The sequence below is a fragment of the Hoplias malabaricus genome, chromosome 3 (genome assembly GCF_029633855.1).
Source record: "Hoplias malabaricus isolate fHopMal1 chromosome 3, fHopMal1.hap1, whole genome shotgun sequence".
In the NCBI taxonomy this organism is placed as follows: Eukaryota; Metazoa; Chordata; class Actinopteri; order Characiformes; family Erythrinidae; genus Hoplias; species Hoplias malabaricus.
In genome coordinates, this window is record NC_089802.1 from 27525319 (window position 1) to 27652451 (window position 127133).

General features: G+C 44.2%; 7 protein-coding genes across 10 annotated transcripts; 3 read left to right on the top strand and 4 right to left on the bottom strand.

Annotated features, from left to right (window-relative positions):
- Nucleotides 1–3058: 3058 nt before the first annotated feature.
- On the bottom strand, nucleotides 3059–25531 carry LOC136691390 (cilia- and flagella-associated protein 337). Its single transcript, XM_066663952.1, has 20 exons — nucleotides 25458–25531; nucleotides 24211–24445; nucleotides 20858–21007; nucleotides 20644–20766; nucleotides 19374–19545; nucleotides 18538–18584; nucleotides 17669–17806; nucleotides 17194–17382; nucleotides 15551–15742; nucleotides 14607–14855; nucleotides 14081–14245; nucleotides 12634–12786; nucleotides 11689–11873; nucleotides 11312–11451; nucleotides 10526–10671; nucleotides 9413–9630; nucleotides 7488–7648; nucleotides 6466–6530; nucleotides 5921–6064; nucleotides 3059–4035 (listed from the first exon to the last, which is right to left on the bottom strand). The coding sequence occupies exons 1-20, from the start codon at nucleotides 25529–25531 to the stop codon at nucleotides 3880–3882; spliced, it is 3102 nt and encodes a 1033-aa protein (XP_066520049.1). The 3' UTR covers nucleotides 3059–3879.
- A 1384-nt stretch (nucleotides 25532–26915) lies between these two features.
- Nucleotides 26916–36715, top strand: lrrc45 (leucine rich repeat containing 45). The gene is made up of 18 exons (XM_066664519.1): nucleotides 26916–27049; nucleotides 28262–28530; nucleotides 28668–28729; nucleotides 28947–29017; nucleotides 29162–29340; nucleotides 29609–29737; nucleotides 30343–30455; nucleotides 30547–30605; nucleotides 30987–31064; nucleotides 32226–32361; nucleotides 32859–32936; nucleotides 33151–33262; nucleotides 33346–33416; nucleotides 33681–33773; nucleotides 33862–33954; nucleotides 34693–34866; nucleotides 35150–35297; nucleotides 35502–36715. The coding sequence occupies exons 2-18, from the start codon at nucleotides 28299–28301 to the stop codon at nucleotides 35696–35698; spliced, it is 2025 nt and encodes a 674-aa protein (XP_066520616.1). The 5' UTR covers nucleotides 26916–27049; nucleotides 28262–28298; the 3' UTR covers nucleotides 35699–36715.
- Nucleotides 36716–37169: 454 nt separating this feature from the next.
- Nucleotides 37170–49668, top strand: rac3b (Rac family small GTPase 3b). Of its 2 annotated transcripts, XM_066663292.1 has the most exons (7): nucleotides 37170–37326; nucleotides 44007–44078; nucleotides 45360–45477; nucleotides 45562–45624; nucleotides 46889–47048; nucleotides 47405–47411; nucleotides 48370–49668. In XM_066663292.1, exons 1-7 carry the CDS (start codon nucleotides 37292–37294, stop codon nucleotides 48431–48433), a joined length of 519 nt encoding a protein of 172 aa, XP_066519389.1. In that variant the 5' UTR covers nucleotides 37170–37291; the 3' UTR covers nucleotides 48434–49668. The 2 variants fall into 2 exon arrangements, with proteins under 2 accessions (XP_066519389.1, XP_066519388.1); XM_066663291.1 differs by lacking the exon at nucleotides 47405–47411.
- A 1473-nt stretch (nucleotides 49669–51141) lies between these two features.
- Nucleotides 51142–57428, bottom strand: dcxr (dicarbonyl/L-xylulose reductase). Of its 3 annotated transcripts, XM_066665226.1 has the most exons (10): nucleotides 57281–57428; nucleotides 56865–56909; nucleotides 56500–56564; nucleotides 55125–55228; nucleotides 54297–54451; nucleotides 53803–53845; nucleotides 53619–53718; nucleotides 52703–52767; nucleotides 52370–52487; nucleotides 51142–51522 (listed from the first exon to the last, which is right to left on the bottom strand). In XM_066665226.1, exons 3-10 carry the CDS (start codon nucleotides 56549–56551, stop codon nucleotides 51419–51421), a joined length of 741 nt encoding a protein of 246 aa, XP_066521323.1. In that variant the 5' UTR covers nucleotides 56552–56564; nucleotides 56865–56909; nucleotides 57281–57428; the 3' UTR covers nucleotides 51142–51418. The 3 variants fall into 3 exon arrangements, with proteins under 3 accessions (XP_066521323.1, XP_066521322.1, XP_066521321.1); XM_066665225.1 differs by lacking the exon at nucleotides 57281–57428 and having other exon boundaries at nucleotides 56865–57075; XM_066665224.1 differs by lacking the exon at nucleotides 57281–57428 and having other exon boundaries at nucleotides 51144–51522; nucleotides 55131–55228.
- A 432-nt stretch (nucleotides 57429–57860) lies between these two features.
- rfng (RFNG O-fucosylpeptide 3-beta-N-acetylglucosaminyltransferase) lies at nucleotides 57861–69176 on the bottom strand. Its single transcript, XM_066665728.1, has 9 exons — nucleotides 68902–69176; nucleotides 67471–67904; nucleotides 64684–64732; nucleotides 63357–63459; nucleotides 62654–62807; nucleotides 62295–62380; nucleotides 61641–61806; nucleotides 61065–61150; nucleotides 57861–60286 (listed from the first exon to the last, which is right to left on the bottom strand). Exons 2-9 carry the CDS (start codon nucleotides 67816–67818, stop codon nucleotides 60220–60222), a joined length of 1059 nt encoding a protein of 352 aa, XP_066521825.1. The 5' UTR covers nucleotides 67819–67904; nucleotides 68902–69176; the 3' UTR covers nucleotides 57861–60219.
- On the top strand, nucleotides 68216–77597 carry sgca (sarcoglycan, alpha). The gene is made up of 6 exons (XM_066663953.1): nucleotides 68216–68260; nucleotides 74194–74402; nucleotides 75056–75082; nucleotides 75333–75518; nucleotides 76389–76415; nucleotides 77373–77597. Exons 1-6 carry the CDS (start codon nucleotides 68216–68218, stop codon nucleotides 77377–77379), a joined length of 501 nt encoding a protein of 166 aa, XP_066520050.1. The 3' UTR covers nucleotides 77380–77597.
- An 814-nt stretch (nucleotides 77598–78411) lies between these two features.
- col1a1b (collagen, type I, alpha 1b) lies at nucleotides 78412–102343 on the bottom strand. Its single transcript, XM_066662592.1, has 51 exons — nucleotides 102125–102343; nucleotides 99268–99456; nucleotides 98575–98597; nucleotides 98301–98342; nucleotides 97602–97694; nucleotides 96654–96719; nucleotides 96363–96407; nucleotides 95942–95995; nucleotides 95568–95621; nucleotides 95109–95162; nucleotides 94417–94470; nucleotides 94273–94326; nucleotides 94142–94186; nucleotides 93766–93819; nucleotides 93110–93154; nucleotides 92954–93007; nucleotides 92776–92874; nucleotides 92108–92152; nucleotides 91717–91815; nucleotides 91300–91353; nucleotides 91091–91198; nucleotides 90865–90918; nucleotides 90680–90778; nucleotides 90534–90587; nucleotides 90131–90229; nucleotides 89567–89620; nucleotides 89392–89445; nucleotides 89043–89096; nucleotides 88888–88941; nucleotides 88435–88479; nucleotides 87880–87978; nucleotides 87021–87128; nucleotides 86494–86601; nucleotides 86355–86408; nucleotides 85804–85857; nucleotides 85570–85677; nucleotides 85148–85201; nucleotides 84930–84983; nucleotides 84315–84476; nucleotides 83999–84106; nucleotides 83782–83889; nucleotides 83199–83252; nucleotides 82966–83073; nucleotides 82805–82858; nucleotides 82585–82692; nucleotides 82195–82248; nucleotides 81674–81781; nucleotides 81310–81586; nucleotides 80995–81182; nucleotides 80145–80387; nucleotides 78412–80039 (listed from the first exon to the last, which is right to left on the bottom strand). The coding sequence occupies exons 1-51, from the start codon at nucleotides 102204–102206 to the stop codon at nucleotides 79893–79895; spliced, it is 4338 nt and encodes a 1445-aa protein (XP_066518689.1). The 5' UTR covers nucleotides 102207–102343; the 3' UTR covers nucleotides 78412–79892.
- Between the last annotated feature and the right edge of the window lie 24790 nt (nucleotides 102344–127133).

The window sequence follows — 127133 nt, forward strand, 5'->3', positions numbered from 1 at the left end:
AGGGAGAACACACCACACTCCTCACAGACAGTCACCCAGAGGAAACCCACGCAGACACAGGGAGAACACATCACACTCCTCACAGACAGCCACCCAGAGTGGGACTCGAACCCACAACCTCCAGGAACCAGGAGCTGTGACTGCGACACTGCTTGCTGCTCCACTGCTCCATCCAGTGTGTGAAATTGTCCTATGAATGTGTTGGTGACTGGGTGAGTTTTTAACACTGTCTACAGGTGTGAGTGACTGGGTGAATGTAACACCTGTCTGTGAGTGACAGGGTGGGTGTGTGACACTATAGTATTAGTACAGACAGGTTTTTCTGAAGCAGTTTTATTAAAGGAGAAATGTATTGTTGTTTTTTTGGAGAGAGAGAAAATTACCAGGGCACAGAGGAATGAGGAAAGAGAAAAGAGAAAACACCACACAAACCCAAGCGCTATATTTAACCACTGCAAACTGAAGCTCTCCTCAGAGTGAGACGTGCTACCCCACAAACACTATGCTGTTCTGGAGCTCATTCCTTGGTTTCTGATGGATATCTCTGACCGTGGTTAGAAAATCAAAAGAACGTCATCCTGCTCCACTGCAGCTGTTTGCCCCGCTAATGTTTCCAGATGTTTAGCAGGAGATTGTGTGTGTGTTTGGGTAACACCCTGTCTCTTACTACTATGCTGTGAACTCATCTATGGCAGTTTTTCCAGGGAATAAAATCTCTCAGGGAATCTGGAGAGGGACTGGGGTGGTCTCACTGTAAAATTAAAGATGTGATAAGTCATTTCTCGCTCCACAACCCTTCAATCTATATTTATGATAGTTATGATTTATTATTGTTATATTTTCCCCCGCAAGGAGCATTTGACCCGAGATGAAGAATCAAATCAAAGTGTAGTCATAAGTTTATGCTCCATGGAGTGGGTCCCACACACAGGGAAGGCCATGTTTAAAACACGTTCAGGTCACTAGGTGTCAGTATAATGAGGGTTTCATTATATGAAGAAATATCACATAATACAATAATTGACTTAGTATTTTTAAAAAAGAAAAAAAGTTATATTTTAGTTCTTTTTAAGGATGGTAATCCCGCACAATGCCCAATCCACAGTACTGTTCACACACCCTCGGGTTGCCAGGTATGAAACACAATAGCAGACAAACACACAGTGCTGCAATGACAAAGCAAACAGATGTTTGGCCCCTAAAAGGATAGTTAAGGTGGAATGGAAAAATAGGCAGGGAAGATTACATCGGCCAGGTCTTGAGAACATTTAAGGTGGAAATATAAAGTCAAATATGAAGTTGGTAAATACAAGAAAAACTTGTGTGTTCTTTGCCTTTCTTTAGCATAGTTTATGGCACATTCTTTTTAGCTTCTTGAAGTTCTGGAACTTGTCTTCTGTGTAGGTTCAGTGTCTTCAACCTGGCAATCCACATGGGGAAGAGGGGAGGGGGCAGACAACTCTCTCCAGTGTTTTGAATTTGGACTGAAGTACCCACTTGCTTGCTGTCAGTATTAGATTTCTAGTTTCATCAGAATCAGAATTCGAAGGCAGTCCTAAATTCAAACATCACATCTTTGTGGACGGAGGAGACGTCTGGTCCCTCTCTGACGCCAGCCCCCGAAGGACGTCCGCTCTGGGCCTCGGTGCAGGATAAGCTCCAGGCCCTCGCCATTCTGCCTCTGATCGCTTCACACTGGAGGCCCCTCATTTCGCTCTGTTTGTGCTGTTGGATTATTTACAGAGAGCGAGAGCTCCAGTTTCCAGGATTCCTTCCAGCGCATAACAGCGTGTCAGAAGTTGTCTTTTGGGAGAAATCTTGGAGCGAGAGAGAAATATAAACTTAAAAAAAAAAACTTAACGAAAAAAACTCTCGAAAAATGTTTGTCCGTCACCAACAGCGGCCAACACCATCAGCACTGACCGCCGCTAAAGACCACCAGCACCAACATGGGGCTGTAAATGAAGACAGACAGACAGGTGGGAAATTAGACTGACAGGATTTCACACCTCACACGCCTTAGGGGCCAATCCTGTCAACATGGGGGCGGGGCTTTGAGACTCAGGCGAGGGATGTGGGGTAATAGAGGCGGAGACTAATTGCATATTCATCTATCTGCGCGTACTAAATGAAGGTGGAGGTAGAGTCACATCCAAACCACTTTTACCACAAGTGTTAGGGGGCATTTATTCTTGGAAAGAATCCTCCACGAGTGATGATCCTGAGCACAGCTTTGTTTTTATGACTTTAATCTATGACCGGAGGTGAACTTTAAGGTATCACTGCTGCTTTTCTTATTACTCATTCCTTTCTTATTTCCCCGGGTTGGTCATTTCCAAAAGCAGGTTGCGTAAAAACTCATTCCGCTCCATTTGTTATTTTCCACATTCCCAGACGAGAGCTCGGGCCTGAGATTCCAGCATCATGTTTTTATCTGGACTCCTTCACTCCTGTGACCGTCCAGCTCCTTCCTCGCTGGAAAGGTAGAACAACTGATAAATCAAAACTCCTCTCGCTCTCATGTTCAGCTGAAAAACGGTGGAATGTCTGAACCGGAGTCTGCCAGAGCAGACACGGGGAGCAGGCACGGACACGGCACGGAAGAATGTTGTGAGTCTGAAAATCTGATCGGAAACCGGTTCCCTGTCCACAGACACATGACTGAGGACCATTGATTCACTCTGTAACTAGTCTCACACCCATTTTAAGAATTCCAGGTCTAAGGTGGAGCTCTCTAGGAAAAACATGAATGAGGTTACCACAGGGTGGCGCTGTGGGATCCATGAAACATGCTAACACCGGTGCGCACTCCTGCTCTTTCGTCATTTTTTGGTAAATGTTGTATAGCGTTAATATGACACTCATGATTTATTCAACAAAAAGAAGTGTTAATGCACTACATTCCCGATCTCTAACACTGACTCCATCTGTAACTCGTCTAAACCTAAAGACTTTTGGACACAGTATTATCCCCAAGAACAGAACAAACCCATCACAGTCTTCTGCAGCTTTTTCCTGATGAAGCTGAGAACAAATGCAGCGCCCAATAAACAATTCACTCACCGTTTTCACACTGCTTCAGTTTTAGGTTCTTTTCTGTTGAATAAAAAAGATGGCTGATGTTGAAAAAAAGACGATTAATATCCTGTAAAGATATTATTTTCTCATTAAATGTCAACAACACACAGCATTAGACCTGAGTTTCCACACAGCCCTCAGTACTTTTGAGTTTTTCGGTTTATTTGTTGTGTCCATACTCGCAGCTGGAGGCGAGTCTTTGATTTTGTCGTCGAGCTACCGATGAACGTTTCTCTCTGAGGCCTTGTTTTCTGTGTTTTGGGGAAAAGAGTCCTCCCCGAGAGCTTGACTGTGGACTGTAATTAGGATGTGAGATGCCATAGGTTGACTTTGGAGAGACTGGGTAGGCCTTAATCTTCACATAAAGCAGAGAGTGACTTCAGTCTCCATCTCTCAGCACAGGATCAATGGGAAATTCTGGGCCTTTGAAAACCAGTCTAAAAAAAAAACAGTAGAGTGTCCACAGGATGGACAAGATACACAGGATCAAACTATCAATAATCAGAAGAGTCACATTGTTTAAGATTGGGTTTTAACCTTTTAAAATCATTTCAAAATGGGGTTCTAGACTTAGAAGAAGCTTAAGTCTGGATTAACAAGCAGATTTAGTCCTAATCCTAGGCTTAATCCATGTCAATGAAACTAACCAAGCTATACATACACAGATCAGCCTTAAGATTAAAATAAACTCATTGTTTCTACACTTTGTAATTCTACAATTAGAGACTGTAGTCCTGTACCCATTGCTCTATATAAGCAGCCAGTTTTCCAAATAGTATTTTGTTTTTACGGGATGTTGGGTCAGTGCTCCCCATTTGGCGAGCTATCCACGGTCCCAGATGGAGCAGAACCATCACTAGAGAGCAGAGGAGAACTCAGTTCTGTCACCCTGGAAAAACTGGGAGAGTGGCTCAGTATCCATGGCCTTGGAGGAAGGTCCTCTAGATTCTTCAGCTCCTGCAACAGAACCAGAGTCTCAAACTACAAGCAGAAACACTGACATGTCGCTGAGTGAACTCTGTAAATAAAGGCTACATATGTGAAATATTAATCTCTTTTATGTTTTTTGTTATAAAGAGTCTCCAATGATTAGTCCTTGTTTGTTTGTTTGTTTTTATTTACTTCCCCCCAGTTCTCATAATATTTTTCTTTTTTTCATGTTAAGATCTTGAAATATGTTACGTAACAAAAAAATCTATTTTCTTCCAATAAAGAGAGAATTACGGGAGATAAAGGGAGGATGGCACCATCGGGTTTCCATTCATTAAGGGCAGTGAGTTTGAGTGAGGGCGACTCTTCACGTTTAATTCATTTTAAAAGCATACAGAACTGTGGATTTGTAAAAATGAAATGTGGAGCAGTGGAACTGTGTTCCGTGGAATGAAGGATCCCTTTCCAACACATCTGAGATGTGCTGGAGTGGAGTTTCAGGTCCAGAACTAATCATCCAACATCAGTTAAGTTTGAGGAGCTTTGGAACATGTAGTGTACATACCATGGGGAAATTGTGGGAGATGCTTGGAGATGAAATATCCCACAGTGGAGGGGATTACAGACGGTCTGTGGACAGCAGCTACGCTGTTCCAACTTAAGCAGCTGTCTCTAGGCTTCCAACAGCCCTAAGGACCTCAAATCAAACAAGCAATACCCTGTTTAACATTTCTTCCAAAGGCTAATAAAGTCTGGTGGTATTCATACGCAGCTTGTTTTCATCTCCTTCTTTTTATAAAGATGTTTAATCCCCGTGCTGGCAACCCAGCCCTAAGCCTGTCTTGTGCAATGCAGCTGCCATAACAATGTCTCTCTTTCCCAATTCTGCCTCCATCAGACAGTTCAGCGGAGGCTAACGCCTCCACACTATTTCACACACGCTCTCGCACTCGGCCCTGCACTGCTTCATTTGTCACCGCTTTTCTTTGTGGCCCTGAACTCTTGAATCGGGCTTGGACCAGTGTCAGGTCCAACTGAGCCAGGCATGGCAACAAACACACAACAAATACCAGACATGACAGCCGAAATAAAACCGGTCACTGTTATTTCCTCTTAAGCTTTGGATTCTTCATCTATCCCTGCTGCGAAGTTTGTTTGCAATGGTCTCGAGGAGTTGTTAAATAATAAAAATACATATGTTGTGGATTAATAACACAGCCACTCCACTGTAATGATATAATACGATATCTATATCATGAAGATGTGCCAAACAATGTGAGTCTGCCTTTGTGTTCATCATTTGAAGAGAAGAAACATTCACAGATTCATGTGTTTATTGGCACCACTTGTGAAGCAATATTCAAACAAACTTCTCTTCTTAAGTTACTACACACACATGGACCACTCTCAAATCTCAGGCTGAGACAGAGGAGGTGAACTCTAAGAAGATGGTGGGGGGTGGGAAGTTTGGGTGATTTTGCTTTAGGCACAAAATTCATGGATTCACTTAAATTTAAAGCTGAAATACTGTATTAGGACTAAATTACTTGTAGGAATCTGGAGTACACCAACCCACACACTCTGACACCAGTCAGCTTTCTGTGTGCTGCCTGAGTCAGAAAACAGAGAATAAAACCAGCCGTTCTGATTCTGCTCCACATATGACATCAAGTGTAGAGATTTTAGAATTGCTCCGCCCCTCGTCTGAGTCTGTCCAATCACAGAGCTTCTGCTCCTCTCTCCTCACTGTGCTCGGGGTCGGTGCGAACAGCGAGCGGCTCATTATCATTTAAAGGAACAGGCGCTGAAAGTGGGCATTCTAAACAGGGCTCATGAGGTTTTGACAATAATGCAGGCAACAAGATAAGATAAAGTGCATGTAGAATAGTTTAATAATCACACTCTTACTTACCACTATCTTCAGAGCTTGAAATGGGGTGCACTCGTTTCCGATGCGGCACAGTTTGCTTTTATCGATGTTGAAGTTTGAACGGCTGTTCTTTTTCATGATCATCATTCTCTGCAGCTCTGTGGTCACATGCTCCTCCAGTGCGACCTGGGCACGACAGCAAGGGACATGAGACACAATTAGGACCGGTGGGAGGATTACATTTACATCGGTGTGAAATTTGGTCAAAATTAATTAGTGTCCATCTCCAAATGTGGAAACAGTGGAGGCGTTCACACCTGGTGGTCAAGAGAAAGTCATTTTCACCAGTGATCCTTCCCCACACGCTGAAACAGTAGTTATACTGACACCTAGTGGCCTGGATGTACCATAGAATTTACTAAATGTATGTACACATGGCCATCTCCATATGGGGATCCACTTTATAAAATGGTTAATTTAGGGATGACACACAGTTCTGTTCCCCGTCAAATGGAATAGGTGACACTTCATAGATAAATGTAAATAGAATAAATAGAATAAATAATATCTGATGAGAAATGTCTGACCTTGTGTTGAACTGCTGAGAAGGAGGAAGAGACGGCTCTCCTCAGTGATTCTGCTCGCCGCCGATCTGGAGTTTGGTGGAAAAATGATAGCCTTCAGTGCATTCATTCATTGTCTGTGACCCTTATCCAGTTCAGAGCGGCAGTGTGTTCTACCCGGAATCACTGGGCGCAAAGCGGGAACACACCCTGGAGGGGGCGCCAATCCTTCACAGGGTGACACACCTTCACTCACACACTCACACCAACGGACACTTTTGAGTCTCCAATCCACCTACTAACGTGTGTTTTTGGAGTGTAGGAGGAAACCGGAGCACCCAGAGGAAACCCACGCACACACAGGGAGAACACACCACACTCCTCACAGACAGTCACCCGGAGGAAACCCACACAGACACAGGGAGAACACACCACATTCCTCACAGACAGTCACCCGGAGGAAACCCATGCAGACACAGGGAGAACACACCACACTCTTCACAGACTGTCACCCGGAGGAAACCCACACAGACACAGAGAGAACACACCACACTCCTCACAGACAGTCACCCGGAGGAAACCCACGCAGACACAGAGAGAACACACCACACTCTTCACAGACCGTCACCCGGAGGAAACCCACACAGACACAGAGAGAACACACCACACTCCTCACAGACAGTCACCCGGAGGAAACCCACGCAGACACAGAGAGAACAAATCACACTCCTCACAGACAGTCACATGGAGCGGGACTTGAACCCACAACATCCAGAACCCTGGAGCTGTGTCATCGTGCCGCCCCTAGCAATGTTCCAACATACTGTTATTGCCACATCGTGTGTTTTAAATAAAACTGATTTTTAGCAACATTTTTTGACCAGTAGAATCAATATATTGATCATGGAGATTTAAAGGGAGTTGTATGCAGAATGATTATTATGGGCTGGAGCTTGTAACCCCACCATATCCCCTTTAAAATTATACTGAAAGGGTGGTATAAACAGCGATCTGGTTTCTGTGAATCCGCTTGTGTTCTGACCGACCTGTTTGTCCATGGTCACCTTCACCAAGGCTTATCTTTGCCCTGGTCCCTCCCACTGGATTTTGACCCCAGCCTGAAAGACCAGGCAGGTCCCTGATGGTCTCTGATTGGTGGATTCCTGTCGTGTCCTGTTCTTCCTCTCTGGGTGAACTGGGACGCTCCCTAGAGAATGTCAGATGTCACATGGAGGCGAATGATTAAATGAAGCGTACACAACATCTTCAGGTTATTCACGCACGTGTGTGTGTGTGTGTGTGTGTGTGTGTGTGTGTGTGGGCAATGCAATCAAATCCTCACAGCAGTGTCCCAACATCAAGTGCAAAGTCTTCCCTGTCAAAACTATTACTGCTGTAAAGAGAGGAACACACTCCTCATTAAAGCAACACTAGGTAAGATTTGGTATTTTTGCCGCTGGGCTCCCCCTACAGTCACAGAGTATAATTCCCTTTTACAGCACTATGGATGGAGAGGGAGTGCATGGTTTCCTATCCTCTTCCACAGTGCAGTTTCTGCAGTGCTGAGACCAGAGTAGGGGCTCCCCCTGTTACTGCTCTGCTGTAATTTTATTAAATAAAAATAATACATAGTGTTGCTTTAACTCAGGAAACGCTGATTGAGAACGTGTTTGTCCATGTAGTGTGTTTCTTCTGTAGGAGTTCATTATCATTAACAGCAAATGGCAGCAAGGGAGATTCTGGGTTATTTTTCTCAGTAGCTCCTCTGCAACTCTTGGAGGCCTCCAGATCCAGAGAAAAGCAGCAAGGCAGGAGCTAACGGACGTTCCTCCCATCTGGTTTAGCTTAGCGGCGCTTCTGTCTGACTATCCACACCATCCATTCCTCTCATTTATTCATTATGACCTCTCAGCATTCGCTGGTAAACCAGATCGGCCCATGGAGGGGCACGATCATATATCCCACAGGATTCTGCACCACTCCAGCCACTGGCACACCCCCAGTCAACTGTCCTGTCAGAGCTCTGAACAGCTTTATGTTCCCTCAGTTCAGCACACAGTGCCTTCAGGGAAGATTTAAGGGGGATTAAAGGGGGATATCTGGTAACCCAGTTAAGACGTAAACAAACTGAAAGTGACTAGTTTTCAAATATTTTATAATGTTCAGATGCTTACTGAGCAGTTTCACACACTCACACAGTCAAAAATATATTAAAATAAATAAATAAATAGAAATTAAACAGTTAAAACGGCAGTGTAATCCCATAATACACTCAAGGTCATGTTAAATAGAGTGAGATACTTTGCTGCTCTACTCCACCTAGGGCTGGACTATATTTCAATATCAGTAAATATCGTGATATAAAATGTTTCAATAACAATGATATGATATTTAAACACATTTTAAATATTTCTATACACATTATTTTTAGTGTCTGTCACTATCTGACGGTCATTAGAGGGCGCTGTCATCAGTTCAGCATTTTGTTTAAAAATATTAATATTAACAAAGCCAACTGGTTTATGTTTGAGGCTGACATCATGTTGTGTGTTTGTTCTTGGAAGATTTTCAGTGGATTTTACACTGTTCATATCGATATCAGAATTATTTCGTATCAAATAAAAATTAAGAAATATATTGTGATATATATTTTGACCGTATCGTCCAGTCCTATCTCCACCTTAAGCCTCACCCTGTGTTCACAGAAGAGGGCAACAAGTCTCTTACTTTGCCCCACGTTTGTCTCTAGGGGGCACTCCTGATTTTGCTGGACCTCTGCGAGACCCTCAGCTCGATTTGTCACCTGTCGTTCTCTGCACCTACAGATCTACTCTCAAAGGAAACAACCGGTCATCTGTCGTTCTGTCGCATTTTAATGTAAACCAGAGGGTTTTTCTTAGGAGCACCTCTTGATCAGTGCCTGTTTGCCCTTTGGCGAATAAGAGTCGCTGTAATTAGAGTGTGCTGTTACCTGTTAAATTCATACGTGCTCGGATCATTCAGATTCCACAGCTGCTCCTCTCCGAAACACCCCACACAGCCTCCATTTCTGAACCAGAGCCGGAGAGTGTTGTCTGTAGAAACACTGACCAGGAACAGTTCACAGCTAGGTTCCAGGACCTCCAGGCTCACTAGTGCCCCCTCATGGGCTCTCCAGGTATGCAGCAGTGGGGGCTGTTCAGTAACAAGCTTAAGAATAAGCAGATATGGTTAAATTAGGATAACGAGAAGAGATGTGCTGTTATTACAAAATGCAGTTCCAAAACACGGAGACAGTAAGTGAAGTGCTTCAACAGAAAGTAGTGACGAATGGTACTTTTCCACTGCAGGGTCCCTACTCGGGTCTACTCGACTTTCCTGCTCCTCCACCAGGTAAATCAGGTCCTGGTTTTTGAAGCGGTTTCTTGTTTAGTGGCTGTTCTCTCGTGGTTCAGAGCGAGCCGAGTAGGGACTAAACCGTGGCGTATAAACCTTACAGAGCGCTGATCGTCCAGAGAGAGTCGTCACTCTACGCCACGCAGCGCAGACGTCCAGCACCAACTCTCCATCTGTAAAATCTCCAGCTGCAGCAGAGATCTTGTTTGTTTTTATCCGACTCACGATGGCCGCTCGTAAAATTACGCTGTGGTCTTTTGAAGAGGTTCAAACGCTCCTTGGATCGGTGGCCGATGAAAGAATCCAGCGAGAGCTGGACGCTGCAACAAGGAAGGAATAAACTCTACTGATCTTTCTGAACTGATGACAGAGCTGTGTTCGGTCCCAAACAACTACAACAACAACACACCAATACACCATGAGTAAACACCGCTTAACGTTACCGCCGTCGTTGTTGTGATTTTCAAAGCCCACTATTCCCCTTAGAGACGGGGTTAGAGACAACACTCAATATATTTCAGGGGGAGCTGTAGGAGTGGAAAACTAACCAGGGACCAATCAGAGAGTAGGTTTGTGCTACAAAGATGTGCTGAGTCAGTGATATCTTCCTAAATCTGTTTCTATCTTTGTTTCACAAATTGTCCCAGCGTGTCTGGAATTGTTGTGTGTCCAATAATAATAATAATAATAAAATGTTCTTGTGACTGACCTCGTCTCCATCAGAGAGACCGTACTGCGAGATGTCCCAGACGCTGATGGACCCTGTAGTGTCTCCAGTAAAGAGCAGACTGTTGTCCTGGTTTGTATTTAAGGCCTTCACACGCTCGTCAGCTCTCTTTGGTACATAGAACTGTGCTGTGTTTGAAAAATAAAAAATATAATCATGTCACTAATCATGTAACCAGGGAGTGACCTGGGGCAGATATCGAACCCAAGACCCTGGAGCCCCACCATGCCCTCAACGTCACCTTAGACATCAGTTCAAAACCATTTTATATAAAAAAGGTTCTACAGTCAGACGTTCGGTTCCATTCACCATCACTGTCAGTGAATCTAACCCTGTACGTTTCTCTAGAACAGAGCGTTCCTCTTCAAAACACTCTCCATGACATTGTTTACATCAGAGCCATTAGACTGTACAGAAAAGTTAGACAAAGAGTGGAGTTTCTTTTTAAGCGCCCGTGCGCCTCCTGAGATGAATGAGTGATGTCCGTCTTGGTGATGTACGTCTGATGAGCTGCGTTTGTGGCAGACACAGGGGGGTCATTTTGGGATTACGGTAAACCTCATAATGACCTGGTAGTGAGCGTTGACTGCTGCTGGAGCCTGAGGAAGCAGCAGCAGATGGACTATGTTACCCTCAGTTTGAGGCGTGGAAAGCTGAGGAGAACAGTATTTATCTTAGTTATAATTGTGGTGTTGAAGTGTCTCTCCTTCATTAAAGCGTCTCTGTGTGTGGGGGGGAGTGTGTGTGTGTGTGTGTGTGTGCATATACCATGGCTGTGTGTGTGTCCACAGACGCTCCACCAGTGAACACAGCCAGCCTGAGAGCTCAGAAGAACAGCTTTCGTTCTCCTCTGTTTGTCTTCTGCTCGCTTCTGCAGGAACAACAACCTGTCAGTGGGGGGGTACTCTCTACACACACATACACACACACACAACACACACACACACAATCATCATCAGGTGGAGCCATTTATGTTCCATATTTATGTGTGTGTATGCAAACACCTCTCTATATTGATTTCTTAAGTGGTGGAAAGCCCTCAAGAGCATCCCCCAAGCCCCAGGTCATTTACACAGTACTCTATAAGGACAGCCACACACTCAGTTCAAAGCCAAAGATCAGAAGTGATTTGGCAGTGGACCCACCTCCCGATGTGTGGACGCTGAAGCCGAGAGCCCGGCCTCTGAGTGTCCAGCGTCCAGACTATAATCTCTCCATCATAGCTCCCTGTGGCCAGCAGACGGAGAGCAGGACAGTGATGCACAGCGAGGACGTCCTCACTGTGCAGGCGTCCAGACCTCCAGGACAGGTCTGCTTTCACATACATGTCCTACACACACACACACACAAAGATGTCAGTCCAGCTGCGTCTCCTTTCCTGTGAACATGTTTAAATATGACTTAATTTCCCCTTTATTTTCACCATAACATCAGTCATAATATTAAAACCACGCTCTTGTTTCTATACTCACGGTTCAGTTCAGGTGTACAGACAGTTGTGAATCTGTGGCTCTGCATACTTTGTTACCCCCCTCTCCCCCTGTTCTTCAGCACTCAGGACCCCCACAGAGCATGTGTGATGTGGTGGTGGATCACTCTCAGCACTGCAGTGACACTGACGTGGTGGTGGTGTGTTAGTGTGTGTACCACAGCAACACACACTAACAACATGTCAGTGTCCCTGCAGTGCTGAGAATGATCCATCACCTGTAAAACAGGAATAATATGAACGTCGGGACACAGAAAGTGGGTCTCTAGGCACTGCAGGACTTGAATTTCCCCTGGGGATCTATAAAGTATCTATCTATCTATCTATCTATCTATCTAGGACTACATGAGGCTCAGTAGTCCTGCATGACGCCTGAACCTGCTGACTCAGCTCCCGTGTGAGGTCAGCTCAGCCATGAGGCTCGTCGCTTTCATCAGCCATGACTCTGAGCATAACCATAGGACTCAAACCCGGCCGAGGGTGAAGAATGGTGTGGTGTAAAAGGACAGAGCTGGCGTTTATCCTGGCTGAGGACCATTTTCCCTCTAAAGGTAGCACTGAACTAACATTTGTGGTGCGTGTGATGAAAAAACCTTCTCACTTTCAGTGCATCACCGACGCTGTACTGAGCCACGAGCCGACTCCAGCCCACGGCCAGGAGCTGGTCGCCATGGAGACAGATGACGCCGGTGACCTCTGTATCAGAAACAGCCTCCAGTTTATGAAGAGTGTGACCATTCAGAAGGCTCCAAACCTACAGAGCACACGCTACAGTAAATACGTGCTGCTTATAAAGTGTTCACACACCCACCATGACTCTGATAAACATGAAGCTGTTATAGAAAATGTATGAATGACTAAATGAATATTAATGAGATGGATATGATGTGATGGTAGGATGCTTGATTATTTAAGCTGTTTGGACTGTGTAGGTAGCTGTAGCTAAAATAAACATTGTTGTTTGTTGTGGTTGCTGGACAATTGTAGGAATGTTTTGCTTAGTTTGTTCCCACTTTAATAACTCTATATATTCCCTCCCTTATACATCTAAACACACACCAAAATTTCTCAGAGTTGTCAATTTTAACATATCTTAAAGTTCGGAGGAGGATTTGAAAGACATTGATTGACTTGGCTTTATTTATAGAGGTAAGATTTAGTTGCCTTGACAACAACAGTCCATAGTCTGAAACTTAAGAGGCAGTTCTGGATCGCAGGCCAGCCCCACACATCTAGCACACACACTTATGGTATATTCCACTGCACTTCCACTGGGTTCGACTCAATTCGACCTAACTCAGCTCGGCTGGCTTTTAACAGGTCGATTTTCCACTAACACAGCTCCACCACGAAATGGAGCTTGTAATGTAGCGGACTTTAGAAACCACAACAACGCCAGTATTAGCGTTAGCCACTATTTGCATTAGCATTAGCTTTTGTGTGGCCTGTTGTTGTTTTTGTTGTTGTTTGAACCTCTTTAAATAAAACCCTTGGGGGAATGTTACAAGCTGCTGCTGTGAGTCGGATAAAAACTAATGTTGTGCCGGAGCACTGTGTTTCATGGTGATTGACGGGTCTCTCCAGCCAATCAGAACTCTGCAGGGTTTACACCCCACATTTAGTACCTACTCGGCTCAGTTGAAACCATAAGCGAGCAGGGCCTGAGAAAAGGACCCGGTTCCAGGACCAGATTTGGCTGGTGGAAAAGCACCAGCTGTGTCTACAAAGCCAAGTTATTGTAGCACATGCAGAATGAAGCCCCAGAAAAGGCCTCAAGATCTTCTTTAATTATATTGATGGCAGAACATTTTTGGGGGGTGGAGCATAAACTGAAAATATCCACATTGTGTTTTCCAGTAATTAATTTCAATAAAAAAGTAATAAAATATAACATATACCATTTAGCATTGCCTACTGCTCTACTAGCATCAACCTTCCTTAGCATTTCAGGAAAAAATGATATTGTAGGGCATGATGAAGCAGCTCAGTTTTGCATATCACTGCAGTTAGCACTCCTTAGACCAATAGCTGCAGTGGTGTAAGTTTACCTTAATGGTGCCATTGGCAGCTGCACTAATGAGTCTGTGTTGGCTGGGGTCAGTGGTCAGAGCTGTGATTTCTTCATGACCGTGAGCGTTTTTTACTTCTAGATGCTTTCTGCCTGTTTCCACATCCCACACCACCAAAGATGAGTCAACACATGCTGTCACAAGCTGTTCGTACGCACACAAAACAACCCACACTGATTAGACACATGACATGATCAACACATCCCGTATTCCCTTCCTGACTGGGCATGGAGAAGATTTCTGTATCTCTGTGATGAGTTGGAGTGGTTTTTGTGATACATAAGTAATCATCCATGCATGCCATATTAAGGTCTTGTGCTGATGTTGTTGGATGATAATTTTTGCATCACTAAACCCCACTCCAACTCACTAGAAAACCCATTTCACAATATTGCGAGGCTTTACACCCCTCTAGCCCATGCTTGGTCCTGGACATGGTGAGCCCTTCCCTTTAAACTCAACTCAACAAAATCAGCTGTATAAGCACAGGGCAATAAAGCCAGACCTGTTTGAGGAGGGGGATGTACAGGGAGCAGGAGAAGGCCTGGTTTGGCCCAGGTCCAGAGGCTGGGTTTTGCAGTCTCAGCAGGGCGAGGTATTCTCTGCAGCTGAGCAGCAGTGCTGGAGCTCCAGAGAGACTCAGCAACAACGGAAAGTGCCCCTGCTCAGGGATACGTCCTGTCTGAATATTGGGGAACTTCAGAGGCACGGTCTTCACACAGAGCTGTGAGGGGATATCCCAGATTTTCAGAACCTGGAGGGGGGATTAAATGTCATCAAACTCTTGAGGAATTGCAGACTGGACACTAGTTTAGGCATATGTTTTGAACAAATTATGAACAAATTAATGCTTGGGGTTTCTGATCTAGCTCTGAATGTCCAGTGTGTAGCCATAGGTTTGTGGACATCTACTTATCCAAACGTAAAGGGCATTAATTAGGAAAGTGTTCCTCTTAAATATCTTGAATCTTCCTGGAAATATTTACACTCCATTTTGAAATATTGCTCTGAGGATTTGATGGCATTCAGACGGAAAGTCTTTAGTTCATGGCTGATCCATGGTAAACAGGTCAACATTGGTTTTACAAAGATATCACTTCATATAAAACATTCATAAAACAGAGTTTGCACTACTTGCTACTGGAGATCCCCAGGTGTCAGTTCTTGGGCCATTTTATTATGTGTGGATAAGGGAAATTGGTTTTGTCAAAATATCTCTTTAAGAAGTTCAAGGCATAAACCACACTGATCTGCAGACTCATTACTGAAGTTCTGCAAGGGTCAGTATTCGGGCCACTTCTGTTGCCCTTTTTCAAAGTATCATTGCACAAAATCAAACTTGAAACAGTAATGGAGTTCTCCAGGGGTAAGTTCTTGGGTCTCTTTTATTCTGTTAATGCACTACTATAACGTATTGCTTGTTTTACTGATTTTAGGAACAATACTCACAGCATTTTTGCAATAGCTGAAGATCTTTTCCAGAGCTTGGTGGATAACCACATCCACTACTGTGGTCCTGTGACCTTGTAGAACAGCTACAGGTTGAGAGGGAACGTAACGGTTCCAGATCCTGAGAGCAGGGTCCAGTCCTGCGGTCACCAGCAGACCAAGAGACCAGCTGATATCAAAGCACTGGACGCCCTGAAGAAAACAAGTGCAGCAGAGAGTAGGTCAGTGTAATGTCTGCATGGCTTTCCTCCCACACTCCAAACACACGTTATCCACAGGTGTGTGTGAATGTGTGTGAGTGACTGTGTGAGTGTGTGAAACTGTCCACAGGTGTGTGAGTGTGTGTGAGTATGAAGCACTCTGAGTAGACTTCAGAGCCACTGTAACCCTGAACAGGATAAATTGGTTACAGACGATAAATGAATGAATGAATGAATGATCAAGAAGGGTGGTACACACATCAGTTCCAAGGCTGAGAGATACTTGATGTTCTGAGAAGTTCTGACCACAGCACACTCTTGTACTTTTTATTTTGGGTGGAGTAATCTGATTTTAACTGCACCCATTACTCTACCCAAGTTACCCCAGTTCTCCTGGACGATGGCTGTGTAATGGATGAGGCCATTGTTGTCACAGCTTGTGAAATACTAAGGCCACTGACACTCCCTCCATCCTGACTTATGGAATTAGGATGTCTAGACATGACATTAAACTGCATCCACCTTGGAAACAACTTGCCGTTTTGTTAGTGTATTAAAAACGTGGGGTTAACAAACATTTAAATCTTTTTTCAATGTATTTCCGATTCAAACTGACTTGAGTGAAGCACTTTTTAGTGACCAAACACACCCTTTGGAAAACCACAATCACAAATTGAAAACATCACCACCCTTCTGAGTCATGTGTGTGTGTTCAGCCACAAAAAACAGCGTCACACTCTTTCTCCACGGCTGAAGGACAAGGTCAGAGTGTGGACTCTGATCCACGAGTGAGGTAATCTGTGAAATTTTCCAGTGGAAACTATTGTAAACACAATAAATAATAATTAAAAAAAGGGGTTAAAAATCAAACTTGTTTGACAGGCCAATCAAACACAGTGATGTCCAAAACAAGTTCTTCAAACCTTTGACTCGTTCCATTTTCTCAGTTTGTAGAAGCCTAGTCCTTGAGGGTGTACTCACACTTGGCCCGGTTGACTTGTACCGTGCCTGAGCATGGTTGTCCTTCACATTTACGTTCAGAACCTGAGCATGTTCACGTCATCAGGCAGTGGCTTGTATTAAGGTGCTGTTGTGCAGCACAGTAGAGTGATTGCAGGATTGCACTTTGTGGCTTATTTGGTGTAGTTTTATAGATACGTTTTTATAGATTTATTGATTACGTAGCGGGCGGCACGGTGGCGCACTTGGTAGTGTCGCAGCTCCAGGATCCGTGTTGTGTGTTCGAGCCCTGCTCCGGGTGACTGTCTGTGAGGAGTGCTCCAGTTCCTTCCCATGGTCCAAAAACACACATGGTCCTGGTGCCAACACGACACCTCCGCAGCTCAGTGCGCTTGGAGGAAGATAGTAACTGTCCAGCTCTGTTATGTTAGGTAGGCAGATAGCCATTTTCTGTCTGTATACAAGACTTTTACCCAGATTCACCTTTTCAATTTTCCAGATGTAACTCTCACACCTCTGGTTCAGGTCCATGATGATCACAGAGCAGGTGGCGCTCTCTGAAGATGTAGCAATGAGGTTTGATCTGGGCTCATATTTGATTCTGTTGATGGGTTCGCTGTGGATTTTGGGGATTTGATGATAAGAGACAAAAGACGTCTGACCACAGATCTCCTGTAAGAGGGAGGAGACAAAACAATGGGCATTAGACAATAAATAAAGTTATACGGTGTTTCTGATAAAGTGGCCAGTGAGGGTCAGTAGAAGGGGAGTGTTTCTGATAAAGTGGCCAGTGAGGGTCAGTAGAAGGGGGGTGTTTCTTATAAAGTGGCCAGTGAGTGTAAGTAAAAGGGGGGTGTTTCTGATAAAGTGGCCAGTTAGTGTCAGTAGAGGGAGGGTGTTTCTGATAAAGTGGTCAGTGAGTGATGTCAAAGTGAGAGTTTCTAATAAAGTGCCTGACCTGCAGTAACACTCGTTGAGGTCCAGTTTGGTTGGAAAACGGTGTCTCAAACAAGCATTTGAGAGGTTGAAGGAACCACAGCAAGTTCACAGCTCCTTTCTCATCCCCCCACATCAGCACACACTTCTCTCCTGGAGCCTGGAAGAGGGTTTCAATCAAACATGCAGCAGTGGTGTCTGTCTACATTAATACAACTGCCTGTTCCACCTTAAATGGAGTAGCAATTAAATCTGGTGACTTAACTTTTTTTAAAGAACTCTATGTTCCACCTTAAACTGTGCAGCAGATACATTCCGGCCTCTATACTTTGTACCATAATTGTTACAAAAGTTAAATCCTTGCAACTATTTTATAAAAAATAATAGTTTGCTCAACCTTAAATGGTGTTGTAGTTAAATTATTGCACCTATGCTTCCCAGTAGAACTTTCTGTTCCACCTTTAATGATGCAACAGTTACGTTCTGGCAACTATGCTTTCCAGCTTAAATGGTGCAACAGTTAAATCTCATACCTAAATATTTTAATAGAACTGGTGTTCCACTTTATATGGTGCAATAATTACATTCTGGCACCTATCCTTTTCAAAAAATACTGTCTGCTCCACTTTAAAATATGCCTCAGTTACATTCACATTATTGTGCTTTTCACATTAAATGATGCAGCAATTAAATTCTCGCTCATAAACACTGCAGAATTTAAAATGGTGTCTAAACGTCTTTATGGAGGTGTCTGTTCCACCTTAACTGAGGCCGGCACTACATTCTGAGTGCCTCTGTCAGTAGCAGGTCTGGTTATAGCTCTAGGGTGTGTTTATGGGCATTAAATCGGATGTAATTTAAGCAGTGGTCAGCACTGGATACTGGACCTACCTCTGCGTTGTACCAGTAACAGAGGGCCGTCGCAACGTGACTCAGTCCTGTGCAATCACAACAAACACAACATGTCAGGACACCCCTGTCCACCGCCTGGTCAAGACTAAATATCCCACACTCTTAAAACTCTACACTCACTCTCCATTCTCTCAGCTCAGTTACAGACCATTATACCTCTGTTTGTTGCTCTGCATACTTAGCTAGCCCCCTTCCCCTCTGTTCTTCAGCGCTCAGGAGCCCCACAGAGCAGGTGTGATGTGGTGGTGGATCATTCTCAGCGCTGCAGTGACACTGACGTGGTGGTGGTGGTGTGTTAGTGTGTGTTGTGCTGGTGCGAGTGGATCAGACACAGCAGTGCTGCTGGAGTTTTTAAACCCCTCAGTGTCACTGCTGGACTGAGAATAGTCCACCGACCAAAAAAATCCAGCCGACAGCATCCTGTGTCACTGATGAAGGACTAGAGGATGACCGACACACACTGTGCAGTGACAGATGAGCTACTGTCTCTGACCTTACATCTACAATGTGGACCAATGAGGAAGGAGTGTCTCACAAAGTGGACAGTGAGTGGACACAGGGTTTAAAAACTCTGGCAGCACTGCTGTGTCTGATCCACTCGCACCAGCACAACACACACTAACACACCACCAACACGTCAGTGTCACTGCAGCACTGAGAATGATCCACCACCACATCACACCTGCTCTGTGGAGGTTAAGAAGGTATGCAGAGCTTCAGATACAGGACAGTACAAAGTACTCCTGTATGGTCAGTGGAGCTCAGAGGATGGACAGTGTGCCACCTTTAATCTACCCTCAGTCCAGGCAGTGTACCAGACACATGGAACTCCTTGCAGCACGAGCTGGCAGAGACGTCGATCAGGTGGAGGTCCCGACTCATGGAGACCACGGCAACTTTGTGGACGTTGGGCAGATACACAGCATCTGTTGTCCAGCCTCGAACCCTCCTCCCCAAACCTGCTTCATCTCCTGTGTCTCCATACAACTTAAGAAAGAGAGACAGACATGGTTCTGTGGTTTGTGTTTCCTGACACTGTATCGCACCCTGTTATCCATGGGTAATGGTAAACGTGGATAAACACAGATCCAAAAACAACATCCTGACCTCAAGAGGGATCTTTTAATAAGCATGTTTGATACATGCCTGCCCCCATGTGGGAGACCCATTCCATCCAGACTGTTAGCTCTGCTAATGTGCATTTATTCATTCATTCATTATCTGCAAACAGGGTCACAAACCTACCTGGAATCATTGGGCGAAAGGTGGGAATATACCCTGGAGGGGGCGCCAGTCCTTCACAGGGAAACACAGACACACACACATATTCACTCACACACCTACGGACACTTTTTTTTTTGTGTCTCCAATCCACCTACCAACATGTGTTTTTGTTTTGGAATGGGTCTCCCACATGGGGGCAGGCATGTATCAAACATGCTTATTAAAAGATCCCTCTTGAGGTCAGAAACCCACGCAGACACAGGGAGAACACACCACACTTCTCACAGACAGTCACCCGGAGGAAACCCACGCAGACACAGGGAGAACACACCACACTCCTCACAGACAGTCACCCGGAGGAAACCCACGCAGACACAGGGAGAACACACCACACTCCTCACAGACAGTCACCCGGAGCGGGAATCGAACCCACAACCTCCAGGTCCCTGGAGCTGTGACAGAGACACTACCTGCTGCGCCACCGTGAGGCCCCAATATTCATATCATTATTATTACCCATTCAGCACATGCACGGAGGGCCCATAATGGGTACAATATAGTGCCCATATGGACAGCCCACTTGAAAACACAACATCTCTCTTCGTTAAGTGTGGAGGGCCATTAAAGAGAGAAATACTGGGCTGCCCATGTTTATGTGACAAAGGCAGCCCCCCTGGGTCTCACTAAAAGACCATGTGCCAACCCACCCAAAGCCAGTGGTCATCCTGAACCCACACAGCCCACATTCAACCCAATGACATGATATTAATAACAATAATGAATCTGAAAAAGAATAAGAATAATAAGGAAAATATAGCATTGTATTAATTTAGTGCCTTTAGACAGGGCCTTGTGTCTTACATCCAGTGACTTCAGGAGATGGAGACAGCTGTTCCAGACAGTGAGCGTCCCCCCTTTGCTGATGGTGATGTAGCGGAGAGGTGGTGGCTGACTGACCTCCACTATACGGGTTACTGGTTCCTGCTGTTGACACAGTGGAGGTGACACTAAACTGAAGTGTGGTAGTGGACACTGTAAAGGTTCTGAGGAGTGAAGAATCATAGAGGGGCTTTACCCTGTTCTGCAGACAGTGGCGTATCAGTGGTTCAGAGCTGAGGACCGTGTGTTTGGACACATTGGATAAGTCTTCTCTCTGTCTCATCTGCTGGAGAACGAAGGAACACAGCTTCTCCCACACAACACAGCCATCACAAAAGAAATCCAGCTGTAAAAAAACATGAACACATCTGTTTTAAGAAAACTCACACAGTCGCCAACAACACTGCACAATGCAGGAACACTCTCTGAACAGAGCATCACACACTCATCCAGGTACACACACACTCATACTGTCTCTGACCTTACATCTACAATGTGGACCAATGAGGTAGGAGTGTCTCACAAAGTGGACAGTGAGTGGACACAGGTTTTAAAAACTCTGGCAGCACTGCTGTGTCTCACTCACAAACACATCCAGGCACTCACACATTCACCCAGTCACTGACACACTCACTCAGTTACTCACGCACTCAGCCAATCACTCACGCACTCACCCAGTCATTTGCGCACTCACCCAGTCACTCGCGCACTCACCCAGTCACTCGCGCACTCACCCATGTAGACAGTTTCACAGACTCACATAGTGACTGACACACACACACACAGACAGTTTCACACACTCGCCCAGCCACTCACACACTCTTCCAGACACTTACCCAGTTATTCACACACTCACCCAGACACTCACTCAGACACTCACACACTCACTCAGTAACTCACACACTCACCCAGACACTCACACACTCACACACTCACCCAGACACACTTACTCAGACACTCACACACTCACCCAGTCACTCACACACTCACCCAGTCACTCACACACTCACCCAGTCACTCACACACTCACTCACTCAGTCAGTCAGTCACACACTCACTCACTCAGTCAGTCAGTCACTCACACACTCACTCACTCAGTCAGTCACTCACACACTCACTCACTCACTCACTCAGTCAGTCACTCACACACTCACTCAGTCAGTCACTCACACACTCACTCAGTCAGTCACTCACTCACTCACTCACTCAGTCACACACTCACTCAGTCAGTCACACACTCACACACTCACTCAGTCAGTCACTCACACACTCACTCAGTCAGTCACTCACACACTCACTCAGTCAGTCACTCACACACTCACTCAGTCAGTCAGTCACTCACTCAGTCAGTCACTCACTCAGTCAGTCAGTCAGTCACTCAGTCAGTCAGTCACACACTCACTCAGTCAGTCACTCACACACTCAGTCAGTCAGTCACTCACTCAGTCACTCAGTCAGTCACTCAGTCAGTCAGTCACACACTCACTCAGTCAGTCACTCACACACTCAGTCAGTCAGTCACTCACACACTCACTCACTCAGTCACTCACACACTCACTCACTCAGTCACTCACACACTCACTCAGTCAGTCACTCACACACTCACTCACTCAGTCAGTCACTCACTCACTCAGTCAGTCAGTCAGTCACTCACACACTCACTCAGTCAGTCACTCACACACTCACTCAGTCACTCACACACTCACTCAGTCAGTCACTCACACACTCAGTCACTCAGTCAGTCAGTCACTCAGTCAGTCACTCAGTCAGTCACTCAGTCAGTCACTCAGTCAGTCAGTCACTCACACACTCACTCAGTCAGTCACTCACACACTCACTCAGTCAGTCACTCACACACTCACTCAGTCAGTCACTCACACACTCACTCACTCAGTCAGTCACTCACTCACTCACTCAGTCACTCAGTCAGTCAGTCAGTCAGTCAGTCAGTCACACACTCACTCAGTCAGTCACTCACACACTCACTCAGTCAGTCACTCACTCAGTCAGTCACTCACTCAGTCAGTCACACACTCACTCAGTCAGTCAGTCACTCACACACTCACTCAGTCAGTCACTCACACACTCACTCAGTCAGTCACTCACACACTCACTCACTCAGTCAGTCACTCACACACTCACTCACTCAGTCAGTCACTCACACACTCACTCACTCAGTCAGACACTCACTCACTCAGTCAGTCACTCACTCACTCACTCAGTCAGTCACTCACTCACTCACTCAGTCAGTCACTCACTCAGTCAGTCAGTCAGTCACTCACTCAGTCAGTCACTCAGTCAGTCAGTCACTCAGTCAGTCAGTCAGTCACTCACCCACACACTCACCCAGTCACCCAGTCACTCACACACTCATACACTCATCCAGTCCCTCACACACTCACTCAGTCACTCATACATTCACCCAGTCACTGACGCACTCATACACTCATCCAGTCCCTCACACACTCTTCCAGTCACTCACACACTCACTCAGTCACTCACACATTCACCCAGTCACTCACACACTCACCCAGTCACTCACACACTCACCCAGTCACTCACACACTCATTCAGGCACTCACACACTCATTCAGGCACTCACACACTCATTCAGGCACTCACACACTCACACAGTCACTCATCCAGTCACTCACGCACTCATCCAGTCACTCACGCACTCACCCAGTCACTCACGCACTCACCCAGTAACTCACACATTCACTCAGACACTCACACATGAAGACACACCCAGTGACTCACACACACACACACGGACAGTTTCACACACTCTTCCAGTCACTCACACACTCACCCAGTCACTCACACACTCATACACTCATCCAGTCCCTCACACACTCTTCCAGTCACTCACACATTCACTCAGTCACTCACACATTCACCCAGTCACTCACACACTCACCCAGTCACTCAAACACTCATTCAGGCACTCACACAGTCACTCATACACTCATCCAGTCACTCACGCACTCTTCCAGTCACTCACGCACTCTTCCAGTCACTCACACATTCACTCAGACACTCACACATGAAGACACACCCAGTGACTCACCCAGTGACTCACACACACACACACATGGACAGTTTCACACACTCTTCCAGTCACTCACACACTCGCTCAGACAATCACACACTCTTCCAGTCACTCACACATTCACCCAGTCACTCACACACTCACTCAGACAATCACACACTCTTCCAGTCACTCACACACTCACTCAGACACTCACAACTGTAGACAGTTTCAAACACTCACCCAGTCACTCTCTCACACACACACACACATTCACCCAGTCACACACACACACATGGACAGTTTCACCCAGTCACTCACACACACCTTTGTTCAAATTCACACAGCTGAAGTGAATGATTGAACAGCTGAATGTTCTCCTGCAAGCATGTTGAGTGCAGATGATATTGGTAACATCAGTGAAGCTTGGTAGCACTGAGTCACTGAAAGACTCCTAGCTCAGGCAAAGAACAGACAGTGGCTAAAACTTGCTTCCTCACTAAAGCATGGATACCTGCCTCATTAAAGAGCTCCTCGATCGAGCCGTTCCAGGACTCGTCTCCAGTTGCCGAGGTCAGAACCGAGCGGAACTGCTCCAGACTCATCGCTCCAGCAGGGGGTCCGGAGTTATGTGCTCTGACTCTTCCTCGAGGACGGATGTATCTGGTTCTCTCTCTGGTGAAAGAGTCTCTGAGAAGCTGCAGGTGATGGAGCTGAAGACAGTCCTGAAGACCAGAGCTCCGCTCGTCATAACTGGACACCACAGGAACAGATAAACATAGTAAGTTTTCAGAGGAAATCACTGAAAGTAATGACTGTTTCAAAATATACAGTCTTTCAACTGAAATAACGTCTGTTATTTAGATGCTTGTCTTCTCTGCAGTCATTTTTAATGCCATTCACACACAAAAACTTTAATGTGGTCAGGTGTTGGTGCTGCAGGATTATTGGATGCAGCTCTGTTGGGGCTGGGAATACCATGGACCCAGGGCACCCCTGACAAACCACAGGGGCTGACAACTATGGGTTTATAAAGTTCTTTCCTAGACAATTCAAAAAACACTCAACATTGATGTGTGTGTGTGTGTTGATTACTAATTACTAATTAACGTATGCAACTTTAGCGCCGTCTAGTGGTGGACACAAGTAAACACTGCATTTTTACTAATAAACAAAGGCTTTAAAAATGCATTAATCAATTTCACACATGTAGAACATGATTTTAATTAGTAATTTCAAGACAGAATCAGTACTAGTGGTGTCTGTGCCTGGGAATCCCTGTCTGGAAAGCTGCACTCCGAACTGGAACGTCTGTGATATTATAGTTCCCCTATTCAGAAACTATAGGTGGTGTCAAGATTCAATTTAACCTACTAACCTATGTGTTTGGACTATGAGGGGAAACACCCAGAGAAAACCCACACAGACACAGGGAGAACCCTCCCTGAGACCCTGCAACGGTGTGGTGCACCCTAAAATTGTTTGTTATCTTTAATCAACAGGGCATTTTATGAAACATAACTCTAAGATAGTTTGTGTGTAAATAAATGGATATCTATCGAAGATTTATGATTTATTTTCTCATATTTTAATTACCTCTTTAGGTCAGAATTAGTAGTTATCTGTTTAAAATTCACTCACTTGTTTCTGCACATATTTATCCATTGGCCCTTCTTAAAGAACTCCACCTGGTAAGTGGCCCCAGGACATTTGAGTTTGAGTTCCAGGCTCTGTACCTTAAACTTTAAAACAGTAGTGGACTTACCGAATGGTTGTGCTGGGAGTTTCCTCTTCGTAGACTTTCCATGGGTTATTTGTGAACTTCTGTGCAGCGTCCATCCCTCAGAACCCTGCACCATAAAGAAAGAACATACTCAGCTGTAGGTACAGCGCTCCAAAAATTGTGAAGAACCACGTGTGAATACTCTTAAACTCAATAAATAAATAAATAAATAAATAAATAAATTATTAATGTACTCTCTCCCTGGCTCCTGTGGGATCTCTCAGATCTTCAGAGCTTCTTCCACTAGACTGCGCATTCCTGACGTTTCTGCCTCAGACAACGAGGAAAGGCTGGTCAGGTTTCCAGATTAATCATCCATCAATCACCACAGCAATCTCTCACAACAAAGAGCCCACCAAAGTCAACACTGCATCCATCAAGACGCTGTTTCTCCCAGCTACACACGTGTCCGACGGTTTATAGACACCATGTATATTGAAAGAATTCCCCTACTTTAAATTAAATGGAGAAATCACACTTGAGCCCATGGTCAAAATTCCCAATGCCAAGAGTCCGCCAGTGTGGTATAACATGGGGTATAAAACCCCTCAGCACAGGACTGTGGAGATGTGGAAAGTTCTTTTTTATTGATTGAGCTCCATCTCATTCCTTTAGGATGAGGTGTAGGATTCCTATAGGATTGGTGTTACACTACGTCTAAGTATAAAGTCTTCCCAAAAGACTATATTAGAGATAAATCTCCAGATTTATCCAATGCATTTCAGAAGAAATGCTACATTCACAGGTGTCCACAAACCTCTGTCCACACACTGTAGAATGCTGGTCTTTAAGAAACACCTCAGCAGCAGGGTTTTAGTGGATGTGCTTCACTAGAGCTTTGAACGAGGTTAACATTAGTAAATGTTACACCAAGAAAAGCTGAATGATCAACTAAGAGTGACCCCAGGCCAAATAACTCAATACACCAGGCCAAGACTGGACAAGCCTATATAAATTTAGCCGGATTCCTTTGAAGTGCTCAAATGTGGGCCACTGCTGCCAGAGCTGGCAACCTGCATGGTATCCAGAATTGGCCCAAATATTAAAAATGCTCATTTGGCCACACATGTCAAAACAGATCAGGCCCACGTTTGATGAAGATATGGTTGTGCTGGCTTTGGCAAACTGTATTTGAGCTAGAAGTGACAGCTAGCTTACGTTCCCCTCATGATGAACACTGGAGTAGTGTGTTGCAAGTGGGCCATGAGGTTTGATTCTAAACTAAGACCCAGAGACCCGGAACCCTGGAGCAGTGGCAAGGACGCTAACATTGTCATCACCATAATACATTTAATTATTTCAAATTCGCTTTAATTGTAAATTTAAGTTGTAATTACGATCAAATTAGCCATATATAAAAACACTACTGCCTATGGGCGAGGCTAGTTTTATACTACGGTCATTTGCTTTGCTTATAAGGCAATGCTAGTTTTGTAGACGGAATACATTTCTGCTGGACTACATTTCCCATAATGCCTATGCACCCATTTTCCTGGATACATGTCAACTGTCAGAAGAAACAAGAGTGTAACTGCAAAACAACAGCACAAACAGATGGATATCGGTGATAAAGAGTAAGGTTTTTATATTTCTTACAGTTCCTGTGTGTTACTGTTAAACCAAGCACGACTTTAACCTTATAAAAAGCGGCTGAAACTTCCTAGAAGCCCAATAACAACTTACTGTTTAAGCCTAATGTTTATTCGCGTTTTAAAAATATCCGTGACTTTTGTATCTGCGTTAGAAACGGAGGGAAATAATTGGAAACGTCTTTTAATGTTGTACAATTATTGGCCAAAATAGTAAGATAAAAACAACTGGGGTCGGTTTCGTTTACAGAGATGAAGTGTTGGAATTTTCTATTCCACCTTAAATTGTACAGCAGTAACGTTCTGGCGCCAGGAGCCACAATGGAACTGCTGCACCATTTAAGGTGGAACGCAAAATTGAAATCGGACCTTTTAGCATGTAGTTTAAATCTTCTGCTGCTCTTTAATTATAAGATTACATAGAGAAACTAAAGCTAAATACGTGTTGTCTAAGTAGAGTTTATTCCCTCTTTTGTTATTACAATAGTTTTTTAGCTGTATTTTGTGGTCAGTTTTCTTGGTTTAAAAATAAACCAATTATCAGATCATTAAATGATGTTCATTAAATTCATTCAGTTCATTAAATTGTTTTGTGGGCTCCGGTTCGACTGGTCTATTTGAGTTCTTCTTTTGTGGCTATTGCCTTTTCTAAGCTGGATGCTTCTTGACAGCTAAGTGGATGGGGACGTCTGAATATGAACACTAACTCTAACCCTAACCTGGACTATTAACCTATGTTCACTCCCTCACTCATTCGTTCACTTGTAATCTTCTGCAATGGCTTTCAAGAGACCACTGAAATCATTGGGCACAAGGCAGGAACTCATCCTGGATGGGGCACCACACACTCACCTAGTCATTACCCATGCTGTTCTGTAAACGATAAGATATACTGATATGCTATGAACTAAATGTAAACACATGTGTCAAATTTAGAGTCATGTTCTGGTTGCTGTGCCCTAGTACCTTTTATGTAGTGTAAAACCATCTCGAAACCATCTTAAAAATGACCCATTGTATGTCCTGCAATCAATGATGATTGCATTTACATCAGAGATAGCAGAATTTCAACGAATCTGTATCACACTGCAAATGCTCTCTCTCTCTCTCTCTCTCTCTCTCTCTCTCTCTTTCTCTTGCTCTCTCTCTCTCTTTCTCTCTCTCTCCCCCGTCTCCCCCTCCTTTACATTCCTGCAGCTCTGTAAGGGAGTGAGACAGGGAGTGCGCTCCAGTGATGGAGGACTTCAGGAGGACATACCTGAGACTGTGTAAAGATACCAGGTTCGAGCCTCAGGAGTCAGTTCTAGCCCAACTCCAAGAGAACCGAGCTGTAGCAGGCGGAGCCAGGCTATATCTGAGTGGACAGAGCCTGGGGGTGGAGTCCTGCTCTGTTTTGGGTCGGACGCTTCAGAAGGACACGCTCTTCACCGAGATTAGTCTCAGTGACTGCATGCTCAGCGAGGAAGGTGAGTGGACAGAGAAGTAAGTGGGGGTGGCGTGTTAGTGTGTGGAGTACCAGCTTTTAAAACCATTATATTCACAGGAGAGAGTCTGATTTCTCTGCTTTTTATACTCATGTACTCTCCGGATGTGTCTTTTACAGGAGCCAAGCTTTTCCTGAATGGGCTGTGTTCTAATACCACAGTGAAAGTGCTGGACTTTAAGGTCAGATTATATGCTAGTTATTTAGTCTTTTTTATTTCTTTTGAATGTGCCTCTGATGTAAATGATATAAAAATATTCAGCATAATGCTAAAAACTAAAACTGAAATTTTATTAAAAGCGCTGGGGAAAAGTGTAATGTTCCAAAATGTTGGAAGAGCCGTGAACGTGGCACACTTTGTATTGAATACAGTGTCAGAACAGATGTCTTTGATATTAGGGAAACAACTTAAGAGGAGCAGGAGCGGAGGCTTTGGGGAAACTGCTGATGAGGAGCAAGACATTGCGAAGGTAAATACTCACTTATGTCTGGAACAGGAAAAAAAATACAGCTATTCCTCATTTCTGGTGAATGGTCACACTTCATGTGTAATATCATTTGTATGACTTTTTTTTAGCGCCTACATTTTACAGCTGCTTTGATCTTATTTACAGACTTGTTTTGGAGTGGAATGCTCTCGGTATGTGGGAAGAGGGGTTTTCAATTTTCTGTGAGGGTCTCGCATCCAGCCCTTGCCTCATTCAGCTGGACCTGCGCAACAATCAGATCAACCACCAGGGGGCGGCAGAGCTTGGCTCAGCTTTAAAAAGGAACTCCGTCCTCCAAGAGTTCGGTGAGTGTTGGTGTAGGCATTGTTCACACTGCAGGGCAAATCGGATTTGTTTCTTAGATTTGGTTTTTAGACCGAGGGTTCACACAAGTCCAATCTGACCAAGCCACCCACAAATGTCAGATTCTTACATATCACCACGTATGTAGTTGATCAGCCAAAACATGTTTGGTGTCTGATGTTTGCGCCATAAGTTTTGTTTGGGTTGCCAGATATTCTGTGTAAATATCTGTTGCATGTGTGTGTGTGTGTGTGTGTGTGTATGAAACAGATCTAAGATGGAACAACATCGGCTTGCTTGGTGGCCGTTCTTTACTGGATGCTCTGCAGCAGAACCGCACACTTCTCCAGCTCGAGTTGGCCGGCAACAACATCCCCAGCGACATCCTCCGAGCCATTGGTCAGAACCAGTACCGGCAGCTCTCAGTTTGATGAATATATTAAGTGTACAAATAAGAAAATAATTGTTTTTGTGTAATGAATAATTGTACTTCAAAATTCAAACTCAAATTTATTGTCTGTAAGTGCTTATCCAGTCAGGGCAGCAGTGGGTCCAGAGCCTACCCAGAATCACGCAAGGCAGGAACACACCCTGGAGGAGACACCAGTGACACATACTCACACATTCACTCACACACTCACACCTACGGAGTCGCAAATCCACCTACAAACTTGTGTTTTTGGAGCGTGGGAGGAAACCGGAGCACCCGGAGCAAACCCACACAGACAGAGGGAGAACACACCACACTCCTCACAGTCACCCGGAGGAAACCCACACAGACACAGGAAGAACACACCACACTCCTCACAGACAGTCACCCGGAGGAAACCCACGCAGACACAGGGAGAACACATCACACTCCTGGAGCACCCTGGAGCTGTGACTGAGTCACTACCTGCTGCTCCACCGTGACGCCCTAAAACTTATTTGTACACTTAATATTTTGGCAGCCCTTGGTATTGACTGTACAAGCTACACATCACTTTGAACCCTTTTCTCTTCAGAGCAGTGCACAGAGCACAACGCAGACCGTCAGTCCACTCTGAGAGAGAGCCGCTCCAGAACACAGGTCCTGAGCAAAGAGATCCAGATACTGAAGGAGGAGAAGGGCCGGCAGGTCAGTGCTGCTCTGAGCTTCTCTTTCTTTTGGTTTGCTGTTCTCCTGTTTCATCGACATCATTAACACTGTTTTTGACGGCTCTGTTCAGTTTCTGAGTCTGATGGAGACCATTGATAAACAGAGGGATGAGATGGGGAGAAGCAGCAGGTCAGAGTTCTTGGTCTTTAAATTATACATATCACTTCATTACAGAGCTATTCACACTGTGGGTTTGGGAATTGCAGGAGTGTGGAGAATGGTATAGGACCCTATTATAATAATAATGCACACTAAAATCTTGGACTAATGGGGTGATTTGAACTGATTTTATACTGACAATGCCGTTTAATTCCTGTGTGGTATTTATTTTCAGTTATAGGATACATTTAATTTAGTTTCCAAAATGCATTCAATCAAGGCTTTGTAATTTATGTCTTCAGATTGTTTTTAAAGTACTGTTTAAAATGCATAGAAGTGACATATGTACTAGTGTGTATTTCTGTGATAATCACTGGTTTACACCCATTTTTGTGTGTTTTATTTTTTCAGAAACACATCAGTGCGCCTGGGGCAGCTACAAGAAGCCCTGAATGAACGGAAATCAGCTGTGAACTCTCTCACAGCCAAGTAAGCAGCACACAGACTTTAACAGTGTCAGGACCCTTGTGTTTTGATGTTTTGTAAATGGCTGTAAATTCAGGTTCAATGGAGGTTATCTCGAGGTCTGGTTTTATACTGGCTACAGCAGCGGTTGGGTTAGTATAGTGGGTAGCACTACCGCCTTCCACATTTACATTTACATTTATGCATTTGGCAGACGCTTTTATCCAAAGCGACTTACAAAAGAGGATCTAACATTCAAACTACAGAACAATTTATACAAAAGACCTTACATTAAGTGCAATATGCCAGGAAGTAATAAGTGCATTAAAGAAAGACATTCAGTGCAATAGATACTCTCGGAAGAGCCGGGCCTTCAAGGATTTCTTGAATGCGGAGAGGGTTTCTGTTGCTCTGATAGTGCTTGGAAGCTCGTTCCACCAGCGTGGTACCAGAGATGAGAATAGCCTCGACTGACCTGTATGGGGGGTTGGTCGTGTTAGTTGGTGCTCCTTTGAGGAACGGAGAGAGCGGGCGCTAACGTATGGTTTTAAGAGTCTATGGAGGTAGATGGGAGCAGAACCAGTGAATACTCTGAAGGCCATCATTAGTGATTTAAATTTGATGCAAGCAGCTAAGGGTAGCCAATGCAGCTCAACTAATAGGGGCGTGACATGTGCTCTTTAAGGCTGGTTGAAAACCAGGCATGCTGCAGCATTCTGGATCATCTGTAGCGGTCTCACAGCACAGGCCGGAAGACCTGTCAGGAGGGCGTTGCAATAATCTAGACGGGAGATTACTAACATCTGAACAAGGAGCTGTGTTGCATGTTGAATTAGGTATGGCCTAATTTCTCCCACCAAGGTTGTTTCTTACAACCTTGGTGGGAGCCACTGATAGGGACTCTAGCTTGATGCTGATGTTGTGGAGAATAGCTTGCTTGGCTGGGAGGACCAGTAGTTCAGTTTTGGATAAATTCAATTGGAGGTGATGTTTCTTCATCCATGTAGATATGTCAGAGAGACAGTCAGACAGCCTTCCACACTGCAGACAGGGGTTTAGTTCTCAGCTTTGGTAGGAACACCACATTACACCCACAAGACTCTTTACACTGTAATTCACTCTGATGAAAAGAGTCCACCAAATGCCATAAATGTAGATGTTATAAATGTGCCTCTGTCCGGACAGGCTCCAGATGACCGAAGCTGCGCTGGCTCTGTCCGAGCAGAAGGTCAGTAACCTGGGGGACATGCTGACCAGAGTCAAGCTGGAGAAAACTGAGATGATGGACCTTCAGACCCGAGAAATGAAGAAGCAGCAAGAGGTGTCACATGTCATTCACAGCGATGATCTTCACGTGAAGCACCTTCCTGAAATGCCTCATACCTCACTCACACATTCACTCGAATTCACTCAGTCACATACAGTATATACTCACACACTCTCCCACTTACACATTACTCAGCTGCTCATTTTCACTCATTCATTCACTCTCTTACTCACAATCATTAATTCAATTGCTCACTCGCACATTTACTCACACAAATTCACTGACTTTATCACTCACATTTATTCACTCAGCGCACAATGATTCCAGGTAGGCTCTGGACCCACCGCGACCCTGAATTGGATAAGCGGTTACAGATAATGAATGAATGAATTTATTCACTCACTCACACATTCACACTTTTACTCTCATTCCCTCACATACTCACTCACTCACTCACTCACAAATATGCTGACTCATTCCCTCACATTTATTCACTCACTCACTCATGTTGAGTAGTGTTGTGCATTCTGATCCCTGGGTTTGTTTTTTAGGATGGTGTCCTGCGCGAGGGGAAACTTTTGAGGGAAGTGAACAGTCTTTCAGAGAAGAACCACCATCTCAAAATAAAGGTATATTATCAGTGGGGGGCGGTTTTTGGGGGCGCCATTCCACACAGCAGGATTTCTCTGTTTAGCCAGATAGCTTAAGCCTTAAGTCATCCTCAACTGAGGGCTCATTTCATCTGGCTAACCCATGAATCCAGCTTTGTGGAGCAGCGTCCAGGTGGTGTGTTTTTGGATCTGTTTTGCTGTTCCTGTTAACGCCTGTATCTCTGCGCTGCAGCTGGAGGAGAGTGAGCGGCGCTGCAAAGCTCAGCAAGACCAAATCTTTGAGCTGAAGCAAGAACTCACCAACTCCACAGCAGAACTAAAACTACGCTTGACTCAGGCTGAAGGTACCACCGTCTATCACACTCTCTCACACACAAACACACAGTATCTCTGTTGGATTGTTCTTACTGAGGTGCTTTCCCACTAGAGCGCTGGGACATGGAGAAACGAAGGTCCAAACAAGCTCTTGAAGACATGGACACTTTACGACAAAAAGAGGTACGTTCTTTTTAATGTCCAGTCAAAAACGTCCAAAAGCGGGACCTATAAGAACCGCGCAAACCCAAATTCAAGCCTCTCCAGTGCGAAAATAGAGCTGAGGGACATTTCTAATCGTGGATACTTTAGTCATCTTGTTATATTAGAAACCTGCTTTGTGGTATACTCCCGTCTCACTTCCAACTGCCCCATCATACAGACAGCACCTTGACGCTAAACTGGTTTTGAGTTAAATTAACCCGTGTTGTTTTATCTCCTGCTCAGGTCGATCACGTTAACAGGCACCTGGAGGAAAGCGAGAGAGCTCTGCAAGATCGTATCCTCAAATTGGAGGGGCAGCGGATCCAGCTGGAGGAGGTGAGGTCAAGCAAGAACGCCAAGCTTTAGGGATTCTGAGCTGTGAGGGAAGTGTATTGTTGTGAGCCACCTGTGATTTCTTTGTTAGGAGCTGAGCAGATTAAAGGCAGCTATGGTGAGCGAGAGAGCACAGGCGGAAGAAGAGCTGGGGAAGGTGCGGACACAAGTTCGTCTGGAAGAGGTATGGAGCTCTGTGTTACAGTAAACGGGCAGCAGTGTTCTCCCGCTGTGTGAACAGCCCTGTTCAGAACACCCGCTTTCAGCACCTATTCCTTTAAATGATAATGAGCCGCTCGCTGTTCACCCCGACCCCGAGCGCACAGCAGTGAGGAGCAGAAGCTCTGGTTTTTAGCCATTTTTACTCAGTGTTCTTATTTCTCCGCGCTCATTTAGTCTGTTCTGCTGCGTTTAACCTCGTCTTTGCACTCTCGCATAAACACGGGTCCAGCGCTGTGATTGGACAGACTCAGACGAGGGGGCAGGGCCATTCTAAAGTCTCTGCACTTGACGTCAGAATCAGAATGACTTGTTTTATCCCGTGTTTTCTGACTTAGGCAGTGCACAGAAAACTGACTGGGGTCTTGTTTCACAGTGTGTGGGTTGGTGGCAGTCCAGATTCCAAAATGAATTCCACACTCAATGCAGAATTCGAGTCTGAACAGAGGAAATGGAACTGAGTACGAAGGAGATTTCTAAACTTCTGTGCAGCTCAGGGCCCTGGGCGAGCTTTTTAAACTAAACGTTTATGTGGTACATCAAGTTTTACTGAAGAGAGCCAGGAAAGTTTGGTTTTCCACGGTATATCCTCAGTAAACCCTGACACTCCTGTGGAGCTCTGAACTTTACTGATGTGGTCATAATCTCTAGATCAGATTGAGTTAGTTTATGACCTCATGTGCTCGTGTCTCGATCCCTGCAGCAGCAGCACCTGAGCAGTTTGGAGGAGAAGCTGCGAAGCGCGCGTCAGAGTCGAGACGAGGCTCAGAGCCACTGCACTCAGCAGAAACAGACCATCGCTGAGCTGCACGCTCGCATTGGACATCAGAGCATCGAGATGGACTCTCTGCGCCGCAGGATAGACGAGCTCCAACAGGTGGTGACACACACACACACCTGTGGACAGTCTCACACATTTTCTCTCATCCTTTTTCTCTTTTTTCTCTTGTCCTGTCCCTTTCCATCTGTCTGTGTGTATACTATGTCTCTCTGTGTCTCTATGCCTCTCTCTCTCTCTCTATGCCTCTCTCTCTGTGCACACAGTAACTGACATAAAAGGCTTTAGTGTGTAATTATAGGTATCATGTAAAACCGCAGTCAAAGCTATCATTTCCAGTAGAAAGATGTCGTTCTGCTCTTCCACTGTGTTTTTATTTTAGGACCTCGGAGGGAAGGAGCAGGAGAAGATGGCCGAGGTGTCCCGGGTCAGGGTGGAGCTCCAGGAACAGATTGGTCATCTCCAGGCCGAGAGGACGGCCCAGAGTGGGCTCAGGGAGAAGATCTCAGCTCTGGAGAGAGAAATGAAGGGTAAATTCAAACAGATACATCATCAGTGTATTTTTTTTTATTTATTTTTTTATTACTTATATTAAAAATGGCTCGTTTTAAAACACTCCTGTTTTACACCTTTAAGTATGTGGTATCAGACAGCTTCAACCCACATGTACCCAAGGCTTCTACCTATATTTCTTTACCATTTGAATGGTCTTTGTGTGTGTTTTTGTGGAGCAGCTCTTGGCACATCCCAACGGGAGGCTCTGCTGGATAAGGAGAGTGAGATTGCATCTCTGCTGGAGCGTCTGCGCATGAAAGAGGGCGAGATTCAGCGCATGCGTGACGACGAGGCACAGAGAGCCACTTACCTCCAGAACGCAATCCTCACCTACGTCCAAGGCTCACCACTGGGACATTACAGCCCCAAGAAGTGACGCTCCCTGGGTCCAATCATGAGCTTCATCTAACCTCATCTGGACAGGGACTGATCTGATCTTAAATGTTCCCAGCTGGTTTTGAAGATGATTTCTGTGTGAATTTGTATATTTTGTAACTTGTCTTTTACAGAATTGCCTTTCGTTGCTGTCATAACCAAAATCTGTATCTGAAATGCGGAGGAATTCTCTCCAGTGGTGATGAATGGAACCAGACATTTCTGTGTCTACAGCACACATCCAACACTTTACTTCCTCTCCACTTCCTGCAGTAACATCCAACATTTATAGAGAATTATATGGAGTGGTGATGGTTATACATAACAGTGCACGTCTGAATTCATTGTCTACTGAACACCCCTCTGCACCAGGACTGGGTTTAAACACCACCCCCTTCTCCAAACTACAGTCAGACACCATCCCTGTGTCCCCCACCGTATTCTGTCCTCACTTTCTGTGAGAGGCTTTTAGAGGAGGATGTCTGCTTCCATTCACCTCCAATGTCCACTGCTAAGACTCTACAATTTTCTCAAGAGCATCAACACTCTCCGTCATGTCTACATCTCAGTTATTAATGAAGACACTTCAGAACATTTGTGGAAACATTGTTTAATTACCTAGTCTATTTTTAAAAGTGTTTTGGTCCATTTCTATTGGCCAGGTCATCAGAAAATGGCCACACATTGTAAAAAGCAGCTGGTGTTTCTGAAAAACAGTTTGGTCATGACAGCAACGGGGATCGTACGTATGTGGGGTTTGTGTGTTTTTTGTTTAATTAATAAATTATATTTTTTCAAGTTTGACTGTTTAAACCTCTTCACAGAAACCAGCTGAAATCTCAGGAGAACTCAACTCAAGCGAGACTTCATCACAGCAAGTGCAGATCTGATCTGTATTTTTGTCAGAACGGGGAGAAATGATGAAGTTTGTGGACCGTGTGTTATCTGCTGGCAGAGCCGTGAGCCTGGCCAGGTTTTACTCTTTTATACTTGATTGTTTTAGTGTTTGTACTGTTTTTATACAATAAAATGTTTACAAAAAGAGAATGTGACAAGTGTTCTTAAAGACACAATGGGTAAAATGTGGTAGTTTCGGTCCTGGACTCTAAATTTGCAGAGTGTGTGTGAAGCCCTGTTCAGAATGAGTTCCTGCATGACACCCTGTGATTCCAGAAAAACTCACCTTGATCAGGGGAAGTAGTTACAGGCAAAAAATAATTTGCTTGGCGGAGCTTTTAAAGGAGGGTGTCTGATTCTCTTCACTACCACTGTCAACAACTCTGAATGAGCATTTAATATCAAAGCCCCAGTATATTAAACCACTTAACTATGGTATTAGTACAAACGTAAAAGCATGAACCTTCCTATCTGAGGCTGGATTTCAAGCTGAAGAAAAATGAATGTGCCGGATTTCATCGTCGCTGTAACCTAACAGTGAAGATACTGGCCCTTTAACGGCACTCGGCTTTTTACGGAGGTTTCCGTAGAAGGCTCCGATTCGGCCGAGAACTGTGTGTGTGTTTGCATCTCCATCGCAAACCTGAGATTAATACAAGGCACATTTAACTCGGAAGCTGCAGCGCCTCGTCTACAAATGCAAGCAATCAAATGTGTGGTGGTCGGAGACGGGTGAGTGACTATGATTCATTAAAGAGAGAGAGAGAGGCGGTGTTATTAGACATGGAATGAATTACTTGGAATGTATATGGACTGTCGCGGCTGTCAGTTGTGAATAATCACGAGGCTGAAGCCTAGAATATCCATTCCACCTTAAATGCTGCATTTTTACCTTCAGCGTCGTTTAAAGAGGAAAGAAAAAGTCGAAAAGACCCTAACGTTAGGAGGAGGGGAGACTGAATCGTCGAGGGGTGCCCCGATACTGAACCATTACCGGACCGGTCTAGATCCTGAATAATCATTACTGAATTATTCATATACATTTGTCAACATTAAAACACTGATAACGACGTATTGACACACACACACACGCTAAACAAAAAATGCTTATACATTTTCAATACTGAATTATGGAAACTGAAATGAAATTGAAATATTTATACTGAACTATCAGAACTGAATACTGACACAAATATATACTGAAATATCAATAGAACATATTAATACATATATTGAGTGGAGCAGCAGGTGGTGTCTCTGTCACAGCTCCAGGTCCCGCTCCGGGTGACTGTCTGTGAGGAGTGTGGTGTGTTCTCCCTGTGTCTGCGTGGGTTTCCTCCGGGTGACTGTCTGTGAGGAGTGTGGTGTCTTCTCCCTGTGTCTGCGTGGGTTTCCTCCGGGTGACTGTCTGTGAGGAGTGTGGTGTCTTCTCCCTGTGTCTGCGTGGGTTTCCTCCGGGTGACTGTCTGTGAGGAGTGTGGTGTCTTCTCCCTGTGTCTGCGTGGGTTTCCTCCGGGTGACTGTCTGTGAGGAGTGTGGTGTGTTCTCCCTGTGTCTGCGTGGGTTTCCTCCGGGTGACTGTCTGTGAGGAGTGTGGTGTCTTCTCCCTGTGTCTGCGTGGGTTTCCTCCGGGTGACTGTCTGTGAGGAGTGTGGTGTCTTCTCCCTGTGTCTGCGTGGGTTTCCTCCGGGTGACTGTCTGTGAGGAGTGTGGTGTCTTCTCCCTGTGTCTGCGTGGGTTTCCTCCGGGTGACTGTCTGTGAGGAGTGTGGTGTCTTCTCCCTGTGTCTGCGTGGGTTTCCTCCGGGTGACTGTCTGTGAGGAGTGTGGTGTCTTCTCCCTGTGTCTGCGTGGGTTTCCTCCGGGTGACTGTCTGTGAGGAGTGTGGTGTCTTCTCCCTGTGTCTGCGTGGGTTTCCTCCGGGTGACTGTCTGTGAGGAGTGTGGTGTGTTCTCCCTGTGTCTGCGTGGGTTTCCTCCGGGTGACTGTCTGTGAGGAGTGTGGTGTGTTCTCCCTATGTCTGCGTGGGTTTCCTCCGGGTGACTGTCTGTGAGGAGTGTGGTGTCTTCTCCCTGTGTCTGCGTGGGTTTCCTCCGGGTGACTGTCTGTGAGGAGTGTGGTGTCTTCTCCCTGTGTCTGCGTGGGTTTCCTCCGGGTGACTGTCTGTGAGGAGTGTGGTGTGTTCTCCCTGTGTCTGCGTGGGTTTCCTCCGGGTGACTGTCTGTGAGGAGTGTGGTGTCTTCTCCCTGTGTCTGCGTGGGTTTCCTCCGGGTGACTGTCTGTGAGGAGTGTGGTGTCTTCTCCCTGTGTCTGCGTGGGTTTCCTCCGGGTGACTGTCTGTGAGGAGTGTGGTGTGTTCTCCCTATGTCTGCGTGGGTTTCCTCCGGGTGACTGTCTGTGAGGAGTGTGGTGTCTTCTCCCTGTGTCTGCGTGGGTTTCCTCCGGGTGACTGTCTGTGAGGAGTGTGGTGTCTTCTCCCTGTGTCTGCGTGGGTTTCCTCCGGGTGACTGTCTGTGAGGAGTGTGGTGTGTTCTCCCTGTGTCTGCGTGGGTTTCCTCCGGGTGACTGTCTGTGAGGAGTGTGGTGTCTTCTCCCTGTGTCTGCGTGGGTTTCCTCCGGGTGACTGTCTGTGAGGAGTGTGGTGTCTTCTCCCTGTGTCTGCGTGGGTTTCCTCCGGGTGACTGTCTGTGAGGAGTGTGGTGTCTTCTCCCTGTGTCTGCGTGGGTTTCCTCCGGGTGACTGTCTGTGAGGAGTGTGGTGTCTTCTCCCTGTGTCTGCGTGGGTTTCCTCCGGGTGACTGTCTGTGAGGAGTGTGGTGTCTTCTCCCTGTGTCTGCGTGGGTTTCCTCCGGGTGACTGTCTGTGAGGAGTGTGGTGTCTTCTCCCTGTGTCTGCGTGGGTTTCCTCCGGGTGACTGTCTGTGAGGAGTGTGGTGTCTTCTCCCTGTGTCTGCGTGGGTTTCCTCCGGGTGACTGTCTGTGAGGAGTGTGGTGTGTTCTCCCTATGTCTGCGTGGGTTTCCTCCGGGTGACTGTCTGTGAGGAGTGTGGTGTCTTCTCCCTGTGTCTGCGTGGGTTTCCTCCGGGTGACTGTCTGTGAGGAGTGTGGTGTGTTCTCCCTGTGTCTGCGTGGGTTTCCTCCGGGTGACTGTCTGTGAGGAGTGTGGTGTCTTCTCCCTGTGTCTGCGTGGGTTTCCTCCGGGTGACTGTCTGTGAGGAGTGTGGTGTCTTCTCCCTGTGTCTGCGTGGGTTTCCTCCGGGTGACTGTCTGTGAGGAGTGTGGTGTGTTCTCCCTGTGTCTGCGTGGGTTTCCTCCGGGTGACTGTCTGTGAGGAGTGTGGTGTCTTCTCCCTGTGTCTGCGTGGGTTTCCTCCGGGTGACTGTCTGTGAGGAGTGTGGTGTGTTCTCCCTGTGTCTGCGTGGGTTTCCTCCGGGTGACTGTCTGTGAGGAGTGTGGTGTCTTCTCCCTGTGTCTGCGTGGGTTTCCTCCGGGTGACTGTCTGTGAAGAGTGTGGTGTGTTCTCCCTGTGTCTGCGTGGGTTTCCTCCGGGTGACTGTCTGTGAGGAGTGTGGTGTCTTCTCCCTGTGTCTGCGTGGGTTTCCTCCGGGTGACTGTCTGTGAGGAGTGTGGTGTGTTCTCCCTGTGTCTGCGTGGGTTTCCTCCGGGTGATTGTCTGTGAGGAGTGTGGTGTGTTCTCCCTGTGTCTGCGTGGGTTTCCTCCGGGTGACTGTCTCTGAGGAGTGTGGTGTGTTCTCCCTGTGTCTGCGTGGGTTTCCTCCGGGTGATTGTCTGTGAGGAGTGTGGTGTGTTCTCCCTGTGTCTGCGTGGGTTTCCTCCGGGTGACTGTCTGTGAGGAGTGTGGTGTCTTCTCCCTGTGTCTGCGTGGGTTTCCTCCGGGTGACTGTCTGTGAGGAGTGTGGTGTCTTCTCCCTGTGTCTGCGTGGGTTTCCTCCGGGTGACTGTCTGTGAGGAGTGTGGTGTCTTCTCCCTGTGTCTGCGTGGGTTTCCTCCGGGTGACTGTCTGTGAGGAGTGTGGTGTCTTCTCCCTGTGTCTGCGTGGGTTTCCTCCGGGTGACTGTCTGTGAGGAGTGTGGTGTGTTCTCCCTGTGTCTGCGTGGGTTTCCTCCGGGTGACTGTCTGTGAGGAGTGTGGTGTGTTCTCCCTGTGTCTGCGTGGGTTTCCTCCGGGTGACTGTCTGTGAGGAGTGTGGTGTCTTCTCCCTGTGTCTGCGTGGGTTTCCTCCGGGTGACTGTCTGTGAGGAGTGTGGTGTGTTCTCCCTGTGTCTGCGTGGGTTTCCTCCGGGTGACTGTCTGTGAGGAGTGTGGTGTCTTCTCCCTGTGTCTGCGTGGGTTTCCTCCGGGTGACTGTCTCTGAGGAGTGTGGTGTGTTCTCCCTGTGTCTGCGTGGGTTTCCTCTGGGTGACTGTCTGTGAGGAGTGTGGTGTGTTTTCTCTGTGTCTGCAGGGGTTTCCTCCAGTTTCCTCCCACGCTCCAAAAACACACTTGGTAGGTGGATTGGAGACTCAAAAGTGCCCGTAGGTGTGAGTGAATGTATGAGTGTGTGTTGCCCGTGAAGGACTGGCGCCCCTTACAGGGTGTGTTCCCACCTTGCGCACAGTGATTCCAGGGTAAAACCCACCGCCGCCCTGAACTGGATAAGGGTCACAGATAATGAACGAATGAATATTAAAAGGCAATATTATATTTAGGGCGGCACGGTGGCGCAGCAGGGAGTGTTGCAGTCACACAGCTCCAGGGGCCTGGAGGTTGTGGGTTCGATTCCCGCTCCGGGTGACTGTCTGTGAGGAGTGTGGTGTGTTCTCCCTGTGTCTGCGTGGGTTTCCTCCGGGTGACTGTCTGTGAGGAGTGTGGTGTCTTCTCCCTGTGTCTGCGTGGGTTTCCTCCGGGTGACTGTCTGTGAGGAGTGTGGTGTGTTCTCCCTGTGTCTGCGTGGGTTTCCTCCGGGTGACTGTCTGTGAGGAGTGTGGTGTCTTCTCCCTGTGTCTGCGTGGGTTTCCTCCGGGTGACTGTCTGTGAGGAGTGTGGTGTGTTCTCCCTGTGTCTGCGTGGGTTTCCTCCGGGTGATTGTCTGTGAGGAGTGTGGTGTGTTCTCCCTGTGTCTGCGTGGGTTTCCTCCGGGTGACTGTCTCTGAGGAGTGTGGTGTGTTCTCCCTGTGTCTGCGTGGGTTTCCTCCGGGTGATTGTCTGTGAGGAGTGTGGTGTGTTCTCCCTGTGTCTGCGTGGGTTTCCTCCGGGTGACTGTCTGTGAGGAGTGTGGTGTGTTCTCCCTGTGTCTGCGTGGGTTTCCTCCGGGTGACTGTCTGTGAGGAGTGTGGTGTGTTCTCCCTGTGTCTGCGTGGGTTTCCTCCGGGTGACTGTCTGTGAGGAGTGTGGTGTCTTCTCCCTGTGTCTGCGTGGGTTTCCTCCGGGTGACTGTCTGTGAGGAGTGTGGTGTGTTCTCCCTGTGTCTGCGTGGGTTTCCTCCGGGTGACTGTCTGTGAGGAGTGTGGTGTGTTCTCCCTGTGTCTGCGTGGGTTTCCTCCGGGTGACTGTCTGTGAGGAGTGTGGTGTGTTCTCCCTGTGTCTGCGTGGGTTTCCTCCGGGTGACTGTCTGTGAGGAGTGTGGTGTCTTCTCCCTGTGTCTGCGTGGGTTTCCTCCGGGTGACTGTCTGTGAGGAGTGTGGTGTGTTCTCCCTGTGTCTGCGTGGGTTTCCTCCGGGTGACTGTCTGTGAGGAGTGTGGTGTCTTCTCCCTGTGTCTGCGTGGGTTTCCTCCGGGTGACTGTCTCTGAGGAGTGTGGTGTGTTCTCCCTGTGTCTGCGTGGGTTTCCTCTGGGTGACTGTCTGTGAGGAGTGTGGTGTGTTTTCTCTGTGTCTGCAGGGGTTTCCTCCAGTTTCCTCCCACGCTCCAAAAACACACTTGGTAGGTGGATTGGAGACTCAAAAGTGCCCGTAGGTGTGAGTGAATGTATGAGTGTGTGTTGCCCGTGAAGGACTGGCGCCCCTTACAGGGTGTGTTCCCACCTTGCGCACAGTGATTCCAGGGTAAAACCCACCGCCGCCCTGAACTGGATAAGGGTCACAGATAATGAACGAATGAATATTAAAAGGCAATATTATATTTAGGGCGGCACGGTGGCGCAGCAGGGAGTGTTGCAGTCACACAGCTCCAGGGGCCTGGAGGTTGTGGGTTCGATTCCCGCTCCGGGTGACTGTCTGTGAGGAGTTGGTGTGTTCTCCCCGTGTCCGCGTGGGTTTCCTCCGGGTGCTCCGGTTTCCTCCCACAGTCCAAAAACACACGTTGCAGGTGGATTGGCGACTCGAAAGTGTCCGTAGGTGTGAGTGTGTGAGTGAATGTGTGTGTGTCTGTGTTGCCCTGTGAAGGACTGGTGTCCCCTCCAGGGTGTATTCCCGCCTTGCGCCCAATGATTCCAGGTAGGCTCTGGACCCCCCGCGACCCTAAATTGGATAAGCGGTTACAGATAATGGATGGATGGATGGATGGAATATTATATTTATTACTTTTTTAATTGATTAAGACGTCTGAAGCAGTGGGACTTCCTGTTGTTCCCCTCATGTTTATATATGAATCTCCAAGTCTACATCCTGTACGTTTTGTCCTGACATTGTCTTAGGTTTTTCTCACACATTTATCACTCCCTCCTCTGTAGGTCAGCGTGAAAGTGAGGGCCTTTATCTCTGGACTGTCCCTGTGATTCTGCTCAGTTCTCTGTAGCAAAAGGGACAGAGGGAAAGATGCCCTGGGCAGAGGGAATCTGGGACAGTCTCTCACGAACACTCACACACACACACATACACACACACACACACACACATACATATAACATTATATGTGTTTGTGACTACTATACTGTAACCATTATTGCATTTGTTATGCTGTGTTTTTTTTTTTTTTTTTGCAGTGTCTGACTATAGCCACTCGAAAACAGTATCACATAACACAAAATAATACACCATATTGTAACATCTTTAGTTTCTATGCAGCTGTAGAAGCAATGCGTACAAAGAAAACCAAGAAATAAGCTGAGATCACCATGCCCAATGCCAAACAGGGGCTAGAGGGGTATAAAGCTTCCAGGACTGGGCTGTGGAGCAGTGGAACTGTGTTCCCTGGAGTGATGGAGCAGCATCCAGTACCTTTGGCATGAGCTGGAGTGGTGTTAGTGAAACACAACTACCATCAAGAATCAGTACCCTGACCTCACTAACGCCGATGTGGCTGAATGCCACCAAATCCTCACAACAATCTTTCAACATCTAATGTAAACCTCCACAGAAGAGAAGACTCTTACTGCAGTGAGGAAGACATACACTTTTTTTTCATCTCTCTCTCTCTCTCTCTCTCTCTCTCTCTCTCTCTCTCTCTCTCTCTCTCTCTTTCTCTCTCTCTCTCAGGGCTGTGGGTAAGACCTGTCTCCTGATCAGCTACACCACCAATGCCTTCCCTGGCGAGTACATACCCACAGTGTGAGTACCCTTAGGCTAAAGCCTCCATCAGCCTCCATGTTTTTAACGGTCCCCCTTTTAAACTAATGCTCTCTCGCCCAGCTCTCCACACAAGCAGGACACACACACACACACACACACACACTGTATCCGCCCACAGTATTCCACAGAGATAGAGGTAGCTTTATTTAGATTTGCTGTACCGTAAGTCCTGACTGATATATCGGTTAGCTGATACTGTTGTCTGATATTGGGAAAGCAAGGTTTTATTTGTATGTGAGTAATATTTCCTAAAAAAATCCCTATTATTTCTCACTAAGGCATTATACCTTTACATTTACATTTATGCATTTGGCAGACGCTTTTATCCAAAGCAACTTACAAAAGTGGATCTAACACTGAATGCCTATACCTATGAATATTGTCAGTTGTTATATTTTATTCAAGAAAAAAAGTCTTCTGCACACAGTCTTCTGCAGCTTTTTCCTGATGGAGCTCAGAACGAACGCAGCACCCAATAAACTCTTCACACTGCTTCAGTTTTAAAGTGATTTTATTTGTTGAATTAAATCACATTTGTGATTTTTAATATGGCACAATGACAAAAGAGCAGGAGGATATTTGAAATGAATGTGTGAGTGTGTGTCACCCTGTGAAGGACTGACACCCCCACCAGAGCGTGTTCCCGCCTTGCGCCCAGTGATTCTGGGTAGGCTCCAGACCCACCGCCGCCCTGAACTGGATAAGGGTTACAGACAATGAATGAATTACTTAATTATTATGCTTCTTTTCGCTTCTGAAAAAAGCGAAATATCCACATTATTCCTTCAAACAATCTGCCGATGGAATAAAACACGGACAAATCTGGGAATACTCTTAATAATGAGGAATATGAGAGGAATGATTTTTGTAGTGAACAAACTTATTCCTTTAAAATTCAGGAATCTGACCTCAGGTCAAAGGAAAGGACGACTGATTAGCATGACCATGCCTTAACCAGGGAGACGCTCCATGGAGCTAATGAAGTATGTGCTGATCCTTATCCTCGCTCAGGTCCAAAAGCAGAGAGGAATTCTTATCAGTGACAGTGGAATGTGGAGACAGGGTTTTAAGGCTGATGCTCATCACAGAAATGAACAGCCATTGGTTTGTGGTCACTGATTTGAAATAAAGGTCAAATTTGGGAATGCGTAGGGTATTTTTCCAGCTATCAGTAAATTATAAACAATAGCAAATTCCAAGAGCACTCTCCACATACCGCTGCTTTAAAGCATGACCTAACGGGGGTGTCCTTTTATCCAGATTTGATAATTATTCTGCCAATGTGATGGTGGATGGGAAACCGGTCAATCTCGGCCTTTGGGACACGGCGGGACAAGAGGATTACGATCGCCTTCGTCCTCTTTCATATCCACAAACGGTAGGCTTTTATAATGTTTACAGGATAGTAATCATATAGAATTAAGGCTGCAATTTTAATATGTTTTATTGTGTATTTTTACAGGACGTGTTCTTAATATGCTTCTCCTTAGTGAGCCCTGCATCTTTTGAGAATGTTCGTGCCAAGGTTTGTTTGTATTATTATTTTTTAATATTATGATTATTTATCATTTTTACCAGTATTTTTCCAATATTTTCCGGATGCAAACGCTGCTAATTTGGATAATAATTAAGAAGCTACAAGAATTTACACTTAAGAAAAGTGTTTATAAAACACACTGGCCATCCATTGGTTTCCAGTCATTTTTTTAAATCGTCGCTGTCCAATGAAAAAAATGTATCTCCCAAAATAGTAATTTTACAGGAGCAGGAATTTAATTCTTAGTAATTTTGCAGCATTTCTACTGGTCCATTCATCTTCATATTTTTACACAGTGTGAAAAACAGCTGCTGTGTCCAAATGATGTAGTTTTTGTGTAATTTTAATTCCACAGAATGGAAATACATGTTTGTAATGGGACAGGGACTATAGATAGATAGATAGATAGATAGATAGATAGATAGATAGATATATATAGAATGAGCATACTTCATGAAGAGTTCCCAAATAGCAAATATGGCTGAGTTATGGCACTGGCAAGTGTTGTGTGGGATCAACGTGGACCAAATCTCATGAGCTGAGCTTTACTTGGGTTATGATACGTGTTGTGTGGGCCAGGCATGGGCTAAATGTCAACATAAGGTGGAGCTGAGGCTGAGTTGAGGCCACCATTCTCACCCTGAGTCCAGGTCATCATTCAAGGCCAAATTTAGGCCATAACAGAATTGCAGGGGAGCCACATATTCTATATTAATAATAGAGTTAGCATTTTACAGAGAGTTGTGCTAATGTAACATGTAGTATAGCCATGTAGTATTGTATATAACATGTAGTATAGTTATGCTTGAGGTAAATGCAGGCTAACTTCATAGAAACGTAACAAACTACATTTCATTACCTTAACAAATTACAGTTCTATGAATTTTATAAAGAGTTATGCTAACTTCATTAATAATGATTCTAGGTTTGTAGATATTTATCATTGTTCACAGACATGTAAACTCTGATAGCATACCTCAAAAATGCATTATGCTAACTTAACTGATCATTCTCATAGTTCAGAGAGACGTACGCTCAATTCAGAGAATTATTTAATAGAGAATTATCATAGTCCATATGATATGATAAATGTTAGAGAGTTAGCATAGAGAATTATACTGAGTTAGCATGTCACATTAACTGGGACTACAGTTTTTTGGCTATGTTTATAGCCTTAAACTTTGTGTCTATAAAAAACTGGACATTTAAATCCAGTGTTATGTCTTAATTCCTTCTTGTGTGAATTGTCCAGTGGTATCCAGAGGTGCGCCATCACTGTCCGAACACACCGATCATCTTGGTGGGCACTAAGCTGGACCTGCGCGATGATAAGGACACCATTGAGAGGCTGCGGGACAAGAAACTCTCCCCCATCACTTACCCTCAGGGCCTGGCCATGGCCCGAGAGATTGGTAAGACCTTTATAAGCTTTAATATGGTTTTATAAAGCATCATGAGCCTGAAATGGAATATGAGGAGCCACAATGCCAAGTGTTGGCTAGAGAAGTAAAAACCACTTGGTTCCTTAACCAACTTTTCATAGATTTTATTTTTCTGAGCAAATATGAAATATCTCCAAGCATGGCTTTAAAGGAACAGTCCAAAGAAACTCAGGTGCAGAAGATAAACCCTGAATGACATGAAATGACCTGCTGTGTGATATAGAAAGGCTGTAGCTGCTGGATATGTAGAGTAAATGCACTAATGTGCCGAGCCCTTCGAGACAGTGTGTTGTCATGTGTTTGAGCTTGTTGAGCAGAGCACAGAGGCTCATTGTCTGGAGTGCGAGAAAGATGCTTGGCAAAGTAAAAAGCCTCCACAGAAAGAGAGAGAGAGAGAGAGAGACAGAGAGAGACCCCTGTGTTGGAATACAGGGCTCCTTTGTGGTGCTTTAGAGCTCGCCAGAAACAATGAAAGCCTCACTTACACAAGACCACAGCCCCAGATAATTGTCTCTGGAGCTACAGCTCTCTAACTTCCCCATATTCAAGTCCAGATAAATGAATAATTTCCTATAATTATATATTTCCTGTGTTCCATTATACTGGTCTGCACTGTCCTTTGCTGTTCTTCTGTAGCCTGTACTCTCTGTTCTTTTAGGCATATTTAGGCCCAGTCGCATTTCTTATGTTACCCTGACCAACCCTACCCCTCATTTTTGAATAGCCCTTACTTGGAGTCAGATCACTGAGGGGTGAAGTGGTTAAAACCTCCCCCTAAAACCCTTCAAGACCCTAATATGTCACAAATATACACAAATATAATACACAAAAAAAAAAAAAAAACACAAATATAAAAGAGCAGTGCTTCATTCCCTGGCGACTAGCACTGTTCTGTACCAGCTCTGCAACAGTCTGCAGTGATATCAGAGGAGTTGCTGGACTTTAGTTACATTTAGGACCTCATTTACGGTGGAACTGGATTCTTACAGCTAACGGCCGCTCCTCGTGCTGTTTCCTGCTCGTTCTGAAGTAAAGGCTATAATCTACTGAAACTACATTAAACTCAGATAATACTCTGGGGATCATAGAGTTTAAAGATAAAATACTGACATCTGTGGGTTTCTTTGGTCGCTGTGCAGTGTTTCACCAGTGATTCACATGGCGTCATAACTCTCTGTCTCTTTTAGTAACAGATTTCAGAGTGTAACACTGAAGCAATCATTAATCCCATTACAGTTTGAGAGAAATATTCCCCTAATAATATGTTTGGCATCTGTTTTCCACTCTCCAGGTGCTGTGAAGTATCTGGAATGCTCAGCCCTGACCCAGCGAGGCCTGAAGACGGTTTTCGATGAAGCTATCCGTGCAGTTCTCTGCCCTCCACCTGTCAAGAAACGAGGAAAGAGGTGCAGCCTGCTTTGAACGCTGGGGAAAACTTTGGAGATGAAGTCGGCAGCGTCCTGCCTCCACTGCCCAACTCTACAGTTACTCTGAAGCAGCTTCCTGAGAGATTACACCACACGCTACATCCAAATCAGTCCGAGACAGGCCAGTTTCACAAGGTTTTTCCGTATGGAGAGTAATGGGTGTATGTGTATGTGAGTCTTTGGCATGGCTTGACCCAAGGGATGTTGTGATAGGTGGCTTTTGTATGTTTTCCCTTTCACGCTACGGCACAATGTCCTTTCCACTTTGTTTTCCAAGATGTTTTAATGGTAAATACTGTGTCTGTGTAGACATGCTGTATGAAGGTATATTTATAAAGGTAGTTTTGGCAGGAGATCTAAAGTACATCATGTGTAGGCTGTTGTAAAAAGCACATGTGACCATTCACAGTGTTAATGATACTGTCCCTTAACAAACTATGGGTTAATATGGTTCTAACGCTTGTAAACAACTAAAATATTGTATTCCTTTTACATACACTCTTAAAAATAAAGGTGCTATATAAGGTTCTTGGAGACAGAACATTGTGTGGTTCCCTCTAGACCCTTTCACTGGATGCTGCTTTGAATGACAATGTGTAGAACTCCAAGTAGTGTGAAATGTAATTATATTTTCAACACAAGAACCTTTAAAGCAACACTAGGTAGTATTTTTACTTTAAAAATACAGCTTCAAAATCATTGTGATGATACACTGAGCTGTAATAGGGAGAATAGGGCTTCTGTCGTTGCTACTGCAGGCTCAGCACTGCAGAAACAGCACTATGTAACTTTTAGAGGAGGGTAGGAATCTTACTACATAGTCGTAGTGTCAGAGTTGAGAAGATCCATTCTGTTAGCCCTTAGGTCGGCCAGCTGGAAAAAAGCCAATGCTATGGCTTTTAATTTCAATGTCATACTCGGAAGCCTTCCTTCCTCAAAAGTGTCTTTAGGTTCTAGGTCAAGCTTGGGGTTTCTCCTCCTCCACGTTGGAACACACTCTTTAGTTTGCATGTTGTGTGGGTTTGAGAGAGCGTTTGTTTTTATGGTCACTAGCAGTGTCTCTTACACTTTAAGTGCTTCTCACTCTAGAGGTGAGAAGTTATTTTTTCAACTGCTGAGACATTTCAGTGAATGAAAACAGTATTATGTAAATAGAGTTTTAGATGAGGAATGCATTCTTTAATAAATCTATCTGTCTTACTCGTCTGTTGACATTGTTGGTGTTTTTTCAGTAGAGAATTAAAGCAGCGATGGTATTAGGAAGCTATGGAAGTCAGGGAAATGCTAGGTTTTGCTGCAGTTATTAAATCAGTTATTTAACTGGCGATTACAAATGAGCTGACATTTCATGATCATGACATACCTACTGCCATTAATTAGACCTCGGAAGTCATTCTGTGAACAAACTGTGGCTCTGTTATCACTTTATAATTAGAGGATCTGGCAACATTTGGAGGAAGAAGGATAAAATGCCACTAACGTGAAGCACACACTCGTGTGCGAATGTGCGTCAGAAACTGCGCCCCCGTGTGGAGCAAATCCTAACCCTGAGTGAGTGAGTGAGTGAGTATGTGATTGTGAAGGAGTGAGTGAGTTGTAACGCCAGTCCTAGGCGTGGTTTCACATCTGAAACTGTACACAGGACAAAAAAACGTCCTTAGAATGTTTCTTTAACACAAGGGCAGGAGCATCCATTTTTCAAATAGGTTTTAATTTTTCCCTATTCCCCATCACTTTATATGGGCATGACATTGGCTACAGAACAACAATGTGGCTTTATGTATTGTGTATAAAGTGTAAGAAACCTTTAAAACTCAAATCAGCCTGTATCTGATCCGCTGCTACATAGATTGTCTCTCTCAAAGGTAGCAGAAGACAATAATACCACAGATAACTTCAGATATTTAAAGTGAGAGATCAGGATTAGATTTAGAAAATTAAGTTTACACTGAGATGAACAGGAAACATACCAAACACGACAGACTTCTTTGGTGTAAATTATACAGTCATACAATCTAAGGCACCATCCACGAGTATCTGGATATTTTACATAGCCTAAAATAAAGGGAACCTGTGTTTTCAAAACAATCTTCATTTACATCAACAGCATTTCTGAAAATATGTATTCTCAGCAATAACGATGTTTTTCTCAAAATCCTCCCACCAGCTGCGAGTCGGGAAAAAGGCCAAATCTAAATTCTGCATTCGCTGTTAGGTTTGAACCTCGGCACTGATTCAAAAGAACTGACCACAGTGCAATCAGGCATCGCTGCTGCACTGTGTAATGTACGAGTAAATCTGAATTTAGCTTCAAACAAGTAAACAATCCGCAAATCGCAGAGAAACAGAACTGGGCCTATTTCACTCTCATTCTGAACATACTCTTCTAATGGAAACAGAAACTGACCTGCTGCTTTGGCTCACTGTGGCATCAGTGCTGTCGAAAAGCTCAGTTTTCATGTGGATGGGCGGAAAACACACACACACACACAATCCTCTTTTTAAAAATATCTGGAAACTTGTGGATGGGGCCCTAATTCTAACATCATTCACCCTTGCATTTTTTAGACATCCCTGATCAAACAGCTGGTTTTAGTTGATTTTCTGACTGAAAAATAAGAGGAAATGTCCTCTAAAGAAAACACACTTCTGCACATTTTAATGCTCAGTCAAAGTTTATTTGCTAGATTTAAAAATATCGCGGGGAAATGTAAAGCATTTGGTGTTATTTACATGTTCCCTGATATGGTTATTGAGCTCTAAACATCACAGAAATGAGGGGGGTGTAATTATTTCACTTTGAAAATCAACAGCACATGTAATTAGGTCAAACCTTTGCTTATGAGCATGTGTAAGGACAGAAGACACCACACGAGGGCTGTGCGCTCAACATCGATAAAATCAGGTGAAGATCTAACAGGCCAGAGCGCCTCCATCTACTGGCAGGGTCACACCATTGGTCATGGCGCTCTTATCACTGAGAAGGAACAAGATGGAATTGACCACATCTTCCACTTCTGGAAAAACAGAACAAACACACACTGTCGATACAGACCTAGATGGTAATTCCATTCTGATTATTAGCTGTGACTATCCATCCATCCATCCATTATCTGTAACCGCTTATCCAATTTAGGGTCGCGGGGGGTCCAGAGCCTACCTGGAATCATTGGGCGCAAGGCGGGAATACACCCTGGAGGGGACGCCAGTCCTTCACAGGGCAACACAGACACACACACATTCACACCTACGGACACTTTCGAGTCGCCAATCCACCTGCAACGTGTGTTTTTGGACTGTGGGAGGAAACCGGAGCACCCGGAGGAAACCCACGCGGACACGGGGAGAACACACCAACTCCTCACAGACAGTCACCCGGAGCGGGAATCGAACCCACAACCTCCAGGAGCTGTGTGACTGCAACACTACCTGCTGCGCCACCGTGCCGCCCTTAGCTGTGACTAGTAATCTTTAAATTAACATTTACTTAGTAGTTTAACAATATACCAATGAACCATAACATTAAAACCACCTCCTTGCTCCCACACTTGTCCGCCATTCTCTCAGCTCCACTAACCATACAGGTTTACACTGTAGTCCAAAACTCCAGCAGCACTGCTGTGTCTGACCCACTCGCACCAGCACACTAACACACCACCACCACGTCAGTGTCACTGCAGCGCTGAGAATGATCCACCAACACATCACACCTGCTCTGTGGGGGTCTTGAGCGTTGAAGGAGTTAATGAAAGGGGGCAACAAAGTATGCAGAGCATACAGAACTACAAATGTTAATGTTATGGCTGATCAGTGTGCAAGCTGTTGTTTTAAAGCCCCTGTAGCACATATATCTCAATAGTGTACCAGCAAATTTGCCCAGAGGGATGCGTGAGGTCATGGTCTTGGCTTTTTCTGGGTCACTCCATCCTATTTTACCCATGTCCGTCATCACAACAGTGGGGTTCACAGAGTTCACTCGAATCTGCACACATTAAAGGTGAAATATATTAATATTCTTCATAATAACACTAATAATAATATATAATAAGTTTTGATTAAGGCTCATAAACACACAACAATCAATAATAATGTTCAATGTAAATGACAAGGAATATTAAGCAACGAGTTTTGCCATTAATTTAATTAATGACAAGGTTAAAGTGCATGCAGATAAAACTCTAAAATCCAAAACTACACCTGGTACGGCCCCAGCTCCAGAGCCATCACCCTGGTCAGCATGTCCAGAGCTCCTTTGGTGGCACCTACAAGAAGACCATAAGCACAGTGTCCCTGTCAGATGCTTTAAGAGGAGAGAACAGGGCTTTGTGAGGGATTTGAACTACAGGGTGGGCCATTTAGATGAATACACCTTAATAAAATGGGAATGGTAGTTGATATTAACTTCCTGTTTGTGGCACATTAGTATATGGGAGGGGGGAAACTTTTCAAGATGGGTGGTGACCATGGTGGCCATTTTGAAGTCGGCCATTTTGGATCCAACTTTTGTTTTTTCAGTGGGAAGAGGGCCATGTGACAAATCAAACTGGTTTTAACGTAACTTTATTCTTTCATGGGTTATTTACAAGTTTCTGACCACTTATAAAATGTGTTCAAGGTGCTGCCCATTGTGTTGGATTGTCAATGCAACCCTCTTCTCCCACTCTTCACACACTGATAGCAACACCGCAGGAGAAATGCTAGCACAGGCTTCCAGTATTCCCAATAAGTTTGATGTGTCACATGACCCTCTTCCCATTGGAAAAAAAAACAAAAGTTGGATCCAAAATAGCCGACTTCAAAATGGTCACCATGGTCACCAACTATCTTGAAGTTTCCCCCCTCCCATATACTAATATGCCACAAACAGAAAGTTAATATCAACCATTCCCATTTTATTAAGGTGTATCCAAATAAATGGCCCACCCTGTAGATGCTGGAACATTGCGGTGAAGATTTGATGACATTCAGCCACATCAGTGAGGTCAGGTGCTAATGTTGGACGATTAGCTCCACTCATTTCAGTGGTATTGGTTGGAGAGAACACAGCTCCACAGCCCCATGCTGGGAACCCATAAAAAGTGATGCAATGTCAGTCTGTGTGTGTTTAACTCACAGTAAACTGCATGGTCTTTAAAAGCACACTGAGCTGCCTGGCTGGACACATTCACAATGGAGCCTCCGCTTCCTCTGGACTTCATCCCTCTGGCCACAATCTATGGTAAAGTGAATGAACACTTATGTTCAGGCAATGCCTTCCTCATTTACTGTAGAAATTGGACATTTAATTATTTTCTTACCTGTGCGACGTGCAGTGCACCTTTAACATTGACGTTGAAGGACCTGCAATTACAAGGTGTGTTTTAACAGAGCAGTCATGTGCTCCACCTGAAATCTCAGCCAAGTCACTCTGCTGTATCTGCGCTGTAGTTCAGCTGTTTGTCTAAAATTCTCCTAAACATCGGTGGAAAAATTATTTGTCTCCTCCTTTAGATGCTTTCTCTCACACCTGGCAATAACCTGTGCCTGGGCTAATCCTTCACAAGGAGCTGCAAAAATGCACAGCTGTTGACACGTTTTTTTTAAATAAGAGTGTCGAGTGTCCACTTGTGTTCAGAAGGAGCGCTGTGCGAATGCTTCCCTCTTCCACGGCATCTGTTTCCAGATAGAAATATTCAGCTGAATTTTTGCTCACGTTTCACTGCAGGCTATTTCAGATTTTCACCATTTTCCCAGGATGCAGTTTAATGCCTGGTGTGAACAGGGTCTTGTATTCAGTAAGATAAAATCTTACATGTCAAACTGGTCCTGTGTGACCTCCAGAAAAGGCTGTAGTTTAGCGCAGCCTGCATTATTCACCAATAAATCAACCAGCCCAATATCCTTCAGGGCAGTCGCTGTGGCGTCCCAGTCTGAGAGGTCAACACACACGGGACGGATGGAAGGGCACTGGGGACAAGAATAAAAAAAATGTTTAGTGGAGTTCCATTAATTTCCATAAACTACAGGTCTCTAAAGTCATATCATCCTTATGTATTATGCCCATATAAGGAGACCTGGGTCTGAGCTGTTTTTTTACATGGCACACCCTAAACCTGGAAAGCTCCACCCTGTGTGTTGACGTGATTGGTTCCTTACCTAGGTGAAGTATGAAACCCCCTCTGTCTGAATCTGTGTTTCTTAGACACTCAGCATAAACAAAATGTGGAGAAATTATATTATCCAATACTGAATCACATATTCCCGCCCCTGCCACCACACCGACCAATCAACGAGAAGACTGAACCGTCTGGAAACATCCACCTTTTTAACATACAGTCAAATCGTTATGAATAAAATCATGTCCCGCCCACATTAGTGTCTTTCCAAATGTCCTGTTTCCACTCTGAAATTCATCACATTAATAGTACACTGACTCAAAGAGACCTCTTTCTACTGACACATTAAAAAGAAATTACAAGACAAGATTTAAAAAAAACTATTAATTTTTATGCACTTTTTAAAAATCTTATTTATTTCCTATTCACTGAGGCCTCTGTGGTGAACTATAGAGTTCAGCATCCATGTTTTTTTTGGAATTACATGATAAACAGTCCATGTGCAGGCTTTGTATAAATCAGACCTGTACCTCCTGCAGGAGACTGTCCAGATCTGCTTTGGTGCGTGTGACTGCAATGACCTCAGCACCGCAGCGCACCAGAGCGATCGCAGTGGCTCGGCCGATTCCTGCAGAAGAGCAGAAACACAAAAACAGCACCGATTTAACCTGCAGAATCTGGCAACCACAAGAACCAAATCCTAAACTTTTGCACTGCAGCTGTGTTCAGTTTTGGTTCATTAACCCAGATGTGTCCCAGATTTACTGTAAAGGAGACTGGTCAAAAGACGGAATGGTCAAAAAAGTTTAAACATACGTAAACAGAGCAATGTCCAAATGGGTTCCTTCTGGTCCAGAAGTTTACAATGATTAATATTTCCAGTCTTCTACCACTCTCAACTCACAAATCCCTTATTACTCAACTCCCCTCCACATGTCCCGTCAGATGAGAGTGATGTAGAAGACAGGCAGGTAAGCCATCCTATCATATCACTCAGTCTAAAGTAAATCTAGACAAGAACTTTTTTTCTTTATGTTGTCAGAGCACTTGATTTACTGATGGCTATCAGGATGCATATTTCAGTAAGTTTTCAGAGAAATCCCTTACTCCAGCTTAACGCTCCTCATGAACTGGAACAGGTGTGGTGAGAAGGGAAAACTCATTTTACAGAAGCCCTAAAAAGCTACTTTTTTCCCCATATTTTAACTGTTTTTCATCATGAATATTTTATTTATTATCACACTATAACAAATTCATTAATAAATTATTTGTTATTTTGACTGAACTGTGCACGACGAAGAGTACAGAGCTTCCAAAATATCCTGACTTTTATTTTGTTATTTTTTAGATATTTTTGGTAAACATAAAATATATAATGAACACCAGATAATTTAAGGTGAGCACTAAATACTATTAAAAATTAGCACCATATATAAAGCCCTGTTGACATCCCCTGAATGTTAATTAAGTTGTTTGAAAGACGTAGTAAGTCATGGGAACACTGTAATAAAATGTGGGAAGGATATATTTAATGTGTTATGTAATTCATAAACATTTATTTGTTTTGAATGTTTGTCATCAGCAGGTATCCGTACTAACATTCTGGTCCTCACAACAAAATATCTGGTGCACACTTTTATACATATTATAGTGTGTAGGTAGGATACTGTTCACTTGATAGTGATCAAATAGATTTTGATTCTCAACGGTGGTTTTCTTTTCAATAAACATTATCAGGGGCAGTAGAAAATAGTTGAGGGACATTTACCATCTTCCACTTTAAGTTATTTTTTGTTAAAAACATATTAGTGTAAACAAGTGTTAGTAGTTAATTTAAAGCTGTTTTGAGGAAAATGTCTGTACAAAGTGCTACAAAATAGAGTATTTGTAGTGAATTACCTTTTCCTGCTCCTGTGACCAGAGCTCGTTTCCCAGTGAACGTGATCTCCATAGCGCTCTGCGACCTTAAAAATTAAGCGAAAACTGGGATTAACTTTCAATTCCACCTTAAATAGCGCAGCAGTACATTCCGGCGCGTTCCAATTCGCCAGTTTATTTTTTTGGAATTGTCCGTTCCACCTTAAATAGTGCAGGCGTCTGAGAGCTACCGCCGAAACAATTAAGGTGGAACGGAAAACTCCTATAGGAAGCCAAATACAGACTTTGTTTACAGGACTTAAAATCGATACAACTGAAGCCAACTGCTGTTATGTTGCGAGAAAGTGACTACTTATTAAGAAAATAACATTTAAAAAAAAACATACCTTTCGTCCAGAAGACGAGCGAAGTTCACTGTGTGTAAAATGACCCTGTAATAAAGTTAACGCGCACAAAAAATGCTTACAGCAGGCTAAAACTACGGGATTATGTTCACCGCAATACAGTAGTACACATTTTATTACCAAAAATGTGATAATAAATGCAATAAATAGCCTAATCTACACAGCTGGATGAAGTTTGTACTGCTCTCTACATCTGAACTCACGGGTTAAAGGGAAATTCCACCCATTTTTAAGAAATCTGTGCAATTACATGGTTAATATGTAAACACATCGATGGAGTGTATACGTTTAAGTTGGTTAGATGTTGAGAAACGTGTAGATTGATATTCATCAGACGTCTCCATGGTTCCATTGATGGAGACGGTTACGAGGATAAATTAAATAAAATACATAATTACTGTGTGGAGCTAGGCGTCTTGTTCCATTTACATGGTAGATTTACTGTGGTAGAATTCTGGCTCAGTGAGTTTTTGAATGGAGAAAAACTCTGGATTTTATTGAGCAGAGTGGTTAACCAGTGTTTACCCTGCAGTTATTCAGAACTCTGAACTGGGTGAACCTATGAAAAAAGGGAGAAAGGGCACTGCTTAGATAAGGGCACAAACTTTAACACACTTAAAAGACCCTACCCTAGATGTTGGAACATTGCTGTAAAAAATGAATGGTATTTCACCTGATGTACATCAGTGAGGTCAGGTGCTGATGTTTGATGATTAGTATTGAATCACAAACAAACACTCCAACCCTTCCCACAGATGCTGTATGGAAACGGCTCCATTCTAGGGGGCTTTATAGGTTCATTTGCAGTTGCTCCATGGCATTTCCATATACTATACAGTGTTTTTCCATGGTGATTATACAAGTAGTGTGTGCATAACTCACTGATTAGACATTTCCTACATATACCCAATAAAAGTATAAAGCAATAAATAAGAGATCGATTAAGCAACAAGATTTATTCACAAGGAAAAAGAGGACAGAAAACAACAGCAAATTAATAACAGAATCTGGGAAGCATTTGCATTAGGCTCCATTCTTGTTGGGAACCGGTTCAGACAGTAAAGTCACTACTGGTGAATCCAAACAAGTGAAGCCTGATTTTTGGTGTTTAAACGTGTGCCACTGACCTGCAGTGAGAAGCAACATGTTTTTGCATAAACAAGAAATATATGTAGTCTATGGAAGCCTATTCCAGCCAAAGACCACTTGCCTTTTAAAGTCTATGTTCAGAGTATAATCATTTATTTTCATCAAAATAATTAACTACTTATCTTACAATCCTGGAATATCCCAAATTAATAAAAGCAATAAAGAAATGTATTTATTTATTCATCTTTTGAAACTGTTCATCCTGGTGAGGGTCGAGGGGGTCCAGAGAAAGGCTGGGGTCATTAAGCACAAGGCAGGAAGTCATAAACAGTCAAAATCTCAAGTTAGTAAGACAATTATTTCCTGAGAATTTTATTATTTCAGTTTCAAAATACAAATCTGACAATCTGACATAATTGGTCTGTATTTTAAAACTAAACCCATATTGTATAGAGCTGTATGGCAGAACCAGAGATGGAGGATAACAACATTAGTTTTCTCCTGTTCGTGGTCAGAATGGGCTTCCATAGGAGACAGAGCATCTTCTACAAAAAAAACAAAATTTTTGGCAGGACTCAGACAGCTCAAAACTGCTTTGCGATGTTAAGAGGAACTGTTTCTGAAGTGCTATTTTGGGAAAAGCTGAACAGCATTTTTAAATGAACTCCTCTTCTGTTAAAAACACAGTGCTATTTACTTTGGTGCAGCAAGTTTGTTTATTACTGAAGCATGGGCCTCCACACTGACGTAACCTTGCAAGTAATGCCTTTCATTCATTCATTCTAATGTAGTGACTGGTGGATTCAAAATGCACTCCTTGTAGAAAGGTGATTCACACCCATTTTTCAAATTTTCCCCCATAATTCAGTGTATGGGAGATAAACAAAGTGATGGAGAGCACTCTGGTGTGCAGTGGTTGGTTCCAGTGGAAGTCAATAGAACCAGGTGTCTCCATGTATACAACACAACAAATCCAGCATTATTTATGAATTAGACAGAATTTCGAATCAGTGGACTTTCTGTTTATCTCTCAGTTATAAAGTAGAGTATACAGTATTGTAGCAGAATTGGAAGAGACTTTAACTGTTTGTGCAAAAACAGAATAGACGTCTGGCAGACTGCATAGTGTAGCACTCTTTCCCATCCCTGACCTCAACTCTAGACTCTAAACCGGATTCCAAGACTAAATGAGACCCAACTACAGTCTTAACTGAGGTCTTGTTTATGGGAACACTGCAGTTCAGCCTAATTTACAGACTTGAGTCTGAGGTTTACTTCAGCTGGAGGCTCACAAATTCAGGATACAACAGTGGAATAAAAACCATCATACCATCCCCTTAATGGCTGGCTGCTTTTGAAATTCCTTCCAGCATGTGTAACCGATTTAAAAATGTCTCCATTTCTTGGTATGTCTCATAATTCTCAGACCAAGAATTGTTCAGGGAAAAAGAAAGTGTAATAAATTACCCTGCAAACAAACATTTTAACATGAGCACAGACTTTATAAAAAAATAAAATACAATATAACGCCGTACCACAGCTTTGGAGAGGGATCTGTACATCAGGTACGAAATACTAGAGCGGTAAACTGCCACAGTGACACTGAAGGAATAATCTGGTTCATTTAAATCTAACCTCTATCTGCCGCTTTGTCCGTAAACGCTCACAGACTATCACAGCGAACCTTGCAGCAGCCAGCACACAGATTTAGTGTTTAATCTCCATATTTACTGTGACGTACATTACAATGACGTACCATTCTAAACAAACAATATATATTTCCTGTAATTATATCTGTGTTATAAAAGAGCTGTTATGCTGACACTTAATGGCTTGGATGTACCAGAGATTCTGCACTAAACCAGAGCATGCATTAAACACAGTGGGGACTCACTCTATGGCGCATTAAATGGTTCATTCAAGGGCTGCAATAAACATTAATCACCTTGATAAATAGGCAGTTATTATAACCGCTCCTTTACCTACGCAAGTCCACTGTACTCCACACAGGAACTTAATACAGAACTTAATTACTGATCTTCAAGGAAACTGCAGAATGAAATGTATCTGCTCCGAAAGCCTGACACGACAAAATTGCCCCAGTCGTCAAATGCAATTGAAATAAATGGAATAATTAACTGGAGATCGATCATTAAAGACGCAGCAGATGGAGATTAGATTAAAAACACTGAAGTGTCCCTTTAAGGGGGAGGAGGAGTTGGAAGACGACATGAGGAGAACTCAGAGGTCAGTGGCGAACTTTGTGAGGGCACCAGCGAGTCTCAGGGTAAAGGAAGCAGTGGACTGTCTTAAACCTGGGGATAAAAAAAAAAAAAAAAAAAAAAAAAAAGACAACAAAACCTCAGTAAGTCAGTGGTAATAAACAGCCCTTATATCAAATTTTTCATTTTAGCTAGTGGCAGTAACCACGTAGATAGAGTGCCAAAGTGTGGTGTTATAAATAAAAAATGACACGGATTGGTCTTATGGTGGTGTTATAGCAAAACACAGTGGGTCTAGGTCCAAATCTCCTGCCTCATGTGACATAGAAATAAAATTCCTCCCCCCGCCCCACCCCCGATTCCTCAGGTCAGATCCTACAAAAAAGCCTCATGAAGTTATAAGCTTCGCCCTGCTTAGATGTTGACCTAATATGTCACACAGATTTGAGCGCGAACTAGTCCCTGGGTTTTTTTAAATTATTCTTTTGTCCCAATTTCCTGCTTACACACGGCTAATGTTGGGATTTAATCCATCTACAGTACTTTTGTACAAAGCCCCGCCCCCTCAGATCGCTGTGGCCAAAGCAGAAGTGCCATTGGTCAAGAACTTGACTTTGCGAGTTCACCAAACGTAAACTGTGCAGAGTGTAGATATGACATCAGCATTAAATGTTGATTGAAATGACCACTGCTAACTGTATTAACATGACTGATTTCTCCTGTGAAGTCTAGTGTAGCCGCTGCTAAAGGCAGTAGTTAGGCTTTGTTCCCTATGCTCCCCACAATCCCACCCCAGCCAAGTGATGCTAAAACAATATAAACTCTGATGCCACTATACACTATGACACAAAAGTCAGTTTTATCTGATTACCTCGAAGGATCTTCAGCCAGCGAGAATCCTCCAGCGATACTGACCACATTCCTCCTGTTCTCGAAGCCACCGTAGCTCAGGGTCACCTATAGGAAAGGCAAATCCACATCACACAGACTTAAGACAGGCTAAAGTAACCACGTCTACTCTTGTGGGAGGCTGTATGCCTCACCACATTGCTATGAAGACTTAACATCGTTCAGATTCTGATATTGAACAATAAGATCCAAGTCACAAACACCACTCTAACTTGCCCAAAATTTACTAGAGGGAGCTGCATCACTGCAGAAAACACAGTTCCATCCACAGCCAAATGGTGGTGGGATTTACATCATTGTAGCCCATGCTTGGCAGTGGGCATAGTTTTGGTGCTGGACGTCTGCATTGTGTGGCGTAGACTGATGACTCTCTCTGGACAATCAGCACTCTGCAAGGTTTACACGCCTACTCGGCTTGCTCTGAACCACGAGAGAACAGCCACTAAACAAGAACCCGCTTTTAGAACCAGGACCTGATTTACCTGGCGGAAAGTGAAAACAGTCCAGTATGGACAGTGGGACTATATGGGACAGTGACCTGTTTGAGAATGCTGTCAGTGCGTAGTCTCTGAAGGTTCTCCAGATGAGAGTGAAAGAGCAGAGTGTGAGTGAGCGGAACCTCCAGCAAAGCCTCGATGATGTAGCCGACGGTGCAGTCGTCGGGGAGTCGGATTTTCTCCGCTGTGGTGATGAAGTTCCCCAGACTACAACAAACAGGACATCATCCAAAAACATCAGCAGGGAGTTGTGGGAGTATTGATACACAATATATTGGATGATTCTACTCCAACTCTCCAGTGATGAAGTAAACAGATTAAAATAAACTGAAGAGCAAGACATCACTAGAGAGGAGGGATTTGAGGATGCACAGGATTCACCACAAAATGACCATGTAACATGATGTGAAACTTTTTCTCAATATTTAAGTGAAAAATAGCATTGATCCTGCTTAATTTTTTCTTACATTCATGGTCACATTTAAAGAAATGAAGGAGCATATTTAAGGGATCACCAGAATCCACTGCTATTTTCAGTATGTCTAATTGATATTAATTACCATTAGAATGAATCGATTATTAAAATATTTTTTTATAGTATAAACCCGACATTCACACAGCATATACTGTTTCATAAAAAATACATGAGTTTAAAAGATCAACAGAGAGGATGTTTATTTTAAAACTCATTGTACCTTGCCCATGGACTCATCTTGAGCGCTAATCCTCGACTGATACAGAAACCTGCTCCTCCAGTGGCAAACCAGAACTTGACAGATGTCTGAAAAATAAAGAGACAGGCATGTTTGGATGGTCAATGGCTTTGACATCCTGTCAAGGAGGTTCCACCACTTTTTACATGTGCTTTCTCGATGTAAAGCACCACTCTTATTTAGCAGGCTGAAGATTCTCCAGAAGGGGGTGCTTTTAGCACATAAATAAAAAGCTGCACAAAAGTACTGTCCTTCTCTTTTCGCTTTACTGACAGAAACAATTTAGTTATATCTTTTGATTAAACCTATCCTTACTGCCTGTACTAAAGACCCTGACTCACCAATCCATCACTCTTGACCCTCTCGGCAGCGTGGATGGGGTGGTCCAGACTCGGCCGGCCCAAGTACACGTCCTGCGTGTGAGAAAAGGATGACAACAGCCGCAGCAGACTGGGGAGGATCACGTAATTATCGTCGTCCATGTGACAGAACCATCTACAGTAACATGGAGAGAATGGACAAAGAGGAAAGAGACAGATTACAGGACAAATACATCATATAAATACATCATATACATACATCCATACATACATATGTCCTGCTCAATATGTTAGTCCTCTTCCACTCTGTACTTTAACAGTCAGGACCCTGTCCACTGAGGTGAGGGAGTTCGGGATGTACAGATTCACTGCAGCACTGCTGTGTCTGATCCACTCGCACCAGCACAACACACACTAACACACCACCACCACCACGTCAGTGTCACTGCAGCGCTGAGAATGATCCACCACCATATCACACCTGCTCTGTGGAGGTCCTGAGCGCTGAGGAACAGGGTGAAATGGGGCAGAAAGTATGCAGAGCAACAGGTGGACTACAGATTGTAACTGTAGAACTAAAGTGCTTCTGTGTGGTCAGAATAGGTGAGAGAATGGACAGTGCATGTATTTGATGGCTGTATATGGACTAAGTAAATGCTCTGGGACGCGAAGGGGGGGAAAAAATAAAAAATAAAAAAAATAAAAAAATAAAAAAAAACTCTACTTTTTCTGTGATTCGATGAACTTGTCGTACTCCACAGACATCTTGCAGCAGAGCGCCTGACGAGTGTGAGCAGCTGAACAGTTGGTGTTGATGATGTTGCCACCTTGAATAAGAGACAAAAAAATAAATAAATAAAATCAACAGTAGATGAGATGAGGGGCTACTTACTGAACCTACACCACAAAATCTCCACATAAAAATTTAAGGGAAGTATTATTCTTTCATTATCTGTAACCGCTTATCCAGTTCAGGGTCACGGTGGGTCCAGAGCCTACCTGGAATCATTGAGCGCAAGGCAGGAGGGGGCACCAGTCCTTCACCAGGCAACAGACACACACACACATTCACTCACAATTTTGAGTCACCAATCAACCTACCAACGTGTGTTTTTGGACTGTGGGAGGAAACCGGAGCACCCAGAGGAAACCCACGCGGACACGGGGAGAACACACCGACAGTCACCCGGAGCGGGAATCGAACCCACAACCTTCAGGTCCCTGGAGCTGTGTGACTGCGACACTACCTGCTGCGCCACCGTGCCGCGTATATATATAAAAAGATATATTAATAATTCCTTGTTCAGTACTTATGCACATTAATGTGTGAATCTGGAGTCCACCAACCCACACAATGCGAAACAAGACCCCCCCCCCCGTCAGTTTTCTGTGTGGTTTAAGTCAGAAAACAGGATTATAACAGTTCTGATTCTGCTCCATTTCTGATGTTGAGTGCTGCGCCCCCTTGTCTGAGTCTGTCCAATCACAGCGCTGGACCCGTGTTTATGTGAGAGCACAGAGCACTGAGTTTAAATATAAATAAATTAAAAAAAATAATAATAAATAAAAAGCCGAAAACGGCTAAAAAACAGACCTTCTGCGCCTCGCTCCTCAATGCACTCACAGGTGGACACACCTCACATGGGCCAAGGCCGTTTAAGCAGCCTAGCTCTGCTGGCCATTGAGAGGACACTAGTCAAGTCCCTGGAAAAGACGCCTTGTTGGTACGACAGGGTCCCAGATCATTTTCTTGAAAAGGAACGGAGGGTAGAATTTACATATAAATAAACCGACATTTTATGATGTAGGCCGAAATTGAGCTTCCCCTCCTTGAAAGACCAGCATCTGCCACTGGCTGTTACATAGAGCAGTTTCTACAGTGCTGAGCCTGGAGTAGCAACAACAGAGGCTCTGTTCTCCCTGTTACAGTTCAGTGTAGACTCAATTATTCTGAAGCTGTAATTTTTAGGTAAAAATTGATTCTGAAATGAAGGCTAAACAGCTGATGTTTACATATGGACATGTTTTTAATAGAAGTTATTATGCATTACCTGCTTTCTTCTTTAGCTCTGGATCCTCGCCGTCCGTGAAGATAAAAGTCTGAAAGAGACAGAAGCATAAGTGTTTGCTCCCCGACCTAAAATACAATGACTCTAGTGTCAAAAATATATGGAGGAAAAAAGAGGTGTGAAGTTTTATGTTCTGAAAATTAGCAAAGCATAACAAGCAGCTACACACGAGCCTAACGTCCCCTAAGGTATAAAGTCCTTTTGCATGCTTTGGGGTTATGGAGCTCAATCTAATGCCTTTGAGATGATTTGTGATCCAGGACCAACCATCCAACATCAGCTGACCTTACTACTATTTATGTGGCTGACTGGCATCAAATCCTCACAGCAAGTCTTTCAACATCTAGTTTACACCCTTCCCAGGAGAGTGGAGCTCGTTACTGCAACAAAGAAAGACAATGTCTGTTAATGGGCTTCCTTTCAGGAGAAAAGCTGGATGCAGTAAAAACTTTGTAGGTCTAGAGCATTTCACAAGATTCATTTGACTGATCTGTCATTTCTCACAGTGGAAACACTCCGATTGCTTAATGCACAGCCCCCTGAAAGTCCACCATCTGCCAGAAACGTTGCTGCAACACTCAGCTGATGTAAAACAATGTGCTGTACTCCTCAGATGGTTTTTGAATAGCGCTCTGTCTTCTGAGCGGCTGCTGGTGATTAAGGAGTGGCTGTGAGTTCCTGTGGTTTGGAAAGACGTGTGCTAGGCAGAGACAGTTTTAAACATTAGAGTGATGCCCTCTGCATAGAAAGCACAGAGACACAGAGGTCCACTTCTCCAAAGGAGCTAATCCAGATAAATCCCGGGCTCTTAAACTGTGGGTCAGCGTCCCATATGGAGTCACTTGATTATTAGTCGTACAATTAAGTTTTAAAGTGTTTTTGTGGGACGTATAATCGTAATTCAACATTCAAAAATTTTCCCGCTCTTTCCCAAAGCAGAGCAGAGATCATTCTGAAATTATAAACTGTGTTTGTCGTTACAAAATAAGTGTAATTAGAGCTGAATTGTTCAGATTATAAAGTGTTGACTAACAATCACTTGACTAATAGTTTTAGACCTGAATTTACATCTACAAAGTGGAAGTAGGAGTGTCTAACAGAGTGGACACAGGGTCTAAAACCTCCAGCAGCACTGCTGTGTCTGATCCACTCGCACCAGCACAACACACACTAACACACCACCACCACGTCAGTGTCACTGCAGTGCTGAGAATGATCCCCCACCACATCACACCTGCTCTGTGGGGGACCTACTTTTATCCAAGAGTTACATAGTTTCTGAGGTTCGGAGCCCAAAGTAACAATGAATAACTGATTTTGAAGCTAGAATTTTTAGGTAAAAATATTACCCAATGTTGCTTTAAATGGCTACTTGAGTTTGACTGTAACCGAACGTCTGGTGTAAAAAAACTGATTGTGAAATACCCTGAGGGTGAAACAGTTTCTCAACATTAACACTGACGCAAGACATTCCATTCTCCAGATTATGTCAGCATTAAGCGTGCAACAGAGAGCTATAAACACATCCACAACATGCTCAACAACACCTCAAGAAGGAATACAGCACACCCCCCCAGAGCTGAATCTCGCCCCAGAACCCGGCCTCAAAAAGGGGGCTGCGTGACGTCCCTCAGCCTCAGCTTCCAAGAGGAGTACTTGTGCGAAAGCAAACACATCACATTGACGCACGTGTTTCCAGGTCTCAGGTTGCTGAGGAACTTCCTCTCTTAAAGCAGGGGTGAAAAAACAATCCCCCAGAAACATTCCCCCTCCTAACTGAAACCAGCCGAACCAGGCATGGAGCCAGAAGCTGCCTTTCCTTCCCTCTTCTGTGGCCCTCGCAAGCTGCCATCACCCATTAACACCTTTACAAATTTGCCATGTCAATTCACACTGCTCCTGCTGCCTCCTAATCTCTGTGCAGGGGCCATAAGCTAGAAGCATCTCCCTCGCGTGTGGCCTGAGCACTCGGGGAATGTCGTGAATGCCCACGTGAGAAGCAGGAGGAGGTGGAGTTGGTGAAGAAGGTGGAATGTGTGGAAATAAAAGAGAAGGAAAGTAGAAATACAGCCCAATCTGGCAACCGCACGACATAAACTCTGCTCCTATGCCGGAGCTGGTGAGGTGTCTCTAACAACAACCGTGGGCTTTGACAACCACAAAAAAGCCACTGGTAAAGTTAGGCGCTGTTTACTCATTGTATATTCTCGTGTTGTTGAGACTTTTTGGACTGAACACGGCTCTGCGCCCCAGTTCTCACAGAGACGTTTCCTTTGTCGCACTTTCGGATTTCTCTGGTGATTTTCCTCAGTCACCAACCCAAGGAGCATTTGAACCTCTTCAAAAACCCCTCGGGGGAATGTTACAAGTTGCCTTTATGAGTCTGCTGTAATTTCAGAAATTTTACAAATGGCGAGTCTGTGCTGAAGCTCTGAATTTTGTAGTGATTGACAGGTCTCTTTGGCCAATTAGCACTCGGCAGGGTTTCCACATCACAATTTAGTACCTTCTTGGCTTGATTGGAATGGTAAAGCGAGCAGGGACTAAGAAAAAAAGAACCTGGTTCCACGGTCCAGGACCAGAATAATGCGAATGGGTATACAAGTCTAATTTGAATGGGTATAAAAGGCTGTGGAGAGAATATGTCCCATAATAACAGGGGCAAGGCAAACGGCTTACCACACTCTTCATATACAAAGGTATTTAAGGCGATAATAAGCAGCAGCGATCTAGTCCTCTTTATGTTGTGGACTGAGAAGTGTCTCCTACCTGTTCCTTGGCTTCTGACACCCAAGTCTGAAAGAGCAGCTGCAGCCGTGACTTGTGGTACTTCCGAGTGGTTTTAACAGCGATAAAAATGTCCCTGAGCTCCAGGGGATCTCTGGAGCGAGAGCCTGTGAAGATGCGTGGACCCTGGGTTTGGCTGGGGATGGGGTCTTTGGCATTACTGCTGGCGTTTTGGGCTCTGTGCTCATCTCTGGGTTGGGGCCGAGGCTGGGGGAAGCTCCCCTGGCGTGGAGGAGTCTGTAAAGTGGGAATGAGCAGCAGCAGCAGGGCACACAGGGCCAAAGATCCCAGGAAGCAGCGTCTACTGATGCCAACTGGGGATAAATGCATTCTTCTGGTGCTCAATGCCAGCTCAGCCGCCAGGGCTTGGCCACCTCTTCTCTCCGGTGGCCATCTCTAGTGCAGCAAGCTGAGCCCTGGTAAAGTGGTAAAGAAGAGGTAAAGTGAAACATGGTTAAGTAACGGTGGGAAATTTTACCATCGAAACAATACTGTGTTTACAGTTACAGCATTTGGAATACAACATTTTCTAATCTTGGTAAAGATGTAGATCAATGCAATGTTAGGAGTCTTACCCAAGACTCTTACTGACTCTTCTAATCTGTAGCGTAGCATTACTCACTACATTACAGTAAGCTTTCAAATAATCATTGCAAAAGGATAAAACTCAGCTGTTCCACTGACACCTTGTGGAAAATAGGGCTTTCTATACGAAAGCTATTTAAACATGACTGCCCCCATGAGGATGACCCGCTCTCCAGAGCATATACAGGTCCCTTCAGGACCGATAAAGCCACAGATGCTTTAGTACATGGGAAGGGGAGGTAGGAAGGAAGGTTTCCTAGACACCGTCTAGGGTTACATAGTGCGGTTTCTGCAGTGCTGAGCTTGGAATAGCAATGACAAAGGCTCTATTCTCCCTGTTACAGAGAGGAGAAACACAAAAAAATAGTGTCCTTCTGCTGCTGCCAGTCACAGTTTAAAGTCTGAAATCTTACCTAGTGTTCCTTTAAAACATAGCTGCCCCCGTGCAGGGGACCCGCTCTATGGAGCATAAACTGGTTCATTCAGGGATGACAAAGCAAATAGGTTTCTTCACAGGAGTTGCACTTTGTAGAAGAAATGTAAATATGGCAAATATTGAACTTTATAGTTGTTGTTTGGTGGTAATTATCTTATTGCTCTTTTAAAAAAACTCCAAATAAGTCACCTGTATTTAAAACCAAAACAATGGCAGTTCTTCAGGCTGGAGAGGCAGCTGCTCATGAATAATCCAAAAGCATTGTTTTCGAGTAAAAAGGGACTAAAAATAAAGCCTTAACCGGCAGCTAAGGATGTTAAAGTTGTCCAGAAGGCGAAGAAGAAGTTAATCTTAGCTTTGTGGAAGATTTAGGACTGAAACTTTTCACTTACCACAGAAAAGCAGATGTGGAGCACTTGTACTTCTCTCGCTCAGCACCTTTGTCTTCATCCTCAACACTTCGGACATATATATGCTATAACTTATATAAACCAGAATACAAAGCTCCCGAAGAGGATAATACACGGCTTTTCTAAGAAATAAAGACCCCACTGTGCTCAACGGCAAACACAGTATAACATAAACACACCAGTCCTACTGTTAATGTCCGTCTTCTTCAGCAAAGCAACTCCTAGAGTTTATATATCCACTCTACAGCTGACTGGCCTTTCTTGTACACACTCACCCAGTCACTCACACACAGTTGTGGACACTCACACACTCAATCAGTCACTCATTCACAGCTGTGGACAGTTTCACACACTCACCCAGTCACTCATTCACAGCTGTGGACAGTTTTACACACTCACCCAGTCACTCATACACTCACCCAGTCACTCACACACAGTTGTGGACACTCACACACTCCATGTGTGTGAGTGACTGGGTGAGTTTGTGGTTGACTGGGTGAGTGTGTGAAACTGTCCAGAGCTGTGAATGAGTGACTGGGTGAGTGTGTGAAAGTGTCCACAGCTGTGAATGAGTGACTGGGTGAGTGTGTGAAAGTGTCCACAAATGTGTTTGAGTGACTGGGTGAGTTTGTGGGTGAGTGTGTAAAACTGTCCACAGCTGTGAATGAGTGACTGGGTGAGTGTGTGAAACTGTCCACAGCTGTGAATGAGTGACTGGGTGAGTGTGTGAGTGACTGTCCACAGCTGTGAATGAGTGACTGGGTGAGTGTGTGAAAGTGTCCACAGATGTGAATGAGTGACTGGGAGAGTATGTGAAACTGTCCACAACTGTAAGTGTTTGAGTGACAGGGTGAGTGTGTGAGTGAATGTGCGAGTGTTTGAAAGTGTCCACAACTGTGTGTGAGTGACTGGGTGAGTGTGTGAAACTGTCCACAGCTGTGAATGAGTGACTGGGTGAGTGTGTGAAACTGTCCAATGCTGTGAATGAGTGACTGGGTGAGTGTGTGAAACTGTCCACAGCTGTGAATGAGTCACTGGGTGAGTGTGTGAAACTGTCCACAGCTGTGAATGAGTGACTGGATGGAGTGTGTGAGTGTCCACAACTGTGTGTGAGTGACTGGGTGAGTGTATGAGTGACTGGGTGAGTGTGTAAAACTGTCCACAGCTGTGAATGAGTGACTGGGTGAGTGTGTGAAACTGTCCACAGCTGTGAATGAGTGACTGATTGAGTGTGTGAGTGTCCACAACTGTGTGTGAGTGACTGGGTGAGTGTGTAAAACTGTCCACAGCTGTGAATGAGTGACTGGGTGAGTGTGTGAAACTGTCCACAGCTGTGAATGAGTGACTGGGTGAGTGTGTGAAAGTGTCCACAGCTGTGAATGAGTGTCTAGGTGAGTGTGTGAAACTGTCCACAGCTGTGAATGAGTGACTGGGTGAGTGTGTGAAACTGTCCACAGCTGTGAATGAGTGAGTGGGTGAGTGTGTGATAATGTCCACAACTGTGTGTGAGTGACTGGGTGAGTGTGTGAGTGACTGTCCACAGCTGTGAATGAGTGACTGGGTGAGTGTGTGAAAGTGTCCACAGATGTGAATGAGTGACTGGGAGAGTATGTGAAACTGTCCACAACTGTAAGTGTTTGAGTGACAGGGTGAGTGTGTGAGTGAATGTGCGAGTGTTTGAAAGTGTCCACAACTGTGTGTGAGTGACTGGGTGAGTGTGTGAAACTGTCCACAGCTGTGAATGAGTGACTGGGTGAGTGTGTGAAACTGTCCAATGCTGTGAATGAGTGACTGGGTGAGTGTGTGAAACTGTCCACAGCTGTGAATGAGTCACTGGGTGAGTGTGTGAAACTGTCCACAGCTGTGAATGAGTGACTGGATGGAGTGTGTGAGTGTCCACAACTGTGTGTGAGTGACTGGGTGAGTGTATGAGTGACTGGGTGAGTGTGTAAAACTGTCCACAGCTGTGAATGAGTGACTGGGTGAGTGTGTGAAACTGTCCACAGCTGTTAATGAGTGACTGGGTGAGTGTGTGAAACTGTCCACAGCTGTGAATGAGTGACTGGGTGAGTGTGTGAAAGTGTCCACAAATGTGTGTGAGTGACTGGGTGAGTTTGTGGGTGACTGGGTGAGTGTGTGAAACTGTCCACAGCTGTGAATGAGTGACTGATTGAGTGTGTGAGTGTCCACAACTGTGTGTGAGTGACTGGGTGAGTGTGTAAAACTGTCCACAGCTGTGAATGAGTGACTGGGTGAGTGTGTGAAACTGTCCACAGCTGTGAATGAGTGACTGGGTGAGTGTGTGAAAGTGTCCACAGCTGTGAATGAGTGTCTAGGTGAGTGTGTGAAACTGTCCACAGCTGTGAATGAGTGACTGGGTGAGTGTGTGAAACTGTCCACAGCTGTGAATGAGTGAGTGGGTGAGTGTGTGATAATGTCCACAACTGTGTGTGAGTGACTGGGTGAGTGTGTGAAAGTGTCCACAGCTGTGAATGAGTGAGTGTGTGAGTGAAAGGGTGAGTGTTTGAAACTGTCCACAGCTGTGAATGAGTGACTGGGTGAGTGTATGAGTGACTGGGAGAGTACGTGAAACTGTCCACAACTGTAAGTGTTTGAGTGACACGGTGAGTGTGTGAGTGAATGGGTGAGTGTTTGAAAGTGTCCACAACTGTGTGTGAGTGACTGGGTGAGTGTGTGAGTGACTGGGTGAGTGTGTGAATGTGTCCACAGCTGTGAATGAGTGAGTGGGTGAGTGTGTGAGTGAAAGGGTGAGTGTTTGAAACTGTCCACAGCTGTGAATGAGTGACTGGGTGAGTGTGTAAAACTGTCCACAGCTGTGAATGAGTGACTGGGTGAGTGTGTTAAAATGTCCACAACTGTGTGTAAGTGACTGGGTGAGTGTGTGAGTGACTGGGTGAGTGTATGAAACGGTCTACATCTGCGAATGAGTGACTGGGTGAGTGTGTGAAAGTGTCCACCACTGTGTGTGAGTGACTGGATGAGTGTGTGAATGACTGGGTGAGTGTGTGAAACCGTACACAGCTGTGAATGAGTGACTGGGCGAGTGTGTGAAAGTGTCCACAACTGTGTGTGAGTGACTGGGTGAGTGTGTGAGTGACTGGGTGAGTGTGTAAAACTGTCCACAGCTGTGAATGAGTGACTGGGTGAGTGTGTGAAACTGTCCACAGCTGTGAATGAGTGACTGGGTGAGTGTGTGAAACTGTCCGCAGCTGTGAATGAGTGACTGGGTGAGTGTGTGAAAGTGTCCACAAATGTGTGTGAGTGACTGGGTAAGTTTGTGACTGTCCACAACTGTGTGTGAGTGACTGGGTGAGTGTGTGAGTGACTGGGTGAGTGTGTAAAACTGTCCACAGCTGTGAATGAGTGACTGGGTGAGTGTGTGAGTGACTGGGTGAGTGTGTAAAACTGTCCACAGCTGTGAATGAGTGACTGGGTGAGTGTGTGAAACTGTCCACAGCTGTGAATGAGTGACTGGGTGAGTGTGTGAAACTGTCCACAGCTGTGAATGAGTGACTGGGTGAGTGTGTGAAAGTGTCCACAAATGTGTGTGAGTGACTGGGTGAGTTTGTGGGTGAGTGTGTAAAACTGTCCACAGCTGTGAATGAGTGACTGGGTGAGTGTGTGAAACTGTCCACAGCTGTGAATGGGTGAGTGTGTGAGTGACTGTCCACAGCTGTGAATGAGTGACTGGGTGAGTGTGTGAAAGTGTCCACAGCTGTGAATGAGTGACTGGGAGAGTATGTGAAACTGTCCACAACTGTAAGTGTTTGAGTGACAGGGTGAGTGTGTGAGTGAATGTGCGAGTGTTTGAAAGTGTCCACAACTGTGTGTGAGTGACTGGGTGAGTGTGTGAAACTGTCCACAGCTGTGAATGAGTGACTGGGTGAGTGTGTGAAACTGTCCAATGCTGTGAATGAGTGACTGGGTGAGTGTGTGAAACTGTCTACAGCTGTGAATGAGTGACTGGATGGAGTGTGTGAGTGTCCACAACTGTGTGTGAGTGACTGGGTGAGTGTATGAGTGACTGGGTGAGTGTGTAAAACTGTCCACAGCTGTGAATGAGTGACTGGGTGAGTGTGTGAAACTGTCCACAGCTGTGAATGAGTGACTGGGTGAGTGTGTGAAACTGTCCACAGCTGTGAATGAGTGACTGGGTGAGTGTGTGAAACTGTCCACAGCTGTGAATGAGTGACTGGGTGAGTGTGTGAAAGTGTCCACAACTGTGTGTGAGTGACTGGGTGAGTGTGTAAAACTGTCCACAGCTGTGAATGATTGACTGGGTGAGTGTGTGAAACTGTCCACAGCTGTGAATGAGTCACTGGGTGAGTGTGTGAAACTGTCCACAGCTGTGAATGTGTGTCTGGGTGAGCGTGTGAAACTGTCCACAGCTGTGAATGAGTGAGTGTGTGAAAGTGTCCACAACTGTGTGTGAGTGACTGGGTGAGTGTGTGAAATTGTCCACAGCTGTGAATCAGTGACAGTGTGAGTGTGTGAAACTGTCCACAGCTGTGAATGAGTGACTGGGTGAGTGTGTGAAAGTGTCCACAAATGTGTGTGAGTGACTGGGTGAGTTTGTGGGTGAGTGTGTAAAACTGTCCACAGCTGTGAATGAGTGACTGGGTGAGTGTGTGAAACTGTCCACAGCTGTGAATGAGTGACTGGGTGAGTGTGTGAGTGACTGTCCACAGCTGTGAATGATTGACTGGGTGAGTGTGTGAAACTGTCCACAGCTGTGAATGAGTCACTGGGTGAGTGTGTGAAACTGTCCACAGCTGTGAATGTGTGTCTGGGTGAGCGTGTGAAACTGTCCACAGCTGTGAATGAGTGAGTGTGTGAAAGTGTCCACAACTGTGTGTGAGTGACTGGGTGAGTGTGTGAAATTGTCCACAGCTGTGAATCAGTGACAGTGTGAGTGTGTGAAACTGTCCACAGCTGTGAATGAGTGACTGGGTGAGTGTGTGAAAGTGTCCACAAATGTGTGTGAGTGACTGGGTGAGTTTGTGGGTGAGTGTGTAAAACTGTCCACAGCTGTGAATGAGTGACTGGGTGAGTGTGTGAAACTGTCCACAGCTGTGAATGAGTGACTGGGTGAGTGTGTGAGTGACTGTCCACAGCTGTGAATGATTGACTGGGTGAGTGTGTAAAACTGTCCACAGCTGTGACTGGGTGAGTGTATATACATTATAAATATTATAAACATTAAATGTACTGAGCTACATCTGAATTTTTCTTCTCTCTTTATTCCTCCGTCAGATCGATCTGTCGAGGCCTGTGCCTCCCCCTCCAGCCCCTACAGTCGGTTCAGGAGTCCTGGCCTGGGGAGGGGAGTTTAACCCCCCTGACTCACCCCCAGATAGAGACTTTATCCCTGACTACATCATTACTGTGATCATTCCCCTCATTCTCGCCCTCATCCTCGGCCTCATTCTGGCCTACGTCATGTGCTGCAGGAGGGAGGGAGTGTAAGTGGTGTCCTCCGTTTCAGTACTGTTTTTAGCATTAGCCTTGTAGCCTCAGCCTTGTCCTTTGCCCTCAGGACAAACACCAGTTTCCCTTTAAAATCTACATTTACTTCCACTGAAAGCTATTAAAGAACACATTCTCCCCCTTTTAAACAAAACTACAGGTTTCAGCTCCTGTTCCTTTAAACATTAAGGAGTCACACACATCTCACCTCCGAGCGAGCAGGAGTTTCAAGCGAGGCACACACAAGCTCTTGTTTTAGCACACTTCTATACTTTCCACTCTCATTTTTGTTGTTTTAGCTCAGCTGTAATTTCTTCAGTCTTTTGTCTGTTTCATGTGGTTTAACCCCACCCTTTAGCTCTCACATAAACGCAAGTCCGGTGCTAGGATGCCACCTCTTCCCCCATCTACTCTTTCAGCACTCATTGCTCGCTAGCAGCTCAAAACACTCACAACGTTACATTGTCTCTGTCCTGTGAGTGAGTATTTCTGAATTATGGGGCACTGTGAAAAAATGCTAAACGATGCTGTTGTTGACAACTGTTAAAATGTGAATGCTGATGTATTAGGTGTAATACAATAATAAGTTTTCATGGGCTTCTTTGACTGCGTTCGTGCACTTACTTTCTTTTTCATTCTGCTCTTACAGTCAGAAGCGAGACGCAATGACCCCGGAGTAAGTATAAATCACCAACATTTCATCTGATAGCTTTGTTTTCTGTTATTCCACAATGGGAGAGCGTTTCTTATAAAGTGGCCAGGCCGTGGCTATTAGCACATGACCAGTTTATTATTAAAAAAAACATGGTTTATTAATGATATTAAATGCACTTAAGCATTCACTTTAACTCTTACTACTGTGCTTTGTTTGAATCCTTGTATACCTCCACCTTCTCTTTCCATTCCTCTACCCTCCCATCTCTCAGTATCCAGCTCTACCACCACCACACCATCCACGGGAACACCAGTGAGTTGCGAACGATGGCGGAGGGTCGCACAGCAGCGCCGCAGCCTCTTTCCACCCTGCCCATGTTTAACGCTCGCACTGGAGAGAGAGCGCCCCCTCAGTACCCCTCCGACAGCGTCCACATCCCTCTCATCATGGCTCAGCAGTGAGTCACAATGTCTTTGGTTTGTCTCACACTAGAGGGCGCTCCTTTCAGAAACCATCCACTGAGATCTTGCATCATTCTGTGTGGGACGTCATGGCCATATATGGAATTGTGGGTCTTTCTCCATGGGTCTGTTTACACATTAACTTGTGTTTTTTATCCGGATATTGTATTAACTTTGACCCGATACTGTTTACACTTGTCATTAAAATGCATCCCCAGTCTGACCCGATGACATCTGATTTTAAAAATCATACAACAGTGTTCATCATTTCCGTTCTCCTTCATCTGACCGGCTGTAGACATGCTTTCTCTCCTGCTCCAAGTATGTGATACGCTCTCAAACATCTGGGATAAACCTTTAAAACAGGCAGGGAATCGTCTGCAGCTGCTGGGATGATTCTGTGGTGGTCAGAGTCTCGACAATCTCCAGAAAAACACCTGCGCTGTCCCCACTCTCGACCAATGTGTTTCCACTTGTAGAACTCTATATGGACACGGAAAACACATTCTGTTTACACTTGTGTTCAATTTGGATGAGATCTGTCACTGACCACCTCTGAATGTGTCCGATCACAGTGCATCTCCGGGGTGTTTACACCTGGCTTTTCCTGCAGACAAATGAAATCTGAACGTGATCCAATCACCAAAAACACATTTTTATGCCAGGTGTAAACAGGCCCTATGATAGAACTGAATTGGTTTTGTATTATAGAGTAATCCAGCTTAGACCTTACATTATTCCTTACATGGGCATGACGTCTACAGAGTGACCTCAGTGGTCCAGAGGAATGCTCTGAAAATAACCACTGACATGGAAACAGTAGTTTTGGTAGCTACCAGTAATTCATCACTTCTTTATTTCCACAGGGAGCCTAACGTGGACACACTGCCCAGGTAAACCACTGTGGACACACCATAAATACACACCATTCTTTCATTCATTATCTGTAACCTCTTATCCAATTCAGGGTCGCGGTGGGTCCAGAGCCTACCTGGAATTATTGGGCGCAAGGCGGGGAATACACCCTGGAGGGAGCGCTAGTCCTTCACAGGGCAACACAGACACACACACACACATTCACTCACACCTACGGACACTTTTGAGTCGCCAATCCACCTACCATTGTGTGTTTTTGGACTGTGGTAGGAAACCGGAGCACCCGGAGGAAACACCAACTCCTCACAGACAGTCACCTGGAGTGGGAATCAAACCCACATCCTCCAGGTCCCTGGAGCTGTGTGACTGCGACACTACCTGCTGCGCCACCGTGCCGCCCAATACACACCATAACATCCTTTACTGTTGTTACTTGCTTACACACCTGTCAGCCACAACTGTCCACTGTAAACGTGCACTTTGTAGTTCTACAGTTACAGACTGTAGTCCATCTGTAGCTCTGCCCCTTCAAACCTGCTCTGTGGAGGTCCTGCCCACAGTAGAGCAGTAGTAGAATAAGGAGGTGGTTGTAATGTTATGGCTGATTGAGTTATACCATGTTAAAGGGGCAGTCAGCTGTTTTTGTCTTTTGTTTTTTCTTCACTTTATAAAACAGTGATACTACTGACCCCTAATGGTCTGGATGTGGCAGAGCTTCTCTAGTAAAGCTTTACTTTTTAATCAACGCTGCCCCCATGTGGGGGGACCCGCTCTGTGGAGCATAAGCAGGTTCATTCAGGGGCGACAGAGCTGTGTCTGTTGTGAGATGCTTTTATAGAAATAATAACCACAATAATATTGTTTATATTTAATCTCCCCCTCCCTCTCTCTCGCTTTATCTTGTTCTGTCGGCCTCTATCCCTATGGCTTGCTCTCATTCACTTTCTCTCTCTCTCTCTCCATCTGCGTCTCAGGAAGTGAAAGCACAGAGCTCGGGAACATGTTAAAGGGAGTTTCGTGGTGGAGCTGATTTTTCCTCCCTTTGTCTGGACTGTATGTATTTATTCAGTGCCTTTACCCATTGACCTGGACGTTATGAACATAGTCACTGTGCTGTAGATCTGTATGACGTAGACCACCCAGAGGGTCTGTTGTGGATGTGTGGTGCTGCATGTTGTGTTGTAAATCTTCAAAATTCAAAAGGAAAAATGTAATAAAGTATTAGAAACAAAGACAACTTCAGAAGAGGATTGTCTGTGTTTTCCAGGGGGCCCCAGGGAGCCCAGATCACACCCTGGGCCTGAGTAAAGGTGCTTCTTCACTCTACCTCCACAAGTTTGTAGACACCTGCTCATCTGTTATTAGTTCTGAAATGACGAGCATCAATCAGGAGTGTTTCTCCTCACTTCAGGAACTCTCGACTTTCTTGGATAGGGTTTAGTATCGAGACTGGGACATAGTTGGGAGGTTTTGATGGATGTCCGCCACATAAACTTTAGTATAGTCAGGTACTGATGCTGGAGGATTATTTCTGGAAATAAAAGATGCCTCAAAGATGTCCCGGAGTCCTTCAGATGAAACAAATCTGGCTCCGAAAACTAAACATTCAAGTTAAAGCTGTAATTCACCTCTGCACCAGGCCATCTTCACTGAGACCCTTTCATCGTCTATTTATAGCTTAGTAAACAGTAAACAAAGGGGTGGGGCTTAGCTCTACCAATTTGTTTTTTAGAAATTCTTCTCAGAAAAGGTTCAAGGGATTGAGCTGCAAACAAATCCATTCAAAAGGTTCTGGTGTGTGGACGCCTGGTTCTGTTCACCCTCTTTGTGAAGAATTCTGAACCCATTTCACATCTTGATTATTTTTTTTTCCAATAACGTGGTCAGGGACTCTATACAGTTAATGTACTGAGGTTGTACTAATGAATGCATTCCCTGTGCATGCAAACACCTCTCCTCAGATCAGAGCAGTGCAGGAAATAAAATGGGAGTTGAGTGAAGGCAGTATAGACAGTTTAATGAAGAGGAAGCGGGCCGAGAAGATAACATGCCGAACATTGGGGTGACCACTTAAAACATGCTTTATTTCAGCATCCAAAATAATTAAAAACATCTCGAAATATTATACATGTACAAAATAAGTACAGATCCTCTCATCTGAACCATTAAAGTGTCTCGTTTCTGGTTTTGCTTTGGTGGGTTGGTGGTTTGCGGTCTTTTCTGTGCCGCCTCATTTAATTTTTTTTTGGTCTTCGACAAAACTTTTTTATTAAAAACTGAAAACACAACAAAACAAAAGAGAAAATAAAAACAAAAGGAAAAATGAAAGGAGGTGTGCATCGCAACCAGAACAGAAGAAATCAAAGATATCAAAGTCTAGGGGGTGTGACCTCTGAGGAAATAAAAGGGGGCGGGGCTTGGATTTAAAAAAAACAAAATCAAAGAACTAGCAATTTGTCCACTTACTTAACGCACTAAACAGATTAAGTGCAAGTCTTTATTAAACCGCGGAGTTCATCCTTTTTCCCCTCGTCCAGCCGACACTTTAATGGGAGAATATCAATGGCATCACATCGACAAGAAGACAATGGGGTTTTGACAGTTAGCACCAAAACAGGCCCCGAAAGCACAAGAGACAGTAAACAAAAACAACAACACCAGCAAGAGGAGTTTCTTCAGAAACAATATACACCACAGACGGGACCTGCAGAGGAAATAGCACCATTCATTCAGACTGTGACCTGCGCTTGGGTCAGTGAGCTACTTCAGCTGGTACATGTGGCTCATGATGTTGAGTTACCTTGTGATGTAAGCATCCCCCCAAAACCCACAGGTAACTCTGGGTGTTGTTGTTGTTGTTTTTCTGAGGTAGCCATAACACAACACATTCCCCGTGCTTCTGAAGCCCGTGGGACACAATGGGACGAGGTGGACGTGTCCCTTCCTGTCTAAAGAACAAGACACGACTGTCGTTTTTCAGATTTATTCAACACCAGAGAGTGGTACATTAGCACTTTGGTACTTTGCGTAGGCTTTTCTTTGTCCTTCTGCAGTGGTATAAAAAAAAGGCACCAAAAGTCACCAGTATTCTCATTACCTTTTGGGTCGGTCTCATGTTCTGGACTGTGGGGGGAGGGTTGTGTATGTGGGTGTGGGTGTGATTTGACACTTTACAAGCACAGGTATATATTATTTTCTCGTGGCCAAAAAGATTCTCCCTAAGTGTCCGTGCTGTTGCCGATGGTTGGCAGGTAGTGGTCCTCAAAACGTTCCAAAAAATGAAAAAGGAAAAAGCTCTCTTGCGGGATGACGAAGGAGCACCGTCCTCATGGATGTCGAAGTGGAAGAGGGTTAAGCACGTGGACCGATTGCAGTGGAATGAGAGTTTTTTTTTGGGGGGGGGGGGGGGGGGTTTAATGCATAGAAAAAGACTCGGAGATGACCGTTAGAAATGGAACAACATTTTATTCATGTCCAGATTTCTCTCTCTCTTTTTACAAGAAGCAGACTGGGCCGACCTCTACGCCGAATTCCTGATCGGGAGCACCAATGTCCATAGGAGCGATGTCAATGATGGGCAGACGAGATGTTTTCGCTGTCTGGTATTCGATGACTGTCTTGCCCCAAGTGCCAGTGTGTGACTGTGTGGAGAGAGAAGAACAGAATATGAACAGGCCGCACTTTAAAACACACACACACACACACAGCGTACGATGCGCCAATGCTAGTGCAGCGAAGACACTCACCGTGCAGCCGTCCTCGCTGACTGTGTATGTGGAGCGGCTGTTGCCCTCGGCTCTGATCTCCACGTCGTTGGAGCCCTGCAGGAGCAGAGCCTTCTTCAGGTTTCCGGAGGCCTGGTCCATGTAGGCGATGCTGTTCTTGCAGTGGTAGGTGATGTTCTGAGAAGCTTTGTTGGACATCAGGCGCATGAAGGTCATCTGGATGTTCACGTCCTCGGGATCTGAGCTCTCACCTCCATACTGGAACTGTGGAGAGAGGGAGAAACGTGGAGAAAATGAGCTTCAGCACAGCATCAAGAGGCTTTCTCATCTGAAGAAATAAGGGCACTATTTTGCCTCACAACACCCAGTAGGATTTTGGTCCAAAACTATCATAACACAATATTTCTATCATCCACATGATGTTTATAACGACTTTATGTAATAGCATTTAGAGGAGGTACCATTCACCATCACTGTCAACCAACTTTGTATCACACTGATTACACTTTTACCCTTTAAAGCATCACTAGGTAGTATTTGTAACTTAAAATTACAGCTTCAGAAATCATTGTGATGCTCCACTGAGCTGTAACCAGAAGTTTAGAGCCTCTCTTGTTGCTACTCTGAGCTCAGCACTGCTGAAACTGCACTATGTAATTTTTGGAGGAGGGTAGGAAACACAAGCCCCATCACTTCACCCCCCCCCCCCCCCCCAGATTTCAGGACAGTGCTGTAAAAGTGAATCACACTCAGCAACAATAGGGGGGAGCCCAGGAGCAAAACACCAAATCTCACCTAGTGTTACTTTAAAGGGTCATGCTATGGTCATTATCCATATCGTTTCTCTCCTTATTCCTCATTTAAAACTGACCTGGAAGCCCTCGGACATGGACTCTCCGAACCAGACGTGCTTCTTCTGAGCGTTCTTGCTCAGGTACCAGTTCTTCAGAGGAACGCTGCTGCGGGAAGGTGTGACACAGGTCTCTCCAGTCTCCATGTTGCAGAAGACCTTGATGGCGTCCAGAGGAGAGCCCTGGTTGGGGTCCACCCAGTAAGAGCCTTTAAAGAGATGAAGAATGGGGAGAGGAGTGAGTTCAAGATGCTCCTTAAGCCTACCCACTTCAAAATAGATGGTCCTTTAAGGGTTCTTTTGTCAAGACAATGGTTCTGCCAGTTGTGCACTCACCGCTCTTCCACTCGGGGTGGCACATCCTGAGGTCTCTGCACATGCGAGCTGGGTTCTTCTCGGTTCCCTCTGGGCTGCGGATGTTCTCGATCTTCTGGCTCAGGGACTTGAGGGTGGTGTCCACCTCAGCGTCGCGGTCCTTGGCGTTGGCGTCGTCGGCTCTGTATCCTCCGCGCATGGGGTCGGGTCCCTTCTCTTGCTGAGGGATCAGAGGGAAGGGCTCGGCAATTCCGGAAGGTCCAGGGGGTCCTGGGGGTCCAGGGAGACCAGGAGCACCCTAAGAGAGGTAGAAGGTGGGTCAGGAACGTTTGAGCAGAAACACAAGTGGTAAATGTGAAAGAGGAGATGGTTTAAAGGCACTTACAGCAGGTCCCATCTCTCCAGCACGACCACGAGGTCCAGGAGGTCCAATAGGTCCGGGCAGACCGCTCACACCGTCCTTACCAGGGGGGCCGTTAGATCCAGAAGGTCCCTATAACAACACACAACCTCTTAGCTCAGCGTATGTTTGACCACCTCAATGCTAGATATGGAAGAAGGTGCGGCCTATACGCGTAGGGCGGGACAATGCGCTTAAAATTTATATCACGATATGTTTCAGAATTCAGATATCGATATGAAAAATATAAAAGCCAAATAAAATCTGCCAAAAGCATCATCGTCATATAAACATATTTCCTTTCCGCTATCATAGGTTTCATCCAAGATTCTTCTAAAATCCTGGTGCAATATTTAGGCTCTGAACATCACAAAACTGGGCTCTATTTTCTCTTTCAGTTCTGGACCATGAACACAAAACACTAGCTGTGGCTCGGCCGAGCAGTCACCGCTCAGAGGAGGATAATCACACAAAGACTAAAATTTCCTAAGACCAAAGTTACTCACACGAGGTCCAGCAGGTCCAGTGGGTCCAGCAGGTCCGTGCTCACCAGGGGGGCCCTACAGGGGATAAGCAACAGGGAAAGATAAGGGAAACACAATCATATTGGGGTCAGAACTAATTTGAAATGCTCACATTATTAGTGTTTACAGCATAAGAGTCCTCTATGCACAGCTGTACACATCACACCATAACATACGGTTAGTAATAGCTTATTTTCATGTTGCTATCCTGCTCTCTTTTCCTTGACCTCATGTGTTTATATCTTATTTTCTTGTAAACTCTCTAGTCTCTACGTAACACTAGGTACAATGGAGTGATTCTGATTCTATTGGGACTCGACCCGATATCTCTATGAGGTTTCATGAGCCTCTGCGTTTGCTGTGTCCACTCACAGGAGGTCCGGGCAGTCCAGACATGCCGGTGAGACCACGGTGTCCCTTCATGCCTCTCTCTCCTGCCTCTCCAGCCTCTCCCTTATCTCCACGAGCACCAGCAGGACCCTAAACACACACACACACACACACAGATATGATGGACGTCAGCATGACCTGTGATATTTAAGGATCATTATTTTATTAGAAATTAGATGACACGGGTTCCTGAGGCACTTACAGCAGCACCACGAGAGCCAGCAGGACCACCGGGACCAGCAGGACCAGCGGGACCCTAGACGGAGAGGGGGATGAGTGACAGGAGTAAGATACAGAACATGTAGATAACACTAAATAACAGTAAGAGGGCTCATGAGAGGGCTTAATAAAGCTTTAACTCACAGCCTCTCCACGGTCTCCAGTCTTTCCAGATGAACCCATGGGTCCAGGAGGTCCGGGGGGTCCAGGAGCTCCAGGGGCACCGACATGTCCAGCCTCTCCACGATCTCCCTGTGGTACACAAACAGCGTTCAGACTGGTGGGCAGTGGGGAGAAGGCAGGGTATTTGTTCTACACTGTTTTCACTAGTTTAGGCAATGCTTTTTTAAGGATCTTTATGCTGGGACGGTGATCACCTTGGGTCCAGGAGCACCATCACGACCAGGAGCACCATCGTGTCCAGTGTTTCCCTGCAGAGACACAGGATGATTAGTCAGTCAGGTTATCATCACAAGAAAGTTGTGTCTTCCCACATTACTTACAGAATCTGTAGTTTAGTATATGCACATTTTATAATGGACTGTATAGTTTTTGAATTACCATGTGCTTAAAAAGCAACTGCTCATTTGTTTCTATATATCTTTAAACCCATAAACCCTATAGGGTTCCTATATGGACATCAACACTAGGTTCTTACCCTGAAAACTAATCACTGTTTCCATGTTTCATAGCAGTTCCCTGATTATTCAAAGCAATAACTACAAACGAAGTCTTTAAAATTCAATTTAAGCCTTATCTCCTGAGATTAAGCTGTGTTTATTCTGTACTTTCGGTACAAATGCTGCAAGCTTAAGGTGGATAAAGTATGCAGTGTTCTGTTCACACAATTAACCCAGGGCTGTGGTTACATTGGGTGAACTTCCAGGACACCAGCCGCTCGTAAAACGTAACATAACACGTACTGAAAAGACAAAAGCTTCATTAGAATGATATGCTCACCTCACGACCGGCTTCACCAGGAGCTCCACTCAGACCTGGGGGTCCCATTGGTCCTGGGGGTCCACGCTCGCCAACAGGGCCGGTAGGTCCCTGCTTTCCTGGCTCTCCCTGAAGTGAGAAATAAAGCAAATTTTTAGCATCAGTCTCTCTGTAGCACTACAATACTAATAAGGAATCGAGCCGTGAACTCTGAGCCTAAAGCTGATGGGTAACTCACAGAAGGTCCACTAAGTCCAGAGGGACCTCTCTCTCCTCTCTGTCCAGGCAGACCCACAAGTCCATTAGCACCAGTCACTCCAGAAGGTCCAGAAATACCAGCAGGGCCCTGGAGACCAAGCACAATTCAAAACTGCAGGTTAAATATCGCATACAAACTCGGAAACCAATCCCTCTCCAGGGAATAGAGGTGACTTATTAGTGAATGGGTAAGAAAGCACTAAAATTACTTCATTTAGAAAAGGGAAATAAATGGCATTTAAACAAGAGTATGCAAATGTTAGTATGCAACCACATCTGAAGGGTTAATAACTTACAGGAGCTCCGTCAGAACCCTGGGAACCTCTCTCTCCAGCGGGTCCTGGGGGTCCAGCAGCTCCAACCTCACCGGGACGGCCAGGAGCGCCCTTCTCACCACGAGCTCCTCTGGGACCTTCTTTACCAGCAGGTCCGGTGGGTCCAGGAGGTCCGCCAGCACCCTGAGAAAAAGAGAAGCAGAGAAGATAATGGAGTGTTACTGTATATATGCCAACATTTTTATGTACTTTATGTCATTTCCACATCATATGCACACTTCATATATTTATATTGATTTAAAAACCACCACTTCCCCCTCTTATTTTTAAAAATACATGTCCGTTAATGTGTGATAATTCAGCCTCCGAAAGCACTGTGATTTCAGTCAGGATCTATAAAGTGTTATATCTCTTGTTTTACAACTAATAAATGCAATAATAACAAGAATAATGGCAGTTTGTAAAGGACTAAGGCTGGAGAATATAGTGATGATGATGAAAATGAAAGGAAGTCAATGCAAACCCATTTTTAACTGGACATATACTGCACTCTCCTTAACCCCAATTCAAATCCCTTCATGTCTTAAAGTAAGACAGCTACAACGCTTATGATGGTGTTATGAAGATGTCACTTACAGAGGGGCCGGGAGGTCCGACTCTACCAGCAGCACCAGGGAAACCAGCAGCACCCTGTTTCAAAACAGAAGTCCATCTGTTTCAGCCTCAAATAATCAACTTAGGACTCATTCTGTTATAGATGTGAATTGTGGAAGCCATCTTTGGTCCATGGAGCAAAGGCAAAAGCTTTAATTTTTTTTTTCATGCAGCAGAAGTCAAAAGAAGTCAGTTCTTACAGGGGGTCCAGCACCACCACGAGCACCCTTAGGTCCAGTAGCACCAGCAGGTCCCTGGTTAAAGAGGAAAGAACTATTAGTTTTGTATGTCTAAAGTTAAAGACTCTATTTATTACTATTCCATCACTGTTTAATTAATTGACATCAATTATTATCTCTACTTGTCTTCCCCCACTGTATTTTACCATTTAATTCCTCACACATTGGGATTTTAAAGCTACATATTCATTCAATATCAATAAATTACTGAAGTGAATAAAGTGGTCACTGCCTCTTTACATGAGGTTATCTTCATAATGAATACATTCCTTCAGAAACAAACACAGGTCTTTACACTGTTTACTGCACATGAGCTCTTACAGATTTAAAACAGCAATCTTTTCCCCTTGTGTTATGTTTTTAGACCCTTCGGTGGTAATTACCTGAGGTCCAGCGGGTCCGACAGGTCCAGCAGGTCCAGGAGCTCCGGCATCACCTTTAGGTCCTGAGTCTCCAGACTCTCCCTTAGCTCCAGGCTGACCAGCTGCACCCTAAAGCAGAAATGATTGAGATGAGTTTAAAGTTTCTATTCTCTTTCTCTCAGATACAAACTGAAGGGTAAAGCACTACTGAAGAGTGGAATCCAGGACTAGACTTAATCCCTGTGCAGTACTCACAGGAGGTCCAGCGAATCCTGCAGGTCCAGGGGGTCCAGCCTCACCACGCTCACCCTGAGGGTCAAGAGAAGATTACACCATCAGCAATGTATATACACAGTGATTTATACACAGTTAATAAACTCATTGACTCTCTCATGTTAACAGTAATAGGAAGGGCTTATTTAAAATACACATATTAAGTATATATTTCATCGATAGATAGTTATAAATGTCTCGAGAAATACAAGTAATTACATATATTAACTTTAATATAATTACCAGCAGTTGTTTGAGCCTCATCTATGTCTCTGTTTATCATTTGGGACACATTTAATATTTAATTTTATCCAGCTTCCCACTAAATATCTGTAGTTTTATAAACTCTGTAAAACTGGGGTAGGTTTATCTTGAAATATCCTGCTTTTAATAATTGACAACATTAATTCCAGAGGTTTTTGGAAGTGCAGGTCGTTCACTGGGTCACTACTTCCTTCTGTGATTACACAAACCTCTTGTACCTTGCTTGGTTTGCTGCTCATTAAGTTCAGTTTAATAACAGAGTTACTCACAGGGGCACCACGAGGTCCAGTTATTCCGGCAGGTCCAACAGCACCAGGCTCTCCCTAAAGCAGAAGAGAATGAGTGAGTGTGGCTGTCCCTTTTTCAGGTTTGAAGTATGTAAATTACAAAAAAAAGCACTTCTCTAACCTTGTCTCCAGGAGCACCAGAGGGTCCAGCAGATCCGATTGCGCCAGCGGGACCACGGGCTCCGTCCTTACCGGGAGCACCATCAGGGCCCTTAGGTCCAGCATCACCCTAAATGGGGAAGAGAACACAGCAAAATAAATAAAGCATCATCAGCAACAGTACTCTCACATTCTGAGTGGGCAACTTGTGCAGTTTTTATTGAGATTAAACTGCAGTGGGTAAATTCAGGGGGTCCTGAGTGGGTAAATTTAGTTATTCGTCCTAAAATCAGGAGAGCATGGGTTCGAAGCCCAGGGACACCATAGCCATAAATGGAAGCTCAAGACTTCTGAATGAATGCTAATGTTGGATTAGTTCTGGATCTGAAACACAACTCAAAATCACCCCAAAGGAACTAAATGGAAGTCCATCAGTCCAGAAAAGCCCTCTAGCACTGGGCATGGTGACCTCAGACTCATGTGCAGCTACTCATTATAAAGAGTGGACACACAGTGAAAGAGGCAGGTGGATCTAGTGTGGTCACTCACTCTGTCTCCTCTTGCTCCAGGCATTCCAGAAGCACCACGTTCTCCGGGCATTCCCTGGAGACCACCAGGACCCACACCACCAGGAGCTCCAGCAGCACCAGGCTCTCCCTAAAACACACACACAAACATTGCAATGTCATCCACAGATCCTTATGTCTGTTCAGTTCTGGAATCAGCTCTGCATCATTAGCTGTTAGATTTATTTCCCACTTTATTCATTTAAATAGTATTTACATGCTGTGGGGTTTGGAATGGGATTAAGCTTAGTCCTGCCCTACATTCTTCTAATTAATGCTCCATTAATTGGCTTAATTAATACATGATACAGTTACAGTATTATCTTTATCATCTCATCCAATATTAATTAATAATATTAATTAAATTATATATAATCACAATAAATACAGTTAAAGTAAAAGGATTTTCACCAGGAGAGATGTGGAAAGGGTTAGACCAACACACACACCGGAATAATGGGGTTGGTTTTTATCTTAATATTAGGGGGATGCATTTGTTTTTTTGAGCAAATAAACTCGTACTCATCTGACAAACAGCTCATTTCCTCAGGTTCTTCTAACCTTTCTATATATTACATGGAGGAGGCTATTTAGAATAAAACTATTATCTGTAATTTTGCTCAGACTGAGTTTAACTCATTTATTTATAAATTTATTCTGTTAAATCTATGTTTATTCCTAAATCTAACTCTAACTTTACCTTTAACAAAAAACATAGATCAGAAATATAACTAGTAACTCTTGAGACAAAAGAAAACCATCCTAAAGCATAATCAAAACAGTCGGATTGTTGTAGGCAGTGACATGATTAAAGATAAAATGTTGAAGTGATGAAAACTCACTCTAGCACCATCGTTTCCGGCAGCTCCAGCAGAACCGCGAGGTCCCATTGGTCCAGCAACTCCAGGAGCACCACGTTCACCGGGGAGACCTCTATCACCCTGGAGAAAACAGAAAAAACTAAGGGTTAATATGGGTTTCAGTTTCTTTCATTCATTCATTCATTTTCAGCTGTAAGCACTTCATCTAATCAGTGTCATGGCGAGAATCACTGAGCGCAAGAAAGAAACACATCTAGGACACGGCACCAGCCCATCACTCACTCATCCTGTTACTCACTCACACTTGTGGACACTTTCACGCACTCACCCTGTCACTCACACACTCTCCCAGTCACTCATACACTCACCCAGTCACCCACACTCACCCAGTCACTCAGATACTCTCCTAGTAACTCACCCAGTCACCCTCACACTCAACCAGTCACTTGTACACTCACCCTGTCACTTACAAACTCTCCCAGTCACTCATACACTCACCCAGTCACTCATACACTCACCCAGTTACTCACACACTCACTTGAGGTGATCAGTGAGAGAAAGCTGAGAGATACTCACTCTGGATCCAGAGGGTCCAGGAGCACCAACCTCACCAGGCAGACCCTGTTTAGAGCAACACATCACAGTTAACACACTTCAAAATAAAATGAATGATTCCTTTAATGATCATATTCCTGGAAATGTAAAAAATGCATTATGTGGAGTGTATTTGTGCTACAGAGAACTCTTTATGCATCTGTATTTTCAAGCAAGTACAGTCATAATATATTTCAGTGAAGTGAATATAGTTATTAATATAGATTTTCTAGGTTAGCGTAGTTTAAAATTAGAAAAACAAAGGAGAATTATTTTTAAAAATCAATTTAGCATTAAACAATTCACAAAAAGCAAATCCTTAATACTTTACACCCCCATAACGTCATCAGAGAGAAAATAGTCCATTTTAAAATAAAAATATAAAAAATATAGGTGAAATGACCTGTGGTTTCATGAAACTACAGTAGCACTCACCTGGTCACCAGGCTTGCCAGCCTCTCCAGTAGTACCTTGAGGTCCAGGCAGACCCTGACAAAGAAATAAAAGCATGATGGTGAATAATAGCTCATCATTTAGCCCTTGGAAATATTTTGTTTTATTTCTAAATTCCTGTGCAGGTGAATGTGTACCTGGAATCCGGGTGGTCCCGCGGGTCCCTGCTCTCCCTTGTCTCCAGAAGGTCCCTGTTAGTCAGAGGATAATCATCAGTACAGAGCTGTAGGAACTGGATATGATATGATAAGGTATGAAATCATTGCTGTGGGGACAACACCTCCATTATTGTTGTTTTTTTAATTTTACTATGTGTTCAAATGTAAATTTAAAACAGAAATTGTTCAAAATATATCCCAAAAATCATAAACTTCCATAAACTTCCTTTGAAAGTTAAGAGGTGTTTTGTCCTCCTCCCACAAGGTCACTTTCTTTTGAGATAAGGGGTTTTGTCCCAAGAGTGATGATATATTAAAGTATACGTACAGCAGGTCCTGGAGGACCAGGCAGACCGACATCACCGTCTTTACCAGGGGCTCCCTAAATTAAACACAGTCAAAACAGTAACAGTGTCACAGACAACAGAAGAAAACATTAAATTGTGTAAAAACAATTATTTGAAATTATTATTTTAAGGGGAAAAGTGGAGCATAATACGTACAACAGCACCAGTGGGTCCAGCGACACCTCTCTCACCGGGCTTTCCACCCTCACCCTGGAAAAAACAGGTTAAAAATGCACAAGTTTCAGAGAAAAGTCGACTTCAGCTTTGTCATTTTCTGAATCCCTAACATGAGCTGTTTCTGTTACTGTGCCTTTAAGACAATTATATGCAAATGACCTCTGTCCTGACAGGCTGCTTTAAATTGATATAGTATTGTATAATAGTATAAGTATTGTATCAATTCAAACAGCTTAAACACTCCTTTTGGGCAGGGCTCAATTGCAGGAGGCTGAACAGGTGGAGTTATGACATTACAAACCCAATCAATATTTATCTTGCATATATGGGTTGTACGGATGGACTTGTTCTTTAGTTTTTTTTTTTTTTTTGGTTTTGACACTTTAATCAGGTTTATAAAAGATGTAAAATAATAGTTTTTGAGGATACAGGGCCCTTATTTTGAAGCTTATCTTATCTAGATACGTTCAACACAGGAATATGCTAAAGAAATTCTGCAGTTTTCTCTGCTGCAATGCCAAATATAAATTTATTATTCCTTACATCAGCGCCTTTAGGTCCGGGGAATCCCATCACTCCGGGAGCACCGCGAGATCCAGCAGGTCCTGGGGGTCCAGCAGCACCATCCTGACCAGGAACACCCTAAAGAACAAGAAGAGGAGCCAGCTGTGAATACAGCCCAAATGACAGTAGTGTGATCATTGTTATTAAAAATTATTCATGAATGTCTGTCGTCGAGGCACTGGAGGCTCTAAGAGGCCTGGATGCTACCGTGTGACCTATCACCATCTTTAATTCATTAGTAAAATGCTGTATCATTAAATCATTTTCATTTTGATGTTTACTGGTGTAAAAATAATGAATCGTGACCTTTTTAAAGAAGTCATGAACAATGTGATAAGTATTTAAAATAAAGTAATTTGTAAAGTTATTAGAATGTACTTACACTAGGTCCAGTTTTGCCATCAGGACCAGGGGAACCAGGGGCACCAGTCATACCCTACAGAACAATATAACAACAGGTGAGACTGTGAGGAAAGAAAAACAAAGCAAAAAACATAAAGGTAAGTGTAAAAAAGACAAATATCTGACCTTAGATCCTGGCAGTCCAGGCTCTCCAGGACGACCAGACTCTCCGGTGGCACCCTGAGCTCCGGCAGGTCCGTTAGGTCCACGCTCACCAGGGCCGCCCTATAACAGAGTCATAGACTAGTTTAGACAAATATCTAGAGGTCTAGAACCTGCTCCAGAACACATACAAGAGCCGAGAAACCTGCCTTGGGTCCAGGAGCTCCATCAGTACCAGGGAAACCACGATTACCAGGGGCACCCTGCAGGGAAACATATAAGAACAGGATGTAAAAGGCTGATGGCTGGATTAGTGAGCCACTGTGACTGGGCATTACATTGTTTAAGGTGTCCTAAGTATAAATACAAGAGACCAATAAAATATAAGACAGCCTAATGGTTTTTGTGATGCTCTAAATGATCTAAAAAACCTACACGAGCTCCAACAGGTCCAACAGGTCCAGCACCACCAGGCTCTCCGCGAGCTCCTCGCTTACCCTCCTCTCCTGAGGGACCAGCAAGACCTTGAGGACCAGCAGGACCCTGTACACATCAAACACAATGAGCGTTAGATAGGTTTACTACACCAAATATCACTAAATATCTGAGAAAAATGTGTATCCTTAACACAAAGGCACACTCACAGGCTCTCCCTTAGGGCCAGGCTCTCCCCTGGGTCCTTGGGCTCCAGGATCACCCTGTTATGGAAATGCAAAATAAAGAAGCGTTACAAACTGTTCACAAGGTCTAACATGGAAGCTGTTCTGACAATCACAGGCACTTGGAGGTCATTTAAAGGGCACTCTGGCCTGAACTAGCTGTTAATATGTTGACATGTTTATGATTTTGTATATTTATATGTTGATGCCCATCAGTGTTCTCATATGCTAGTGCTAACAGAGCTAAATGACCCATATGTTGGCCATATCTTTCCTTTACTTTGCATAACTTATCTAAATCACTTCTAATTTTGGCTAAAACATCTCCATCTGCTGCAGCTGTTGGGGAACAGGTTTCTTTCTAACAATTGTATAGACATAAACAGAGATATATGTACGTACGTTGTTGCCCTTGGGTCCAGGAGCACCAGCTGGTCCTGTACCTCCGGCAGGTCCTCGAGCTCCAGGGAAACCAGGAGCACCAGCAATACCAGCAGGACCCTACACATGAGCAGGACACAGTCACTATTAGTAAATACAGTCAATGTTTATAAAGCACTTTTCATATTAATTAGGCTCGACACCGGAATAAATGTTGCTTATCTGCATTTCAGACAGTTATCACTATTCAGAGGCATTACACACAATAAAATATATTACTACATTCAGCATAAATACAAATGTTTTAAGTAGTATATAACTTTTGAAAATATAAAATACTACAATAAATAAAATAAATAAAACCACAAATAATAAATAATAAAGCCTACTGAGAAACACTGAAGTTACTTACAGGAGATCCCTTGCTTCCAGGACTTCCATCAGTACCAGGTGCACCCTGGGTAATGTAGGAAATAAGAGAGTTGAGCCCAGAGATCAAAGCAATTTAACTTATGAACTCTATAAGTAAAAGATTAATTCCAGAAACTTTTCTGCTTGCTTAAGCCTCACGTTGGTGAGGACACCTTTCATTTCTCTGATTAGTGATTAATTAGTGATGACTGATTAATTAATGATCATTTTCAATCAATATTATATGCAAATTGTGCAGTTTATCCTAAAACAGAGCTTATATATCTTTAACACCCTTCTTATATATCTTTATATATCTTATATATCTTTAACACCGTTCTTCTTAAACAAACGTTTTCAGTTTTAAAAGCAGATTTTTAATTACAGAATCACTGGAGACTTTTGTGAGGAGCACACACTGAAGCTCATCACCCAGAGGTGCCTTACCACAGCATCACAGCATCCAAATCATCTTTCGATTTATTCCCCAGCACTGAGTTATTATCAACATTATGAAAATAACATTTCCCTTTACATATTATTGTAAACTGAAAAAGTGAGCACTGTGTTGAGCTGTGATGGATGGTGTCCTCCTGGGTTTAACGGGGCAGTGTACACACAGACGTAAAAATGCAGAGCAAAACAAGAGTGTGCTGGTGACAGACTCACAGCAGGACCAGCAGCTCCAGCAGGTCCAGGGTTACCGGGCTCTCCACGTGCTCCCTGGGGTCCTTCAGAGCCACGGCCTCCAGCGGGGCCAGTCTCTCCCTAAAGGAGGAAAGTGGAGAGTCATCAGAGTCAGGGATGTTAATTCTGTGTGTGTTTGTGTGTACCAGGTTAGTCTTACCTTAGCTCCAGCACCACCAGGGAATCCAGGAGGACCAGCAGGGCCAGTGGGTCCCTAAATCAAACAATGGAAAGGTGATTAAACACTCAAACATACTACACTGCTCTTTTACACTTTTAAAAATGATATTAAATACAAATAGACTGATATTCTTACAGGGGGTCCAATTGCTCCACCGTTGCCATCGTTACCACGAGCACCCTGCACAACAAGAACCATGAAACACACATAAGATGGTGTAATAACAGTCTGAAACAATTCTTTTAAAGATTTACTGTGATGGATGTGAGACACGTTGTTCAGAAATGAAGCAGAGATTAGTAGCTCATATTCTTCACTCTCTATCGGTGCAGATATTTCATTTGGAATACGTTCAAAGTGAGAAGAGAGTATTAAAGCTGATATCTTAGTGTAGGGATTACTTCAATTTAACATTAATGGTTAAATCACTTCTCCAATGAAGTATATACACCCACCCTCTTCTTTAAAGGATGGCATTACTATTATTATTATTATTATTGAACAGAGTCCCAGAGATAGGCTTAAGCATTAGCAATGACTCCTAAACACACGCCAGGACAATGGAACGGAGCTGAGAAGGTGCAATGGTTCATATTTTCTCTCCTCTTTTCCAGTCTTTGGATTGCACCTCTCTGGTGATATTTCTTGGAGACCCCCAGCTTTACACTATCCCCCACCTTAGTGCAATTCCCTGCTCACTGCTGCTTGTGACCAGGACTGTCCTCTCAATTATGCGCTTATGTGTTCACTCAGCAGTGAGGTGATTTGGGAAATATCGAGTGGACACTTACAGCAGGGCCGGGAGGTCCAGGGCGTCCTCTCTCACCAGGCAGACCACGAGGGCCCTGAGAAGTGGAGAAGTAAGAATCTGAGTCAGAGTTGAGGCAGATGTATAAAAAAGTCCTTTGCAAGAAACAGGCTCTTTATTATCAGTAACATTATCAATCGAGTATTTTCAACAGTCTGTTTTGAGTTTTAATAAAGCCATAAGGGAATTAGTGCTTTAGAAAGCCCTAATACATTCACAGAGAGGTCAGTGAGACTCTCTTTTCATTGTCTGCTGATACAATCCCTGCCTCTTGTTTCTAACCTTCAATCGAGATTAACCAGCCTAGAAGACACTAGCCGTATAAACTGACCACACAGTTCATGGACAGAGACACTCACCATAGCTCCAGCAGCGCCGTTCTCACCAGGTGAACCACCCTCTCCCTGCACACCAACAACACACAGCTTAGTTCACACTCATTTGAACATTTTTAACCAGATAAACAAACCCAAGAGCTGCAGAACGGTACCTTAGGTCCAGCAGGTCCGCTGTCACCCTTGGCTCCATCTAGACCAGGGAAACCCTGAGGACGAGAGTCAGAGGTGAATGAGGTTAAGAAGTGGTCAAGGAAAAGAAGAATAACGGAGTTAAGGTGTCATGGAGGTAGACTCACTCTGTGCCCCTTGATGCCGGGAAGTCCGGGGGTTCCTGGGAATCCACGAGCTCCCTGTTAAAACACACAGACCCCACCAGGTTAATATCAGCTGGGGGTTTTAACCCTGATCATGTGGGGTCTGATTTGTCTACATTAACAGCTGATTGGACTCTAGAGAAGTCGGTGAAGGGGCCTGTGGGACTGGAGCCTTCTGTGTGCGGCTGCGTTTGTTTTTTCTATCACTGTGTTAAAGAAGCCCTGCTGGATTCCCTCTATTTTTAAAACTGACTATTTCCTAGATGTTTATATTCACTTTATGTAATATACTGACCACATTATTGGGGCCTTAGGACTAGAGTGGGCTTGGGACCGGAAGGTCGCTGGTTCGATCCCCTCAAATGGCAGGAAAAGTGGGGGAAGCGAAGTGAAGAAACAGTGATGTCTCCTCCCTCAACATCCACGGCTGTGCTGCAATTCCTAATGCTCTCCTGGTGATGGATGTGTGTGTGTGTGTGGTCACTGCCCCTAGTGCACTAGTGTGTGTGTGCGCATGTGTGTGTCTGTGTGTGTGTGTATACAGACTATGCTTGTGGTATTGATTGTATTGACACTAATCCTTGTATTGAATGTATGTGTTTATTGCTCTATATTTCTTTTCTCGATCTGTGTTGCTGCAGTGGTCCAGTAAGTTGGTAAGGAGCGAGACTGACCTGAGGACCAGCAGGTCCACGCTCACCAGGACGTCCAGCCTTACCAGCCTCACCCTGGACAGAGAGAAGAGACAGAGATTAAAATGAACATGTTCTGAATTATAAATAATGTTTAATAGATATAAAAATAATACAAAGAGGTTTAACCCTCAGAAGACACAGTTATCACTGGCAACAACAACAAAGGCATGGTGTAGGTTTAACTTAAAGAGTCACTGCTTATGGAAATAAAGGGAGAGACTATGGAAAGTCTAAATGGCAGATTATAAACCCTTAATCCACACAATTATTGAATGTGAATCAAACGATTCCCAACAATAAGTCCAATAATCTAAGGGTTAACATGTATAATCCAGGACAGTGTTTACACCAGATCATCCAGTTCTCTCACATCCTCACTGAGAGGAACTCAGTAAACAGGTGGAGTATAAGAGATACTTAAAGACAGTCTGGACTTACATCATCTCCGTTCTTTCCTGGAGGACCAGCAGGACCACGAGAACCCATGGGACCCTGCGGAGTGGACGGGCAAGCATCAGCATTGTGTATATGTGCAGTTTTAGAGCAAAAATATCCTGATATTTTACAAAATGCAGAGGTAAATATGGCACATGTCACTGATAGATAATTACAAATATATAATCACACAGATGCAATAAATATATTTTGGCTTATGTAAGGCCCATGTGCCAAACATCTATAAAAACAAACATGTGTAAAGTTGTGCACAAGGAATTTAAACAGTTAAAATGTAGGTGGAAAAGAAGTAATGGCTGCTGGTAAAAATTCTCAATCAAAATCAGTCAGTGGACGTCCCAGAATTAAATACTCACAGGTGCACCGGGCTCACCGGGCTCGCCAGGGGGTCCAGTGAAACCTTGAGGACCCTGAGAGAGAAAGAAAGATAAATACTGTCACTAACATTGTTCTCTCAGCTTAGAAGACTTTCATAGCACCATTCACCACACAGTGGCGACCTTGATTAAAATTCAATGATGACAACAACTGCACAACACTAAAGATTAAAGGGGCAGTCAGTCGATTTCTCCAATAATGCTTTGTCACATTATAAAACTTCGCTTTACTGACATATGCCAGAGATCCTGGACTAAGCCCTGTGTGGGGGACCCACTCTGTGGAGTCTACACTGGTTCATTCAGGGACAGCACAGCAGTTAGTTCTTCCGTCTCCTAAGTTGTCTGCTGATATATAAAATGTTAAAAATGATATAGATGTGTTGAAACCAGAACTTACATGGGAGCCTGAAGGTCCAGGAGGTCCACGGGGACCCATGGGGCCCTATGAGAGAAAAATAGGAAACAAAAAAACAGTTAGCTTCATTCATTATGAGAAGCCAAGCTGGAATTTGTGGAGAAAAAGTAGGCAGATGTTTTTGGTGTAGAATTAGTGTGTTTCAGAAGAGCGATTTTAGAAGGATGCTGATGGTTGAGATGTTTGGAGAGGAATGTTAAGGTGTTTTAAAGTCAGAGAAGAAAGGAGGCGGAAGTGTTGAGCGAGTCAAAGTGTATGTGAAAGCTCTCATACTGGGAGTCCGGGGACAGCTAGGCCGCTGGACTTCTCACCGCCGTAAGAGATCTGGGGCAGGAAACCCTGTGTAGGAGAAAAGAAAGTTGACTGGTAAGTGCATCACATCTTTAATGAGTCTCTCTAATCACTATGACACACTGATGAAGCTGGGTTTAAATCATTCTACTGCTCTGACCCTGGACAGGACAGTTATGTTTTAAAAACTGTATTAAATGAACACCCCTGATGTCGATAGCAGGGGGAGCATGAATTCAAAGGGAAATTCAAAGGGAGCCACTGCATTTCTCATTCATCTTTACAAAAACACACAGGTCCTGAATTCAATCGACTCAGTCAGCCATCATCAACAGCTCGGGCAGCAGCGGCCTTAAGCTTACAGAAGTGGACCGGGGACTGAAAGGTCACTGGTTAGATGCTCTGCACTGACAAGAAAAAACAGGTGTGGGGATAGTGAAGGAACAGCACTGCCTCCTGCCTCAACATCCAAAACGTAGGCACCTCCTTCAACGCTGAGGTGACTCCCTGGGCGCAGAGGTGGGTGCCCATCGCTCTTGGTGTGTGTTTGTGCTCACGAAAAGAGGATTTACTTCACGTTAGGAGTCTGTGCGGATTTGTACACTCTAAGGGTGTATTGTACGGCATGTAATAATTATGCTTGTGTAATACTGACCACTTTAATAAACTCTAAATGTAGAACATGTTAAAATAAATGCATTAATACAATATATCAATGTATTCAAATAAATCATGGCAGATGGACTCCAGCCTTAAAAGGAAACCTCCACTGAAGGCTTCCTTAGAGCACAGAGGTAGTGGTTCTTTGCACCTGCTCCACATAACCCTATCTAGAGCCTCCTCGTTTAAGGCTCTGTAGATCTGCCTCTGGCTCCAAGGCTCTGAATGTGATGGATTAGCTCAGGAGTTAATGTCAGCAAATATACTCACTCCTCCAAGGCCAGGGGGTCCAGGGGGTCCGGGAGGTCCAGGAAGACCAGGCTCTCCATCAATACCATCGTTACCTGGAGGTCCAGGGGGACCCTGTGTGGAGAAATATAAAAAAACTGAAATGAGACACAGAGAAGCAGAGCGCTGTGTTTACACTAATGTTGTAGAGTCATATCCCTCACTGGGGTTTATTTATGTTTACATCTTGTGTTGTGTTTCTTGTTTGTTTTTCTCTGTTGTTGTGTGTCCTTTTATTTTGCCAAATTATTGTTCTATTCTCAACTGAAGGGTGTGGATTTTATGCGTGATTCCTTCATTTGCGTTTGATGAGCAAAAAAGAAATATATAACAAATACAAACATGATACTGTAATAATAATAATAATAATATGATGATTCAATAGCTTCATACGTCACATGCAAGAGGTCAAAAGTTTGCAGCATAACTAGGTCAGTATTCTGCATTACTGTACACTAAGGAGACCCCATACCCTCCGTATCCATGACAACCAAGTGACTTCTTTTTCTAAATATTTATAGCTGATATAAATGTGCTAAATTCATAATAATAATATAGTTATTGCTATAATAATTAGATAATTACACATTTTCAATACACCTTTATGCTCACATCTACAAAAACAAACACACACACACACAGACCTCGGAACGGCTTAAAATTAAAGCAAACGTTACTCACATTATCACCCTTCTCACCACGGTCGCCTGGGATTTCAGGACCCTGCAAATACAAACATAGGAATGTTTTAAATCATTGCATCGTACAATAAAATATCATTTACATATTTATAAAACACACACTACAACATATGTTTAAAAATCATGGACTTATTGAACTGTGCTTTTGCAGGTTCAGGCCAGTTATGACTTATTGTATTTTTAATTAGTCCCCGAGATGACAACAGCATTTTATGTGATTTTTTTACACACTGTAAGCTTGTGTTGTTACTGACCTGAGGGTCTACGTAGGGGTCGTCTACAAAGAAAAAAGAAAAAGACAGTTAGCGACAGACTAAACTGTGCAGTGGCTGTTAACAGCACACACCAAGCCTTCTGGAATAAAGGACATTAATCCACGTTCTGCCCCCCACTTTACTGCAGGTACACTCTGTAGTCTTTGGGAAAGGGTTTACAGTAGATGCCGGAACCCTTCTGTGAGAATTTGATGGCATTCAGCCTAATAAACCTTGGGTGAGATCCAACGCCAACCCATCCCAGAGGAACGAGTCACCGGATGGAGCTCCATCTCTCCAGAGAACAACTCAATCGCTCATTGCACAATCTCAGAGCTCTCTTCGAGAACTGAGAGCCAAGCAGCACCATCCCACTCGCTCGTCCTTCCCAAATCTCCAGCTGATATTTCCTGGGAATTAAAACCCAGGTGAAGCAAGCAGCTAGAAGCTGTTAAAAGCTTTTTTGCATCGGCTCAGAGCTGCTTTGTGTCTATTTCTCATTAAAAGATTGCGGTATGAACATGAAGTAGCTTGGTTAGCATAGTGGATACACTGCTGTCCTCCACATGGAAGACTACCATGGGTTCAGTTCCCAGCTCGTGTAACCACCACGCTACACCTCCAGTGGAACGTGCCAACAGCATCTCACACTGAGAGGGGGGTGTCTGCAGAGAGGGCAGTAGTAAGCGGTACCTTCGGGGCAAATAGGGCAGCATTCTCCTTCGGGGATGACTGGATCTGCGCAATCGGTGGTGTCCTCGCAGATCACGTCGTCACACATCACCGTCCCGCTGTCGCACACGCAAATCTGACACGGCTCCGGCTTCCACACATCCTTATCGTTGTACGACTGGCCTGCTTGCGTACAGATGCCAAACTGGGCTGGGGAGGGAAAGGGTTAAAACAGGGGAAAAAGGGTCAGTCCTGAAGCTGTTAGTGGGTTCCTCAAGAATGGGCACAATTCAATAAATCAAACATATGACGATAGACTCGCAGAGACAGCTAGAGAGAGAGTGGACCATCTCTTTGGAGCTCGGTGCAAATCCATACGCTGCATTTTAAACAGTGGAATCATCTTAGATATAGTTAATATATGTAATAACATCAGTTATGCCTTTTTCTGTGTTTGCTGTATGAGTATTTAAAAATATTCAGCTGATATTCTTCAGTTTTTTTGCTTGTTTCAGTCATTTATCCAGTAAAAAGTGGCAGATAAGTTTTAAAAAAATAAGTGGGTGCGTGTTTTTAATGTTTGAAATGTGTTAAATTGTCTTCCACCTTAAAATAATTCAACATTCACTGAATAAAAACTCTTAAAACTGTCTAGAAATTGGTTTAATTATATAATAATAATAAAAATAATACACTTATACACATTTACATTTAATAATACACATACAACATGGCTTTTACAGTGGATCTCAAGTCAATCCTGAGTCATAAAGTGGTCATTAGGCTCCTCAGCTCTCCCTTAATGGACACAAGCACAAAACATATTCTCTAAGACATCTCTGAGACATTCTGGCCTTAAAACTAAGTGTACAGGCCTAGTTCCAGCTCACTCTGTGTTTACATCAACTCAAACCCAGGCATTAAATTGTCATTGGGTTCCAGATCCCGAATCCACAGAGTCAAATTCCAGTGCCTCGATTTGGAACCGCCTTCGTTTTTTTTTTTTCAAACTGTTGTTGTAACTGGATTAAAGATGGAGACACGTCTACAGTTTCTCTGAGATGCAGCTCTTTCAGCCTAGAACTGAAGTAAACCTGCTCAGCAGCTCTCTGTAAGTGCCTCTTATCTTTTACAGTTGTTATACTTTTTCATTTGCAGCTCTTAGACGTTTATCATGAGGTTCCTCTAAAGTTCTTCCTCTGAGATGATAATTCTGGCTTAGGGATGAACCACTGTGGACCACTTCTTCACACTTTCCTCACTACATTTTTAACTGGGAATGGCAAATGACACCGAAATCATACTAATATCAGCAGATATTTGCTTTAAAACATATACAGTGCTCAGATGTGGATGGTATTTAAAGCAATAATTGATTTGTGTTTACACTTCTCTGGGACAGTGGGATATGTTGGTGACACTGGGTTTCTGCTTTAAATTATCTGTATTTTAGTAAGTGTTCTATTTTAATGAATGCAAATTTACTCCCAATTTGTTCATATTATAAAAAGCAGTGTCATCACTCACTGAAAAGTATATTACAAACATTGAATATCGGCGCTAACCCAAAGCTCCCATATTTAATACACGTCTTATACATATGTATTTGCATTAAACTAAGCCACAAGTGTTAAAGTTATCATTGGGTGTTTTAAAGGTCCCTACATCAAACTCCAGATCCTGAATCATGTCCCTGGTTTTGTAAGTACTGCAACATCAGAAACTCCAAACTGAATTAAAGATCTGGAGTGTCCTGTGTCTTAGATGGACACGTACGCAGTTACTCTGCAATGGATGGATGGCAGAGAAATTAAGTGAACCAAAGCAGCAAGGTGTCTCTTCCCCAAATCTCAGTCATAACTAATATAAATGTTATTTAATGTCCTAGTGACGTTGTTGCGTTGGTTCTCAGGGGGTTAAAAGTTAAAAATAAAGTTGAAATGTAAGAAATGAGGGCGTGTTTAATGTTTAGGGGTGGGACTCCAGCTGAAAAAAATATATAGTTAATTAAAAAAAAAAACTCAGCTCATTGCAGTACACCACCGCTAGATGTCGCCAGAGCCCCACAAAAACGCCCCGAGCCTCACGCCCTGGTTCTCTCCGAACTGCGCTGATTAACAAGTGCGTCTTTTACATTTTCACTGCATTTAACTTTGTTTCAAATATTTGTTTCCACTTAATTTTAAGTAAGACAATCTTTCAAAGTTAACACTTTAAAAAGTGGATTCATTTATTCATTTCCTTTCTTTTTTCCATATTATGTCTCTTCTTCTGATAAAAAGCCCCTTTTCCACATTCATGCATTTATATATCTTTTCTTAGGAATTAGCAATAAAATGTGAGTATCTATTTCTGTTTATTAGGAAATGCAGCTGAATTTTGCTTAGTTTAAATGATTATCTTCATTTAAAATGTCTCATCTCTATAATAATAGAATACATACTATTAAAGAAGTTTTAATGCAATTGTGCCTATATTTTACGTTTTAATCCTTTAAAGAAAGCGCTTTAGAAAAGTCTGGTAAAGTTTCCTCAATCAGAACAAGTCCAAGAACATGTGAGCTGCAGGCTTCAGTAACAGGGTCATCATCGCTCCTGTTTTTCCTCCCTCCCTCTCTATGTCTCTCTCCTTAAGAAGTTTTCCAACTTGTTGGCACCAAGACAAATGCAACAAAAAACAAAGAAAGAAAAACTCCTTAATTTCCTTCTCCTTCTTCCTAAGAAACAGTTTTCCAGGCTCATTTATGAGGCTAAAAAAACACAAAAGAAAACTTTCTCCTTCTCAGACATCTGCATCGTCCCATTTAAGGTGGACCGGACAATTGGAGCATCACTGACCAAAAAAAGCAGCTTTTGAGCTTAAAAGATTAAATACTCACTGTCTTCTTCGCCTTGTCCTCGAACCAAGAGAGCTGCAGCTGCGAGCAGCAGCCCTAACCGAACATCCACAAAGCTGAACATGTCTTAAAAATCAGACATGTAGACTCTTTGAGGAAAAGGACAGCCTGATTTTAGCTCCACTCATGCACGCCGGGTCTGTGTGAGTGTGTGCGTGTATATCCAGACCCGAGCAGATACTCCCTACTGCCTAAAAACACGGATCCCCCTGGCTTTTATATGGCTCTGACTTTTTTGGGGAGGTGCTGAGAGCCCTAAATAATCCCTCTGCCATGTTCTAGCCACTCAGAACCTCCCTCCCTTCTCGGAGAACCGAGACCTAAGGGCCGCCTTTCCCTGCATCTTTCTGCTTGTTCATTTACAACGTGGACGTTTTCTGACATGTTTTAGCATCTCCTCAGCAAATGAAGCTCATTTTGGGAGGTCTCCTGTGTATTTTTATTATTATTTATAATATTTAGGCAATTCACATGGAACTTATAAATTCAAATGATTTACTTTTGTGTCATTTTACTTTTCAAAACAATGACTTACATTAGCTTGCACTCATTTTGGACATTTTTTTCCCTCAGAAAGTAAGCACATATTTTAAATTTTTTTCTCCAAGTAAAAAGAAGTTAATAAATCTTTCTTTAGACATCCCCAAACGTTTGTAGTGTTATTGTGCATTTGTAGGGTCTGAAGCTCATTAAACAATGACTTTCATGGAAAAAAGTCACTTTAAAATGTGTTGCATGCGTCTCAGTCTGAGGTGTTAGCATAATGCTAATGTAACTTAGCTTTGTCTTTGTTCTGTTTATTTCTGTGGATATTTGGAGGTCACTTATGAGGCAAAAATAGATATGTTCCAGACCTTGGAACTGCAGAAGTAGTGTATAAATCTGTCCTACCTTTTTGTTATATCATTTGAACCTAGCATTTGCATGCTAATGAGTGTTGTTTTCAGTGATGTATCTGTACAGAGTGTATACAGTGCCCAAACTAATGTGAATTGGGAAAAATGATAGATTTTGATTAAGGCTGATTTTCACTTTGTTTAGTTTTAGTAAAATCTCTTTCTCTTTCCTTTTTTAAAAGGGTGTTATTTCACTTAAACCTAGCATTTGCTAATGACTGTTTTCACTCTAAGGGTGCTCCTTACCTGAATGAGGTTTAATAGAGTGAACTACTTTCTTCTTGCTGTTTTTGTGACAGAAATGAAGTAGTTATTTGGTGCATTATGTTTCTTGTGAAGTTAGAAATCGCATCGCATTGTGGTTTCTGCACGGACCGTAGCTGATTTCAGTACGTTTAATATGTTTCATACATTTGTCAGAGTTCAGGAGGAATATCAGAGCCAAAAATATGATACTCATACATAACCCACAGCTGCACTGTTCTCTATTGCATGCATGAACCAAGATGAATTAGGTTTCCATGTATAACTTGCCAGGCAGAGAGAAGGAAAGACAGACAGAGACAGAGAGAAGAAAATTTGGCCACTTTTCAAAGCGCTCATTGCATCGTGGACACGTTGCAAGTTCAAGAGCCACGGCAACGTCTTCCATTATCATGCATTCAGGACCGCCCCTGATTACTCACTCCCAGGCTCAGTAAATGAGGAGGAATGTGGTTCACATGAGAAATGCAGGCTACAGATTACATTCATATTTTTCAATAAACTGCACCCATGTTCGAAAGCTCTATGTAACTATGGTGACTATGATTTTATAGATTAAAAGTTTGCAGTGAATTTTTCAAGTGACAGTGTCTCTCAAAACTCTGCCTTCAGCAACTTCACACCGGCAAAACTTTCCGCCATCTTTTATGATGTGGCCTGAAACAGTGAAGATGGAGCCTTTCCCAGTCCTGAGTTTTATGGACGCCAGTTTGATACACAAATGTTCCCAGAGGAGCAGATGTAGAAGAGACTATTGCAGCACAAACATTCAGATTCTCACTATTGATATCCAGCTGAAACCAACACATACTGTGTGTTTCTGCTGGGTCCTGCTGGTTTAATAATGGTGTCCAATACACCAGGATTTTTACGTTTTTCTGTTGTGCATGGGACACCTTTATTAAAAACAATGGGTCCCATTTGGAATCCAGTCCAAGCATTATTACTGTAAGGGAAACTTTCAGATTTAGGAATTTAGAGATCATTTTTAATGTTTTAAACCCTTTCAGTGATTTGTCTTGGTGTCTTGGGGGCATCTCAGACAAGGTCTGTTTTCATAGTTTCATGTGAAATAATGAACCTATTCACAGAGAAAGTCAGATGTCAGTTTACAAAATGATTTAATGAAGGATTGAAATACTTCACACAAGATAAAAATTATTGTGAACAAGACACTACTTTACACTACTAATTTTTTTCTGAATATTGTCTGTGATTTATCTCAGCATTTGTGGGCATTTCAGGTGGGTTCCAAGTTAATAATTGCTTGCTGAATAAGCTTAAGGTACTTTCCTGAAATGTTTTCCTGAAACATATGTATCCTGTAATTTTAAGGAAGTTTATTTTTGCTATGCACAGAAGTCAGAATTAGTAAATAATCATCATTATAATCATCATCATTTTCTTCTTTGCAGCTTAATCCATTTCAGGGTCGTGGTAATAAAAATCTGTATGAATTTATAGACACTATATAATAATATGTTTTGGGTTGAATATGCATATATGAAATATTATGGATGTTCTAACTAGCTAATAACAAAAAAATAGCAGCAGATCTAGCCATTTATTACGAGTAATTAGGTAAATGAATCCCATAGGCCTTTATAAATACATTCATTAAAAGAATTATGTCCTTTAATTCTTCCAGTTAGGCACTGGGATGTACAGAATGAATTTCAGATTTATCATGTGTTTAAATGTCTGAAAGTCTGGCTTTAGAGCTTCTTCTCTCCTCCCACAGCGCTGTTCCTTTGGAGGACGTCTGAGGATTTCCTTTTAAAAATATTAAAATCTTTCATTCTCTTCAGTAAACGCGGCTAACTCCTATCAGGCGTGGGCCCGGGCCTTTGTGTAAGTGAACCTGGAATAACCAGGAGGAAACATTTATTCACCGGACACTAGTATTGAACATATGCCTTTGGTTTATTGCTTGGCTCACACCCTGGAGAGTTTTAACTCATTACTGACTGACAGAGTGCAAGGAAAACACAGGATAATTTATCGTCACTGTCAGAGCAAACCTGTGCATCTCCAAATCATCCGTAACATATAATGGAATATAATCAAATCAGGAATTTTTATTTGAAATTATTTTGAGCAGTTTCTATTAAATATTTCACAAGAACAACTCTCACATTTGATAAACGACAACGTGATATTTCAAATTAAAAAAAGAGTAAATGAAGGAATGTTCCAAAAGAAAGTTAGATGTTTACTCATTAAATATAGATCCAAAGTGTCCAGATCTGCAGATACGTTTTGTCATTTGTGTCAGTGAACAGAACTGAAATGTGGGGATACAGTAAGAGCTCGTCTGGCTTTAAATAGAAGTTACAATTTTCTGTGTTTGTGTTTGACCGGAGTGGCAGTAATGCGTGGCTCTGTGGTCAGTCTCTGGGAGAGGGAGAGGTCAGACTGGTGTTTAAGGTGGAAGCAAACTGAACCAGAAAGAATAAAAGAAGGCTGAAATCAGTCCTGAAATATGCTCAAACTTGTCCTGAATAATGCTCACCCTGAATTATCAGGTAAAGATTGCAGTAGCTGTGAAGCTAACATCTGGTCTTCATGCAGGTCAAATCTGAGTTTGCTCCATATCCGATTAGAACAGGACAGATGTTCTGCAGCCTGAACAAAGAGAGGCAAAAAGCCACGTGAAACCAGACTTTTTCCAATCAGACCTTTTTAATACATCTTTTAAAAGCTGATTTAAACCTGATATGAACACGTGACTCAGTTTGACCAATCAGAATGGATTTCTTATTTTTATTTCTTCATTCAAGGGGGGGGGGCTTGTTTCCTTCCCATTTTCAACAAACTCAAACCTGCAACATATGACCAATGTTTGCTTACTTACTTTGATACGCAAAGCCTGCATTATTACTGTTATAAATACTGTCTTTGTCATTACTATCACAACCATTATCTGCTTCATTACTATGACAACCATTATCTGCTTCATTACATGACAACCAATAGCTGCACTGTTACTGTGATGACCATTTTCTTCATCATTATTTTGACAACCAATGTGTGCACCTTTACTATGACAACCAGTGTGTGCATCTTTACCACGACAACCAGTGTCTGTGCCATCACTATGACAACCAGTGTCTACATTGTTACTTTTATAATGAATGTGTGCTTGATTAAATAGCTCAACCGTTACATCCCTCAGATGTAATTCTGCATCGGTACTATGACAGAAAATATAATGGTCTGCATACAAACTATGTTGTCATTATGAGATTGTGTCTGACCTTGCCATCTTAGAGATGGAGTGTGCTGTTCAGGGGACTTGTTTTCACTCAGTGACAACAAAGAAGAGGCTAACTGTGGTTATTTCTCTTATCTGTGGATGTCTCTTTGCCAGTTTGATTCTCTGAACTGTGGCTGAACAGGTCTGTGTCCTGCCCCAACACAGAATAAATGGAAAGGCTAAGCCACACTGTTAAAGAGGGCAGTTTTGTTATGCAGAAAATGTCTGAACTTGGGCACCATTTTCAGAGTCTGGGCCAAGGGAAAGTTTTCCCAGACACTTAAGCAACTCACAGTGACAGATTTTTGTCAAGCAAACTTTTAAAACCCAGTTTAGATGGTGAATTATGGCATGAATACCATGGAACATATGCTACTTAAGTGCAATATTATTATATTGTTATTGTTTGGACAAATCTGTTTATCTCCAAAACCAGTAGATTTTCAGGAGGAGGAATACATGCTCTTCAAGTCACTGTCAGTGAGCAGTGTGTTCTCCCTGTGTCTGTATGGCTTTCCTCCCACAGTCCTAACTGTAGGTGTAGTGGCTGTGTAACATTCTCCACAGGTGTGAGTGTGTGAGTGACTGGGTGATTGTGAAACTGTTCACTGATGTGAGTGTGTGTGTGAGTAACTGGGTAAATGTGAAATTGTCCAAGGGTGTGAGTGACTGGCTGAGTGTGTGAAACTGTTCACAGGTGCGTGTGTGTGTGTGTGTGTGTGAGTGATTGGCTGAATGTGAAACTGTCCACAGGTGTGAGTGACTGGGTGAATGTGAAACTGTCCAAGGGTGTGAGTGTATGTGAGTGACTGAGTGAGTGTGGGAAACTGTTCACAGGTGTGTGTGTGTGTGTGTGAGAGAGTGACTGGGTGAATGTGAAAATGTATACAGGTGTGTGTGTGTGTGTGTGTGTGTGTGTGAGTGACTGGGTGAATATGAAACTGTCCACTACACCACCCTGCACAGGATGAAATGGTTACAGAAGCTGAATGAATGAATGAATGAATGCTTTTGCAATTGAATATTTTCACAGATCTGAGCACACTGGCCTGAGCAGGATTGTGTTTAGGGTGAGGATAATTCTGATTGGGCGCGAAGCACAGAGAGAACTGAGCCTAAGGCAAGTGCAGTCTCAGAGCATCTGGCCTTTCTCACATGTTTCTACTTGCAGAAACGTAAGGAGAACGCTGTGCTGGGGAAAAGCTCTAACAAAACCCCCAACACTCTTCCTCCATCCACTCCCTTTTCTCTCCCTCCACATCAACTCTTCCTTCTGGAATCCTGTCAGTCACTGTCTGGTGGACTGTGGCAGATCCTTAAAGGAGACCCAGACTGTTTAAAAACCTGCATGCCTTGATATTCTGTGCATGTCCAATGCTGTATGTGCTGCATTTCCCAAGCCAAATAAGTGTTATACTTAATTTTTCCCAAAGTGTTGGGGGAGCAGAAGCCCACCAACCCACACACTGTGAAACAAGACCCCAGTCAGTTTTCTGTGTGCTGCCTGAGTCAGAAAACACAGGATAAAATGAGCCGTTCTGATTCTGCTCCGCTTCGGACGTCAAGTGCAGAGACTTAAGAATGGCCACGCCCCCTCGTCTGAGTCTGTCCAATCATAGCAGTGGACCCATGATTATGTGAGAGACAAAGACAAAGACTAAGAGTAAAAATGGAGAAAACGAGAACGGAGAAGAAAGAAACGAGCAAAAATGGCTAAAAACCAAAGCTTCTGCTCCTCGCTGCTGTGCGCTCGGGGTCAGGTGGACAGCGAGCAGATCATTATCATTTAAAGGAACAGGTGCTGAAAGCGGGCGTTCTGAACAGGGCTGTATACACAGGGGGAGAACACTGCTGTGGGGCTTGTGGGGTATTAAATGGTATATCAGTGAAAGGTGGAAGTCGTAAGGTGTTCAAATGTTTTTGCAACATTTTAAAGCCTCAAAGAGAGACATTAAAGCAGTTAGTTGATGTTGGATGCGGCGCTCTAGCGTCTGACTAATCCTTTCCTGACATCTCTCCAGCTTCTCCTGCAGAACGTTGGCGTCATCAGCCTCTGCAGTACTACAAGGCATTTCAGCCTCGATTTTCAAACCTTCCCTTGGACAGACAGGCCCTTCCTAAAGTCCAGAAGCTTTCTGGACACCTGCTCGTCCATTAGTTCTTCTACAATGAAGGGCATCCATCAGGGGTGTGTCCCTCTCTTCACTGCAGTAATAGTTTCTATTCTTCCGGGAAGGTGGTACATGAACAATTAGGGCAACGTTAATGATATTGGATTATTAATAGTAGCACGCCAGCTCATCCCAAAGAAACTGGATGGAGCTCCATCACTTTAGAGAACACACTTTCACTGCTCCACAGCCCACTTCTGGAGGATGGACACTTGTACTTCTTTAGCCCCTGATTAGCTCATGTGCAGCTGCTCCAGACATCACATCCTAGAGCCTCCCAGTGCTGTGGGACTAATTTGTTCACTACTGGTTCACAAGGCTTTGGATAAGATATGCAGACATGACAAAGGTCACTTTGGTTGGAAACATTTGCTTTTTTGGAGCCATCGAATCAGGCAAGGACCTGCTCACACTTTGAGTGGGTTCTTTCAGAGTCTTTTCAGGAGTGGAACTTGCCCTCATAGAAAACCCCCAAAAAGAAGTTTTCAAAGTGTTCAAAGAGGCACGGACAATTAAACAAAGACACTAGAATCTGTATAACATATACAGCAAACTGATTTAGACTTTCCAGTCCACTTTGGCCATTTCCAGCTCTCTCTGGGCCCCCACTCTCTCTCTCTCTTGCTCTCTCTCTCTCTCTCTCCTTCAGGTTCTCCAGCCTCCGAGACTTGCTATGAGGGGTTAAAGGTGAACCTGCCAAACTATAGCCCGGGGTTGAGGAGATCGGGTTGCAGACGCTTCTCTCTACATCTCCTGGTCTGGATCCTGACTGCAGTGTGTGTTTGGTTAAAGAATGTTACTCCTAACGTAAGCTCCTAAAAATACAGCTCCAGGGGCCTGGAGGTTGTGGGTTCGATTCCCGCTCCGGGTGACTGTCTGTGAGGAGTTGGTGTGTTCTCCCCATGTCCGCGTGGGTTTCCTCGCAGTCCCTGCAGTTTAGCATGAGTTTTCCTGACAGTCACCAGGCCAACAGCCTGCGGTGAAAACTCATTATGGCTTCTAGTGTCCACAGTTTCATTCTATTGGTGATTTCACGATGCTGATGTCCACAGGTGAGGGTCTGAACAAAGATGGTCCAGTAAAAAAGAAAGCATCCGTTGACCACATTACTGCAGCCACTGCAGCAAACACCCAGTCCTTCTCATGATCCCTTTCCCATCACTCAGGAAACGAGAGCACAATATATTTGAACTCCTCCACTTCTGAGAGATTCTCTTGGAGGGAGCATGCTATCCTCATTGTTCCTCCTTGCTCACTAGCAGCTCAACACAGTGGATGCTTATTCATATAAAAACATACATCAAATGGACTTTTTTTTCTATAAACGATCATTTGTTGAGGAGTCACCACACAGTGAATGATGGGATTTTCAGGTCGTTCTCATTAGCAAGCCACAAACCGATGTGTCCTTGTTATTTTTTTAGAAGATTGAGAGCAACATCCCGGTAGTTTAACAGTTCTTGGTGTTTCTGTTAACTACAGCAGGGGAAGGGGACATTAAGCAAAATATTTAACCCAATCCGTGCAGTGAAACACTCATTTACAAACACACTAGTGAACACTAGGTGACAGTGAGCAGTGCCCGGAGTGGTGGGCAGCCCTAGACACGACGCTCGGGGGGCAGTTGAGGGTTAGGTGCCTTGCTCAAGGGCACTTCAGTCATGACCTTCTGGCTCTGGGGATGGAACCTGCGATCTTCCATTTCCCTGTTCCCTACCCACCAGGCCACGGATGCCCAGCCTGCATACTGAGTACAGGCAGAGTCATAACCCAGCATGTTGCAAAAATAACTAACACATTTCCATCACTACTGCTTGAATACATCACACGGGTGCTGCGTCAGCACTCGACTGTTTTAAAATTTAACTTTCACAGTGCAAAGAAAATGATCTGATTTTGAAGTGGAATTTGCAGCGAGCGTATCTCAAGCAGCACCCTGCGAGAGAAAGGTCTGACTCCTCCTCTCAGGATTTGTGTGGGAGGACTCGATTACAGGGTGGAAGACTGTCTTCCGAGCTCTTGGCTGCTGTGCACCTTGAGGTCTTTGTGAGCTGCAGTGATTCGGTAATGACATACTTCACTCAGCCTCCGTCTTTAGACCAAATCATTGTCCAACTCTCTCCTTCAGATTCAGACCCGTAATTTTCACTAACACAAGAGCGTTTACTGTCTCAGTGCCATGGACACAGAGAGAGAGAGAGAGAGAGAGAGAGAGAGAGAGAGAGAGAGAGAGAGAGAGAGAAGAGAGAGAGAGAGAGAGAGAGAGAGAGAGCATATGCATGAATGTGTCTGATTTTAATTTTCATTTTTGTAGGTGAGCAATTATTGTTCATAAATGCTATTTTGTTTTGTGGTAGTTCATTCATACATTCATTTATTCATCCACCCTGTAGACAGTTTCACACAGTCACCCAGTCACACTCGCAATCACATCTGTGTCACACATTTACCCAGTCACTCACACACTCACACAGTCACTCTCACACTCACACATGTGGACAGTGTCACACATTCACTCAGTCACTCACACACTCACCCAGTCACTCACACACTCACCCAGTCACTCACACACTCACACTTGTGGACAGCTTCACACACTCACCCAGTCACTCACACACTCACACCTGTGGACAATGTCACACACTCACCCAGTGACTCACTCACTCACCCAGTCACTCACTCAGTCACTTACACACTCACCCAGTCACTCACACACTCACACCTATGGACAGTTTCACACACTCACCCAGTCACTCACACACTCACCCAGTCACTTACACAATCACCCCAGTCACTCACACACTCCCACCTGTGGGCAGGACGTGAAAGCTGTTTGAAAGCACTGTAACGTGCCTTATTCACAAACCACGTCACCACAGGGTCACTGCAACATGGACGAAAAGAAAAAAGCAATGTGATGCATGACCCTCCCTTTAGCTCTGGCTCCACCTCCTCGAGCAAAGTAGGCGTGTCCATGCAACACTGAGCTCCGGACTTCGAAACACAAGCACTGTTCTTGCTTTTAAAAAACATTCCTCATTAAAAACCGCCACACATCTACAACTGTTTGTGACCCCCCCCCACACACACACACACTGTTAGTATACAGCTCAGTACCATGGGTCTGAAAGAATGTGGAGCTGTTGAGAGGCATCCTAGACCCACACCAAGAAACGGAAATAGACACAAAAGAAGACCTGGATCACGAGCCTAAAAGAGTTCATGGCTGTGTGATTGGGAACAAATGAGGGGTGGTCTCTGACTTTTGCACAGCACCACAGTCACAGACCCCAGAAGGTCTCGGGTTCCCACTTACTCTGATCTACAGTGAGCAGCTCCCGCACAAATAACTCCAAATAACTCTAAATAACTTAAAATAACTCCCAGTTAAGACGGAGTGTCTGCTCTCCTCTCAGGCTCAACATGTTTTTGGAAAGAATTCAAGATACTGAGGGAGATTTGGAGTTTTTTCCTTCCCTTCTTTCGTCTTGGATTCCTCTACCTCCTTAATCGCTGAATGGTGACTCAATAGAACCACATCCCCCCACCCCCACCCCCCTCAACTCTTTCTTTAACTCTCCTCCTCCAGTAACCTCCCTCATACTCAAACACCCAGGCAGAGAGTGAGAAAGAGAGAGAGAGAGAGAGAATGGAAAATATGACTGAATTCTCCCCAGACTGCAGATAATGTGCACATGGCTGATGGAAGAAAGTCAACATAACAGTGTCTTAGAGCTGAGGAAGAGAAACAGAGGCAGGACAACCATCCTCACTCTTCACTTTTAGATAGTTGCAGAATAAAATACCATGCTTTTGAAATTGCCTCCATTTCACATTTGAGATCTTTAAGAAGAATTTCCAAACACTATCCCCTCAAATATTTAAGGCTTAGCATTATATTTAGATCCCAAACCTTCTTAAAACTATGACAAAAAGTGTTCATGCTTATGATATTGATATGATGCAGTATAATGAAGAATTTTAAGAGGCTGACATCTGGTTCCATTCCCCACCACCATGAAACCGCTATCTAAAGTATTTCCACCTTTAATGCCCAGTTATGAGGAGAGGTTTCAGGGTTTTAAATTGTCTGAAGTGAAGGTGGGGGAGGGGGAGGGTTGGGGAAGGCACTGAGGGAGGAGGGAAATGGAAAAAGACGGAAAAATATGATCCCCGCCCATCCACGTGTGTCTGTAGCCTGTTTTACAGCCCGGAGGGTTCTCATAATGGCCTCAGCCCAGATGTGCCTCGCAGGCTGCAATGTTTCAGAACAGAAAACACCATAAAGTCTTAACATTTACATCAGTGTATCGTAGCAGAGTAGTGTGACGTAGCGCCTGAGAGGGAAACAATGTCTAGAATCTCCTCTGTGAAAATTTGCCCCCAACTCTGAGCATGGCCTTCAGACTCTCAGGCTTCCAGATGTGTTTATTCCCCTACATCCACACAGACGTAAATTTTAAGGCTCTGATGTTTGAGTCCAACCTTAAAGGCAACGCAGACAATTCTGGAGGACTAATGACCTTAGAGCAAAACAAACCCCCACTCTTCATATTTGTGTTCATTCAGAAGCTCCACCCTCCAAAGCCACATAGGTATTGCAGGGCTTGAGTTTACATTTAGTTTGGCATCTTTTAAGGTGGAGTGGTGTGTGTGAGTAAGAAGCGACTGTATCTTTTAAGGTGGAGTGGTGTGTGTGAGTAAGAAGCGACTGTATCTTTTAATGTGGAGCAGTGTGTGTGAGTAAGAAGCGACTGTATCTTTTAATGTGGAGCAGTGTGTGTGAGTAAGAAGCGACTGTATCTTTTAAGGTGGAGCGGTGTGTGTGAGTAAGAAGCGACTGTATCTTTTAATGTGGAGCGGTGTGTGTCAGTAAGAAGTGACTGTATCTTTTAAGGTGGAGCAGTGTGTGTGAGTGGGTGGCACGGTGGCGCAGCAGGTAGTGTCGCAGTCACACAGCTCCAGGGGCCTGGAGGTTGTGGGTTCGATTCCCGCTCCGGGTGACTGTCTGTCAGGAGTTGGTGTGTTCTCCCCGTGTCCGCGTGGGTTTCCTCCGGGTGCTCCGGTTTCCTCCCACAGTCCAAAAAAAACACATGTTGCAGGTGGATTGGCGACTCGAAAATGAATGTGTGTCTGTGTTGCCCTGTGACGGACTGGAGTCCCTCCAGGGTGTATTCCCGCCTTGCGCCTGATGATTCCAGGTAGGCTCTGGACCCCCCGCGACCCTAAATTGGATAAGCGGTTACAGATAATGGATGGATGGTGTGTGTGAGTAAGAAGCGACTGTATCTTTTAATGTGGAGCGGTGTGTGTGAGTAAGAAGCAACTGTATCTTTTAATGTGGAGCAGTGTGTGTGTGAATAAGAAGTGACTGTATCATTTATGTGGAGCAGTGTGTGTGTGAATAAGAAGTGACTGTATCTTTTAAGGTGGAGCAGTGTGTGTGAGTAAGAAGCGGCCGTATCTTTTAAGGTGGAGCGGTGTGTGTGAGTAAGAAGTGACTGTATCTTTTAATGTGGAGCGGTGTGTGTGAATAAGAAGCTACTGTATCTTTTAATGTGGAGCGGTGTATGTCAGTAAGAAGCGACTGTATCTTTTAAGGTGGAGTGGTGTATGTGAGTAAGAAGCGACTGTATCTTTTAATGTGGAGCAGTGTGTGTGAATAAGAAGCGACTGTATCTTTTAAGGTGGAGCGGTGTATGTCAGTAAGAAGCGACTGTATCTTTTAATGTGGAGCAGTGTATGTTAGTAAGAAGCAACTGTATCTTTTAATGTGGAGCTGTGTGTGTAAGTAAGAAGTGACAGTATCTTTTAAGGTGGAGCGGTGTATGTCAGTAAGAAGCGATTGTATCTTTTAATGTGGAGCGGTGTGTGTGAGTAAGAAGCGACTGTATCTCTTAAGGTGGAGCAGTGTATGTGAGTAAGAAGCGACTGTATCTTTTAATGTGGAGCGGTGTGTGAATAAGAAGCGACTTTATCTTTTAAGGTGGAGCGGTGTATGTCAGTAAGAAGCGATTGCATCTTTTAATATGGAGCAGTGTGTATGAGTAAGAAGCGACTGTATCTTTTAAGGTGGAGCAGTGTGTGTGAATAAGAAGTGACTGTATCTTTTAATGTGGAGCAGTGTGTGTGAGTAAGAAGCGGCCATATCTTTTAAGGTGGAGTGGTGTGTGTGAGTAAGAAGTGACTGTATCTTTTAAAGTGGAGCGGTGTGTGTGAGTAAGAAGTGACTGTATCTTTTAAGGAGGAGCGGTGTGTGTGAGTAAGAAGCAACTGTATCTTTTAATGTGGAGTGGTGTGTGTGAGTAAGAAGTGACTGTATCTTTTAAAGTGGAGCGGTGTGTGTGAGTAAGAAGTGACTGTATCTTTTAAGGAGGAGCGGTGTGTGTGAGTAAGAAGCGATTGCATCTTTTAATATGGAGCAGTGTGTATGAGTAAGAAGCGACTGTATCTTTAAAGGTGGAGCAGTGTGTGTGAATAAGAAGTGACTGTATCTTTTAATGTGGAGCAGTGTGTGTGAGTAAGAAGCGGCCATATCTTTTAAGGTGGAGTGGTGTGTGTGAGTAAGAAGTGACTGTATCTTTTAAAGTGGAGCGGTGTGTGTGACTAAGAAGTGACTGTATCTTTTAAGGAGGAGCGGTGTGTGTGAGTAAGAAGCAACTGTATCTTTTAATGTGGAGTGGTGTGTGTGAGTAAGAAGTGACTGTATCTTTTAAAGTGGAGCGGTGTGTGTGAGTAAGAAGTGACTGTATCTTTTAAGGAGGAGCGGTGTGTGTGAGTAAGAAGCAACTGTATCTTTTAATGTGGAGCGGCGTGTGTGAGTAAGAAGTAACTGTATCTTTTAAGGTAGTGTTTTGTGTGTCAGTAAGAAGCGACTGTATCTTTTAAGGTGGAGCGGTGTGTGTGAGAAAGAAGCAACTTTATCTTTTAAGGTGGAGCGGTGTGTGTGAGTAAGAAGCGACTGTATCTTTTAATGTGGAGTGGTGTGTGTGAGTAAGAAGCGACTGTATCTTTTAAGGTGGAGCGGTGTGTGTGAGTAAGAAGCGACTGTATCTTTTAATGTGGACCGGTGTGTGTGAGTAAGAAGCGACTGTACCTTGTTGGTGTCTGAAGTGTAAATTGTCTGTAAGTCTCTCCACCGTCCAAATGCCTCCAGGTGTCGATTCTCAGCCGTGGCTTAGCAGCAATGGAGGGAGAGAGCTCCTGAGCCACTTCGGACTGAGACACGTAGGGTTGTTTCCCATTTACAGAGCCAGGGCTGCTGCGCCTTTTTCCTGCATAGAGAGCAGTAAATAAGCAGAAATAAGAGCACTGAGTAAAAATAGAGAAAACAAGAACAGAGAAGAAAGAGAACCGAGTGAAAAACCAGAGCTTCTGCTCCTCGCTCCTTACTGCTGTGCGCTCGGGGTCGGGGTGAACAGCGAGTGGCTCATTATCATTTAAAGTAACAGGTGCTGAAAGTCGGTGTTCTGAACAGGGCTGTTTAGACAGGGGGAGAACACTGCTTTATAGGTAGATAGGTTTCTATTTCTCACACAATGTGCACCAGAGTTGCTACGTTACTGTAGTGCACTTGTTATTTGAGGCTCCAATTATTTAAGGTGCTACCATCTATGTTCCTACAATCTATTTCTGTATTAGTAGCACACTGTGTCAGGGAGAACACACACCTATCAGGAACACTGTTACAGACCCTGGAGAACCATTCAGTCATCAATTTAATCTAGACACAGTTTCCAGTCGCCCTGGCAGACTGTAACACTGAAATCTCTGCCCAGGAAAACATCTGGAGAAGGGTTTTATAGCCACAACCTCTAATACATTGTCCTTCGCTGTTGATGCTTGCTTTTTGTGTTTGTTCTCCCTCCATTTTGTTTTTGTTTGGGAGGGCTGTGGATGTTTTGGAGACTCTTTGGAGATGTAAGGGGATTGTGCCTGAACTAGAACAATATTTTCCTGTTTTCCGTATCATCTCTAATGTTTGCTTCCTTTTTAACCGAACCGTTTCAGAAATAAAGCACCCTGGGAATTAAGCCATCTCCCTCCCCTCCCTCTTCACCCTCACACCAAACTGTGGAGCAGTGGAACAGTGTTCTCCGGAGTAATTGAGTACCTTCCCACTCCTCTGGGATGAGTTGGAGTGGTGCTTGAGATCAGAACTAATCCTCCAACAAATTCACCTTACCTCATGAATGTTTGCATGGCAGAATGCCATCAAATCCTGACAGCAGTGTTCCAGTGTATTTTTTGAGTTTAATGTAGTTTCAGTGGGTCATAGCCTTTTACTTCAGAACAAGCAGAAAAAGCACTAGAGTAGTTCATGTCTCAGTTGTTAGCTGTAAATTTACATAATTTAATTTACTTAAATTGTAAAGCAATTATATTCCACTGCCTGATTGCTACTGCAACATTTAAGGTGGAATGGGAAGTTTCTGCAGAAAATCAGAATACAGCTCCATATCCCAGAAGAGTGAGGACAGAGGGATAATATCTGATTGTGGAACCCTTTTAAATGTAACTAAAGTTTAGCAGCTCCTCTGATATCACTGCAGACTGATGCAGAGCTGCTACAGAGCAGCGCTAGTTGCCTGGGAATGAAGCTGTTTCAGCATCCAGTTCTCACTAAAGTTAGCAGGCAGTAAGAGACATCCATAACGCTTGGCTGGTTTAAAGTGTCTGCTGCCATTGTGACAAGTTACCATATGTTATAACAGAAAGATATAATTATGGTTTCTTTACAGGAAGCCGTCTCTTCTCAGCTAAGAGCACTGCTGCTAGAGTGGCCCATGAAGCTTCAGCTCTGTTCTCTAACCCAGCTGTGTGTCCTGAGAAAGTCTGGGAGGTTATTTAAGGATATTTCTGAGTGTAAATACAAGATTATAAACAGCTAGATCACCAGAAATTGTACATATTTGATCAATAGTGGCAGATGTTCCTTATATTTCTATATTGTGACTGGTAGACAATTTACAGTCAAGCTCCTGTCCATAGGTGGCACTGTTTTGCTAAACCTATGTCTTACCTGAGTAAGAATCACAGACACAGAGCTGTAAACAGTTATGAGCAGGATGGAGAGGTGGGAGGGTGATTTTCTACCTTGCTCCAAAAGGTACATAGTGCAGTTTCTGCCATGTTGAGCCAACAGTAGCAATTACAGAGGCTTTGTGTTCTCTATTACAGCTCAGTGAATCTTTATGATAATTTTTAAACTGTGAATTTATGTTTAAAATACTACCTAGTGTTGCTTTAAGCCTCACTGGAGGTAGCTGTGTGAGAGTGGGGGGAAATGAGCTCAGTGGTGAGGTCTGGAAACCTCATCAATGCTCCCCTGACGCCACCGCACAAGCTCTCATAAATACTGCTGCAGGCCTCGACAGAGAGAGTGAGAGAGAGAGACAGACAGAGAGAGAGAGGCAGTGGAAAATGAAGCAGAATAAGGGAAAAACGAGAGACGAGGCGGTAATAGGTGGACAAAGTCTGGGATGGTCAGAAAGAAAGAGGCATAAGAAAATGGGAAAATAGCAGGGGCCCAGTACACAACATTATTTTCTCCAATGTTTTTCATTCTTGGCTCAGGAGACATATGAGTGTTTCTCCATAATGATAAAGCCCTCCAGGAGAAGCAAAACCAGACAGAAAGAATCAGACTGAATGGGTTGTGAGTGCTGCTGAGAAACGGTGTCTTTAATTCAGGTGCAGATAAACAGGAGTGTTATTATCTCAGCACTGAGCCCAGTGTGAGACATTAAAGAGACACTACAGAGATATTAAGAAGACACTACAGGGATGTTAAGGAGACACTACAGATATATTAAGGAGACACAACAGATACATTAAGGAGACACTATAGAGATATTAAGGAGACACTACAGAGATGTTAAGGAGACACTACAGAGATGTTAAGGAGACACTACAGATATATTAAGGAGACACTATAGAGATATTAAGGAGACACTACAGAAATATTAAGGAGACACTACAGAAATATTAAGGAGACACTACAGATATATTAAGGAGACACTACAGAAATATTAAGGAGACACCACAGGGAAGTTAAGGAGACACTACAGAGATGTTAAGGAGACACTACAGATATATTAAGGAGACACTATAGAGATATTAAGGAGACACTACAGAGATAGTAAGGAGACACTACAGAGATGTTAAGGAGACACTACAGATATATTAAGGAGACACTATAGAGATATTAAGGAGACACTACAGAGATAGTAAGGAGACACAACAGATATATTAAGGAGACACTACAGAGATGTTAAGGAGACACTACAGATTTATTAAGGAGACACTATAGAGATATTTAGGAGACACTATAGAGATATTAAGGAGACACTACAGAGATATTAAGGAGACACTATAGAGATATTAAGGAGACACTACAGAGATATTAAGGAGACACTACAGATATATTAAGGAGACAATACTGAGATGTTAAGGAGACACTATAGAGATATTAAGGAGACACTACAGATATATTAAGGAGACATTATAGAGATATTAAGGAGACACTACAGAGATAGTAAGGAGACACTACAGAGATGTTAAGGAGACACTACAGATATATTAAGGAGACACTATAGAGATATTAAGGAGACACTACAGAGATAGCAAGGAGACACAACAGATATATTAAGGAGACACTATAGAGTTATTAAGGAGACACTACAGAGATGTTAAGGAGACACTACAGATTTATTAAGGAGACACTATAGAGATATTTAGGAGACACTATAGAGATATTAAGGAGACACTACAGAGCTGTTAAGGAGACAATACAGAGATGTTAAGGAGACACTACAGAGATATAAAGGAGACACTACAGATATATTAAGAAGACACTATAGAGATATTAAGGAGACATTACAGAGATGTTAAGGAGACACTACAGGGATGTTAAGGAGACACTACAGAGATATTAAGGAGACACTGTAGAGATATTTAGGAGACACTACAGGTATGTTAAGGAGACACTACAGAGATATTAAGAAGACACTACAGAGATGTTAAGGAGACATTACAATCACATTAAGAAAGCTACAGAAAAATATTAAGGTGGAAGTACAGAGATTTTATTGAGACACTACAAAGGTTTAAAGAAGAACTTCTGAGAACTGCGAGAAGGGAAAGAGAGAGAGAGAGAGAGAGAGTGTTACAGAGGTTACAGATGTGATTACAGACATAGCTGGAGAGAAGAGCGTCTGCAGAAGCCCTTAAAGAGCAAGTAAATGTGAATAACTAAAGCCTGACTCAACTGAAGAAGCTGTGGGCCAAAGACCAGAGGAGGGACAAACTACAGCAAACTAAAACTTGAGCAAAAAAAATTAGGTCATTTCTTGATGACTAGGTTCAAGCTCACGGTGAAACAAATCTGAAACACCGTGCAGTCAAAAGGTTGGGTACTCTCAGTTACATGACATGTCCTGTTAATTTTATAAATGAACATGAATAAACACATGCTCTACACTTCACGTATTTCAACATATGACCCGTTTCTGCAAATTCAACTCCATATTTCTCTTTATTTGCTGAGATTAAACTATTAAAAAGCACAAGATTGTGAGAGGCTAGCTTTGCCATTTTTGACCTCCATCAACTGCAAAGCATGTGTCACACAGTCATCAGTGATATTTCAGTTAAGAAGAGGAGTTATTCCAGTCGCTCCAGAACATATATCCTTCTCATCAGAAGTGTGAGTGTGATTTAGAATCGTGGATAATGTCCTGTCAGAGACCTCACTATAGATTTATAAATAGGTGGCTGTGGAGGGCTAAGCAGTACAGCAGACTGTGGGAGGGGTAACACATGTTATCCACCTATTTTTTGGAGCTCACATTGTCTCATATGTAGCGCTGAATCAGCCACATCAAGCTCAACTGTGTTCTTAAGGAAATGTGTTGGAAGCTGCCTGCCTTCTGTCTCTCTCTCTCTCTCTCTCTCTCTCTCTCTCTCTCTCTCTCTCTCTCTCTCTCTCTCTCTCCCTCTTTCTCTATATCTGCTGGAAGGTCATAACACTTATTTTGAGGAGTAAACTATCATTTATTCCTATTACTAACCATGAGTATAACAAACTGTATTTGCTTCCGAGGTTGTTGGAGGCCCCAGGTAAGCAGATGAGTAATCTAACTCCAAAATACAAAACAAATAACATCTGCTATTGGAACACTTCTTTTATGGCATTTGTCCATGGAATGGAACCTACTCTACATGGCTCTACTCATTGTTCACTGGTTTGTTTTCATTATAAAGTCCCTCCCCCCTGTAATGTATTGGGTGTTGTCTCAAAACCCCATCTCTAACAGGAACAGCAGGCTTTGGAAACCACAACAATGTTGCTCGTCATGTATTGGTGTGTTGTTGTTGTTGTTGTTGTTGTTGTTTGGGACTGAACACAGCTCTGTCATCAGTTCAGACAGATCAGTAGAGTTTGTTCCTTCCTTGTTGCAGAGTCCAGCAAGAGCTGGATTCTTTTGTTGGCCACGATCCAAGGAGCATTTGAACCTCTTCAAAAGACCACGGCGTAATTTTACGAGCTGCCGTCATGAGTCAGATAAAACTAATATGATCTCTGCTGCAGCTGGAGATTTTACAGATGGAGAGTTTGTGCTGGACGTCTGCGTTGCGTGGAATAGAGTGACGACTCTCTCTGGACAATCAGCGCTCTGCAAGGTTTACACGCCACGGTTTAGTCCCTACTCGTCTCGCTCTGAACCACAAGAGACCAGCAACTAAACAACAACCCACTTCCAGAACCAGGACCTGATACACCTGGTGGAGGAGCGTAGCTGAGTCGAGTAGGGACCATGCAGTGGAAAAGCACCATTTGACTAGACCAGGGGTAGGCAAACTCTTTGATCCCTCTGATGCGGCTCAGCTTTTGAAAATAATTAATAAGTATTTAATTAAAATGTATTTTATTTTACTCCTCCTTGGATCACCACCTTAACGTGGTGGAGGGGTTTGCGTGCCTGCGTGAGCCTAGGAGCTATGTTGTTGGGGGCAATAGCCCCTGGTACGGTCTCCCAAGGCAAATTGGTCCTAGGTGATGGGCCAAACAAAGAGTGATCCATAAAGACATGGATGAATAAGATAACAACGAGGACACAGCCTCCCTTGCCCGGAGCAGGGTTACCGGGGCCTCACCCTGGAGCCAGGCCTGGGGGGGGGCTCCTTGGCGAGCGCCTGGTGGCCGGACTTTCACCTATGGGGTCCGGCCGGGCTTAGCCCGAAGGAAATACATGGGTCCACTCTCCCATGGGCCCACCACCTGTGGGAGAGGTAGTAATCCGGGTCTGGTGCATTGTGGATCGGGTGGCGGTCGGGGTCGGGGGCCCTGGCGTTCTGATCCTCGGTTACTGAAACTGGCTTTTGGAACATGGAACGTAACCTCTCTGGTGGGAAAAGAGCCTGAGCTGGTGCGCGAGGTTGAGAGGTACCGGCTAGATATAGTTGGGCTCACCTCGACACACAGTATGGGCTCTGGAACCAATCTCCTTGAGAGGGGCTGGATGCTCTTTCACTCTGGAGTTGCCCAGGGTGAGAGGCGTAAGGCAGGTGTGGGCTTACTCATAGCCCCCCAGCTTAGCGCCTGTACGTTGGGGTTTACCCCAGTGGACGAGAGGGTAATTTCCCTGCGCCTTCGGGTTGGGGAAAGGGCTCTGACTGTTGTTTGTGCTTATGCACCGAACAGCAGTTCAGAGTACCATGCCTTCTTGGGGACCCTAGAGGGAGTGCTGGAGAACACTCATTCTGGGGACTCCATTGTTCTGCTGGGGGACTTCAACGCTCACGTGGGTAATGACAGTGAGATCTGGAGGGGCGTGATTGGGAGGAACGGCCCCGCTGATCTGAACCCGAGTGGTGTTCAGTTATTGGATTTCTGTGCTCGTCACAGTTTGTCCATTACGGACACCATGTTCGAACATAAGGGTGTCCACAAGTACACCTGGCATCAGGACACCCTAGGCCGCATTTCGATGATCGACTTTATAGTCGTATCATCTGACCTGCGGCCATATGTTCTGGACACTCGGGTGAAGAGAGGCGCTGAGCTGTCAACTGATCACCACCTTGTGGTGAGTTGGATCAGATGGCGGGGGAGGATGCCGGACAGACCTGGCAGGCCCAAACGTGTGCTGAGGGTTTGCTGGGAACGTTTGGCAGAGGAACCTGTCAGAAAGATCTTCAACTCCCACATCCGGCAGAGCTTCGACTGCATCCCGGGGGAGGCTGGTGACATTGAGTCCGAGTGGGCCATGTTCCGGACCTCCATTGTTGAGGCGGCTGAACGGAGCTGTGGCTGCAAGGTTGTCGGTGCCTGTCGGGGTGGCAATCCCCGCACTCGGTGGTAGACACCCCGGGTGAGGGGGGCTATCAAGCTGAAGAAAGAGTCCTATCAAGCCTGGTTGGCTTAGGGGACTTCGGAGGCAGCCGACAGGTACCGGGGAGCCAAGCGGCTTGCGGCCTCGGCAGTCGCTGAGGCAAAAACTCGGGTGTGGGAGGAGCTCGGTGAGAACATGGAAAACGACTTTCGGTCGGCTCCAAGAAGTTTCTGGCAAACCGTCAGGCGACTCAGGAGGGGAAAGCAGTTTTCCACCAACACTGTATATGGTGGGGGTGGGGAACTGTTGACCTCGACTGGGGACGTCATCAGACGGTGGAAGGAATACTTCGAGGATCTTCTCAATCCCACCAGCACGTCTTCCGCAGAGGAAGCAGAGCTTGGGGACCCCGGGGGGGGGCTCGTCTATCACTGGGGCTGAAGTGGCCAAGGTGGTAGGGAAACTCCTTGGCGGTAGGGCCCCGGGGGTGGATGAGGTTTACCCCGGGTTCCTCAAGGCTCTGGATGTTGTGGGGCTGTCCTGGTTGACACGTCTTTGCAACATCGCGTGGACATCGGCAGCAGTGCCTCTGGACTGGCAGACTGGGGTGGTGGTTGCCCTTTTCAAAAAGGGGGATCGGAGGGTGTGTTCCAACTATAGGGGGATCACACTCCTCAGCCTCCCCGGTAAGGTCTATGCGGGGGTACTGGAGAAGAGAGTCCGACTGATAATTGAACCTCGGATCCAGGAGGAACAATGCGGATTCCGCCCCGGTCGTGGAACACAGGACCAGCTCTTTACCCTCGCTAGGATCCTGGAGGGTGCATGGGAGTTTGCTCAACCAGTCTACATGTGTTTTGTGGATCTGGAGAAGGCATTCGACCGTGTCCCTCGGGGTATTCTGTGGGGGGTGCTCAGGGAGTATGGGGTACTGGGCTCTTTGTTACGAGCTATCCAGTCCCTGTACAAGCAGAGCAGGAGTCTGGTTCGTATGGCTGGCAGTAAATCTGACTGGTTTCCAGTCAGATTTCTTGGGGCAGACCAAGAACACGCTGGAGAGACTATATGTCTCGACTGGCCTGGGAACGCCTCGGTATACCCCCGGAGGAGCTAGAGTCGGTGGCTGGGGAGAGGGAGGTCTGGGTTTCTTTGCTCCGAATGCTTCCCCCGCGACCCGGACCCGGATAAGCAGTGGATAATGGATGGATGGATGGATGGATGGATGGATGGTATTTTATTTTAGTTCAGTTTAGATTCATTTTCAAAATGTAGTTCTATGAAGATTATGGCGATCTTGTAACATCTAAAATATTTTAATATTTAATATTTAAAATATTTTTGTCACTCTTAATACTAGTCACAACTTCCAATGTGCGGCACCCGCCAGTGTGCGGTTTCTTGAACTTTTTGACTGCACAGCGCCAGTAAAATAATGACGGCACGCAGAGAGAGGACAGCATTTTTATTTGCTGCCAGTGGATAAATTTAGTTTTAATTTTAAAATAAAGTTCAGAGTTTTTTCCATTACTACAAGGACTCAAATAGACATTGTGTATTTTACTTAACCGTCAACACAATGTCTTTTTTTCAGAGTTAAATATGTGTTGTTGTTTTTATTTATTACTACAGGGACTCAAATAGACATTGAGTATTTTACTTAACCGTCAACACAACATCTTTTTTTCGGAGTTAAAAATGTTTTGTTGCATGCAGAAATGTTATCTCATTTTCTCTGCAGTCGTTCATTGATTTCATAAATGTAACACAGTATAGTTTGTTTATACATAGCACAAAGGCAAAAAACCCTGTTATATGCAGTGTTATTTCATTTAAAATTTCAAAAGGGTTTTGTGAGTGGTAAAGGTTGCCGACCCCTGGACTGGACTATATTTCTTGTCTGGGTCTAGGAAACTTGCTCTGAATGTAAAGTAGTTCATATTAACTGGTAACACTAATGTGAACTGGAACTCTTGGTGATATCCAAACTCTCAAATTCTCTTCACCATTTTATAGTCTTGGCTGTACTCGTCTCAGCATTTTTGGCAGGCCTTAGCACCACTCCCTGTGCCCCTCCCCCTTTCCCTAAAGCCATGCCTCCAACTTCCCCCTGGTTCTCAATTTGCCCTTCTGCTCTGCATCTACAGATCCTAATAATCCTCCTGGATCAGCTGCTGCAGGTGTGTTTGACCTGCTTTCGGTGCTTGTAACACCAAAGACGAGTGTGTCTGCGAATCATGTCGACAGCAAAGCTCAACCTGGCAGTGGAGGGAGAATAACTTCCACACAGTGGGAAGATTCCCTGAGCACTGCCAAGTCCTGTCACTGTGTTGATGCTGTTGAAAACGGAGTGGCTTATCCCTAAGAGGAACGCCAACAGCAACATATTTCCTCTGCCTTTCTCTGCCTTTCTCTCTCTCTCTCTCTCTCTCTCTCTCTCTCTCTCTCATGTGCAGGGGCTGCCAGAGAACATCACTGAAATCAATCTATGTCTCCCTCCCTCTGCTCTGTTCTGTTCTGTTCTGTTCTGTTTGGGAGAATCTGATAGGCCCATCTGGGTGTCTGGCAGCTTCTCACTCTGCACGACAGCGCTGCTGAACAACCGCTAGCGATCCAGAGGTTAGCACAGCAGCACAGAGTCAGCCAATGAAAACCTGAGGCCAACCAGAGCTCTCCTGCCCACTGAGACCTGAACAACTGAAAACACTGTTTCAAAACCATTAAAAACATCTTCTTTTTCAGCCTCTCAGAACATGCTGAAGGCTGCTATGTGAGGCTCCTTAGTTTCAGAAGATCACTGAGTGACACTGATGTGATGGTGGTGTGTTAGTGTGTGTTGTGCTGGTGCAAGTGGATCAGACACAGCAGTGCTGCTGGAGTTTTTCAACCCCTTAGAGTCACTGCTGGACTGAGAATAGTCCACCGACCAAAAATATCCAGCCGTCAGCGTCCTGTGTCACTGATGAAGGACTAGAGGACGACACACACTGTGCAGTGACAGATGAGCTACTGTCTCTGACTTTACATCTACAAGGCGGACCAATGAGGGAGGAGTGTCTCACAGAGTGGACAGAGAGTGGACACAGGGTTTAAAAACTTCAGCAGCACAGCTGTGTCTAATTGACACACCACCCACATGGGGGACCTGAGCATTGAAGAATAGGGTCAAAGCAGGCTAAGAGGTGGACTACATGGCCAGTGCAGGTGATAACGTGAACCTAGGTGTCCCCCCCAAGACAGAGAGACAGACCTCTGCAGCTGACTGATGTGGCACTGTATCTGTGCAGACAGGCCTTTGTTTAGACTCGTGGGAGAGTGATTAAGGAGAGGGCGTTTATGTTGCAGACGTCTGCGCAGACTGACTCACACTTCTCACTAAGGGTGTCTCTATGCCTCGACTAATGCAGGAGGTCCTTAAAGCTTAGGGCTGTGACTCTGGAGTCGGCTTTCCCTCTGCCCCCTCGGCTGCAGGGCTGCAGGCCTTCTCCAGTGTTCCACTGCGTTTGCTCCGAGCTCCGGCTGCGTAGAGTGAAGTAGAAAAGCTGACTTCAATGGAAAAGAATGCAGAGTGGTCTCTGTCCCTCCCTAACACTCAAACTACTGCAATATGTGTTCTCTCTCTCTCTCTCTCTTTCTCATATATATGTATATATCACTCTAGCTCTGTTTCTCTCGGTCTTGTGCTCTTCTACATTTTTCTCTCCTTCTCTCTCTCTCTCAATCTTTCTCTTCCTCTTTGTCTCTCCCCCAAACCCCTCTCAGTCTGTCAATCTCCACCCCAACACTGAAATTACAGCAATATTTGGTCTCTCACTTTCTTTCCTTTCTTTCTCTATCTCTCTCTGTATCTGTCTCTTTCTTCTACTCTCATTTTCTTTATTCTCTCTCCTCACTCTCTCACTTTGTCTCTCTCTCTCTCGCTCTCTGTCTCTCTCTCGCTCTCTCTCTCTCTCTCTCTCTCAGAAAATGATGAAGAAAGTGCATGAGTTTTTTTTTCCAAACCCAGAAACCACAGTCCTCTCTCGTTCTCTCCATCCTTTTCTCGTTTCCTCTCTGTTGCCACGTCAGATT

What these genes read in the sequence shown, in the direction of transcription:
- LOC136691390 (XM_066663952.1), bottom strand. Translation starts at nt 25,531, where the DNA reads ATGGACGCTGCACAGAAGTTCACAAATAACCCATGGAAAGTCTACGAA. An exon ending in GTCTCTCTGATGGAGACGAG is followed by an intron (nt 9,631 to 10,525) that starts GTCAGTCACAAG and finishes CTTATTCTTAAG; the next exon opens with CTTGTTACTGAACAGCCCCC. An exon ending in AGCACGTATGAATTTAACAG is followed by an intron (nt 7,649 to 9,412) that starts GTAACAGCACAC and finishes GACATTCTCTAG; the next exon opens with GGAGCGTCCCAGTTCACCCA.
- lrrc45 (XM_066664519.1), top strand. Translation starts at nt 28,299, where the DNA reads ATGGAGGACTTCAGGAGGACATACCTGAGACTGTGTAAAGATACCAGG. An exon ending in AGGAGCAAGACATTGCGAAG is followed by an intron (nt 29,018 to 29,161) that starts GTAAATACTCAC and finishes TCTTATTTACAG; the next exon opens with ACTTGTTTTGGAGTGGAATG. An exon ending in CGACATCCTCCGAGCCATTG is followed by an intron (nt 29,738 to 30,342) that starts GTCAGAACCAGT and finishes TTTTCTCTTCAG; the next exon opens with AGCAGTGCACAGAGCACAAC.
- rac3b (XM_066663291.1), top strand. Translation starts at nt 37,292, where the DNA reads ATGCAAGCAATCAAATGTGTGGTGGTCGGAGACGG. An exon ending in TGTGTGGTGGTCGGAGACGG is followed by an intron (nt 37,327 to 44,006) that starts GTGAGTGACTAT and finishes TCTCTCTCTCAG; the next exon opens with GGCTGTGGGTAAGACCTGTC. An exon ending in GGCCATGGCCCGAGAGATTG is followed by an intron (nt 47,049 to 48,369) that starts GTAAGACCTTTA and finishes TCCACTCTCCAG; the next exon opens with GTGCTGTGAAGTATCTGGAA.
- dcxr (XM_066665226.1), bottom strand. Translation starts at nt 56,551, where the DNA reads ATGGAGATCACGTTCACTGGGAAACGAGCTCTGGTCACAGGAGCAGGA. An exon ending in GTGCACTGCACGTCGCACAG is followed by an intron (nt 53,719 to 53,802) that starts GTAAGAAAATAA and finishes ACTTTACCATAG; the next exon opens with ATTGTGGCCAGAGGGATGAA. An exon ending in TGGAGCTGGGGCCGTACCAG is followed by an intron (nt 52,488 to 52,702) that starts GTGTAGTTTTGG and finishes TAATGTGTGCAG; the next exon opens with ATTCGAGTGAACTCTGTGAA.
- rfng (XM_066665728.1), bottom strand. Translation starts at nt 67,818, where the DNA reads ATGCATTTATCCCCAGTTGGCATCAGTAGACGCTGCTTCCTGGGATCT. An exon ending in TTCATCGAATCACAGAAAAA is followed by an intron (nt 62,808 to 63,356) that starts GTAGAGTTTTTT and finishes ATGTTACTGTAG; the next exon opens with ATGGTTCTGTCACATGGACG. An exon ending in GGGTCAAGAGTGATGGATTG is followed by an intron (nt 62,381 to 62,653) that starts GTGAGTCAGGGT and finishes TTTATTTTTCAG; the next exon opens with ACATCTGTCAAGTTCTGGTT.
- sgca (XM_066663953.1), top strand. Translation starts at nt 68,216, where the DNA reads ATGACTGCCCCCATGAGGATGACCCGCTCTCCAGAGCATATACAG. An exon ending in GCTCTCCAGAGCATATACAG is followed by an intron (nt 68,261 to 74,193) that starts GTCCCTTCAGGA and finishes TTCCTCCGTCAG; the next exon opens with ATCGATCTGTCGAGGCCTGT. An exon ending in TGCTGCAGGAGGGAGGGAGT is followed by an intron (nt 74,403 to 75,055) that starts GTAAGTGGTGTC and finishes CTGCTCTTACAG; the next exon opens with TCAGAAGCGAGACGCAATGA.
- col1a1b (XM_066662592.1), bottom strand. Translation starts at nt 102,206, where the DNA reads ATGTTCAGCTTTGTGGATGTTCGGTTAGGGCTGCTGCTCGCAGCTGCA. An exon ending in TCGGACCTCCCGGCCCCTCT is followed by an intron (nt 84,477 to 84,929) that starts GTAAGTGACATC and finishes TCTTTTTCTCAG; the next exon opens with GGTGCTGGCGGACCTCCTGG. An exon ending in CTGGAGACCGTGGAGAGGCT is followed by an intron (nt 82,859 to 82,965) that starts GTGAGTTAAAGC and finishes CTCTCCGTCTAG; the next exon opens with GGTCCCGCTGGTCCTGCTGG.